Source organism: Physella acuta, unplaced genomic scaffold, assembly GCF_028476545.2.
Source record: "Physella acuta isolate Inbredline_101_S28 unplaced genomic scaffold, ASM2847654v3 ptg000133l, whole genome shotgun sequence".
Taxonomy (NCBI): Eukaryota; Metazoa; Mollusca; class Gastropoda; family Physidae; genus Physella; species Physella acuta.
In genome coordinates, this window is record NW_026731652.1 from 233,042 (window position 1) to 377,220 (window position 144,179).

A 144,179-nucleotide genomic window follows, 5' to 3' on the forward strand; every position below is an offset into this window, starting at 1 on the left:
CTTCAGTCAATGTAAGGATTATTTCCTTCAGTCAATGTAAGGATTATTTCCTTCAGTGAAGGTAATGATTATTTCCTTCAGTCAATGTAAGGATTATTTCCTTCACTAAATGTCAGGATTATTTCTTTAAGTCAATGTAAGGATTATTTCCTTCGGTCAATGTAAGGAATATTTCCTTCAGTCAATGTAAGGATTATTTCCTTCAGTCAATGTAATGATTATTTCCTTCAGTCAATGTAAGGATTATTTCCTTCAGTCAATGTAAGGATTATTTCCTTCACTAAATGTCAGGATTATTTCCTTCAGTCAATGTAAGGATTATTTCCTTCAGTGACGAGAGCACGATAAAAAGAGGACCGAGACTCGACATTCCTGTGTCAAGTTTCACAGATGAATTTTTGAGTAACACAAGTCTGATCGATCTCCTAATCGAACTCACAAAAAAAAACCAATCGGAAAATAAAAGATCGTTGTATGGTTTACAAATTGTAACATTGATTTTATCGACGCTTGTGATGAAGTATAAAAAATAAATAGTATAAATCATTATCGATAAGTTCAACCTTTAGAATTTCTAATCACGTGACCTATTGATCAGTTCTTTCTTTTCCATCTTTTAATAATTGATAAGACCGAGATGGAAAGGTTAGTGTTGAATTGTTTCGTTGTGACGTGGAGTTGTGTTGGTCTTAGTGATGCCAGTTTTTAGTTTGCTCGAGGATTCTTGCCAAATGTTGGACAGTGCCAAAAACTATGACAGGCTCGCATAATATTATGTCAAGCAAGCATGACAGTGGGAAAGGCAAGCATGTCAGGTAAGAAGTATACCATTAGATTAGAGTTTTTGTTTTCAGTGTTTATTTATTATTTTCTAACTCAACCAAATGTGTTAAATACAAACCGAGTAACATAAAAATAACTTCGATTTAATGTTTTCTGAAAACGTAAACATTTCAAAACAAAAATTGAAAACTTCGCACTATAGAAAATTTAAGACATAATGACTGTGTGTAAGCTAACTACCACAAGTCACCTGCATGTTGAGTAAACATCGAATCTACTTAAAAGTCGAATATACTTAAGGCAGATCTTAGTGGTAGCCTGGTATAATAGGTCCACAATTGTTTGGCTATCATAACTGGTGCTATAGCTGGTGAACTAAGTCTGTATTGCTGTACTAAGTCTGTAGTAATATAGTTGGTGTATAACGGCTTTTGTACTATGTCTGGTCTACTGTGTTGGGTAACCTATGGCTTATACACTATGGCTTGTGTACTATGTCTGGTCTACTGTGTTGGGTAACCTATGGCTTATACACTATGGCTTGTGTACTATGTCTGGTCTACTGTGTTGGGTAACCTATGGCTTATACACTATGGCTTGTGTACTATGTCTGGTCTACTGTGTTGGGTAACCTATGGCTTATACACTATGGCTTGTGTACTATGTCTGGTCTACTGTGTTGGGTAACCTATGGCTTATACACTATGGCTTGTGTACTATGTCTGGTCTACTGTGTTGGGTAACCTATGGCTTATACACTATGGCTTGTGTACTATGACTGCTGTACTCAGGCTTGTGTACTGTCTAGTGTACTATGCCTAATGTACTATGGTGTACAATAGCTAGTGTACTATGGCTGGTGTTCTATGGCTGGTGTATTATACCTGGTGTGCTATGGCTGTTTTACTATGGCTGTTGTACTATGGCTGGTGTATTATGGCTGGTGTGTTATGTCTGTAGTGTTTTAGCATGGCGTTAAGACAATAGTCAATTTATTTCCCTTGTTGAAATTACCTCCCTTACTTCCCCACCCACCCAGCCCCGCTGAAATATTTTGCTGTCAGACTACCTTTGTTTCACGACCATTAAAGTCAGGCTCAAAGAATTCCAGCATGTTTTAAACACAATCTCTCACCACTTTCCTACACTAATTTGACAGATTTAAACTGTGGGGTGCTATGGACTGACACACTGGTCAGGCATTTAATGTTTGATTTATCGGGGGCAGGGGGAAACGATTAAGGCAGAATAACAATCATTAAAGATACTAAAGCCTATTGTGTAGCCTGCAGGAAAAGTAATGAGCTAAAATTATGATGAAACGAGTTATAAATGTTGTATCGTGATATAAGAAAAGATTACATTGATCTGTGATCTATACATGATTACAGATGTAAGATGTAGTATAGACGTGTTGTTCAGACATGATAACATATGTAAGCTGTGGTATAGACATGTTGGACATGGTTACAGATGTAAGCTGTGATATAGACGTGTTGTTAGGACATGATTACACATGTAAGTTGTGGTAAAGACGTGTTGTTCAGACATGATTACACATGTAAGCTGTGGTATAGACGTGTTGTTAGGACATGGTTACAGATGTAAGCTGTGATATAGACGTGTTGTTCGGACATGATTACACATGTAAGCTGTGGTATAGACGTGTTGTTAGGACATGATTACACATGTAAGCTGTGGTATAGACGTGTTGTTAGGACATGGTTACAGATGTAAGCTGTGATATAGACGTGTTGTTCGGACATGATTACACATGTAAGCTGTGGTATAGACGTGTTGTTAGGACATGATTACACATGTAAGCTGTGGTATAGACGTGTTGTTAGGACATGATTACACATGTAAGCTGTGGTATAGACGTGTTGTTCGGGCATGATTACACATGTAAGCTGTGGTATAGACGTGTTGTTAGGACATGATTACACATGTAAGCTGTGGTATAGACGTGTTGTTAGGACATGATTACACATGTAAGCTGTGGTATAGACGTGTTGTTAGGACATGATTACACATGTAAGCTGTGGTATAGACGTGTTGTTAGGACATGATTACACATGTAAGCTGTGGTATAGACGTGTTGTTAGGACATGATTACACATGTAAGCTGTCATATATACGTGTTGTTGATACACGATTACAAATGTAAGCTGTGGTATAGACGTGTTGTTCAGACATGATTACACATGTAAGCTGTCATATATACGTGTTGTTGATACACGATTACAAATGTAAGCTGTGATATAGACGTGTTGTTCAGACATGATTACACATGTAAGCTGTGAAATAAGAACCTACCCAGCTGATCCTTCTATGATTGCCAACACGGTAGTACAGTGGGGTGTCTAGGCTTACGATTTGTGTTGATATCGTTGTTAGGGTTAGTGCTTGGTTTAGTTCAAAGGTCAGGGCTATCAAGGGTTAGGACTACAGTACAGTGGGGTGTCTAGGCTTGTGATTTGTGTTGATATCGTTGTTAGGGTTAGTGCTAGGTTTAGGTCAAAGGTCAGGGTAATCAAGGGTTAGGACTATGTTATCAGAGTTAAGTGTTAGGAGTAGAGTTAGGGTTACGGTCAAGGTTGGGGCCAGCTTATCGTAAGGAGGTAGATTAAGACTAAAGCTATGATTAACCCAAGGTCAACGTTAATGAAAGTTAGCGATACGAAAATAAGAATAACGTAAATGGGAACCTATCGATGAGACAACACCGCCCCCCCCTTTAAATTACTATTGTTCCTTTTAAACCTTGTAGTCACCCTGCTGTCAGGTTTAGATTAAAGTTCTTTTGGGACTGAGACAGCTCAGCTGTAAATTATACAACGCTTGTCACATTTCAGAAGAGACCGTCCAATGATACTTTATTATTGTTACTGTCAGTTTCACAAGTCGTGCCTTAGACACTGGTTTTTTTAGCGCAATTTCCATTCTGGAGAATTGCGTTTATTAACCCGTCATTTATGGATGGATGGATGGATGGATGGATGAATGTGTGTCCGCAGCTTTAAGTCGTATCTCCTCCTCAACGAAGCAATATCGATGACTAGTTCCAAAAGCAATTATGTTAAGCAAGTTACGAGGATGAACATAGGCCATAAAAATTCCGGGTTTCTTTCATGGATTTCCCAGAAAAGCCAAAAAATCTCGAAAAAAAGCAGTTTTTGGCCCATATCTCGGCAACCAGACCACTTAGCGACTTGAAACATGTACCAATCGATTCCTGTCATAATTTAGAACAATATTGCCGAAGAAAGTTTTCAAAAATATTCTCTCGTTCGGTCACAAATTTTAAAATTACATAAACACCTACAAACCGATTGTTCTTCTAGCTTGAACGCACCCCTACATTATACGTCAGAGCTATTTTTAGATAACATAAGGAAATTGCGCACAAATGTCACTAGACTTTTTTAATTAACTTGTTTCTTCTTTTTTTTTTCATTACCTCGGACATGTGATTTACAACGTCCGTTTACCTTGCCAAGTTCGCTTTAGTATTACAGTTTTCGTCATCGGCTTGTGAGGACTGATACAGAGTTACAGTAGTAATACTTCTTTCTTTCATTTATTTAAGATGGTTTATTTATACATAACACAAATCGCCTAATTTCAATGCAATTTAAACCTGATAATATAAATTTAAATGTGTAATTAAATGGTGATTCAATGTTCTGTGGAGAGAAGAAAAAAATGTTTTAAAAAGTTAAGTAAAAGGGAAATTTTCTTTCTCGGTGGGTTGGGTTGAGGGCATATTGGGTTATAGCTAGAACTGAGATAAATTTAGTATTAAAGATAATAATATTATAAATACCAAACCAAGAGTAGCCTACAATGAGACACAATCAAATCATACTTTCTTCCCTTTCAAACAGCGATATCGAATGCAGTCCTCCTACCCTTTATTGTTTTTTCTTTTAAAATAAAAATATTAAATATATTGTAAACAAAAAAATAATTTATTTTGTAATTGTGTACAGTTTCAAAGACATAATCATAATAATTACGTGGAGAAAGTAAAATGGAATAAATGATTTTCTTAGTTTGCTGATGCCCCATCATCCTCTGTGAAGCCAAAAGTTGAAATTCTGACAACCCATTGTCCCAATCAGGATCAAAATTATACAATCTAGATCTATATATAATAATCATAAAGTTTATATATAATAATTACGTGGAGAAAGTAAAATGGAATAAATGATTTTCTTAGTTTGCTGATGCCCCATCATCCTCTGTGAAGCCAAAAGTTGATATTCTGACAACCCATTGTCCCAATCAGGATCAAAATTATACAATCTAGATCTATATATAATAATCATAAAGTTTATATATAATAATTACGTGGAGAAAGTAAAATGGAATAAATGATTTTCTTAGTTTGCTGATGCCCCATCATCCTCTGTGAAGCCAAAAGTTGATATTCTGACAACCCATTGTCCCAATCATGAGCAAAATTATACAATCTAGATCTATATATATAAAGCAAAGTGCTCGGGTGCCCGATAAGGCACTTCTCGGCGCCCCAGGCGCTTCAAATTTAGCAGGCTCCTGCCTTGTGGCGATAGAACACCGGGGCCGGTGCCGTATGGCCAACAAGACCACGAAGAGGGGGTCAAAACTGACCTCGACTGACCGGCGCCTAATATCGAAAAAAAATTCCCCACGTAGGAACCTTTTCATAACTCCTGAGGTCGTAGACCGAACCTCGGGGGTGGCAAAAAAATAAACTACGATATATTCAGGAAAACTCCGGAAGACCATTAGAATTGACCGGTCCGAATTTTCCCTATATAAACATTGTTAATTTGGTGAAAAGCTATGACTATTTTCAAAACAATGTTTTGGAACTTTGGCTCTGCACATCTGGCTCATTTTTTGCATAGAGCTGAGTAAATGAATCGGCCTTATGGATAAACTATCGGTCAGCCTCTGCTCGCTCGGCGAGGGCTAAAAAGTGACCGCGAGTGAAATTCTCCTTACATGAGCTTTATAAAAGAAAATTACCGAATGATCCTCCTGAAATTTTGTGAGATCGTAGACCGACCTTGGAGGGTAACAACAAACTTTATTCCCGTCGGAAAAAAACATTATGGTTGTTAAATTTGTTCAGATGCCTTAGTTTTTTATGTAACCATAACAACTGTTTGTGAAAAAAGTAAACAAAGACTACGTCATTTGTTCAATTTTCAAGGGAGGTAGCTTTAAAAAAAATATATTTTTCAAACAATCGTATACTATTTTAAACATAAACAGAAAATGACGAAGTATAGCATTCGTTTTAGTAAAAAAAAAAGTAAATTAAGGTGTATATCATAATTAAATGTAGACATTAAATTTAAAAGTCAATGTAATTTAAATTATCAGTTATACTTTTCAGGGAAACTCTGTAGTTCTAATTATTTTTGAGTTATATATTTAGAACATACTATCAACATTTATTAGCATATTAGGGTAAACGTGTTCAAAAATGTTTAGCATTTAGTTGGCATTTAATTCGGGCTCTCGAAAACCTGCTGTTGATTATTGAGCACAAGGATAATTGTATCATTGGTATTAATTAAAGTTTGAGATCCCCTTGTAAAGGAAAAAACAGAAAAAAAAATTGTCACATTAGTATCACAATTTTAGATCCACTTGTCACATAATAACAAAGAAAAATGTTAGTTAGATAGTAACAGAGAAATGCCCCACTGACTTTGTAATTCGAGACACGCTTGTCAAATAATATAAAAGAAATATGTTCCATAAGTACTAAGGCTAGAGATTCGTTGTTTCCATCGAAGTTTACGTGTTGCTGTATCGATATATGCTACAATTATATGTAACCCCATACCATAATCCAGTGAACCTTCAACTCGTGGGCCTAACGGTAGCCCAAAAACCCAGCGTCGACTTCACCAACCGGTTAAAGGAAACGCGTGGTGTATTGTGGGTAGACAACAATGTGGTATCAGGTTCTACTACGGCTGTGACTGAAAGTTATTGTCCGTCAGTGGAGCAAGGGACGGGGCGGGGGGTGGAGGAGCCTTTGTCTGCCTGCAATAAACTAACACATGCTATGTCACGTGGTTGCCTACCTCAGTCAAGACCCGACGTGAAATTCTCACGAAGGTTTTATTTATGAGCACGGCAGTAAATTTAACACCCCCCTCCCCCAACCCATATTATTTTCCTGGCAGACTGAACTACTTGCTTAAGACAGGCAACTCAGGGTGGAGTTGTATAGAGTAGTGTCCCTTTGTTTTTTGATCTGTAGGAATATACTTCCAACTTACCGGCACTCTCAGCACATGACAACAGCAGAGGTTTGATAGAGCCCACACGCCCACTAGTGGATTATTCTAGAAGAACACTTGAAACTCTCTTGCGTTTTCTGTGGTGAAGATGTGTTCTTGTAGTTGTTGTTTTCTAATGGATTTTTTCGATTTACCACCTAATTTAGTATTTGGTCACAATAGATATTAGCAACGTTGCAGCAACTAGTTTGTTGCATTATTTCAGAATAAATTTCCAGCAAGCACTGATAACAAAAAACAAGAAGTTTAATTAAAATATGTTAAAGAAATAACGTGTGAAATTTAAAAAGGGCGGACTCGAAAATTCTTAAATTAAAAAAAAAAAGATTGAACACGTGATAGACAAATTTTAAGTTCATAACACAAATCATGTTGCTGAAGTAAATGTGACATCTAGTAATATGACCCATTTGCCTACCATTAAAGAGGGCGACACTGCGAGAAATGCCACACCAAACGACACTACACATTTGCCCACCATTAAAGAGGAGGGCAAAAATAGACACAGCCCGGGGGAACATCAGAAGGTTCGAGATCTTAAGGAAGTCGAAAATCAGACCAAGGTGAAGACACATCAGTACCCATATGATGTAGCAAAGGCAAGCCTGTCCAGTACAGAAGTAGCAAAAGCTAGCCAGTCCATCACAGATACAGCCGGAGCACGACCTAAGGCTGTCTGTCTAGCATCAGCCGGTACCAGCACCACAGTCACCGTGTCCTACCGGAAACGACCTCACCAAGAAACTCGCACTTCCGGTTATCTCTTCTCGGTACCGTCACACTCCTCGCCCTGCAGTGTCTGGTCACGTGGCAGCCGGAAGTCGTCAAATGCGAGTCACTCTAGCAGCAGGCGGTTCATGCACTTGGAGGAATCCGATTGGTTCCAGTAAGTAGCTTTGATTTGATTGGTTACACTCTCTCAGGATTTCATTGGTCGCAATAGCTAATGATTTTATTTGTAGCACTAAGTCCTAATTAAACCAGCTCCAGTATTTAAATTTGAACGCTTTGCTTAATGTAAACATCAAGATGTAGTAATTTAAGCAACACATAATTTGATTGGCTGGCAAAATGAAAAAAATATTTGATTGGTTTCAGCCAGCAGATGGAGGTTTGGATTAGTCGCTGTCTTTCAGAATCCTATGAATAAGGATTGTACAATCATGCATTGTTTTAAAAGACCTGTGGTCAACTGATACAATTGATTAGTAATAAATAATTAGATTCTGTGTTATGGAAATGACATGCTAGAACACTGAACACTTGTCAAAAGTACTGAAAGTCTGTTGGCTTTTCCTCATTGAATTATAATCAATACATCACCTCTAACCAGATGAATATTGAAGTTTATCAAAAATGATCTTTCGTGCTGATTACAGTTAACAAAATATTTATGTACTAATATTGATTCTCAAATCAAGTTTTAATCAGTTATCGATTTCTTGAGTTCTGAACATTTTACAAGCCAACGTTTTTTTTAAAAGCAAAAACGACAACAACTTCAAACATTTGCAGCAAGTTTTAATGTAACAACGATGTTAAATATTTATACAAGAGAATTTTTAAATAAATAAATGAATGGGTTACACATCATTACTCGATCCACATTGGAACATTTTTTTCAAGCAGTTGTTTTAAAAAAAGTTACAAGCCTTAGCTATAAGTCGTGATACAATTGATTGTAGGTCTTTAAATTAGGTCTTAGTACTAGCTATAAGCCATGATGCCATTGGTGTAAGTCTTTAAAAAAGGTCTCAGTTCTAGCTATAAGCCATGATGCCATTGGTATAGGTCTCTAAATTAGGTCTCAGTTCTAGCTATAAGCCATGATGCCATTGGTGTAGGTCTTTAAATAAGGTCTCAGTTCTAGCTATAAGCCATGATGCCATTGGTGTAGGTCTTTAAATAAGGTCTCAGTTCTAGCTATAAGCCATGATGCCATTGGTGTAGGTCTCTAAATTAGGTCTCAGTTCTTTCCATGATGCCATTGGTGTAGGTCTTTAAATTAAGTCTCAGTAAACTCAAAAACCCAAGGATGACATATTTGATTGTCAGCCCTACTTGACCTGACCCATAGATGTCAGTAAACCTGACTACGCCGCCAACATTGTCAGTTTTTCCTTGACCTGACCCATGTATGTCAGTAAACCTGACTACGCCACCAACATGGTCAGCCTTTCCTTGACCTGACCCATGTATGTCAGTAAACCTGACTACGCCACCAACATTGTCAGCCTTTCCTTGACCTGACCCATGTATGTCAGTAAACCTGACTACGCCACCAACATTGTCAGCCATACTTGACCTGCCCCATGTATGTCAGTAAACCTAATGACGCCACTAACTGGTCAGAATGATCTCAAATGTAACGAACATATAAAAAACCTCGCCCTAACCACAATGGCTGTTGAAGCAATATAAAACTAAACCAATAGACGCCTGAAGCAAGATCGATAAATTGACAATATTTACTGATCGCTAGGCGATACTCTCCGCCCTGTTCCCTATCGTTAAGTCCTTCAGTAACATAAAACTTTCAAACGTCGAACCAATCAGGCAGAGGACCCTTCATCAAGTGGTCAGAGTGCACTTGGTAAAAACCACAAAGTTTTCACAGATGGGCCCAGAGATACGCTGGGTACCGATACCCTTATCTCTGACTTCTTTGACTGCCGTTAAGTCATTTCGTGACTTGAACGAGCGTGACTGGAGTCAAAAGAAAACAAAATCCGCAGGTGGCGGATAATGGGATTCCGGAGTCTTTGCAACTGTAAAACAAAATGTAACCAAAATTGATTTCGGTATTTTTTTTTTCATGAAAACACTTTCTCAGTTGAGTTAATTTAATATTCGCTTGATTAAGTTCGGTGCTATTAAGTTTCACGGGTGGCTGAATATTTTTCAAATAATTATGTACTGCGTGGATTATTTATAAAGTTCATAGAAATAAATTTATGCAGCAAGACGACCCTATCCGAATGTGTAGGAGTAAAATGGTGTTCAATAAAAAATAAATAAATTAAAAATTAAAAAATCTTCAAAAAGCCTTTCTAAAATTTCAAATCAACCGGTTGTCTCACTCATAAAATCTGATTTTATTTAATCACAAAGAAACAACACGTTTAAAAATAAACCTTCTATTATTATTAGTAAGTATTTAATACAATCATGCTAGTAGGCTATATAAGAATCCATAAAAACGCGTTCAGCGTACTACTGAACTAAATTCATATTTCAAAATAAAATGGGAATTACGCTAACGCTAGCTAGAGCGAACGTAGGGTTAAAGAAATATCACTAATAAAATACATCTCATTCAATCACAAATCATCAAGGCACAATCCAGCCCACACAATCATACTAACTTTACAATCTCTGGCCCAATCTTCTTACCTCTGCTTCGACAGGTGAATACAATCAAAGACATTTTTAGAGCAGTTTATTTACTAACCCACCCCTCCTGCCTATGCAAATAATCAATTTTAATTTTGACGTGGCTGTTATCAAGTGCTTCCCCCACTCTCTCTTTATACTGTGTATACACTACCGTACAAAGGAGGGTAGGTTATTACTTGAAATACGGTATTGATAAACTCGCTGCCGTACCGAGGGGTTCAGGAGGTTCTTTAGGTCTGTTCAACAGTACCCTAACAACAGACTATCACGTGATAAGTAGCAGAGCGGATGTAGGCTGTACGCATGCGTGGACAACACAACTACTTTGTAGTTTTTGGAAATAAATTGACATTTTTAATTAAATTTAATCCGACAAGTTAACATATTTTGACCAATTAGTCTACTATTGTGACCGAAAGATGTAAATGGTTTTGCGTCTGGTTAATTAAGATAATTAACAATTTACCCCAATTGACTAAAATATTAAATTTTTTTATTAACATTAGGTGAAGTGTGATGAACGTTTTTTTTTTCTTTACGGCTGAATACCTTTTGAATATGTCCCGTTCTACGGCATCCACATTGGGTGTGTTTTACAGTTACCAGCAGTGCGAAACAATTTTCCGGACCCCCCGGAAACTTGTCGGCGTCTCACCTACTCGAAAGTAACGTCCGATATCCTACGACTTAACCAAACGATATCTGTTCATTTATAACTAGACACTATATACCGCCGTCTAACTTTATACCCGCCATCTAACTTTATACCCATCGTCTAACTTTATACCCACCGTCTAACTTTATACCCACCGTCTAACTTTATACACACTGTCTAACTTTATACCCACCGTCTAACTTTATACCCACCGTCTAACTTTATACCCACCGTCTAACTTTATATTATACCCACTGTCTAACTTTATATTATACCCACCGTCTAACTTTATATTATACCCACCGTCTAACTTTATATTATACCCACTGTCTAACTTTATATTATACCCACTGTCTAACTTTATACCCACCATCTAACTTTATATTATACCCACCGTCTAACTTTATATTATACCCACTGTCTAACTTTATATTATTCCCACTGTCTAACTTTATACCCACCGTCTAACTTTATATTATACCCACCGTCTAACTTTATATTATACCCACTGTCTAACTTTATATTATACCCACTGTCTAACTTTATACCCACCATCTAACTTTATATTATACCCACTGTCTAATTTTATATTATACCCACTGTCTAACTTTATATTATACCCACTGTCTAACTTTATATTATACCCACCGTCTAACTTTATATTATACCCACTGTCTAACTTTATATTATACCCACTGTCTAACTTTATATTATACCCACCGTCTAACTTTATATTATACCCACTGTCTAACTTTATATTATACCCACCGTCTAACTTTATATTATACCCACTGTCTAACTTTATACCCACCATCTAACTTTATATTATACCCACCGTCTAACTTTATATTATACCCACCGTCTAACTTTATATTATACCCACTGTCTAACTTTATACCCACCATCTAACTTTATATTATACCCACCGTCTAACTTTATATTATACCCACTGTCTAACTTTATATTATACCCACCGTCTAACTTTATATTATACCCACTGTCTAACTTTATATTATACCCACTGTCTAACTTTATACCCACCATCTAACTTTATATTATACCCACCGTCTAACTTTATATTATACCCACCGTCTAACTTTATATTATACCCACTGTCTAACTTTATATTATACCCACCGTCTAACTTTATATTATACCCACTGTCTAACTTTATACCCACCATCTAACTTTATATTATACCCACTGTCTAACTTTATATTATACCCACTGTCTAACTTTATATTATACCCACCGTCTAACTTTATATTATACCCACTGTCTAACTTTATACCCACCATCTAACTTTATATTATACCCACTGTCTAACTTTATACCCACCATCTAACTTTATATTATACCCACCGTCTAACTTTATATTATACCCACTGTCTAACTTTATATTATACCCACCGTCTAACTTTATATTATACCCACCGTCTAACTTTATATTATACCCACTGTCTAACTTTATATTATTCCCACTGTCTAACTTTATACCCACCGTCTAACTTTATATTATACCCACTGTCTAACTTTATATTATACCCACTGTCTAACTTTATATTATACCCACTGTCTAACTTTATATTATACACACTGTCTAACTTTATATTATACCCACTGTCTAACTTTATATTATACCCACTGTCTAACTTTATATTATACACACTGTCTAACTTTATATTATTCCCACTGTCTAACTTTATACCCACCGTCTAACTTTATATTATACCCACTGTCTAACTTTATATTATACCCACTGTCTAACTTTATACCCACCGTCTAACTTTATATTATACCCACCATCTAACTTTATATTATACCCACTGTCTAACTTTATATTATACCCACCGTCTAACTTTATATTATACCCACTGTCTAACTTTATATTATACCCACTGTCTAACTTTATACCCACCGTCTAACTTTATATTATACCCACTGTCTACTTCCACGATAACGATAGGCTCTGATCTGGCTAAGGTCAAAATTCGACTCAATAATGTTTAAATTTATTACCTCAAACATTATTTAACGCAGGTGAATCTAATCTGTGTTGCTTATAAACTGACACAACATACTAGTTATGCCCATACACACATATTGATTTAACAGTTCACTAGTTTTGTAAACAAACGTAAGAGTACAAACGCATTACATACTTAGTTGTCCCCCTTGCATTTTTTTAAAATATTTCATAGATCGGTTACAATCTCTAGAAGCGGATGGGTTGAATTTGTCGGTACCTTATTATCCAAAACTTATTATGAAACACTATTTAGTCTTTTCTATACCTGAATATCCTACCCCCCTCCTCTACCCCCCCCTACACCCCTCCCCCGAACCAACTTGCGTCGTGTTATAGAAATCTAGCCTTGGTTAGCGAACGAAAGTTGCAAGAACAAACACACGATATGAATAGAGTTGTAGAAAGTTGAATGAAACGGCGTGTATTTATGTGTTCAATGGTATCGATAGGTGATCAGAGTGATTGGGTGGGGTAGAACTGGTCCTCACACATCAACTCACTCAGATCTGCATTTCAGTGTGTGTGCGTGAAACTTGTGGATTGTTTATGTGCTTTTCTGTTACAGGATAATACGATTTTGTGGATATACAACGTTCGGTATTTCTAGATTCTAATCCGTATGTTACTTATGTAGGTATATGTGCGTGAGTGAGGTATTGAACTCTTATATATTCAATACGTTGACATTATCGAACAAGTTCTGATCTGATTAGTCGTCAACGATTTTGATACCGGATATGAAGTTTTATGTTGATGCTATTGGGAATTTTGAAAGATTTCTAAACAAGATAGAAATAAATTCAAGATAAATCTAAATTCTAGTAATACGTTACAATTCAAACAATTAATGCAGTTTAAAAGCACAAACCCAAATTAGCTAGATCATCCCTTGTGTATTATAACTGGAGGACATACTACACATTTAGGATTAAGTTGTGGTTAAGGACCTGATACGTTTGTATAGCAACAAGGGGGCAGAAAAATTGTATATGCGATGTTTCTTTGCAACAAGGGGGCCTAACTGACACAAAAAGTGTACGTACGATGTTTCCATAGTAACAAAGGGGCCTAACTGACACATAAAAAGTGTATGTCACAAAGTGCGTCCTAGAGTTGAGCGGACAATGTCCGTGATTTCTGTGTCCAGCCGACACACTGTGACGTCAGAGGATGATGACGACGCCAGTGTGGCGCTGGACGAACTCAACACAGCAGACGATGAAGTCGTTGAGGATCTGGTGGATCAGGTGGATCAGGTGGATCTGGTGGATCAGGTGGATCAAGTGGATCAGTTGAAGAAATTAGAGCAGGCTGTGGTTGAAGAAGCGAGGTAAATACATCACGATGTTACAACATCACGATGTTACAACATCACATCTCCAAACATTACCGCATAAAGATGTCCAGTATATAAAACATCACGATGTAATAATAATAATAGTATTAGAAATACTACTCTAAGTAGCACAGTTTCACATGTGTAATTGGTGATATATATATTTACGAGAGAGTCGAGAAAAAAATCAGTTTCTTCCAGGCGGAGCCGCCATTCCCCCCCCCCCCCCCCCCCCGAAGAAAGTCTACCCCCCTCCTAAGAAAATGGAATTTATATAAAAACATATACTTTTACCAGTGTCCGCCCCCCCCCCCCCCGGAAAATGTTGTCCGCTCCCCCGAAAATATCAAGTGCCCCCCCCCCTCCCCGGTGAAAAAAGTCTGGAAGAAACACTGGAAAGAATGTGGGCTAACTTAGTTCGAGCCTTTAATTATCATTATAAGCTATTCACGACTTTAACTGGTAGTTGATATAATTGTCTGACATTGACTTCATTTTTTCATCAGCCTAATGTTTGACCTGCATACGACCCAATCATTTAAATTACTAGATTATGACATAATATGTGTGGGACAACATTCTAAAGCTAAACTATAACATTGTTATTTTTTATTTTAACATAGATCAAATTTTCAGGAAGTAGTTATTCTCGGTTAGACTTCACATAAAATTAATTTTTTGCAGTCCCCCTTGATAGCCTTATATTCCCAAATTCTATGTGGAATATAAATGACCACAAGTCTTTTAGAAACATACAGAAGCTACTTAATCCGCTAAACTACCACATAAAATGTCCCTTATATCGGCACTTTAATCCTTTCACCCCCCTGAAGCGTGAGACAGGCTTATATTAACACTGACAGTATGATTCACTGTGTATTTAACCAATCAAGCGTGTCGCCAATCACATTCTACCGTTCCACCTGAAGCAGACGACTATTTCAGTTGACTGGTGTTCGAAGACTCCATTAATTTCTTTATGACCTGACCATTCACTCGGCTGGTGCTAGAGATCGATTGATTATCTATGTAGTGGAAATCACTTGAAACGATCACAAGTTCCTGTCCACGAGCGATTTGTGTGTTGATATAGTAAAATCAATAAATTTTGAGATTTTTAGTGGCGCTCTCAAAGGCTTGTTATCAGTAGAGATAAAAATAATGACGTCATTATGGGAATTTGGTATTATCGAGAAAATGACGTAGTTAAAATGTTTTATAGCTCTTGGTTAACTTAAAGGCTTGAGCGTTAGACCGAGCAAAATAGAATTATCAATTATTCTAAAAATGAAACTAGTTAACTTGTTTGATGGTTTAAAATGTTACATTGTAAATTATCGCTGTCTACCCTGGTGCTTAGTTAGACTGGTTGGCATTTGGATACAGACCACATCAATAAATAACAAAATTAACATTATTCCAATAGTAATACTAACCGACATCAACAAATAATAAAATTAACGTTCTTCAAATATGAATACAAACCACATAAACAAATAACGAAATTAACGTTCTGCCTATAGGAATACAAACCACAACGCCAAATATCGATTAACATTATTCCTATAGTAATACAAACTGACATTAACAAATAACGAAATTAACGTTGTCCCTGAAGGAATACGACATCAAAGCCTGTAATAATTCACATTCTGTGTTCACTGAGCTAGTATCAGTAGAGCTGTCGTCCTTACTGCTTGTATACGACATTTGTTAAATCACAGTATTAGAATTGTAGATAGCCGACTGCGTGTTTTCTTTGAGGGTTAATTTCATATTTGAGGTTAAATATATGCATTAGTACTTTTTTCTTGATGATTTTATTTATACATGAGATATTAAGTAGCTACATTTCTTGAGGTCAGATGCCTCCTTAAAATGAAGCTATACTTGTGGTAGAGTGCTAGGCTCGTAACCCGAGGGTCTCGAGTATGAATCCAGGCGAGTAGAACGTCCCTGAGCCCACCCAGCTCTGATGGATACCTACCACACGTTGGGGGAAACAAAGGCCTTATCCCCTTGTATGCCGAGATAATTGAAACAGATGAACTCTACTTCATCTGCCCCATTTTGTCTTGGGCACAAACGGGAAAATATGATGGAACTACATTTCGTGGCGTGTGATCACGAATCTCCACCATGTGCATAACCCAAAGTGGAACGATTGTGAATACTTTTTTTGAATTTTCTTTTGTCAATTATTATATTTTGGGGCCTCAGTCTTCTGTCACATTTAATGTCACACAAATAAATTCCAAATTTTCAATTGTTCTTTCCACATTATTTTCCCGTAGAATTTTTTTTGATAGGCAGTAAATTAAACAAGTAATCGTCTTTGGAAAGCTTGCAAAAATAGCAGCCCAGCAATAAAATGTACAGATAGACTTGCTGCTATAAAGAAAATCGTGTCATGAGCAATTTAAACCAATAAGTTTAAGGTTACCTACACAATAGGTGCGGCTAGAATCGCCATCAATATCCTGCCTTTCGTTAATCGATAACCAATCGGTCTTTGTTCCTTAGAGTTCGATCTGCTCCATTCAGTTCTGACAATAGGGGGGAGTGCTGGTGAGTTTGTTGTGAACATTAGTGGAAACATTAACAGCAAACAGTTCTCGTTTAATGACGGCGTTATACAGGCTGCGTTGATCAGAGGCTGGACCGTCTACTTTCATATATATATATATATATATATATATATATATATATATATATATATATATATATATATATATATATATATATATATATAATATATATATATGTTGTTATATATTTGAAACCAGCGAAATACTAAATAGGAATAGTTTTTATATAAATTTGTAATATAAGTAGTTGAAATAGTAGGTGTGTGGTATGTTAAGAAGGGGGTGGTCGGGAGTTCGTGAGTGAGGGATTGGTGGGATGGGGTTAAGGGTGGACATGTGAGTGTTTATCAGGCCTAGTAAAAGTAATAACATAGTTTTCTGAGCTCATCTGTCGTTATGTAACTCTTTATGAATAAGCTATTAAGATTGATCAAAGTGTTTTCATTTGTACCGTTGAATCAAGGGTTTTCAAAATACACCTCAAACGTTTAAAATAGCCTATGTTTTGTGAAAATAAATAACAAAAAACAATTATGTAGCATTTCTACATACAGCCTTCTACCATTTTAAGCATAATATAACAACGACAAATCACTCCGCTCCAAGGGAAATTTTATTATATGCGTTCACTAGAATCTAATTCAGTGTTTATAAAATCTGTTTGATCCCTCAGAATCTTGAATAGGTCATATATAGATGTTCTCAATCCCTTGATCTAACCAGCTGCATGTGTCCCCAGCTTTGAGCGTGCCAGCAAGAATGTCCGGCTGGAGGAACACATCAAGCTCCACCACCTGGAGAAGCTGATGGAGGCCTTCGCCAGACACAAGCCTGAGGACATTCTCGTGCAGGAGGGAACAGGCTATTTCCCGCCCAAAGTCCAGCGACGGACACCGGGCTGCATGAACTTGCCGGAGTTTAAAGACACGATTTTCAGGATCCTAAAGACAGATGAATATGACGAGTATTTGGATAAACTTTTTATGAAGGTAGGTCATTCATAGCACACAATTATTTTCTCTATCCGGTTAGAAAACATATTAACTGTCTGTGTTTCTTTAACACGGTTTTATTGATGGAATAAACTTTTTTTCAAAAATAAAAAAATTAAATTCTATATTTAAAAAAAAAATCTAAACATCACTTTCATACAGTTTATGATACACAACTTTTGTATTTTTTGTGAGTTGATGTTATTTTATCCTACACATACAGATAATACTGTCCAATAAATAACATAATGCAGATTCTGAAATACGTGACAGAAACCAATGTTCGATAATTGTTACATTTATCACCTTTAAATTTAGATGAAAGCTTAGACAAGTTTTTAATTAACGGTGTAGATCTATTCATTTATACTTTTTTTTAAAACTCTCCTTTATTAGCTATTAATTAATCTCAATCATAATTAATTAAAACCATTCTTATTCGCATACTCCTATTTTATCCAGAAAACTATATCACTTTAGATCAAGTAAGGTTTTCGACTACTGCGCTCAAGACATTAACTTTCGAAAGTTGTCCACCCTAAAGAACATTGCCAAAAGAGCGATTTAAATAGCGTTTCACCCAGTATCTTCTGTGCATCTCACAAAAAACTAAAAAAAAACCCCATTCAAAATGACTTTTAGATCTAAATAACCATCATCAAATAGAAACACATACAACTGCGCTTATATCTAAATAATAATCATCAAATAGAAATACAAACGACTGCGCTTAGATCTAAATAACCATCATGACGTGTAAATACACCTGCACGAATTTCTAGAACGTTCTGACCTCTCCCCCCAGCTGGACACCTCATGTGACGGGTACGTGGACTGGGACGAATTCTGCACCTACCTGTTGCTGTTGTACAGGGAGAACGATTACCTGAGGACCAAGAGTGAGATCCCCTTCATGGTGGAGCCTAGGATCAGACACATAGTACATAACAGGGTGAGGTTGAGTGTAGCATAGGATCAGACATAATAGTCCATATCAGGGTGAGGGGAAATATAGCATATGATATGACACATTGTCAATAACAGGGTGAGGAGAAATATAGCCTAGGATCAGACATATATTCCATAACAGGGTGAGGTGAAACGTCGTGAAGTCTTGCTAGGCAGGGGCGAAACTAGGCTTTTTTTGCCAATATGAATAACAATAGAACTGGGAGGAGTCACTTTTTAGACAATGTTGATAGTTGGCCCCGGGCGCCGGAATGGGTGGCTGCGCCTCTGTTGCTAAGGTGAATGGAGGTTTTAAATAAATGATCCGTCACTGACACTCCATTTTACGTTGTGTAACTGGTAGATAAGCCCCCACTATTGTCTGAAAACCAGATGTCAAAGAAGTGACAGAGACCTTTTCTTGTTGGATGTTCACTTAAGTGTATAAAGGTTTAAATCCAACATTTAAATATTGTTTAACACATGCAAAATTTGAGCATTGGTTAAAATCCATAATTAAAAAGTTGATTAGCATATAACTTTTGAAAGTTTGATACTATCGAAATTTTACTAAGTGGATGTACACTGGTTACAATTCGCCATATTGTAGACAAGCATTTCGAGATTTTCATTATCATGTGTTGTATCAAACTACTGTCGATATGTGGTATACGTGTTTTATTGATGATTTACATCCCCGCCCCACCGCCCCCATTCACATCAACAGCAAGAGCAGACGACGAAAATTGTTGCGGTCCAGGGTCCACTGAGGTACATCACAATCAGTCGGGTAAGTGAGGTCAAGGTCAGTCATGTGTATGGGTGACAATTCAGACATAACATTACAAACTTTTAGCATGAATGGGGCACAATAATAACATTAATGTTGTGAGGGTAACTCGCGAAATAATAATAATTTTACATTTATTAGGTAAAAGACATTACATTTATTACTTGTAAAATAACATTGCAAAACTTCAGTTTTTTCAATAAAAAAAAATGAAAAATGTTAAATTCGAGTTTTATAAAGATTAGTTTTGTCCATTGACTGACCACGTGATGCCCGTACAGGAAGGCGCCATGAGCGTGTGGCAGCCCAACATGTCCATGGAGAAACATTACGTCATAGCTGACCAGGAGGAAGACCAAAGCTCCCAGAAGCGGCGCTTCAAAATGTGGGTCACGGACGCCGTGTACATGCCCAACTGTCAGAAGATTGCCATCGGCTCCACCAGTCGCGACATCCGGTTCTATGACGTGTCGTCATCACAGTACTTTGAGGAGTACCACTTGTTTGGTCAGCGTCACGTATAGATAGTGTCACGTTACGTTTTTGTCACGTTATGTTTGTGTCACGTTAATTAATGCCATTTTTTGTCGTGTTAATTTTTTGTCACGTTAAGCTAGTGTCACGTTAAACTAGTTTCACGTTAAGTTTGTGTCACGTTACATTTGTGTCACGTTAATTAATATCACGTTCATTTTTGTCACGTTAAGTTTGTGACACGTTAATCTAGTGTCACGTTAAGTTTTGTAACGTTTAATTTTTGTCACATTTTAAAGTTTTTGTCATGTTTAGTATGTATCACCTTACATGTGTGTCACCTTAAACTTGCGTCACTATGTTAGATTTCACTTTGTTCTGTCTGTGTCACGTTTTTGGATTAGTACCACGTTTATAATTAATCCGTTTGTATGATCAGTGTCTTTTTTTGGTTACTATCACGTTGTTCTATTTGTGTCACGTTATTGAATTAGTATCACGATTTTTGATGAGTGCTACTTTGTTGGGTTAATCTTGTTGTCACGTTTATGGTTAGAGTCACACTTCACGATTAGTGTCACGTCGTTTGTATATTTGGCTTGCTAGTACCACATTATGGTAGTATTTGGCATGATCACGTTGTTAGGTCACTGTTTTGTCTAATCTAAGAGTCACGTTGTTGTAGCTAAATGTTAGTCTTACATTTAATAATTATAAGTGTAGTGTCATTTTTAAATCTATTACAAATGTTAAACGATGTTGGGAAACAGTGTCCTAATTAATCTAGTTAAATATTGCCGCCATCGTTTAACTGAAATACAATACAATGCCGATCTAAAACAATAGATTCCATGTCTCACGTAGTGACGTAATGTACCTCCACGTAAATATATTGTTTTGACTATTTAATGTAGTTTAAATATTACCGCCATCGTTTAACTGGAATAAAATACAATGCCGATCTAACACAACAATTCCCATGTCTCACGTTATATACCTCCACAGCAATGGCGGATGTACCTTATTGTTTCGACTACTACTTTAACCCAAAAGTAAGTTTACACAAATTCTGTTCTAAGCCTTAAAACAATTTGTTGACAATCAAACTTTTTCTTTAACGTCGAAAGTCAATGTAATTTTAAAGACTTAAATTTTAAATAAAACACTGTCGACAAAACCATATTTTCCACATAAGGATGATCGTACCTCTCAGTAAAGTCAAACAATTTGCCCCCCCCCCCCATCTCCCCGTCCCCCCCAGCAACCCAACACCAGTTCACTGCTCGTATTTGGGGTAGACACAGGCGCCATCCACCTCCTCAACTTTGTCAAGCCAGTCACCCAACTGTTTGAGAACCCCTTCAAGACCGACGCCAGTGGCCACAAAATATTTATGCAGGTCAGTCCTTGAGTGTCCGGACTGTCAACAAGTAGGTGAAGTAGAAACACCACACACATGCTTGTGATATGTTATACCTTAATTAATTAAGTTGATGGTGAAACTTGTGATTCAAATGTGACTAGAATTTACACGTGTTTTATTATTCGCTTATAAATTAGAATATAGTTTTGAACTATTTAAAAACGCACTTAAAAATTAACTTTATCCAAAGGATTTATATGCCTGTTGAATAATTAATTAATGCATGACCAATCATTAATTAATTAAAAAAAACATGTGTTCGTAAATTAAAATAATTTTTACAAGACTGTTTAATAAATAATTTTTAAAAAAGTTGTTTCCTAATTATCAAGATAATTAATTATTCCATGACTGGTCGTTAATTAATTAAGAAATTATTGTGCGCTAATTATTAATATAATTAGTTATTACATGACTGTTCACAAATTAATTAGGACATCGGCAACCACAGTCAATGGGTCAAGCACACAGTCCTACCGGACATCCACCCAGAACTCATCCGGCAAGTCCGGTATTTGCCGGAGAATGAAGCGGTCATCTCGGCCTCTGCCTCACCCCGGAACTCGATCGTTATCTGTGACATCATAGGGGTCAAGAAATCTTATGTGTTCAAACTAGAGAAGGTACTCATATCCACACATAACGTTATGGTTTTAAAATATACCTGTAGAATATACATATATATACACATATGTATATATATATATATATATATATATACACACACACACACACACACATATATATATATATATATATATATATATTTATATATATATATATATATATATATATATATATATATACACACACACATTTAAACATCTGATTTCCAGGGCGTGGAATGTTTTGACCACAATAAAAATTTGAATATTCTGGTCACCGGAAGTGGAGACCACATTGTCCGGCTCTGGAACCCTTACGTGACCTTCAAGCCAGTGGCGACACTACCAGGTCACGCGACCAGTGTCATAGGGGTCGCCATTCACGAGGGCTTCAGACAAGTCTTCAGTTACTCGAAAGATGCGGTAAATCTCTGAATACACACAGCACTGTAGTAGAACACAACACTGCATTCAATCGCTTCATTATACATACCAGAATAATTAGCATGTGACTAATTAATACGTGACTAATTAGCTGTCCGCATGTGTCCACAGGTCGTGAAGGTATGGGATACAAAAGAGCACGTCTGTCTACAAACTGTGGTTCTGAAATTCCCCTCCTCGCTGAACGGCCGGATGCCGGAACACGGTCAGTTTCCGGTCCACCTCCAGGGCCCGCCCCACAGTGCGTTCTTCGTCACGTGCAACGACTACATCGCCGGGCTGCGTCTGGGGAAGGTGGAGGTCAAGACGTCCCACATGGAGGTGACGCACGACACGCAGCTCTGCTGTGCCATTTACAACACCTTTCTCAAACAGGTAAAACCGGCAGGTGGAGCTACCTGGTGCTCGCTGTCACGTGTATGTGGTGTATTCAGTTTCTTCCAGGCATCTCTTCGGGGGGGGGGGGGGGGCTGGCGGGCACCGCCCCCCCCCCCCACCCCCTCAAGAAAGTCTACCGCCCCCGAACGAAATGGAATTTATTTAGGAAATATATACTTTTGACAGTGTCCGCCCTCCCCCCCGGAAATTGTTGTCCGCCCCCCCCGGAAATTTCAAGTGCACCCCCGGATAAAAATAGTCTTGAAGAAACACTGCTCTCATTACTTACATAATTTAAAAAAAAAATAAGCTTACCTTTATCTGAATGGAAAACTTTGTTTCCTACATTATTGAATCGTACTGCTTGTACGCCATATACATATGCAATCATCGTGTATATACATAATTGTGATATGTATATATATATATATATATATATATATATATATATATATATATATATATATATACAACATAATAACCCTGACACAACTTTTATTATGACAATCTCCCTTAATCTTTCTTTAAATTCAAATTTGTCTACTCTACTTTCTCCTTATTATTTAAAAAAAATGTATTCATAAATTATTTATTGATCCTTAATTATTTTTTAACCTTATTTCTTTATCCCCGAACATATTCTATGCCAATCTTAGCTAGCTCACTAGATTGTGAAATGTCCAATCTTAGCTAGCCCACTAGACTGTGAAATGTCCAATCTTAGCTAGCCCACTAGACTGTGAAATGTCCAATCTTAGCTAGCCCACTAGACTGTGAAATGTCCAATCTTAGCTAGCCCACTAGACTGTGAAATGTCCAATCTTAGCTAGCCCACTAGACTGTGAAATGTCCAATCTTAGCTAGCCCACTAGATTGTGAAATGTCCAATCTTAGCTAGCCCACTAGACTGTGAAATGTCCAATCTTAGCTAGCTCACTAGATTGTGAAATGTCCAATCTTAGCTAGCCCACTAGACTGTGAAATGTCCAATCTTAGCTAGCTCACTAGATTGTGAAATGTCCAATCTTAGCTAGCCCACTAGACTGTGAAATGTCCAATCTTACCTAGCCCACTAGACTGTGAAATGTCCAATCTTAGCTAGCTCACTAGATTGTGAAATGTCCAATCTTAGCTAGCCCACTAGACTGTGAAATGTCCAATCTTAGCTAGCTCACTAGATTGTGAAATGTCCAATCTTAGCTAGCCCACTAGACTGTGAAATGTCCAATCTTACCTAGCCCACTAGACTGTGAAATGTCCAATCTTACCTAGCTCACTAGATTGTGAAATGTCCAATCTTAGCTAGCCCACTAGACTGTGAAATGTCCAATCTTAGCCAGCCCACTAGACTGTGAAATGTCCAATCTTAGCCAGCCCACTAGACTGTGAAATGTCCAATCTTAGCTAGTCCATTCGACTGTGAAATGTCCAATCTTAGCTAGTCCACTCGACTGTGAAATGTCCAATCTTAGCTAGTCCACTAGACTGTGAAATGTCCAATCTTAGCTAGCCCACTAGACTGTGAAATGTCCCATCTTAGCTAGCCCACTAGACTGTGAAATGTCCAATCTTACCTAGCCCACTAGACTGTGAAATGTCCAATCTTACCTAGCCCACTAGACTGTGAAATGTCCAATCTTAGCCAGCCCACTAGACTGTGAAATGTCCAATCTTAGCTAGTCCACTCGACTGTGAAATGTCCAATCTTAGCTAGCCCACTAGACTGTGAAATGTCCAATTTTAGCTAGCCCACTAGACTGTGAAATTTCCAATCTTAGCTAGCCCACTAGACTGTGAAATGTCCAATCTTAGCTACCTCACTAGACAGTGAAATATCTGCGTAAATCTTAGCTAGCCCACTAGACTGTCAAACATCTGTCAACTAACTCGAGTTACGACATCTTTGATGACGTAGTAAATCGTTTGGAACTTTCAGGTTGTTACCGGATGTGATTCCTCAACGATTGCCGTCTGGGATATTGAAACCGGAAACAGGTCCATCGTGTTCTCTAACGCTCACGGTGACGAGGAGATCACGTGCCTGACATTTGATTCCACGTGCCGGAAGTTGATATCTGGTGCCAGGAATGGCAGTGTCAAGGTCAGTCAATGCTGGTGACGAGATGACAGTAACTGCCAACTGGTGACCTGACATTAGTTCTAAAAACTGACATGTTTTGTATCAATTAATACCGATATACATCGTAAATGGCTATGATAGCTAACTTGATTTAACTTGTTAATTTGATTTAGCAATGACAGCTAACTTTACCATCAACACAAACTTAGAGCTATGACATGTCATAACGAACAACTCTGTCATGTAGCTGTGACATCTGAAATGTATCGGTGACATATGGCACGTAGCTGCGACATATGCCATGAAGATGTGACATGTAGCTTTGACAACTGACATACTTGTGACATCAGACATGAAACTGTGACAAATGACATGTAATTGTGACATATAGCTGTGACATGTAGCTGTGACATCTAACATGTCTCACCTGACCGCCCCCCCCCCCCCCCCCCTGCAGGTGTGGAACTTCCAGAACGGCCACAACCTTCACAAGCTGGAGGCCGTGGGAGAGAACGAGATCACCGGCATCGTCCAGCTGCCGGAGAAGAAGGTCATCCTAACCGTCGGCTGGAACCAGAAGATTGTCACGTACGACGACTCTGACGCAGACGTAAGTTGTATGTGCACCTGTGACTCCACGTTGTATGTGCACTTGTGACTCCACAAGTTGTATGTGCACTTGTGACTCCACAAGTTGTATGTGCACTTGCGACTCCACAAGTTGTATGTGCACTTGTGACTCCACAAGTTGTACGTACACTTGTGACTCCGTGCTTAATATTAACATATACTGAGTTAACCTTAACATACATTAAGTTGACCTCAACATAAGCTGATGCCCTTGACCTCCACAGAGCATGAACCTGGCGGCCAACGTGACCTGGAAAGGTGGCCAGCTCCACAAGGACGACATCCTGACGGTGGACTTTGCCCCGCCCAACTTCCTGGCTACAGCCAGCTTTGACGGGGAGATCATCGTGTGGGAGGCCGACACGGAGAAGATCTACGTCCGGCTCAGGAAAGGTCAACCTCCAAACATGTAGGTCAAGGACGGTTCAGTCACATTTATTGCGTTTTGATATTGTTTTATATGACGTTGTCGAGTCGGTAAAGCTCAAGGTTGCTAAACCAAAAAGTCTCGAGTTCGAACCCTCGGGTAGATGAGTCTCGTTAGCTTGGGACAGCCACTATTGTAGGAGAGACAACTCCAAAATCAAACAACTGCTGCCTTGTAGTTTGTTCTTGGTTGGACAAAGGCTATGGAAAAAAATCCAAAAAGAAAATCAGGCTGAAATCGGAGTCAATGGCCTCAATGGCACATAACCAGTTGACACGTATCCTTAATTGTGATGAAGTCGTGGTCGAGTCGGCAAAATCTCAATATTTAATATTAATATTAATATTTAAAAAAAAAGTCTCGAGTTCAAACCCTCTGGTAGATAAGTCTCGATCCCTTTCATCACTAAAAATTAAGGACGAAGAAGAAGAAGATAGGACGATAAATTGAAAGACACTTTATAGTAAAAGCCACCAACAATGGAGTTTAAAATTAAAATCTTTTAGTTCCAAGAAGTTGGAAGCTTTGAAGACTAACGTCAATGGCGCCATCCCGGCTTCAGCTCCTGCTTCCAGACCCAACTCGCGACACCGGCTCTCACATAGAGTAGAGAAAGGGTTGGTACCACTTTATATTCTATAGCCGTATAAAGGGTTTGTACTTCATTTTGCTCTAGAGCTTAGAAAGGATTGGTAGATCTTTATTCTAATACTACAGATAAAGTAGGTACGTCTCAATAGTCTAGTAATGTAGAAATGTCTTGTATATCTTTGTTATAGTGCATTTCCCGTTATAAAAAAGTAAATTAAATTAAATTTGAAAATTCAAGAATTAACTTCTTATTGTATGACAACAAAGCTGTTTTGCGACTAACCTTGGCGACCCAAAAGTTCGGTTAAGGTTTAAGGTTAGAGGTAGGTTAATGCTTGAATTCGGAATTAAAGTTACTAACGACACGATTACTTGGATTAGGCAAATCTAGTACCGAATAAAAAATACTCAATTAGATCCTTAATAAAAGGGAAATAACTGAGTGAGTTTTAATGTTCGAATACTGGAACCTTACAGGCAAGCCGCACCTGTAGATAAACTCATGTTCCTGAAGACAAGGGCCGGCATCCGGTTCACAGAGAGTGCAGTTTTGATCTCAAGCGAAGCCGGCAATCTAAGATGGTGGAACATTTACACGTCAAACCGAGAAATGGGTAAGGGAAGTAATCCATGTAATGATTATAAAATAACAACTGTTGTTCCCCTTTGATAAAATCTAATTAAGATTGGTCTTCATTTATGCAATTCCTGAAATAAATCTAACGCCGAAGAAAAATTAAAATAAATTATTAGTTTTTTAAGCATAGAGTCTCAAAAATTCTTCTTTGAATTCGAAGAATCACAGTTAACAAACCTTGTAAAAATATTATCCATTTAAATATATTCGTAACTTTATAAAAAAGCTGTTAACACAACCCCTATCCCCAGGGTGCTTCTAACTAAACACTCCCTCTGTCCCGAGGGTGCTTCTAACAAACCACTCCCTCTGTCTCCATGGTGCTTCTAACAAACTGTAAACACTACCTCTATCCCCAGGGTGATTCTAACAAACTTTAAACACTCCATCTGTCCCCAGGGTGCTTCTATGTCCCTGGTGTGAGGGACGAGTCAGTCCTGGCCATGTGTACCAAACCTGGCGATGACGTCCTCATCACAGGTGACACGCTAGGCTACGTCAAATGTTGGGACGTCACAGAGTACTGCACGAGCTACCAGGGGGTGAGTCACTCACCGGAACGTTGCGCGTGGGAACGTTGAGGACTGCATGTCTCATTAGACAATAATTAAACGATAATTTTTTAAATAATTTATACATTAATGCCTTAGAGCTTCCAGAAAAAATAGAACAAAAAACTACGTTCCACTCTATTCTGACGAAGACCTGTGGCTGAAACATCATATGTTTTTTCCATTCAGTAAATCATCAAGACTGCTCCACCAAAAACATGTTTTATTTCCACCCAGTACATCATCAAGTCTGCCCACCATAAAACATGTATTATTTCCACCCCACCATAAAACATGTATTATTTCCACCCCACCATAAAACATGTATTATTTCCACACCACCATAAAACATGTATTATTTCCACCCCACCATAAAACATGTATTATTTCCCCCCAACCATAAAACATGTATTATTTCCACCCCACCATAAAACATGTTTTATTTCCACCCCACCATAAAACATGTTTTATTTCCACCCCTCCATAGAACATGTTTTATTTCCACACAGTACATCATCAAGTCCGCTCCACCATAAAACATGTTTTATTTCCACCCAGTACATCATCAAGTCCGCCCCACCCCTCACCACCACATGGAGGGCCCACGACACTGCTGTCGTCAGCGTGGAGTACATACAGCACGACGCTGGAACATTTGTTCTGACGGCATCCACAGACAAGACGGCCAGGCTCTGGTCACCCGAGGGTCACTACATTGGCACATTTGGTCAGGTGGGTTTAACTTGAGAGGCTTTGTGTAATTCCTGTGGTCACCAGATGGTCACTACATTGGTACATTTGGTCAGGTGGGTTTAACTTGAGGGTCACTAGAGGGTCACTACATTGGTACATTTGGTCAGGTGGGTTTAACTTGAGGGTCACTAGAGGGTCACTACATTGGCACATTTGGTCAGGTGGGTTTAACTTGAGGGTCACTAGAGGGTCACTACATTGGCACATTTGGTCAGGTGGGTTTAACTTGTGGGGTTTTGTGTGATTCTTGTGGTCACCACAGGGTCAATACAGGGTCACTACATTGGCACATTTGGTCAGGTGGGTTTAACTTGTGGGGTTTTGTGTGATTCATGTGGTCACTACAGGGTCACTACATTGGCACATTTGGTCAGGTGGGTTTAACTTGTGGGGCTTTGTGTGATTCATGTGGTCACTACAGGGTCACTGCAGGGTCACTACATTGGCGCATTTGGTCAGGTGGGTTTAACTTGTGGGGCTTTGTGTGATTCATGTGGTCACTACAGGGTCACTAGAGGGTAACTACAGGGTCACTACATTGGCACATTTGGTCAGGTGGGTTTAACTTGTGGGGCTTTGTGTGATTCATGTGGTCACTACAGTGTCACTACAGGGTCGCTATAGGGTCACTACATTGGCGCATTTGGTCAGGTGGGTTTAACTTGTGGGGCTTTGTGTGATTCAAGTGGTCACTACAGGGTCACTACAATGGCACATTTGGTCAGGTGGGTTTAACTTGAGAGGCTTTGTGTAATTCATGTGGTCACCAGATGGTCACTACATTGGTACATTTGGTCAGGTGGGTTTAACTTGTGGGGCTTTGTGTGATTCATGTGGTCATCATAGGGTCACTAGAGGGTCACTACATTGGCACATTTGGTCAGGTGGGTTTAACTTGAGAGGCTTTGTGTGATTCATGTGGTCACTACAGGGTCACTACATTGGTACATTTGGTCAGGTGGGTTAAACTTGAGGGGCTTTGTGTGATTCATGTGGTCACTACAGTGTCACTATAGGGTCACTACAGGGTCACTACATTGGCACATTTGGTCAGGTGGGTTTAACTTGAGAGGCTTTGTGTGATTCATGTGGTCCCTACAGGGTCACTACATTGGCACCTTTGGTCAGGTGGGTTTAACTTGAGGGGCTTTGTGTGATTCATGTGGTCAACATAGGGTCACTACAGGGCCACTACATTTGGTCAGGTGGGTTTAACTTGAGGGGATTTGTGTGATTCATTTGGTTACTACAGGCTCACTACAGGGTCACTACATTGGCACATTTGGTCATGTGGGTTTCACTTGAGGGGCTTTGTGTGATTCATGTGGTCAACATAGAGTCACTACAGGGCCACTACATTTGGTCAGGTGGGTTTAACTTGAGGGGCTTTGTGTGATTCATGTGGTCAACATAGGGTCACTACAGGGCCACTACATTTGGTCAGGTGGGTTTAACTTGAGGGGCTTTGTGTGATTTATGTGGTCACTACAGTGTCACCATAGGGTCACTACATTGGTACATTTGGTCAGGTGGGTTTAGCTTGAGAGGCTTTGTGTGATTCATGTGGTCACTACAGGGTCACCATAGGGTCACTACATTGGTACATTTGGTAAGGTGGGTCTAACTTGTGGGGCTTTGTGTGATTCATGTGGTCACTACAGGGTCACTACATTGGCACATTTGGTCAGGTGGGTTTAACTTGAGAGGCTTTGTGTGATTTATGTGGTCACCAGAGGTTATGTGTCATATATGTTATGTTAATTTAATATAAATCTAGTAAAAGTCTAATATACATATAATGAACTTTGTATAAATCTATTATGACTCTTATTAATCTAATGTAAATAAAAAATAAAATAAGGAAAGAAAAATAAGTATAAATGTAGTAAAATCTAATATAAGTCTAGTATAGCTCCACTGTAAATCTGACTTGTCAAAACCTTGCCAACAGAAAGACTCATGGAACTTAAAAATCCTGGAGACCTGGGCTCACCCTAAAAATCCATGGTCAGACGAGAAGCAGACGACACTTGGTAGGTAACTACAAATTGTTGAACTAATTACCCAATGAACTACACATTACACACCTGGCATGCCCTTAGGACAGTTGGTGTAGAGTTGAGCTATTTCTAAATAGATTGACTTTGGCCAATGGCTAAACAAATATAATTTGGTGCCTGGTTCGTGATGTATACATAGAGGCTCACAAAGACAAAGAAATTATTATAAAACAGGATGATATATATATATATATATATATATATATATATATATATATATATATATATATATATATATATATACATATATATATTTGTACATATATATATATATATGTACATATATATATATATATATATATATATATATATATATATATATATATATATATATATATATATATATATCCTATGAATAACAGTAGCAGCTTATAATAGTACAGATTTTTTTCTAAGAGATAAAAATTCTTATCTCTCAGATGCCGACCACTCACCGTCAGATACTCCGGAAGAGAACGGCCTTGAGGGTCCAGACGATGACCTTCTTCCTACCAGGGAGAACACCGAGTTCAGGAGCGTCACCGGCATGGGCGTAGAGAGCAGAGAACCCAGTTTTGTGGCCCCTAAAGTGGTAGGCTCTGTTTATTACATGTACAGATTTACTTTGGGAATTTACGAAACACATTCATTCCCAGTATTTTGTTGAACATTCACCATTGCAAAAATAAAAGAATACTTAAAAAAAATTCAAAATACGCAATAATGTCACTAAAATCTGCTGTTGTTCCTATTATCAGTGAGTATAGAGCGGGTTTATTGTATATTATTTCATCTTTTCCCCAGACTTTTCTAGGTAAAAAGGTGGAGCGAGATTTAGAAAGGCGCCAAAGGGACAGAAGAGGAAGAAGGGTTTTGTTCGGGGAGATAACTCCACAAAGTACGTCACGATTCGGCAAACAGTGTTCCCCCTATCACGCCCTTACTACGCCAGTAAGTCTCAAAATCTTCAAAAAAAAAATAAAAAATTACCAAAATGCTAAATATCATCTACATAAATAAAATATTCCCTTTCAGAAATAACCATCAGTAGGGCAGATGCAGCAGGGTTAACGTGTTTCTTGACATCAGTATATGAAGTGAGAGTGTTGTAAACACTATGCCCAGCCGTTTTTAGTTTCCTTTTAGTCGGGTACTAATCATAGCTGAGCGGGCTTAGGGATGTCCTGTAGTGTGGAGTCCTAGCCGAGATTTGAGCTCGAGGCCTTCGGGCTAGCAGTCGATCGCTCTAGCACCTGACCAAGTCGTCACAATAAATCTACATACTATTATAATACTATTAGACTAACATAAACAAATTTGATATTTATTAGTGAATTAAATGAGTTGAATGAACTAGTAAATCTGTGACTCTCCTCCCCAGGAGTGGCAGGAAGTCGAACTACCCAGCAGCCTGCCCTTGTCTCAGAGAATGCAGAACCGGGGGTACACGGGTTCGAATCTCACCATCGACTACATCAAGAGCATGGACTTTTCCTATGGCCTCCCTGACCCCGTGCCTGTTGTAATGCCTACGTCTGCTTCTGGTAGCGTCACTTCCGGGTACCAGCATTCACTGCGGTTGGAAAAATCCACCAAACTACCACCGATAAAATCTGGAAAGAAAAATCCACCATCGTCTAACCCCGCCATCACCAAAACAGTTTATTGATGTCCTGATATATAACTCATGTGTTATACACATGTATCACACACATGTATCACACACATGTATCACACACATCTATGATATAGATACATGTATAATACACTTGTATTATGGACATACATCATGAGAAGCAAACAAGGCTGAACCACAATACTTGAGGAACAAGATAACGATAAATCAAAGTGAGCATTTTAAAATTTCAATGAGAAAACTTGTCAGTAAAGTGGTTAAAAATTGCATTATATTTTTTTCACATGAAAGTTTTCTGTTCATTTGATAATGAAATAACGTTTAGATAAAAATGTTTTGCTTAACAGTAAAAGAAATTTGCTACTTAGGTAATAAATGTATTTCCATTGTATTTCATAAGTTAAATTAAAATCCTCCAACATAATAAGCGTGGAGGGTTTTGGTAATTAGGGGCATCCATTTTCCTAACTAATCTTTTTCTGTGATATTTTACATATGTACTGCATTATAATTTTATCGATAAAATGTACTGTATTATAATTTTATAGATCTTATGAACTGTATTTAATTGAATCGATCATATGTAGTGCATTATAATTTATCGATCATATGTACTGTATTATAATTTATCGATCATGTGTACTGTATTATGATTTATTGATGAGAACAAACATTTGTCTCCTTTGCCAAGTCTCATATTTATTTAAGTCTTTCAAAAAAAGATGTGATAAACTCAATGCATATTTTTTATTTTGCTTTAATTACTTATACATTTGCATGCTGCATGCCTTTATCAATAATTGAACTTATGTTTATTTTGTAACAACGCGTTAGTTCTTGATATGTGTGTTTACAAATATTGTGCAGCTGAGAACTACATTCATGTTTTTAACACCATAACTCTGACCCACTGATTTGTCAATGACGTTAGGTTGAGGACCAGGGAACGAACCCGTCCCAGCACAGTGGAAAGGGGGGGGGGGGGGGGTTACATTACATTGTGCTTTTTTTTGGATGAAGTGTTTTCTTATTTGTTGAGTATTAAATGCAACAGGTAGGGAGGTGACGATTGTCTTGTCATTAATTGACGTGGCTTATAACATTGTGACAGTTTATGTCGCTCTATCTAAAGACTGATTTTTATTTTCTACTCATTTTTAATTTTGATACATTTCTGCTATGTAGAATGATTGGACATAAGTTACATAACAGGTTAAATTAAAAAAAAATTCAACTAATTTTGAGATTGTAAAACTTTCAAATAAGATGCAACAAGATTTTGTCTCTATTATGATATGAATACCTTCATTCATTTAAAAGCATTTTGTGTTATTCTTGTTATGTGTGTATGTATGTGTGTATGTATGTATGGGGTTTCTTAGAATTATTACATAATATGAGAGGGTTGGTAAATGGAGATATTATATCAAGTGTTATACGATGTAGGCCTAAATGAGTTGTTATAAATGTTTAATTTTTGGGGTCAATTATCAGAGCACGAACCTTGGTTTAGGTATGGGGTGCGTGACGTGAGCTTAGAATTATAAATTCTAAATATACATCATGTTATGATTAGAGTTTTAAAAACAATGAACCTGGTCTCTAACTTCATTTATTCTAAACAGGGAACCTTTTAAATCTTCCACAAGCTGTCCATAACCAGAGTGTCTTCCAGGCATCTCTTCGTGGGGGCGAAGCCCCCTCCCCCCCCCCCCCCCCCGAAATTTTTTTACCGCCCCCCCCCTCGAACGAAATGAAATTAATATAATTTATATAGAAAATATATACTTTTAACAGTATCCGCCCCCCCCGAAGAAAGTCTACCGCCCCCCCCCCCGAAAATTTCAAGTGCCCCCCCCCCCCCCGGAGAAAAAAGTCTGGAAGAAACACTGTCCATAACAAATAGATACAACAACCAGTTTTCCCAATTATCTAACTAAAAGTTGTGATAACCATTAACCTCCCCATCAAAGTGACAAGGGGAAACTTTAGGAAATTTTCGAACTTCGATACAAACAAAATTTATTTAATATTCAAAATAACTTGGATTGGTATAAATCGCTTTTTAGGAATGACATTAACAAAATTATTTTAAAAACAGAAAACAAATGTATAATTGATGAAGAATGTTGGAAAAATATTTCCAAAATTTCTGGGGTTTTTTGCGTTTGTTTTTGCTCACACCAAGAAAAAAAAAATTACGAAAATCACAAATATAGTGTTTACCACGTTCGGTGAAAACAGATATTTAAAATCAAACATTAAAAAAAATACCTTGAACGACAATCACTGGAATTAAAATAAATAAAACAAAAAGAATTAGATCATGAATGGGTTTCTTAAAAAATCGAATTAAATTACTCGTGATTGGTTTATAAAAAGTATTAAATAGAGAAAGAAAGTTCGAGTAATCTGAAGATGGGTTTAAAAATTTAAAGTTAGTGAAATAGAAATTATTGAAATAGTTTAGATTCGAGGATCAACTAATCGAAGAATTGCTGGATTGCTTGATGGATAAATCGATGGGTGGATAGTTGGTTGGGCTAATGGACGGATGGACGGATGGATTGACAGATGGATGGGCGGTTGGAACGATGGATGAGTGGACGGATAGATGGATGGACGGTTGAAAGGATGGACGGAGGGATGGATGGAGGGACAGATGGATGGGCGGTTGGAACGATGGATGAGTGGACGGATAGATGAATGGACGGTTGAAAGGATGGACAGATGGATGGATGGATGGACAGATGGATGGGCGGTTGGAACGATGGATGAATGGACGGATAGATGGATGGACTGTTGGAAGGATGGACGGATAGATGGATGGACTGTTGGAAGGATGGACGGATGGATGGATGGATTGCCGGTGGGAAGGACGGATGAATGGACGGATAGATGGATAGAAGAGTGGATGGAAGGATGGAAGGTTTGATGGATGGTTGGATAGACGTTTGGATGGATGGACGATTGGATGGAAGGATGGAAGATTGGATGTATTAATGGATGGATGGACGGATGGATGGATTGAACAAAAACCAATACGTTTCAGAAAGTCACCGAACTGCAAAAATTTTTGGATTATGAAAAAAAAATTCCTTTCTTTCCACTCCCAGAAAAAAAGGCTAGCACGGGTGTTGATTCATACAATTTGATCCGGGGTCAGAGGTCACCTCTGCAATATCTCACATGACTGTTTTTTTATATCACCGAAACAAATTTTGACAAATAGAATTATGTGGATTGATGCGCCTCCTGCGGCCATGAACTCAATCTAAAAATAGATTAAATTCGGTAAAGAGCGCGTGACCGCGACTGTTTAGAGTGGTTCCCCTTGTATGCGGCAACTGTGTTTACATCCTTATTTATATTTGCTGACAAGTTCACGAGTGGGGAGCAAGTCCGTGTTTAGTATTCCAAGGGAAACAACCGAAATAGGTTGGTACAGCGTCAAAAGATTTAAAGGGAGGGAATTCAATTTTAGGATGAAAAAAAAATCTGATATTGCAATTTACCTAAAGCTAAAAAAGAAGCATTTCTAAAAATTTTTGGTATATATTTAAGTACCTTTAAATGAATAGATTTAAACTAAGTACATTTAGAATCCATACATTTTATCATAATTGATGAAGAATCGGTTATTTTTTTAACAAAGCTTAAGTACGTAGGTAAATAAAAAGTTGTACATAAAATCTTTTATGTTTATATATATATATATATATATATATATATATATATATATATATATATATATATATATATATATATATATATATATATATATATATAAATATATATATATATATATATATATATATATATATATATATATATATATATATATATATATATATATAATTTCCACATACATATAATTACACAAATACAGTGTCAAGATATCAATAACAGGACAAGTAATGACCATCTTTAGCCTCGAGTACTGCAAACTACATCCTACGTATCAAGTATCGATTAGGTTGCAACAATACCTCCTGATGACCAGGGTACCAAGCTCTTCCTCCCCACCCTCATGCCTCACCCCCACCTGATGATCAGGGTACCAAACTCTTCACCCCCACCCTCATGCCTCACCCCCACCCTCATGCCTCACCCCCACCAGATGTTCAGGGTACCAAGCTTTTCCTCCCCACCCTCATGCCTCACCCCCACCCTCATGCCTCACCCCCACCCTGATGACCAGGGTACCAAACTCTTCCTCCCCACTCCATGCCTCACCCCCACTTGACAAACATTTATGTCGGACCGGCCCAAAAGTTACAGAAAACAGACTTGTTAAGCGTTTCACTTAAGATAAATAGACAGTCTGTAGCGAGAAGTTAAAACCAATCGATTGTGGATCGGACAAATATGGTCTATTGGATATGGGACAAACATGGTCTAGTTGGATGGGACAAATATGGTCTAGTTGGATATGGGAGAAATATGGTCTAGTAGGATATGGGAGAAATATTGTCTTTTCGGATATGGGGCAAATATGGTCTATGTGGATATGGGACAAATATGGTTTAGTTGGATATGGGACAAATATGGTCTAGTTAGATATGGGAGAAATATGGTCTTTTTGGATATGGGACAAATATGGTCTATTGGATATGGGACAAATATGGTCTAGTTAGATATGGGAGAAATATGGTTTAGTTGGATATGGGACAAATATGGTCTAGTTAGATATGGGAGAAATATGGTCTTTTTGGATATGGGACAAATATGGTCTAGTTGGATATGGGAGAAATATGGTCTAGTTGGATATGGGACAAATATGGTCTAGTTGGATATTGGACAAATATGGTCTAGTTGGGTATGGGACAAATATGGTCTAGTTGGATATGGGACCAATATGGTCTAGTTGGATATGGGACAAATATGGTCTAGTTGGGTATGGGACAAATATGGTCTAGTTGGATATGGGACACATATGATCTAGTTAGGTATGGGACAAATATGGTCTAGTTGGATATTGGACACATATGATCTAGTTAGATATGGGACAAATATGGTCTAGTTGGATATGGGATAAATATGGTCTAGTTGTATTGGGGATAAATATGATCGTTAATACTATCTATTTAAATTATTAATTAATTATTTTAGCTAACGACCAAGATCTGTATAGAACATCACAATTGTATTTCAACACTCATGTAACATTTTACGCGATGTTTCACAAGTGTAATCAAATATTAGTGTAATCAAAACAATAACTCCACTTCAAAACCCGCACGCACACTTCAAAACCTATTTTTCATCGTGTAATATTCACTACAAAGCCTGTCCTTAGCTTTAGTTTCCATACATGTTCCCGTTTCTCATGTATTTCAATATCCTGATCTTCGTTACAACAGTTACAACGATTGTGTGAATAATCTTTCTGCATCATTTTTCAGGTCAATATTTATTTAACCGCTGCACTCTAAACTAAATCTCCTCGACCTAGATAGATTTTCAGAAGATTTTTTTCGATCACTCAACGGATTTGTTGTAATTTACATTGACTTCCGAAAAAAATACATCTCATTGACAAATTCTAATAGAAAAACAACCCCGAAGCAATTTCAAAAGCGCAGTTCTGGAATTGTCTTCCCTTACCCTGTGCTGTTTTAGATGATAAATATTCTAGCCGATTGTAATATAGTAATGTATTTCAGTTTTTGTTTGTTTCCAAAATCCCGTCCAATTTTTTAGGTTAACCGTATTGGCATAACTCATAAAGGGAACGAGAAGCCGGGATTGGAGGGGGGAGACGCCAAGCGAGTTAATAGAAAAATCAATCACAATCCTGGCGCAGTGATCAGGTTAGCCGTTCTTGACCATTTGTCCTGGCCGGCTTGGTCAACAATTTGGGCCGGCTTATCGTCACAATCGCTGGGTGATTACAGTCTACGCTTGCTTAGTCCAACTTGTGAAACTTGGTGTTTTTTTGTAGACACTGTCGATCATAACTTGTGAAACTTGGTGTTTTTTGTAGACTCTGTCGATCATAACTTGTGAAACTTGGTGTTTTTTTGTAGACTCTGTCGATCATAACTCATGAAACTTGGTGTTTTTTGTAAACGCCCTAGATCATAACTTGTGAAACTTGGTGTGTTTTGTAGACACTGTCGATCATAACTTGTGAAACTTGGCGTTTTTTGTAGACTCCCTCGATCATAACTTGTGAAACTTGGTGTTTTTTGTAGACACCCTCGATCATAACTCGTGAAACTTGGTGTTTTTTTGTAGACTCTGTCGATCATAACTTGTGAAACTTGGTGTTTTTTGTAGACAGTGTTTATCACAACTTGTGAAAATGAACATTCTTAGTAGGGGGTCGTCCATAAGACGTCACACTCGTAGGGGGGAGGGGTCCGTATTTTGTGACGGTGTGTGATGAGGGGGAGGAGGGAGTTCAGATGGTGCGACGTCACACTTTTGCATCATAAAAATGCAATTATCAGAAAACGAATTTTAGCCGTTATTTCGCGTTTTAGAAAACTGTTTTAATAAATTTCAATAGGAATTGATTAAAATAAAATATCGTCAAAAACACGTGAAGTCATTTATGGATGGCCCCAAGAAAGTATTTCTCACAACTTATGAAACTTTGCATTTGTTATATGGCCTACATCACTTATCACTATGAGTGAAACTTGAAATTTCTCGAAGACAATATTTATCACTTCATGAAAAAAACTTGTCATTTTTTTCTGTAGCGATAAAAATGTCAAAACTCGGCATTTATTGCAGACATCGTGTGAAACTTGGTAATTATTCTTTGACCCAACTAATAGAGTTTGTAAGTCTCGGTCTCTCTCACTTAAAATTTGAAATCTCGTCAGCCAGGAAGAGATTTAAATTTTCGAACTAAATTAATTGTTAACATGATCTAACAAAAACATGGCGGCTATTTCTTATTAATGTTCGCTTCAAACTTTTAAAATACCAAGAATATAAAAAAAGGAAAAAAATATAAAATAATTTTTACTAATAATAGATTCAAATTAAGTACCGCTATTTTTAATATTCTGTTACTAATGCAGCTACATTTAAGATAACTTGTTACGGATTGGAATAAATAATAACAAAATGTACGCTTCTTAAAAAGAAAATCACTCTTCAATGTAGGCTATATTAGTAGCTATGTTGTAGTCTATCATTATTATATTTACGATTTTAAATTACTTAACAACAGCGGAAGTAACTTTTCAATTTATTCAATTGTATGGTTAAAAAAATCACATTTGGTATAAAAAAAATACTAGCTGGCAAGTACGAAAACAAAAAGTTGATAATCTACTTACAAGCCCTATTCTGACCACAAAATACATATTTATGTCAAATAACACGTACATCCCAAAATATTATAAGCGTTTCAAGCTACCAATTAAGTTTTAAAGATGTTCAAAATTTCCCTAAAATATTTAGACCAACATCCGTCTTAACCACGAATTGAAATAACAAAGGCACACCTCGTCAGAAAAGTTTGAGAACCACTGTCCTGAAATGGCGAATGGGTCTGTCACTGGGCTGTCTGGTGGAGCGTGGCGCCTAATGGTCTAATCTCATTACCCGTCCCGGTCAGGCCAGGCTCCCGATAAACACAAACTCAATTTACACACTCAAATTGGAGCCGTCAAAAAAAGAGGGGCTGTATTGGCTCAGCTGGATGAGCCACGGATGGAGATTTGGCTCTGACACTAAGTACAGCGGCGGAGGGCCAAACTGGGTTCAATGTCGCCTTTTTCAATCTTTTCTTGCATGCCCATACACTGTTTCTTTTTTTTTTTTTTACAATTTAGTTTTTATTAACAAGATGTATCAAAATATATTATTTAACACAAATGTTATATATTTATATATACAACAGCAATAAGCTACCATTACATTATTTTAACAACACTATATTTTTATGTTCCCCCTACCCATTTTACCAGCTTGATACATGGTCCCTGAAGTTAGCGTAAAGAGAGACTTCAGCTAGGGACAGCCTGTAGGCTACCACAGACGGTTCCTAGAAAAATGCGCAATCTGAAAACTGCGCAATCAGAAAAATGCGCAAATAAAAGCTAGTTATACTAGTACACTTTAATTTAGTCATATTTCGTGGAATTATATTTTATTATACAATAATGTACACGTAGTCATTCTTTTTTAATTCTCGATTTTTGAAAAAAAAGTTGCCCGCAAAAGTGCGCAGCATCAGGTTACGCTGTTTCAGAGCCGGCGCTAGGGGTACGCGGGGCCTATGGCCAACCATCCGCGCGGGCCTTATATTATTTTCATTGGTGTATAATTAAATAAAACATGTACAGTGAGGCGTTTTTTTTCTTCTCAACGCGAATTAATATTTACAACGATATATGTGGTATTTTTAAGCTGTTTATCAATGTCGTATATTAGTTTTAACATTAAGACACTGATTAACAAATAATTTGTTTACTTAGAAGTGCTTTTGAAACGTTGCTTGTTTCTGTTAAGGCTTTTTGTTTGAAAAGTAAAAAATAAAACAGATATAAGTTTGAGACACGCATTAAAGAGACGATGAACGTCAGCTTCAAACCTGATTTTTTTACATTAATGTTTATGAAAATCTTACCAGTACGTTCACAAACGAAGATCTACTTTTCTTGCCTTTCGTGAGGAAAATTCCATGATTATATCATCATAGTCCAAACTGGAGGCTATGTCTTTTTCTATTGACAGAATTGACAGACCGCAGAGTCTGTCTTGGGACATCGTTGATCTCAAATAGTTCTTGATCAACTTCAGTTTGGAGAAATGTTTTTGTTGTTTAATAACTTTCTTTGGATAGTGTATGTACTTGTCCAACGCGCCTGCTTGTGTTTTATCAAATTCTTCTCTTAAATTGCGTTTCCTCGCTTTTGATGCACCTGATTCATACTTGCGAAATCTATCTCTGTCTCTTGTAGCCATGGTGTAAAGAAAAATTGTGAAATCACTTTGAAGCAACGTTAAATCGGTCCACAGTGGCGGGTGATAGTATCGATATTTTCTCAATTTATCGAGTGTTAACAGTGGCATTCAAAGTGTGTGGATGCCGGGGAAAATAGCAAAACTTTGATAGATTTCGGAATAAGCTCGAATCGTGAAAAATACTGTTTACGGCTATAGATATCCAAATGAAATGACTCTCAAATGTAATCACGGACGCTCAGTAAGGTGGAACACTGGGGGGGGGGGGGGATGACAGTTGGTGGGGTGAGGTGAAGGATATTAAACTGTACATTTAAATCTATGGGATGCCAAACCCTAAAAAAAATCAGTTCGGGTACTACGTTACTGGATCTCTGACCGTAGCAATTCAAGAGAAGGTGCGTGTTTATAGAGCGTCCGCGTATTACATTACAGATTAAGACCGCGTTCTCACAAGAGAAGGTCCATTTAGGGGGGGGGGGGGGGTGACACCAAGGCAAAAAATAGCAAAATATATAGAGAAAAACTTGAGGGGGTGCAAATCGAAAGTTTAAGGGGGGGGGGTGCAAATCGAAAACTTGAGCGGGGTGCAAATCGAAAGTTTGAGGAGGGGGGTGCAAATTTTGAAAGTTTGAGGGGGGTGCAAATCGAAAATTTGCAATTTTTTTTTCCCGGGAAGGGGCATGCCCCCATCCGCTCTCTCTCCCCCCCCCCACCTCTGCAAGCCATCATCAGGTCACTGACTGTTTACTACAGGCACCCCCGCCTGCTCACTAAAAAAAAAAAACGTCTTCAACGGTCCGCAAACAATAGGGGTATCTGTTTACGTTTCTCCCGATTTTACCTCCCATGTCAGGTCGGGGGCTAATTCGCGACCGCCATCTCCAGTCACCTCAGGACAATAGCGAGTCGACCGTGTCAGCGATGTGTGACACTAATGTCTTTCTTTAGAATAACGGTCTCTCCCAGTCCATGTAGAGGATAACTCACTAACATCAGCCGTGGCCTCAGTTTTAACATCCAACAATTTCGGCCATTTAGTTGGCTTTTTTTTTTAATTTTATTCAGCAAAGATTATTTAAGTTTACAAACTAATTCAGGCAACAATGGCGTTGCTGAAGCGCGGGGCCCCTTCAAGCGCGGGGCCTGGGGCGACCGCCCCGTTTGCCACCCCCTAACGCCGGCTCTGCGCTGTTTTGTGCTGTACAACTTTCCTGTCACCATCACAAACACCTGCTATCTCGTGTTTTACTCCCGCTGTTCTCTCACTTAAACAGCCAGGTAATGACAGGTTGAGAAATTATTGAGAACTTTGATCCCTTCTAACAGATTTAATTACTGTAATGTCTGCACCCACTGACATTCCAGTTAAAAAAATGTAAAAAGTAAAGTTCCCTTTCAAACCTGACGGTCTATAGGGCAAGTGAAGTAAAAAAAAATATAATCATGAAACAATTATGACAAGGAAGTGTACTTCAAGTTAAATCACGACTTGTATACAATAAAAGTATGATGGTTTTATTGACAAGAAACTTATTTTTATAAAAAACAAATCAATTTTTTTTACACTCACTACGTCACGTCACCTAGTCGTGGAAATGTATGCAACATTTCATCGTGTCGAAAGTTTTAAATAATTAAACGAAACCAGATTTGAGATACTAGAGTGTACACTGTAGGCCAAACCTACATCGTAAGGCAAGCATTGAACCCCATGTAAGTAAAGCCTAAACATATTTTTGTCGCTTTGAGATTTCTACACTACTGAACCCACACGTAAGACATAGACATATTTTTGACGCTTTAATTAAGATTTTTAAAGGAGTAAACACTAGTTTGTGTGTTAAGTTTTTTAACAACTTCGTCAGTTTGTCAGTTGAGTTATTTTTTAATTGAAAAAATTTTGGAACATTTTTACCGGGCTACAATTGTTGTAATTTCAACACGATGATAAATGATGTACTGAAAACCCCGTATCCCCCAGAACAAAAAAAAAAATTTAGAATACAATTTTCTAAAGATCCGGTGTAATGATGTTGATATATATAAAGTGACATTGTTGGTATAATGCTTACATTGAAATTGTTTAGACCGATTGAATTCGACTTTTAAGAAAATGACTAGAGTTTTAGTAAAAAGTAGACTAGTTTTCTAAATTATTTAGTCTAGATTAAATTAAATTTGTGAAATGTAATCCGTCCTTCTAAAATAGATTTGTGTTAAGTTATCCGTCCTTTGAAAGTGAATTTGAAAAGATTTTCCTCTTTTTTAAGTCGAGTTTGTCCCCCCCCCCCCACCCCCCTGGCCTGTAAACAGCAGCCAGGCAGAATTAATAGCCAATTTAAGCCCGTCCACATTGACGGTGTGGCGATAGCCCTTGGAGACTGTGTGCTAATAGTGAGTGGACCGTCCAGTCGACCGCACCGGCACACACGAGCTCCCCAGGGACCACTGGACGGTGGGCCACCAAACCAGGGCCACCAGACGTGGGCCACTGAGTTCACAGACTGTGTGAGGTCTGACCGTAGTTTGGGTAAAAACAAAACTCACGTTTGCCCCCATCTCTCTAGATCTGAATTTTTCCAGACGAGTAGTAATCTGAAACCATACGTAACAGCCGATGTTGTATTTATATACAGGCATATATATATATATATATATATATATATATATATATAAATAAATAAATAAATATATATATATATATATATATATGTATATATATATATATATATATATATATAAATATATATATATATATATATATATATATATATATATATATATATATATATATATATATATATATATATCTGGTATTATAAGTACCCCAGTCAAATAAAACTCACGTTTGCCCCCATCTCTCTAGATCTGAATTTTTCCAGACGAGTAGTAATCTGAAACCATACGTAACAGCCGATGTTGTATTTATATACAGGCATATATATATATATATATATATATATATATATATATATATATATATATATATATATATATAAATAAATAAATAAATATATATATATATATATATATATATATATATATATATATATATATATATATATATATATATATATATATATATATATATATATATATCTGGTATTATAAGTACCCCAGTCAAACTTGTCTATTGGAATAAAAAACATAACACCAGAACAAATTGCACCATGAATGAAATGTATTGAAAATGAAAACATAAGTACACTAAGATACAGAGTAACTTTCATAACCCTAGAATAATTGAACGAATGTGGAGCAATATACACATATTAGAACTTTCAGTACAGTAAGACCATTTCCGGCACATTACAAATACAGGACGAATTCCGGTACAGTGCAGATATAAGACGAATTCCGGTACAGAGCAGACAAAAGACAGTTAACGGCACATTACAAATAAAGGACAAATCCCGGCACAAATATCGTATAACTGCCGGTACACTATGAATACAAGACATTACAAAGTTACAAGGTTAATTCAATTTTTTTTTTACATTATATCACATTTGTTAGCTTTAATATCATCTGAACAGATAATTGTTTCATAGAATGATTGAATATCATCTGAACACATTTTTGTTTCATTGAATGATTGAGCTTCAACTCGTTCATGTAGGTTGATGGCAAAAACACTAAGAAGTTTAGGTGAAAATAAAATGAAAACATTTGTGTGGTTCCTATATTGCAATATCAAATCACTCAGTCATTACATAAAGAGACACATCAAATTAATAATAGATGAAAATATTTTTTTTTTGCGTTCTTAATTTTCGACAAGAAATATTTCTTAAATAAAATAAAATGTAAAAAAAAAATGGGAAGACTTATGAGTTTTAGCATTCTGCCAAAAATAATTATACATTTTAAAATTAATTCTGAAAAAAATGAAATCGCTGATTTTTTAAAAAATATTTTAATTTTAAATAATAATAAAAATAGCGATTCGTTTTTTTTTGCCAGCAGTTATAGCACAAAATATTATAATGATGTTGAAGATTCACTGGCTTGTTGAGTATTTCAAGGGCGTCTACTCTATGTATTTATGTACACATCTGCATAGACCCAGTGAAAATGGACGACCGAAAATTGTATTGGGTAAATAAATAAATCGCTATAGATCTAAATATAAACAACATACGGTATAGAAATTCAAAGATTGGAGTTCAACAGTTTTATTTTTAACGTTAAAGATTATTTATATTTCTCTCTCTCTCTCTCTCTCTCTCTCTCTCTCTCTCTCTCTCTCTCTCTCTCTCTCTCTCTCTCTCTCTCGATCTCTCTCTCTCTCCCTCTTTAGCTCAGTGTTTCGTCCAGACATTTTTTCTCCGGGGGGGGGGGATTTGAAATTTTCGGGAGGGGGGGGGCGGACTAAAATTTCCGAGGGGGGGGGGCGGACACTGTTAAATGTATATATTTTCTATATAAATTCCATTTCGTTCGGGGGGTGGGGGGGTGTCGATAGACTTCTTTCGGGGGAGGGGACCCCCCCCCCCACGAAGAGATGAAGAGATGCCTGGAAGAAAAACTGTTTTCGCTCTCTCTCTCTCTCTCTCTCTCTCTCTTTCTCTCTCTCTCTATTGTTTTTGAATCGAGTTTAGAAATTTTGTTTCGTTTTTTTTATTAAAATGAGAATATTTGTTTAACTGGTTGATAATTAAACCAAATTAGTTTTGAAATTAGACATCAAATGCCAGTTTGTTTTTAAAGTGGGATTGTATTAAATGGTATTTATACTTGACAAAAATGATATTAAACAAGATGAGCCAAGTTGTAGTTTACCTATACGTGGGCAAGATGCTGCAGTGATGGATGACAATATTCACAGTGGTATTGATTTCAAAGTGATCGATGGCATTAAAAAGTCATGGAAACTTCGGTCATCTTAGCTCAATGATGGAAACCTTAAGAAATAATATCTAACCTCAATGGCTGAATACTTAAGAAACGATATCTTAGTTCATTTATGGAATAGGTACTTAGGCAATGTTATCTTAGCTCAATGATGGAAGCCTTAGGAAATGATATCTTAGCTCAAAGATGGAAGCCGTAGGAAATGATATCTTAGCTCAAAGATGGAAGCCTTAGGAAATGATATCTTAGCTCAAAGATGGAAGCCTTAAGAAATTATATTTAAGCTCAATTACGGAAGTCTCAGGCAATGACAACTTAGCTCAATGCCAAAAATATAACGACATGATTATGCTGTCATAAGAACTGAATAAATTAACACATATAATTATAGGAAGATGTACAGAGAGTGAGTGATGAACAATTGTTACCAGATTTCACCAGCTACATTCACTCACTTAAATACATTGCGATACATCTAATTCATATTTTCTAATACTGTCGTTAGGAGTTTGAGATCAGTTCCACGATTTCTTCAATAATAACACAATGAAATATGGCTTCGGTTTAAAGTGGCGTTGATTTAACAAATACGGAAATATCGAAGGGTGAATATCAACGAGCATCACGTTCGTCAGAATATTCTAAGTGAATACACAACCACACTTATTATTTTTGAAAACAAAAACATTGCAAATAATTCACCTCGCGAAAGTGAAGATTTCATAAATAATTCACCTCGCTAAAGTAATGTTTTCATAAATAAGGGTTTCATAAATAATTATTCTCGCGAAAGTTTTTTTTTCATAAATAATTCCACCTTGCGAAAGTGGTGTTTTCATAAATAAAAAAAGATTTGCAAACTAAACTAAAGACAAGTAGACATACTTCATACAAATAATAAAATACGTACACATATACAATGTAAGCAAATATTATATACAAGTACATATTATTACAACACACAAGCATCAACGAATGAAAAACAAACATATACACGGTAATACCGCAACATATATTCTAACTTAAGCTTAACTCGAAGCGTCTAGTCTAGTAAAATAAATCAACTTGCCATTGATAAGAAATCGTTTTCTTTCGGCGATAGACAGGTGCTTACAAGATATACATCTGGGCGTTTACGACACTCTTACATACACGTTAACATATCTATGGCACATCTTTTTTCGGCACTCACATGTTCAAAGATATACATACATACACGACGTATACATACATACATGACATTGCATCGATAGATGGCTTTATTTATTATGACGTAACTACTATCTAAATCTTGTACACATACATCGATGACATAGCAACAGCATAATTTTTATATACAAAGAGACCTGTAAAGAACACACACACACACACACACACACACACACACACACACACACACACACACACACACACACACACACACACACAGATAGGTGACACAAGTACTCTATAAATACTGTAGGGTCAGCTTATAGTTTCTAAAAGTAAAGGAAATTGACAGGGCTTATTGTTCAGTTTATGGGATGTCACTAGTGTAAAATTAGCACTAATCAGAGGCGTAGCGAGGGGAGGACGGGAAGGGCTGCCGCACTTAAGGGGACGCCAAAAGGGGTGGAAACAAATTTAAAAAGCTCATTTTAAACTGATGTATTAAATTATACACAGTCGAATTTAAGAAAATAACCGAACGTCTACATGGCTTTACACGGCGATTTAACTGTTCTCTATACCAATTCTGAGACACTAAAATAAAAACTGTTATGGGAAAGTGACTGATAAAAAGCGCCACAAATCTTTCCAACTACAAGAAATCTGGGCGGGAGGGTGCTTTTTAGCCAACGCGAATAACTATAGCCTATATATGATTGGGAGCTGGGGCGCAACACTGATAGTTAGCCCCGGGCGCCGGAAAGGGTCCCTTCGCCTCTGGCACTAATTGGTACCTGAATCTTGTTAGGGGGAAGTAAAGGCGACCGAGCATAAAGCTAACTGCACATCTGATCTCTACTTCATCTATTATTGATCGTCAGGTTTGAAAGGTTATTTCATGTTCTTATAAACTATAATAAAGTCCACAAAATGTAGGCCTACAGTTTTTTCTTAATAAATGAATACAAATATATGCTTGTATACAGGTGCAAACACTCACATAAGTGATCATTCGTATGGAAGACAGTGGAACAGTTGAGGTGAGCTAGTCAAATAGAATAAAATGGGAAGAATTTTAAACAGCAGTTAATAATTAAAGTTAATAATTAAAGCATAATGCTATACTAGCAGACAATGATCAGACAGAGAAAGCTTAACAAAATTAGCAGACATTCAGTGAGGAACCTAACGTGCACGAGGGAATTAAAAAGCGATGATTTGCAGGCCTAAAGCTGACACGACAGGTAGATAAAAAATAAAATCAGAGGTAGATAGATTCGACAAGTGTAGTCGCCAGCTTACTTTTAAAACATCCACTTGAACTATCGAACAAGCAGCAATAAGTTTATCTAACTGTATCGTGATCAGAATGAGTTTCACGCATCCCTACGGTAGGGAGAGGGAAGGTCGACCCCGCCCCCTGAAGCACGTCTACCGACCCCCAACGAAATAGAATTTATGTACATAATGAATTTATGCACCCCTCCTGAAAGTTTCAATTTTACCCCCCCCCCTCCATTTTCCTAAAAAAATGTCTGAAGGAAACACTGATCCCGATAAGTGACGTATGCAGGGTTATATATATATATATATATATATATATATATATATATATATATATATATATATATATATATATATATATATACATATATATATATATATATATATACATATATATATACATATATATATATATACATATATATATATATATATATACATATATATATACATATATATATGTATATATACATATATATATATACATATATATATATATACATATATATATATATATATATGTATATATATATATATATATATATATATATATATATATATATATATATATATATATATATATATATATATATATGTATATCTATTAGCTCCCGCTGTGTATTATAACCTATTTAACTGCTCAATCACACACACACATACACACACTCACACTCACGAATTAACAGCCTTTGTCTCACAAACCCCAAACAATTCATATAAAATAAATCATGAAAAAATGAACACCATGCATTTAAAAACAGCTACACATGACATGCATTTAGTAGCAGCAAAAAATACCTCCAAGAAACGGAATACAAGATCATTATGGTAAAATTTGAAAATTAAAAAGACAAGCATTGACTACGAAATTCCTGTGAATAAAACTGCTATTGGGGTTGTCCACCAGCTTAGTCTAACTTAGAGAAAGTTTTTACTTGAGTTTGGTGTTGTTGGTGTGGTATAAACGTGGTGGCAATGTTGAAGAGTAGTCTATCGTTTAATAAGGAAACATACCTGAACTTTCAAAACTATCTCACGAACAGACTTATCCGGAGAAAGTGGCGTCCCTAAGCGGAGCCACACCAGCTACGGTAAATCTATGTGTAGCCCCTACCCCTCTCCCAACATTTATATTTATGTTATACTTAGATTGTGGGCAATTTGGTGTCATTTAGGTTTAGCCATCTTGTGCTATTCGCACCCTGCCCTCGCCTTGTGACACCACTAAAGGTGTTTAGGTGTAGTTTTGCCATCAAAGTAACACCACTTTAACACCACACTACGGGATGTTGTAAGAAGTAAGTCTGTCTTAGGTTACACAAATAGCGACGTTTGTACTTAAAGCAGCGTTTGTGTGTTTCAGCCATCGAGAAAGCTAAGTTACATTTAAAACGACCTACATCAAACAGAATATATTTTTAAAGCCAGAAACCAAATTTAGGAATTATCCTACCGAGTCACAAGTCTGTTATTCAGCGCTACACAGTCTGAAATCTGTCGCTCATGTATACAAATTCAGAAAACAGTCTTCTAGCTAAATAAACTGAAATATTTTTTTAAAACCAGAAAAAGATGTAAATCTGCTTATCAGTGAAAAAATTGTTATGTCTGTGTGTGAAAAAAAACTTTACAGAGCCATTGATCCCGCTGTGTTTGTAAAAAGGTTAGAAGTCTAACAGAGCCATTGATCCCCCTGTGTTTGTAAAAAAGTTAGAAGTCTAACAGAGCCATTGATCCCCCTGTGTTTGTAAAAAAGTTAGAAGTCTAACAGAGCCATTGATCCCCCTGTGTTTGTAAAAAAGTTAGAAGTCTAACAGAGCCATTGATCCCCCTGTGTTTGTAAAAAAGTTAGAAGTCTAACAGAGCCATTGATCCCCCTGTGTTTGTAAAAAAGTTAGAAGTCTAACAGAGCCATTGATCCCGCTGTGTTTGTTAAAAAGGTTAGAAGTCTAACAGAGCCATTGATCCCCCTGTGTTTGTAAAAAAGTTAGAAGTCTAACAGAGCCATTGATCCCCCTGTCTATCTACACACCATGTAGCGTTATCCAGCTCTGATAGGTTTTTGAGAGAAGGATTGTCCAGACTCCGCGGCCTGGCTCCTCTAGATCACTTTCAGCCCTGACAGGTCCACTCTGTTTCATTGGATTGTCTGGTCACGTGGACCAGTTGACCCCTCCCCATACCCTCATAACCGCCGGATTTCTTTAAATAACCACTTATAAGTACGTTATCTACTTCTCCTTTTGATAGAAATACACAGAAATCGTTTATATACAGTTGTTGACTGATGGAACGAAAACGTTAACATTAATTTTAACGCTAACTTAAAGCAGAAGTATTTAGTATGGAAGAAGTATTGATGGAAATATTTTGAAATCTGCTGAGGAATCGTTGACAAGCTCTCTACCACAGAGGGGTCGGGGTGTGGGTGGTTTATACATTTGTTATATTGATTATGTTAGGTGCGTGGTTGTTTGAAGCGTGGTTGTTTATTCTTGGATGGACAAAGCAAATCCAGAAAGAAAAGCAGGCTGAAATCGGAGACAATGGCCTATATGACGCATAACAAGCTGACACGCAATACTTCATTGTGTTAGAGGGAATCCCTTCTAACACTAGAGAAGAGCGAAGAAGAAAAAATGGCTCAAGGAAGACATTGACACAGTGGATGCACGCTTGTTTTATTTGTTAAAAACAATTAAAAGCTTGACACCACTCCTTAGAGAAGATACAGCTAGCAGTTATCTCTAAAATGACCCTACTCCAACAATTTATTTAAAAAATGGACTCAGTTTTATCTCATGGTTCGTGGAAAAGGATGTTCTTTTCAATATACATATATATATATATATATATATATATATATATATATATATATATATATATATATATATATATATATATATATATAATAACATTATATACGGTATGTGGTGGGTATATGTTCTTAAGTTGTGTCTTAATGACTGCTTTCTAACCTTATAACTAGAGACAACATAGAAATAAGAATAAAAAAGTGCTTGATCTGTACACTTTGTTTGAATAAATAAATGCTAAATGTGTACAATTTCGGAACGAAAAGTGCTAAATCTGTACAGGTTAGAAAAGTGCTAGATCTGTACACAGTTAGAAAAGTGCTAGATCTGTACACAGTTAGAAAAGTGCTAGATCTGTACACAGTTAGAAACGTGCTAGATCTGTACACAGAAAAGTGCTAGATCTGTACACAGTTAGAAAAGTGCTAGATCTGTACACAGTTAGAAAAGTGCTAGATCTGTACACAGTTAGAAACGTGCTAGATCTGTACACAGTTAGAAAAGTGTCCACTAGAGAAAAGAGAGCGAGTGTTCCAGAACGAGACACGTGACCTGTGTCCACTCTGGAGCCTCTAAGCGTTGTAGGAAGTTGCCTTTTACCCGTAAGTGCCCGATGTTTTACGAGTCGACATTCAACCGTTCACAAATCACACTCATGATACGTCCACCTAACTGTTTTACAAGTCTACATCATCAATTCACAAAACACACAAAAGATCCGTGCACCGAACACTTGAATTGTATTCAATCGTTCACAAAATACACGCATGATCCTTGTAGCCAACTGTTCTACAAGTGTATATCAACCATTCACAAAAGCGTACACATGATACTTTCACCCAACCTTCGCACCAACCAATCGTCATGGCAACGAGTCGTCATAGTAACAAGAGCCAAATAGCAACCAAGTGTCATAGCAACCGAAGAACACAAAAGCAAACAACCAACCACCATTGCAATAGCCGCAACAACCGTCACAGGTAGTATATATCAAATGGTAAGCAGATCTATAGACGACATAAGCAGTAACCATCAGTCACCCAGTAATCAAATAGCTCAGCAGACCTTTAGACGACATAAGCAGTAGTACCACAATTTTAATTATCCTTCAAAACAGCCTACGTCACGACCATGGGAGGCTAGGCCATACGTCAGACGATAGAGGTGACGACGTACTTTTGGTCAACAAATTAAGCTAGCCCAGTGCAGTAACTCGTCCAACCAGGACCCACACATGCCTAGCATAACATTTGGTAGCAAGCTTGTAGGCCTCACATTTATCAACATTATAGTCATCACATTTGGTAGCAAGCTTCAAACTCTAACCATTTATCAACATTATAGTCATCACATTTGGTAGCAAGCTTCAAACCCTAACCATTTATCAACATTATAGTCGGCAGCTTAACCAACCCCACAATAAGCAAGAGCCATCCATGCTGCCATTTAACTCAACATTCAAACACATCTTAAGGGAACACTAACACAAGATATTTTACTCAGCAATCACTCAAAACATAATGTGTGACTCGCCAATCACCCAACACAATATATAAATACTCATTACAAGATATATAACTCACAAATCACAACATAATTATGTTAAACTCACCTATCACCCACCCAACCCACTGCAACCAACTACATACTTACTACCACTACTCATCTTTCAACATGAAATATGCAAACACGTAATATGCACGAAACGTGTGAACAAAATCACAATCGACTTAAGTGTAATTTTTATACTGATTTACATACGTTAGTGGTTAGTGAAGTGACCATTCATACATCGCCATTGCCATGAGGTGGAAATTAAACAGGTTTTTTACAATGTTTAACACAATTATTTCAGTTTACGTTAAACATTCATCATTCAGTGATTTTTTTAAATCATAAAACATTCAGCCTTGCGTGTGATTTTGTCATTTCTTACAGCCAGACTAAATACATGTCATCAGACTAACAATTATATCACATCGAAATAACATTATATTGTCATTACATCCTTATACATATCGCATCATCAATCCGATATTTTACATCACAGTCAACAAGCTATCACAACATCAACATCACAATCCCACAACATTACGATGTCATTACATCTGTTTGAATGACGTCACAACGTCAAGATCACAATCATCATAACAACATCACAATTACAATCATGTTACAACATCATGTTTAATAATGGTATCAGAATATCACTGCAGTTATTTCAAAACCGAAACCTCACCATCACACTCAGAATAACACAATTACCCCCACGCACCAATAGGCCCACACTACACATCAACATTATACTTTTAATAAAACAAGAGAAGAAAAACTTGACTCGATAGCAAAAGGTTGACTCGGCAGCTAAAATGTTGACTAGGCATCTACATGTTGACGATAGCAGCTGAAATAATGTACGAATGATGGGAGAGACAAGACAAACATGACCTAATCAAGACAATATGGTGTAATACTCAATGCTAATAATGTTGTTGATTATATGAACAATATTGCCGGTACTGCTTTTACCAAATATCAGACACATTATATATATATATATATATATATATATATATATATATATATATATATATATATATATATATATATATAATATGTAAATACTTATACATACATGTATTAATAATAAATACAAATAGGCGTCATTCTTGATAGACAATACTTTTGACATTAATCGAATGGGTGAATTTGATGTTTGTTAAGCCATACGTAAGTCATATCCAGGACCAAAGTATGACACTGAAGTTTGGACACAATGCACTAGAAAAGTGCAAGTTATTTTCACACCTACACCATCATCTGACAATGTTTGGTTTGGGCAGTCAAGTACAGCAGGTGTGTGGGACAATGGTCTGAGATGCAGTACCCAACATCGACCACACACGCTCTGCAACTTAATGTTTTGATGTTCGTCGATGTGTGTTTGATATAAGGAACAGAATGATGACTCGACCTTATGTGCTGAAGTATTTGTTCTGTTTAACCAGAGACACCCCGTTTTTGTCAATACCTGGTCAGCAGTTTTAGAAATCACCATTGTGTCTAAAAACTTAATGTATTTTTATGCCACCTAACACTTGCAGGTTAAAGAAATCAATCATCAAATACTTGCGTTCCACTTTGTAGCTTCACTAAATATAACTTGCATTAGTTTTTCCTGGAAACTTTACCAAAATCTCATATCCTGAGTTGCTTCATGAAACTTCACTCAATTCGGAAACGAAAACTTCGGTGCTGAATTTTCACCTGAATTTTCATTTGTGATCTAATTCCCTCAATTTTAACCCTTATTTAATTTTTTTTATAAAAACAATGAATTAGAAAAAAAAAAGAAACAATTTTTTCACAATCCTTTCTGAAAATGCCCATCTCATTTATTGATGAATATTGATTATATAGATGCTTATCCCGTGGTTTGATGATCTGAAAACACAAACAACAGAAGCCGAAATAACTATTGCAGCCAGCGGGAATCGAACCCCGGCCGACTACGACTCGTCCCCGAATCCCTTGAGCTGAGGCGGCTCCCGCTTGATCTGCCAGATAAAGATGATCATCAGCCCGACGAAGTTGGTGACGACGTAGAAGCTGAAGATGACGCGGTCTGTCACCAGCCCCACTACACGCCACTCGTGGTAGATCTTGTCCTTCTCCGCCGCCTTAGCCTTCTTTTCTCGAACTTTCTCCAGCATGTCCCGGATAGCCTTTACCTCTTCCAGCACCTGCAGTTGGAGAAATGGTCTGACTCACGTTGTGGCATTTAACTAGAATACTGACACAACTAAAACCAGTGTTACTTCCAGACTTTTTTCTCTAGGGGGGGGGGGGCACTTGATATTTTCGGGGGGGGGGGGGGATGACACACTGGTAAAAGTATATGTTTTCTATATAAATTCCAAAGCCCCCCCCCCCAGGAAGAGATGCCTGGAAGAAATTCTGACTAAAACTGACACCGATGTTGAGAAATGTTAACCAATTATACCTTTACTTGGGTTATCAACAGTGCCCTGACTTAAGATTTATAACATCAATGCCTTTAATCTATGCCCTTAAAAAAAGGGCACACTATTTTTACCACAGATGAAGACCGTTGACCTTTGACCTACCTGTAGGTTGGACTGACTGTGAGACAGGTACTCATCTCCGATGGGAGGGAAGGCAAACCCCGGCCCACCCCTTCCATCCAGGCCGTTCCCTCCCCCTCCTCCACACATATCCTGCTCCTGCTGACGTTTCTCGGCGCCATTGTCTAGCAGACGTACCTGCAGATTGATAGGACATAGTAGGACATCTGGCTAACGTCATTGGTAGGACATTGTAGGACATCTGGTTAACGTCATTGGTAGGACATTGTAGGACATCTAGCTAACGTCATTGATAGGACATTGTGGGACATCTGGCTAACGTCATTGGTAGGACATTGTAGGACATCTGGCTAACGTCATTGGTAGGACATAGGACATCTGGCTAAGTCAATGATAGGACATAGGACAACTGGGTAACGTCATTGATAGGACATCTGGCTAATGTTAAGCTAAAATAATTGATAAACTTGGTAACGTCAAATTATAAGACATAATACCTCAATTTGGTAAAATAATGTCGTGTATATGATTTAACATAATTTAAAAATACTATCAACTTTTTCTACCTCAAAACAGATACATTGTAATATTAATTATTATTTATGATTAATTAAACGGATTCACTTAACGTGTTTATAGTTGTATATTTTGACTATAGCGAATCATCTAAATTGAAAAATTTTAAATACAATTTTTTTGTAGTATTTCAACATTTGATCAATAGATCTCGAATTTGAATTTCGCAAAAAAAAAAAAATAGGAATTTTTTTCCATTATAAATAAATTATACGTTTCCATTTCATTTCATCGATATGGGTCAAATCCGGGTATGCTTACAAAGGTCATTGACAATTTCAAGACAATGGTCACTGACAATTTCAAGACAAAGGCCACTGACAATTTCAAGACCTTTGAAAATCTTAACCCCTATCAAGTATTTTGCAGATCAAAAGATTATTTCTTCGCGTGGTTACAAAACCAATTATCTCTTAAATAAAACTGTGCTCGCTAATTAAAGACGGTTCCTTTAATATCCAATCCATATTTTTAAACTGGCCGCTTAAAAAAAAACAGCTATGTAAATTAACATGGACAGAACGTGCCAGCGTACGCACTCGACATTTCACCAAAAGGTTTTTGAAATCATTCAACTATTTTTACACGGCACACGAGGTTTCCGCGAAGCTAAGAGCGTCTTAATTTCTACACGATCGAGACGTGTTGACTCCGCGGAGCATGGGACGAGGGAAAAAACGCGAGCAGGAAATGGCCTGTTTTAAGATTCATGTCGTGAGATTAGGGATTCTGATGAATGCTCGATCCGGGCCCCAGCCATCGCTTATTATTCAGGAAAAGCGGCTTGTCCTGCATGGTGTAGCCAGCGTGTCCCCTTGCCAGATTGTAATCAGTGCTTTAAGTGGTTTTTCTGCCAGGAAATCGTTTTGAAACAAACCGAAATTTAATTCTAATTTCTGGCCAAAAATAAAATGTGTTTAAAAATGGCAAGGGCGTGTTGAAATGTGCAGAGGAAAACAGAAAGGAAACCTGCTCTGCAAGTGGGGGATTAAATATTAATTAAGATCTGATATTTAAATCTGTGATGTTTGATTTCAGTCGACTGATTTGCTAACGCACATTGCATGACATTTTTAACCAAGAAAGCGTGTAGGAAACTCGTAAAAAAATTATCGAGTTAAGATTAAGATTGATGCGACCTACAAAATGTATAAAAAAATCTAACGTTTTTCTTAAAACTATATTTTTCCTAACGCTATTCTCTGGTCAATCTGTTTGTCTGTGTGTATGATGGGGGAAGGGGAGGGGGGGGGGGGTGAGAGAAGATGAACAACCTCCCACCCAACAATTTAAATCCCCATTTGCATGAAGACAGGCATCCTGTCCTGAATTAGAATTTAAAATCCTGCCCGATTCCAAGCATAACACCCACACCTCACCCCCACCCCCAACCCGTGACTGAGGCATGGCTACACACCCCACCCCAGCCCGTGACTGAGACATGGCTACACACCCCACCCCACCCCAGCCCGTGACTGAGACATGGCTACACACCCCACCCCACCCCCAGCCCGTGACTGAGGCTACTCACCCCACTCCACCCCACCCCACCCCAGCCCGTGACTGAGGCATGGCTAACCTGAGCGAACGAAATGTCTGTATAGGGGTACTGCGGCCTGTTGGTGTCGCCACCTACCCGTCCGGCGTTCCACCGCTTCTTGGGGGGTCCGGCCACCACGGGGGCGTTCTCTTTCTCCAGGAACTGGTCGGTGATGCACAGGATACGCGCCATGAAGTTTATCATAAACTGGAATGTGAGCAGACGACATTCATTAGACAGCAGAAACCAAACGACACAAAACGTGTGGAATTCATCATAACCTGGTGAATTCATCATGTAGAAATAAAAATAAAATTTCTTCCAATTTACAAACCATGCTTTGCTGATTAAAAATAATTTGAATTTTTAATATCGAAATGTATAGATTAAAATAAAAACTTATTTCCAATTCATAATTTTTTAAATTGCTTATCCGTCCACATCATTTTGTATTTCAAGTGTCTAAGATTACGATACGCTGACCTATGTGTGTGTGTAGGGTTAGGGTTAAAGAACGTTAGGGATTAATTTTTTAACCTTATGTGTCGTTATCGACGGTACTAAATTTACCAAATCTAATACTCGACTTTTTCACAACTGTAACGTTGTCGATTCGATCACAACATTACAGATGTAATGATTTTAGCTCGATGTTATTATTGTTGCAGGGGTGTAATTTTATGTAATAAAAAAAATTTAAGAGCACTAAGAATACCCCATGACTATTATTACACACAGTGAAAACTTTTTGAGTGTTAAATAATGAAAGGACAAGAAAATTATAGAAATAAGTTGAAAAGAAATAGAAATTTAAAAAAGGACAAAAAAAAAGCATAAAAGGCTGTTGTATAATGTATAGTGCCTATGCACCGCTGTGAGTTGAAAAAGCAAAGAAGAAGAAGAGTTCAATAACCCTAACCCTAACTGTAACAATTAAACGTAACGGTAAATAGTAGTCCACTCGTCCATCTACCGGAAGATCTAGAAATGACGTATGGTCGAGTACCGAAACCCTAGCAGTGAAATTGGGAATTTCCGTTTATAAATTTAGTCAGTGACGTCAGAACCGTCTCGTTTAGAGCGCGGGGCTGATATTCGGGTCTGTGGGGGTTGTTTAGGGTGTGCCGTATTTGTCTGCCGGACCCCCGGGCTAATACTAAGGTCAACAGGGCCCAACAGTGCTGACGTCTGGGGCTGGCTCTGATTACAGCAGACGACTGGTTATGATAGCAGGATAAACTTGTCATTTTCACAATTGTCTCGCCTGGCTCCCCCATCCGCCATCTTGTCAAGTCTGGCATCTCTAACACATTTATCTGGCATACATTTCTATCTGGCATACATTTCTATCTGGCATACATTTCTATCTGGCATACATTTCTATCTGGCATACATTTCTATCTGGCATACATTTCTATCTGGCATACATTTCTATCTGGCATACATTTCTATCTGGCATACATTTCTATCTGGCATACATTTCTATTTTTTTTTCTATTGATTTCACAGAGAAAAAAAACGACGTTTCTTTGATGTATTTTACGTTTGTAATATATTGCATACGTTTATCTATTTAGCATATTTGCTTAAAAATCTGGTTTTGAAAAGTTTAAATTTAAATAAATTCTTATTTTATGCGACTCGTATTCCTAATCAGATCTGCATAAATCAGTTCTCGCCAGGACTTAAAAAAAAGCTACAAACAAACAAACAAAAACAACTAACAATCTGTACAAAACTAACCAAACCAATATTTGTAATGAGAAATATCCAGATAAACTATAGACAGGATTATCGAGTGTATAATGACTAGTGTTTAGTCTATCATAAATAAGGTGACCCGTCAAAAGAGCGCACGACAAAAGAGCGCCGACATAAGAGCGCAGACAAAAGAGCGCCGACATAAGAGCGCCGACAAAAGAGCGCAGACAAAAGAGCGCCGACATAAGAGCGCAGTCAATTAAAAAAACACATGTTGTACGCTAAACGAATATGACAAGGTTAACACTTGTTTTAATTAGACAATCGGCGAGAAAACGACGTCTTTATTTATATATTATGGTTACCACGTTATGAATGCAGTTTGAAAATAGTTCTAACCCAAGTAACATGGAGAAGATCGAATCACAGAAAGGGAAGGTTATTATATTGGTCGAAGGCTACAGATATAGACAGGACAGAGCAAATGCTGATGGAAGTACGACATGGAGATGCTGCAAGAAAGATGGCTGCCGAGGACGGATGAAAATGCTGAACGATGTTGTTCTGTCATCATCAGAACACAATAACGCAGCTGCCATACCCAAATCCGCAGAACGTTGCAGAGATAATTCCTGAACCTCTTCAAACGACAACCAGAAGCTTCAAAGAACAAATATGTTCAGCTGAACCGAAGATTGCAGGGGATTGCTTCAACCAATGCTAATGATTCAATGATGGACTACCTACGAGGTATAGCCCACAACTTAGCAATATAAATGCAACTATAAAGAAACGTTTTATTAATTTTAAATTATTTTCATTTTGTTACATTTCATTTCAGTTTATATTCTCACTTTAGGCCTAACATTTAAAATCTTTGTATGTGTTATTAGATTGCGTTTTGAATAATTATTGGACTCTACGTTGGTTGTACCAGTTTTTTAGTTAAAGAAACTGAACATTTAGTTTTTTAATGAAACAATAAAGAGTTAACATCAAACAATACCTTCTGATCTGAGTTAATTTTCTTGTTTTTATTTATTATATATGGTTTTTCGATATTTAGTTTGCGCTCTTATGTCGGCGCTCTTTTGTCGGGAAATTAGTGCGCTCTTATGTCGACGCTCTTATGTCGGCGCTCTTTTGTCTGCGCTCTTATGCCGGCGCTCTTTTGTCGTGCGCTCTTTTGACGGGGTGCCCATAAATAATACGGGGCACACAATGTTATTTCAACGTCAGAGATAGACGCAGGTACAGAATAGTGTTCTAGTAAAGACATAACAGGTTTGTCTAACGGTGGTGTGTGGAAGTGTTGGGTTCGGATCCCACGTACATTGATTCTTTTGCACCAAATATATTTAAAAACAACCTTCTACCCAGAATATTTAACTGGCTACTTTTAACACGCACTAGATCTCAATTATCACCCAGCTCGTGATGTATCACAAATACTTGTTAAGCACGACAAATGCTTCGTACCACACCACAAATCCCACTTACCACTCAATGACAGATCGTACTTACCACACCACAAATAATATTTACCATTTACCACTTATCAAATCCCATTTACCCCTTACCGAACGAGAAAGCCTACTTATTTCACCCCACGTACCATTCAATGACAGATCGAATTTACCACACCACTAATCCCACTTACCACTCGTCGAATCCCACTTACCACTTACTTGACAATGAAATCCCACTTACCACTTACCTGACAATAAAATCCCACTTACCAGTGATCAAATCCCACTTACCACTGATCAAATCCCACTTACCACTGATAAAATCCCACTTACCTGACAATATAATCCCACTTACCACTCACCAAATCCCACTTACCACTCACCAAATCCCACTTACCACTGATCAAATCCCACTTACCACTGATAAAATCCCACTTACCTGACAATATAATCCCACTTACCACTCACCAAATCCCACTTACCACTGATCAAACCCACTTACCACTGATCAAATCCCACTTACCACTTATCAAATCCCACTTACCACTGATCATATCCCACTTACCACTGATCAAATCCCACTTACCACTGATCAAATCCCACTTACCACTTACCACACATGTACTTACCACTGATCAACTCACACTTACCACTGATCAAATCCCACTTACCACTTACCACACAAGTACTTACCACTGATCAACTCACACTTACCACTGATCAAATCCCACTTACCACTGATCAAATCCCACTTACCACTCTGAGACACTTGGGTACACGGTTGATCCGGACCCCCCGGAAGTGCATGTTGGCCACCACACAGGCCAGGATCTCAGACAGCGTTATCATGATCATGTTCATGCAGAAGTAAGCACCTGAAAGGTCAAGGTCAAACATGGACCATGTTACAGTTGAGAGGTCAAAGGTCAAAGGTCAAACACGTCGGACAACGTTATCATGATCATGTCCATGCAGAAGTAAGCACCTGAAAGGTCAAGGTCAAACATAGGCCCATGTTAGTGTTGAGAGGTCAAAGGTCAAACATGTTACATCAACGTTATCATGATCATGAGAGTCTATAGAAAATAATAATTGCTACAGGAATTTAAAACCTTTAGTCGGAATGGTCTATTTACAACTCACCAATTAAGGGAAAGGCCCGAGTCATATTTACCTATTGAAGGAATGGCCAAAGCAGAACTCACCATTTAAATAAATGGCTATGTTCTACTCGCCAATAAAAGGAATGGGGATGTTCTGCTCACCAAATAATGGAAAGGCGAAAGCAGAACTTACCAATTAAGCAGAGCTTTCAAATTCAAGAGACGGTGATATTCCACTCATCAATTCAAAGAATGGTGATGTTCTACTCACCAATTAAAGGAATGGTCGAAGTAAAACTCACCAATTAAAGGAGTGACCGAATCAGAACTCACCAATTAAAGGAATGACCAAATCAGAACTCACAAATTAAAGGAATAGTCGAATCAGAACTCACCAATTAAAGGAACGACCTAATTAGAACTCACCAATTAAAGGAATGGTTGATGCGGCTTTGGGTGTCGACTCGGCCAAAAGCAGCAGCAAGACAAAGAAAGCCAAGAAGATGTTCATACCTGAAACAGGGGAGATAAAATATGCTTAAAATGTAGAACGGACCCCGTAAATGAGTTTTGTGCCCGTCTCGTGTTTGGGTGATTACATTTACGCCGGGGGTGGGGGTGGGGGTGTTGGCAGAATTTGAGCCCCAGCATCTCAGGCCTTTAATGGACAAAAATAAAATTGCTGAACGTTATATGGGACTTTTTTTTATTATTCCTGGGTGGCATGTTGATGTGTCAAATAGAGAGGGTGTTGTAGCGTAATGGAAGCAATTAGCGCTACCCTCACTGTGTGTGTGTGTGGGGGGGGGGGGGGGGTTAGGGACGGCGGGAAGCAGACATTTTTTTTCCAATCAAGAAAAATGTGTAGCTATCAGTGAATTAAGCAATTAACTAATTGCACTTTATAAAAAGTACTTTTTTGCACTTTTTGTAAACATTTTTATAATTACAAAGGCTAGTGACTCGCGGGTATCCAAATATAATGTCACCTTGGCTGTTAACTTTAGGGACCTACCTAATGTCAACTTGGCTGTTAACTTTAGGAACACTCAAACGTCACCTTCCTAATGTCAACTTGCGTAACGACTATAAGACACCAAATGTCACCTACCTAATGTCAACTTGGCTGGCGACTCTGGGGGCACCCAGAAGATGACCATGGTGAGCAGTGAGAGAAGGGCGCAGGGCATGATGAGGATGAAGGTGTAAAACGCCACCCGACGCCTCAAGACGAGCTTAAACTTGAGGTCAGGGTAGGGCTCAGGGCAGCACGTGTATTTCTTGATGTTACGGTGACCTGGGGAGGGGAAGGTAGGGGTCAGTACCGAAAGTTTAGTTTTAATACACAAGCTTTAGGATTATTAAGGGCATTGACCCAGGTAATGAGGTGGGCGTGGTCGGGTCGGTTGAGCTCATAGTTGTTGAACCGAATAGCCCCACGTTCGACCCCGTGCAGATGAGGAGATAGCGACTCATCTAGGAGAGACAACTCCAAAATAATAAAACTGCTGCCCTGTTAATAAATTTATACTTAGTTCTGTTGGAGGGAATCTCTTGGAAAAAGAACGAAAAAGAGAACGAAGAAGAAGAAGGCCCAGTTAGTCTTCGTTTGAAATATATTGATCCTTGGCTGATGCAGCTAATCTTTAATTTAAGTATACTAGCTGAAATAATCTTCAATTTATGAATTTTAACCATGTTAATAGTTTACTTTAAATATATTAATTCAATTCTTCTTTACCTCAAGACTTTACCTCGGACAACTTATGTTTACGTGTCAAAATAAGATATTTGTGTGCGTTTTGTGTAGGCCCACACGGATAACTTTAGTACATCGACATTGTCGAAACTATTAAAATAGACACAAGTGAAAAAAAATTGTGCCTATTCAAACTAGTTCAAATTTAAACCCCTTTAAGTTCAGACACAAAAAAGATTTGTGTTACAAACCAGTTCAAATTTAAACCACTTAAATAGACTTCGGACACAAAGAAGATTAGTATTACAAAAGTAAACCAGAAATCATTGTAACCAAGCGCAATCTCACTGACTGACATCGTATTTCTTGAACAGGAAACCAGATAACGAAACCGGAAGCAGATGTCTCTCGAACAAAAGAAATCTTGAAGTAATTACCTGAGTTTTCGATAATGGTCCACTCGTTGTTCTCGATGTAATCTGTTAGCTCAAATTGTTGTCTTCCTGTTCGTGATATATATATATATATATATATATATATATATATATATATATATATATATATATATATATATATATAAAACATAAAGGATGAGACTGAAATGAGTCTATAAGCTCGATAAAATGACTACAATCGTTATAAATTTTATATCGCTAAGTGACTGAGTCAAATGACCTTTGAAATGACCAACTCAAATGACCTGAAATAAAATGTATGTCTAGCTTGAAGCCGTTGTAGGTCCAGGAGCCAAACTTGAGCACACACGTCTGCTCGTCAAAGGGGAAATACAGCGTGTCAAACGCACACGAGCTGCGCAGGATGGCTTGGGGCATCCAGAGTAGCGCCCCGTTGTGGTTGACGACAACCAGGGCGTTCCTCTGTTCCTGTAGGCGGTCGTCGGCGCTGGGGAAACATCGGGGAGGTAACTTAAACATCTTAAGTAAGGGGGGATAATGGGAGGTAACTTAAACATCTTTAGTAAGGGGAGATAAAGGGAGGTAACTTAAACATCTTAAGTAAGGGGTGATAATGGGGGAAATAAAGGGAGGTAACATCAACATCTTTAGTAAGGGGAGATATTTGTTGAAATAAAGAGAGGTAACATAAACACCTTAATTAAGGGGAGATAATAATTGACAAGAAGGGAGGTAACTTAAACATCTTAAGTAAGGGGAGATATTGGATGAAAAGGGAGGTACTTAAATATCTTCAATAAGAGGAGATACTATGTAAAACAAATAGAAATTACTTAATCATATTAAATAAGGGGAGGTAATGTTGAAATAAAGGGAGTTGACTTAAGCATCCTAAATAAAGGGAGATAATGGGTGAAACAAAAGGAGGTAACCAAAACATTGTAAATAAAGGAAGCTACTTACTACATCTATTAAAGGAAGGAGGAATTTAATGTAACTTAAAGAATTTAAATAAAAAGACGTAGCTTAACGTTCTTAAACGGGGTGAGATAATGATATATTAAATAAAGTGATATTTTCTAAAGATTTAAAATAAATGCTGGTAACCTTGCGATTTTAATTCGTGGAGATAGAAAGGATTTTAATATAAAATATGTAGATTAAAGAATGTGGATTTTAAAAATTAAAATAAAGTAAGATGTAATTTAAATAATAGATGTCAACATAGAGATTTAAAAAGGTCAACAATTATTGAAAGGAAGAAAGATGTTAATAAACACAAAATTTCTGTTGTATATCGCGAATGCATTTTAAAACTGTAAACTACTTTAAAGGGCACATCAGCATATAAAGAGAGCTTAAATATTTCATTGTGCATAGTTGCATCTCAATGGAGCGAAGATCTATTTAAAGGTTCATATTAGCATAACAGATGTGGATTACTGTAAGAAAAAATACTGATTAATATTAATTGAGATTAATGAATACATTAGCGTTAAAAGTGCCTGGATATATAAATATGTAAAAACTAAAACGATATGTAATAACTACTTCAATTTATTTGGTGTTTTTTTAAAATATAAGGAAAGTCTTATAACCTGTCTTATTTTTTAAAAACATACACTAACATTATACTAGGAACTCTATTGACGAATACATGTCGAGAATAGATTACGGTCGGGTTTGGTCGAGTACCTTATGGCTTAAACTTGAACAAATAGTCCTGCTAATTAATCCACCCACACAAAAACAGTCTTAAAACCCCAGCGTAATGACGTGAAAATTTTAAAAGGAGCCCTTGTTAAAATTTCCCGTGGACGGGCCCCCTCCGGTCATTTAGTCTGAGAGTCGAGTGCACTGGCAGTCAGACTTCTGTTTCCGCTCCCCGACTCGGGTTCCAATTATTCCTGCCATGCTAGTCCGGGGACCGGAAGCGAGAATTCCGCCGTATGCCTGCACTTAAAACATACCCGGCCGGTCCGACAGATGTCGCCCGTTGGTACCTCGCAGATGACGACATTATTCGAAGAAGGCTTCCGGTTGAAAGGTCAAGTCAAATGACTGTGGTCTGAGTTTCGTGGCAGTCGAGTCACGCGCGGGGACACGTGACTGTCTTGAAGGATCCACACGGTAGTTAGAGCGTGGGGAGAAAACCACACGACCACACAAGTACGAACCACACAACCACACAAGCACAAACCACTCAACCACACAAGTACAAACCACACAACCACACACGTGCAAACCACACAACCACACACGTGCAAACCACACAACCACAGAAGTACAAACCACACAACCACACACGTGCAAACCACACAACCACACACGTGCAAACCACACAACCACACAAGTACAAACCACATTAAATGTTCTCTAATAAAAACTCGACGGCTGCATAGTCAGAACGGATCCACAACCAACCACACATCCACACGACAACCAACCACACATTCACACGACAACCAACCACACATCCACACGACAACCAACCACACATCCACACGACAACCAACCACACATCCATACGACAACCAACCACACATCCACACGACAACCAACCACATATCAGTACGACCCTAAAGTCACTACAACAGCAATGATCATAATAATATCCACATGAATAACTAGCATCAACGACGCTAATTAGTTAGTAATTAGAAAAAAAAACACATGTTTTTCTGCTTAAAATCTGCACAGATATTTCTCAAAAACAAAAATAAAAAAAATAAACACCCCAAAGCAACACATTAACACAAGGAGATCACAAAAAAATGTTTACAAAATTGTAAATTTGTCAGCGTCGGAAGAAAACTGAAAGACGTCGTACACACTGTTACTACAGCTCCATCTGTTGGCGGAGAGAATCAGCTGATGTACGTATGCGGAGAGAATAAGCTGATGTACGTATGCGGAGAGAATCAGCTGGTCTACGTATGCGGAGAGAATCAGCTGGTCTACGTATGCGGAGAGAATCAGCTGATGTACGTATGCGGAGAGAATCAGCGGGTCTACGTATGCGGATAGAATCAGGTGATGTACGTATGCGGAGAGAATCAGCTGATGTACGTATGCGGATAGAATCAGCTGGTCTACGTATGCGGAGAGAATCAGCTGATGTACGTATGCGGAGAGAATCAGCTGGTCTACGTATGCGGAGAGAATCAGGTGATGTACGTATGCGGATAGAATCAGGTGATGTACGTATGCGGAGAGAATCAGCTGGTCTACGTATGCGGAGAGAATCAGCTGATGTACGTATGCGGAGAGAATCAGCTGGTCTACGTATGCGGAGAGAATCAGCTGATGTACGTATGCGGATAGAATCAGGTGATGTACGTATGCGGATAGAATCAGGTGATGTACGTATGCGGATAGAATCAGGTGATGTACGTATGCGGAGAGAATCAGCTGGTCTACGTATGCGGAGAGAATCAGCTGATGTACGTATGCGGAGAGAATCAGCTGGTCTACGTATGCGAAGAGAATCAGCTGATGTACGTATGCGGATAGAATCAGCTGATGTACGTATGCGGAGAGAATCAGGTGATGTACGTATGCGGATAGAATCAGGTGATGTACGTGTGCGGATAAAATCAGCTGATGTACGTATGCGGATAGAATCAGCTGATGTACGTATGCGGATAGAATCAGCTGATGTACGTATGCGGATAGAATCAGCTGATGTACGTATGCGGAGAGAATCAGCTGATGTACGTATGCGGATAGAATCAGCTGATGTACGTATGCGAAGAGAATCAGCTGATGTACGTATGCGGATAGAATCAGCTGATGTACGTATGCGGATAGAATCAGCTGGTCTACGTATGCGGAGAGAATCAGCTGATGAACGTATGCGGATAGAATCAGGTGATGTACGTATGTGGAGAGAATCAGCTGATGTACGTATGCGGAGAGAATCAGCTGATGTACGTATGCGGAGAGAATCAGCTGATGTACGTGTGCGGATAAAATCAGCTGATGTACGTATGCGGAGAGAATCAGCTGGTCTACGTATGCGGATAGAATCAGCTGATGTACGTGTGCGGATAAAATCAGCTGATGTACGTATGCGGATAGAATCAGCTGATGTACGTATGCGGATAGAATCAGCTGATGTACGTATGCGGAGAGAATCAGCTGATGTACGTATGCGGATAGAATCAGCTGATGTACGTATGTGGAGAGAATCAGCTAATGTACGTATGTGGAGAGAATCAGCTAATGTACGTATGTGGAGAGAATCAGCTGATGCGGATAGAATCAGCTGATGTACGTATGCGGATAGAATCAGCTGATGTACGTATGCGGAGAGAATCAGCTGATGTACGTATGCGGATAGAATCAGCTGATGTACGTATGTGGAGAGAATCAGCTAATGTACGTATGTGGAGAGAATCAGCTAATGTACGTATGTGGAGAGAATCAGCTGATGTACGTATGCGGATAGAATCAGCTGATGTACGTATGCGGATAGAATCAGCTGATGTACGTATGCGGAGAGAATCAGCTGATGTACGTATGCGGAGAGAATCAGCTGATGTACGTATGCGGATAGAATCAGCTGATGTACGTATGCGGAGAGAATCAGCCGATCTACGTATGCTAGTCCATCCGGCTTATATGCGAATAAAAGCATCACGCCCATAACTTGAGATAAACATTGGAGAATTAATAGCTTATCCTTTCCTTCAAATAGAAACCAATAGATCGATATTAATTGAATTCAAAGATCTGGTTAAGATCAGACACCAGACCATAATTTGTCTTGTATCTGATATGGATATTTTGGTCTCTGTTGCTGATGGATATTTTGGTCTCTCTATTGCTGGCTGCTTGTTGTTGCTGGGTCAAACGTTTTTGTGTCAGTATTGTTGTCAAGATGTTTAGATCTTTTACAAGAATTTAATTCTAGTCCCATGCTCAAGTTTTATTAAGATTGTTTGGTACCATAGGCTAGCATTCATGTAGGCTAGTGTTTCTTTAGGCTAGTGTTTCTGTAGGCTAGCGTTTCTAAGAGCTAGCGTTTCTGTAGGCTAGTGTTTCTAAGAGGTAGCGTTTCTGTAGGCTAGTGTTTCTAAGGGCTAGCGTTTATGAATACCAGTAATTCTGCTGGCTAGCCTTTCAACAGGCTAGAATTCTCATAGGCTAGCATTTTTATGGAGATGTCGTTACCCAATCGTTTTGTCTCTTGAAGGATTATCATTAAAGTTAGATGTATTAGTACTTTTTCCCACTTCTTAATTTGATATTATTAAACTTGTTATTAGATATAACTTCTTACAACATTAATTTTATTAGTTATTAGTATTAGCGAGTCGACTTCTTTAAAAACAAATACATGGATTAATAGCTACACATAAATGCAATTAAAATATAAAGGCAATTTTTAAAATACAAAACATGATAGACATTACGACATTTGGACATTTTTACTGCATTTTATAACTAAAACAACCCTTTCAAAAGAGCGCAATCTTCGGTATTACACCAGATCCAGTTAACAATACACGTAGTCAGTGTGTATAGTGTTGGCCTTAATATCAACCGACCAACTCTTATTGAAATATTTCATTGGGTGCCACAACAGATCCATTTAAATATACAAGCAGGCACCGTGTATAGTGTTGGCCTTAATATCAACCGACCAACACTTATTGAAATATTTCATTGGGTGCCACAACAGATCCATTTAAATATACAAGCAGGTACCGTGTATAGTGTTGGCCTTAATACCAACCGACCAACACTTATTGAAATATTTCATTGGGTGCCACAACAGATCCATTTAAATATACAAGCAGGCATCGTGTATAGTGTTGGCCTTAATACCAACCGACCAACATTTATTGAAATATTTCATTGGGTGCCACAACAGATCCATTTTAATATATAAGCAGGCACCATGTGTAGTGTTGGCCTTAATACCAACCGACCAACATTTATTGAAATATTTCTCTCCTTCTCCCATCCCATCTACAGCGAGGGGCGAATTCAATTAAACTCGTGACTTCCGGAGAAACGAAACCTTCCATTCAATTTGTCCGGCTTCTTGGCTGAGTGACAGCTAGGGACACGGCACTCCCACTGGCGGCCCCCAACACTACGAAACTGGAATATTAAGATTTTTATCTCTCAAATGACCTAAGTCTGGCCCCAGCAGTTGGTAGAGATGGAAGAAGCAGACAAAGTAAGATAACTGGCAATAATCAATGGAGGAGGGAAAGTTGTTGGTACTATTTGATTTATACGTGTTTTTCTACTATTTATAGTGCGCAAATAAAAAAAAAACCATATATATATATATATATATATATATATATATATATATATATATATATATATATATATATATATATATATATATATATATATATATATATATATATATATATATATATATATATATATATATATATACATGTTGACATGTGACCAATATTTTGGATTTTAAAAAGAAATGATAAGTTTTGATTCTCTCCCTTGTCTTTATTCGAAATCAAATGTAAGCATAATCAAGGGGAAACAATCTACAATCTTTTCTCAAAAGCAATCAATGCATCAGCATTGCGCAACTGCAAAACACTTAAAAAACCTTTTCTCAATCATTTAATTAATCCAATATTTTAAATTTTAGACAATACACCAAGTGCTAATTTTTTCAAATACTAAACAATTAACTTAAAATTAAAACACATTACGAACACTTTACACATTCAAAGTATCGTTTAATCTATGATTAATTACTTTCTGTTAACGATAGTCATCTGAACATAGAGACGTTCGTACTATTTTTGATGTTATCTATAGAAGGACAACGGAACCAAGGGCTTTTCTGTAACACTGACACTGTACAGAATACTGAGTTTATTATTAAGTTGAAGTAACAGACAAGCATCACCATGGGTATGCACTGGGGAGAACTGAATAAAAATATCAGGGGCATAATAACATACAGCCTCTCACCGTATGAGCAGAAAGCATTTGCTGGAGCTATATCAAAGGGAGTTCCCAACATGTTTCGCAGAGTTAAAGGACAGATTTTTAGAGTTGTACCACCTTTTGTGGTAGCCTATTTAATTTATGATTGGGCTAAGAAAGAACATGCAAGACTGCAGCGCAAAGACCCAGCTGAATTTGCCAATGATGAATAAATATTGTTACTTGATAGACTTGCTATGAACATTTACATTACCTGTTTTGCGAATGGTGTGTGTATGCCATTTGCTTTATTAAGGTGGCTGAAATTGTTTAATAAAAAACTAATTTATGAAAAAACAAATCTATGTTTCAGAGAGGACAACTGTTGTTTAAGAATCAACCAATTATGACAGTTTTGAAGGAAAAAAAACGAAGTTTAGCAAAAGTCTTGTAATCGTGCAGTAAACAGACAGACAGACAGACAGACAGACAGACAGACAGACAGACAGACAGACAGACAGACAGACAGACAGACAGACAGACAGACAGACAGACAGACAGACAGACAGACAGACAGACAGACAGACAGACAGACAGACAGACAGACAGACAGACAGACAGACAGACAGACAGACAGACAGACAGACAGACAGACAGACAGACAGACAGACAGACAGACAGACAGACAGACAGACAGACAGACAGACAGACAGACAGACAGACAGACAGACAGACAGACAGACAGACAGACAGACAGACAGACAGACAGACAGACAGACAGACAGACAGACAGACAGACAGACAGACAGACAGACAGACAGACAGACAGACAGACAGACAGACAGGCAGGCAGGCAGGCAGGCAGGCAGGCAGGCAGGCAGGCAGGCAGGCAGGCAGGCAGGCAGGCAGGCAGGCAGGCAGGCAGGCAGGCAGGCAGGCAGGCAGGCAGGCAGGCAGGCAGGCAGGCAGGCAGGCAGGCAGGCAGGCAGGCAGGCAGGCAGGCAGACAGACAGACAGACAGACAGACAGACAGACAGACAGACAGACAGACAGACAGACAGACAGACAGACAGACAGACAGACAGACAGACAGACAGACAGACAGACAGACAGACAGACAGACAGACAGACAGACAGACAGACAGACAGACAGACAGACAGACAGACAGACAGACAGACAGACAGACAGACAGACAGACAGACAGACACAGCGAAAGTATTTTTTATAGATTCTAAAAAGTTTAAGTAATTAAAAAAGGATTTAAAATATTGTCTATGTCCCGAGTTGCCATCCCCCGTAGTGTTATATTAGAATTTTAAGAAAGTTTAAGGGAGATCACTCCCGGTTTATTTTAAACCTGCCAAGCGGAAAGATGTAACTAATCCATTACACTTATACAATTCAAATTTGTGATGGCAAATCGACCCTTTGTGTATTGTCAGTAGTGTGGCATCCGGATGAAATCCACGGAAGAGAAAATACTTGAATATGAAACTTTCCTAAATGATAGACTAAAAGAAGATTTGAGGAAGCTCCTAGAACTACGAGACAAGATATATGAAGAGATCTCTAAGTACTCTCAGCTCAAGTCAACTATAGAGAAAATACAGGAGGAGATAACTCATGTCGTATTAAAAACAAAAGTTGACCTGGGATGAAACCTGTATGTCCAAGCAAACCTCTCCAATCCATCGATGTTCTGTGTTGCCATTGGATACGGGTTCTTTCTGGAAATGACATTCCCTGAGGCAGTGACGTTCATCGATAAGAAAACTGAAAGTTTACAGTCTAGAGTGTCAGAGTTGACACAGGAAGTCTGCAGGGTCAAGGGTCACAAAAAGCTGGTCCTTGAGGATCTCAGAGGGCTGCAGCACATACCAGGTCACTGAGGGAAACCTTACAGTGATGTGTTCTCTTGACACAGGGATGTTCTCTTGACACAGAGATGTGTTCACTTGACACAGGGATGTTCTCTTGACACAGGGATGTTCTCTTGACACAGGGATGTTCTCTTGACACAGGGATGTTCTCTTGACACAGGGATGTTCTCTCTTGACACAGAGATGTTCTCTTGACACAGAGATGTTCTCTTGACACAGGGATGTTCTCTTGACACAGGGATGTTCTCTTGACACAGGGATGTTCTCTTGACACAGGGATGTGTTCTCTTGACACAGGGATGTGTTCTCTTGATACAGGGATGTGTTCTCTTGACACAGAGATGTTCTCTTGACACAGGGATGTGTTAACTTGACACAGGGATGTTCTCTTGACACAGGGATGTTCTCTTGACACAGGGATGTTCTCTTGACACAGGGATGTATTTTCTTGACACAGGGATGTTCTCTTGACACAGGGATGTGTTCTCTTGACACAGGGATGTTCTCTTGACACAGGGAAGTTCTCTTGACACAGAGATGTTCTCTTGACACATGGATGTGTTCTCTGGATACAGGAATGTGTTCTCTTGACGCAGGGATGTTCTCTTGACACAGGGATGTTCTCTTGATACATGGATGTGTTCACTTGACACAGGGATGTGTTAACTTGACACGGGGATGTTCTCGTGACACAGGGATGTTCTCTTGATACATGGATGTGTTCTCTTGACGCAGGGATGTTCTCTTGACACAGAGATGGTCTATTGATAATGTTATGTTATCTCGATGGCCTTCAAATTTTTTGTTTTGTAAATATAAAAGTTCATGCAAAAAAAGGAAAGATGTAACACTAGTAGTGTTTCTGACCTCTAGGTTCAAAGGGCAGACGAAGCAAAGTACATGAATCTGTTTCTGTGACTTCGGCATAATGTGAAAATATTTAAGTTCTGTGCCCAGCTGCCTTTACTTTCCCTCAGGTAAAATATGCACCCAACTGGGCTAGGTAGGCTCAATATGCTACTACAGTCTTGGGTCTGGGATCCAATCCAAGATGTTCGGGATGGCAGTATTAACGCTTTATTCCACCCCCCCCACCCCCCCCCCACCCCCTTCACTAGGTCCCGAACATTCCATGCCACCGACAGGTCGTTTAGATTAATGTAAGGGAAAAAGACACGTCTGTTTTTAATTATTATAAAACATCCGCTTTATAAGTAAAGCGGTGGTTTTAAATTAGCAATAGAGTTAAGTTTAGCATTCGTAAGTTTTACTATCAGGGATGTGAATAAAGGGAGGATTTTATTCATATATTTTCTTTTTTGGTAAACCTATGCGAAACTAGGCAGGGTTCTTGATTATTAACAAACATACTTTAATTTTCTTACTTTTAGTGCACACACAAAAGCTTGTAATAAAAAAAAAAACTAAAAATTTTTTTTTTAGAATACAGTGGTACCTCAATACACGAGTGCCTTAACTTACAAGATTTTCAAATTACGAGCCGCTGAGCGAGCAGTGTTCTGCTCTGAAGTACGAGAACAATTTTAGAACAGCAGAAACGACCAGCAGATAAAAATGATGAAAGCAGGGAGGGGGGGGGGGGACTAAGACCGGTGAGGACAACACGTAGAAAATGAAACAAGTGTCAATAAAAGTGTACAGTTACATCTATTTTCGTTCTTAAATGTAGTATCGAAGGCATTTCTTTCCAACACAATTAAGTATTACGTGTCGTATAGTCCGTTGACTCGGACTTCAGCCTGCTTTTCTTTTTGAATTTCCTTCCAAGGCCTTTGTCAATTAAAGAATCTTCATCAATGCAGCAGTTGTTTATTGTGGGAGTTTTCCCTCCAGGATGTGTTACTGCCCCCCCCCTCATCTGTCTGGCGGTTGGAACTTTTGAGCAATCGTGAGCAATCGTACGCTCTCTCCCGCCAACCACGCGGTCATTAAAGTTAAATTATGTTCATTAAGTTTAGGTGTAGCACTAAGTTCATTCAGTTTAGGTGTAGCAATAAGTTCATTAAGTTTAGAAGTAGGTGGAGTATTAAGTTCATTAAGTTTAGGTGTAGCACTAAATTCATTAAGTATAGGTGTAGCACTAAGTCCATTTAGTTTAGGTGTAGCACTAAGTTCATTAAGTTTAGGTGTAGCACTAAGTTCATTAAGTTTAGGTATAGGCGTGGCATTAAGAGTGCATCGAATATGTGGATTAAAGTGACTAAGGCAACTGGGTTGGCATTTGGTGCACCAAAACGGATTGTTGACATTGCAATCTATTTAAATGGTGACAATTTGCTTTGAGACACTAGTAATGTACAGGCTGTGTTGCGGGATGCGTAAAGGATTAAATATTGTACGTTTCTTCGTTAAGAACAATTTTAAGCAAGTGTGCCTATAGTTAAGAAATGCCTCAGCAAAATATAAAAAATAAATGCATAATTATAAAAAAGTAAAAAACATTTTTCACTACTGTTTAAAAGTTATAATACCCAATTTTAATTATATTTTATCACCTAAAATAATATACGGTGTACTTATTGAACCTTTAATTACAAACATTTGTATAAAAGCAATATGATTGTCGATGAAATGGCATTTGACGGAAGATTAACGCATGAACTTTATTTTAATTAAGAGTTATTATAAGTTCTTTCCCTTAATGTTTTGTTTTATGAAAGGGGAGATTATTATTTTAATTTAAATAAAACAAATACAGGAATTTTTATTTTATCGAAAAAAATAAAATAAAACTAGTTTTCTTAGTTAAAGCATTTGTCTCTCTTAAAATCTCTGACATTGTTTAGCGACACATTATTTTTCTAAGAAGTTATATTTACTTATTTCCCATGCATTCAAAACATGTTATTATTAAGGCTTTAAATAGGTTTATTTACACCATTTTTAATTATTATGAATTTAATCTAAAAATTATAAACGAAGCCATTCAGTAATTAATTGCACAAAAATCTTCGGTTCGCTCTTAACACAATGGGCATCTCACACAACTAAACACATTTGCCTTAATACACCATCAACAGCTTGCGATCGTAATACCAAACGACTATTATCTGCCCCTGATGAGGCTCTTTGATCGGTTACCTGTCAGGTATGAAGACAGGTGGGCGGCATCACACCTGTCACCTGGTTCATCGAGTGCTCACACGACTTATGTCCCCTAATTCTTTTTTTTCGTTATTGAATATTGTCATATTTAAACTAATTTTTCATGACCAATTTAATATCGTATTAGATTGATTATCAGATATTCTTGCGTTGTCGTTGAAAATGAAGCTATCTGGAAAAGTTTGAACAAAATCGCTGCATTAGAATTAGGTCAAAGTTGAGTTACAAAATGTGATCCAGATAAAGACAGACATTGTGACTTAAGTGCTTGTAACTGACATATTATGTCTTTTGATTTTATGATAGAAAACCTTTTAGATAACAAAGTCAAATTTACATACTTACTGGTTCGATTGCTTAGCCTTTGACAAATTTGATTGTTATCTTTGATATTCAATTGGTTATATGGCCTTGCTGTCCATGCTATTTTAAGGCCTTGATATTCAAGTGATTTTATGGCCTTAACCTTTAAGTGATTTTATGGCCTTGACATTTAAGTGATTTTATGGCCTTGACATTTAAGTGATTTTATAGCCTTAACCTTTAAGTGATTTTATGGCCTTGACATTTAAGTGATTTTATAGCCTTAACCTTTAAGTGATTTTATAGCCTTAACCTTTAAGTGATTTTATGGCCTTGACATTTAAGTGATTTTATGGCCTTGACATTTAAGTGATTGTATGGCCTTGACATTTAAGTGAATATTGGTCCTGACATTATGTCGAACTGTGGACTTGAATAATGTGACCTTGAACTCTACATTAGCCATATATCCTTGACCCCAAGTCTATTTGGTTACCTTTGAGCAGGACAATAGCAGTGAACCGTAAAAATATGTGGCCCCACTATGGCAAGGCTGAACGTAGGTCAGGCTGACCCAAGCACTAACATCACAACAGCGGAGAATAATTGTGTACAGATATCACCATGACAGCAAAAAACTATAAACGTATCCACGTTTTATACAACTACAAGTAAAAATAAACTTATCCAAGTTTTATACAAATACAAGTTAAAATAAACTAATCCATAAACTTATCCAAGTTTTATACAACCACAAGTAAAAATAAACTAAACCATAAACTTATCCACGTTTTATACAACTACAAGTAAAAATAAACTAAACCATAAACTTATCCACGTTTTATACAACCACAAGTAAAAATAAACTAAACCATAAACTTATCCACGTTTTATACAACTACAAGTAAAAATAAACTAAACCATAAACTTATCCACGTTTTATACAACTACAAGTAAAAATAAACTAAACCATAAACTTATCCACGTTTTATACAACTACAAGTAAAAATAAACTAAACCATACACTTATCCACGTTTTATACAACTACAAGTAAAAATAAACTAATCCATAAATTTATCCACGTATTATACAACTACAAGTAAAAATAAAGTAATCCATAAACTTATCCACGTTTTATACAACTACAAGTAAAAATAAACTAATCCATAAACTTATCCACGTTTTATACAACTACAAGTAAAAATAAACTAATCCATAAACTTATCCAAGTTTTATACAACTACAAGTAAAAATAAACTAAACCATAAACTTATCCAAGTTTTATACAACCACAAGTAAAAATAAACTAAACCATAAACTTATCCACGTTTTATACAACTACAAGTAAAAATAAACTAAACCATAAACTTATCCACGTTTTATACAACCACAAGTAAAAATAAACTAATCCATAAACTTATCCACGTTTTAAACAACTACAAGTAAAAATAAACTAATCCATAAACTTATCCAAGTTTTATACAACTACAAGTAAAAATAAACTAATCCATAAACTTATCCAAGTTTTATACAACTACAAGTAAAAATAAACTAATCCATAAACTTATCCACGTTTTATACAACTACAAGTACAAATATACTAATCCATAAACTTATCCACGTTTTATACAACTACAAGTACAAATATACTAATCCATAAACAACTACAACTACAAGTAAAAATAAACTAATCCATAAACTTAACCACGTTTTATACAACTACAAGTAAAAATAAACTAATCCATAAACTTATCCACGTTGTGTACAACTTTATGTTAAAATAAACTAAATCATAAACTGATCCAAGTTTTATACAACTACAAGTAAAAATAAACTGAACAAGCTCTACAAAAGTCCATGTAGTTTTTCGCCCATTGCCCTAAATCTAGATAAATGCTTTCGAAGTTTCCGGAGTAAGAGAGAGTGGTGTCTTCTGGGACTGGTATAGTACAATTGAGGGGTGTGTCCTAGTGACGGGTGTATTTGAACTGTCGCTGCCATCTGTTTGTTTTGTGAACTAATCCAACCAGTGTTTCTTTCAGACTTTTTTTCTGCGGGAGAGGGGGGGGGGGGGGGCACTTAAAACGGACTAAAATTTCCGGGGGTGGACACTATTAAAAGTATATATTTTCTATACAAATTCTATTTCGTTCGGGACTGTCTGGGGGGGGGGGGGTAGAGCCCCTTGAAGAGATGCCTGAAAGAAACACTGAGTGCAACGGTTGATGTAACAGAGAGCTGGAATATCACGTGATACGTTAAAACGTAGGTTTGTATAACGTTAAGTGTTGAAGTGAAAGTAACGGCAGCTCTCACAGTCTAATTTAATTTAATACATAAACGCTGCAGTTTAAAACATAATTATAAATAGTATGTAAACCAGTGGCGTAGACGGGGGGGGTGGTCACAACCCCCCCCCCATAGACCCCTCGGTATATATATAAAGTATAAGGGGGGGGGGGCGCAAATCAAAAGTCTAAGGGGGGTGCAAATCGAAAGCTTGTCCACGGGTAAAAATTGGACCCCCCCCCCCCTTGAGACGATCCTGGCTACGCCACTGATGTAAACTAAATGTTTTTATTAAAAATATTCAGTTAGCTTGCTATTTCACGGTATATATTAAGGCGAACGCGAATATCTAACACAATTTTCAAAATTGCATGTTCATTATAAGAATTTTGCTTTATAAAAACTATTAATTTTTTTGGTTTTATTTAAGATAAAAAAATGTTGATCGCAACTGTTAATAACACAGTCGTTGTTTACGTTGTTTTTGATTAAGGTTTAGAATCTGTTTGTTAATCATACGATTATTATTTCACAAAAGATACATAATTGTCATTATACGCAACTTAGAAATTGAATTAATAAAAAAATTCTTTAAGTTTTTTATTTTATAAACATATACACATTTTTATAACATTTTATCAAATGAGATTTTTATATAATCTCATAAGGGTTTTGTTAAGGAAAAAAAGTATGAATTGTTTTCGATTTGTTGCTTTTGATGCAATATTAACGCATGCACTTTTTTTAGGCACTATTTCAAAAGTATTCTCCCCTGGCTTCTTGTTTTATTTTAGCAGCCACTCAGAGAAGGGAGATAAATATTTGTACTTTAAGTAAACAAATTTATGGACTTTTAAATAATTAGCTATTTAATGTGCCAATAAATAAGATAATAAAACCCATTTTTGGTTACAAGCATTAGGCGGTTTGACACTTTTAGCGACCATACTTTTTTCTAATAAAATAAGTTGTTTTTTATCTATATAATTGAAAGTGTGTCTGTTTGTCCATGGGTGTCTGGGTTTGTCTGAATTTTTTTTTATTGAAGGTTGCCGAGTAAACTCCAAAAAATTAACTGTGATAAAAAAAAATCTCATAAAAATGGAAGAGTCGGTGCTCCGATGGTAGAGTGCAGTTAACACCCCGATTGCCAAGGCGGCTATTTTTGCACATTGGGTCCGTTGGTTGGCGTTCTGTACAGGGGGTCGGGAGAGCTACTTGATTCAAAGGTCAAACTGCACCCTGGCGCCCTGGAGTCGGGTAACCTGGGGCGCCCCGGGCTCCTATAAGAGCGCTATGGTGCTTACATTTATTTTAAAGAGCGCCTCTCTATAGAAATACGATAAACTACTTTATTGTATAAATAAATCGAGCAAAGGCGTACCCGGCACGCCTGCGGTTGTGTAGCCAGTGTCTCCAAACAGCGCCCCGCGACGCCCCTGACAAGGGATGTAACTCAGTAACGGGCGTTGCTTATTTCTCGATGAAGCGGTGGGTCGGCGTGGTCTAGCGGCAGAGCCCTAGATTGCTAACCCGATTACGAATCTGAGTTCAAGTCAGTGGAATGTCCCTGATGGGTACCAAACACGTTAGGGAAATTAAAAGCGGATGGGCATAGTGCTGACCACGCTATCTCTTCATATGCTGAAGTCACAGAAACAAGTGAACTCTACTTCTCTTGCCCCATGAAACGTCTGGTCAGAGAAGGGAACTTTACTTTTATGTGTATAAGATTGGTTCTAGGTTGATGTAACACAAAGATATGATCTCATATGGTACGAATAAAAACTAGATTAGATTTAAAAGATGTAACAGAAACATAGGATCTCATATGGTACGAATAAAAACTAGATTAGATTTAGAGTTTAATACTAGATGCTCAACTGGCCACATAAAGTAGTACTTGACCGTAGTTTTCTAGGCGTTGGCTGTGCTGCTATGAGTTGTTGAGTAGAGGATCGATCGACGACAACACCAATATGAGTATCGGATTGTAGAGGAGGATCGTTGCCAAAGACAACAAAGTAGAAGTATTTATGACCGATTCTAAGTCCGTCACGTACGTGGGGTGGGTATAAGGGGAGTGTGTGAGGGGTTTGTGTTGGGGGGGGGGGAGGGGGGACTGTGTTCTCACCCTCACATTGTCGTGAGCTTTTTGTCCTCCCCACAACACGACATGACCGTGCCTTTAAAAAGTAGAGCCGTTTCTGTTTTTTTCTTTCTTTTTCTTTTTTTTTATCCCAACTCTCAGAGAAGATGGGAGATTTTTTTTTGGAAATGATGGGACGTGAAGCTTGCTAAGAGCTCTTATGCTAATACCTAAGAATTTTGCGAGAATGCTTGAAAAAAGTGGTCTGATATGGAGAAGGGTTTTTTGATTTCTTACAGACGTTCCAAGTTCTCAGAACTGACCTAAAAACGAAAAAAGCCGAATTTCGTGAAATGTTCAAATCCTGACAATGGCACTTAACAACAGCGTCAAGTGAATAATGTTTTTTTTTTGTCTTTTTGTTCATTTAAAATTAAATGTACTTTTGAAGATTTTAGTTTTTGTTTTGGAATTTTAATATTTACAACATCACAGATGACAACTCAAAATCGTAAACACAACTTGAATGACTAATTTACAAATTAATTAACCGAAGGTTTGAACTGAATTAGCTAAAAGACAGTTATTTTACGATCACAGCAGCAATAATTATAATTAGATTTTTTTTTATTAGTAACGTTTTTTTTTGTTTCTTACTTAAAGTGTAAACACAAGAAAATTGCAAACTGTTCTTGTCACAAACTACTAAAAAAAAGTCTTAGTATCTAGCTCTCTATTGCAGCTGACTGCCATTTTAAATTAAGTAACTCGAACTGGAAACTGTACAATGCTTTTAGTCCGCCATTGTCATGTTTTTATACAGTCTTCCCAGCCAACAGCAACCTCCGTCAACAACCCGTCAACAACCCGTCAACAACCCGTCAACAACTTCCCTTTACTAACGTTAACACGTATTTTGCACCCACATTAGAGCTTGGTGGTAAACATACATGAACACACTGGGTGAAACTCAACTCACACCCGTTCTGTCCCCTGTTCTAGAGTATTCTACCCTAACCTTCAAATGATCAGTGACAAGCCAGTACAACAGATGAAGTAGAGTTAACCTGTAATCGATGTCACTCTAATCACTAGCGCGTGATATTAACAAGATGACATTAAATTGAGTACACGGTTTATAAATTTTAATACAATTTAATTTTTTAAATTTAATTTTTAAAGACGCATTACTATATCCAACATAGTAATTAATATAGTGACTCTCATTAACATAATCTTAAGGTTTATTAATTAGTACACGATTTTAGGCACACATTTAGCCTCACGCGTATTATGTACAGTCTTAGCTGTATCTTTTTGCCTGAAAACTGTACTAAAAACCCGAACGTTATATTGTCTCTTATACCATAATCCTCTTGGAACCGCGAATTAAAATTTATTCAAACTGGGAGAGTACTGCAACAGGATTACCTCCCATCCACTTACTCAGTACCCTCCTCACGATCTGAAAGCTGGATCCCCCTCCCCGGGCGGACTATGGACTGGTCTCTCGGGTCTCACATCACAATAAAACGTGGCCGGGGCTCTGTGGGGCCCACACGAAAGCGGCTCAACCTAGAAGCTCCTTAAGCTTAGGTGACTGATCAAATAGCAGCATGGCTCCGGGCCTTCCCGCGTGATTCCCTTTGATTCCTTTTGATTCCCCAGTCCCTTTTCTCCGGCGCCATCACATTCCCTTACGCTAATCGTCTTGCTGTAGGCTTAGAAATGTAATAAGCTTAGAGAAACAAAATATTTAAATGTCTTAAAGTTTTAAAATGTACAGGATTCTCCTTGGTATAATAGATTCTTTGTCTACAGAGGGATTTCATTTTTTGTAATGATCAAATGCAACTTTGTAGTAAAATAAATACATAGCAAATTGCGCACAGCTTAAATGGGATTACATACAATAACATGATTCTATTCAATAAAGGTTCTCGGGCAACTAATACTTAGGAAGTTGAAAAAAAAACACTTAATAGTTTCACTATTAAAAAGCAACACGGAAAGATGTTTGTGTTAAATATAACTACTTGTTTGTAGGGCCAAATAAATCTAACAGTTTACTATTCAAACACCATAATAGATGCATTTGTTCAGCAAAAAGTGTACGTTAGCCATATGTCCAAGTACATATGCCGTCTTCTGTTATACATATGTCCTACATACGACGCTAGATCAACTAGGACATAAAGTACATTCCTAAAAGCTTTCCATTTTCCCCCCATTTACATACATTTACTCAACTTACACCAAGTAAATCTGATAAAATATACCCAAATATAGAGTAATTATTCGAGTTTTCCAAGGCTAAAATAAATACTTATTGTTATCAAATAGGTATAATCACGCACGTTTAAAGCTATATGGTTTTAGTTGATTTTTTCTATAACAACGCGAATATATTTTAGGTTTGGACAAGACACGATTATACTGTATAGTTCTAAATTTAGAAAAATGCTACAAAAAGTGAATATTTGGCTATGATGATTGAACGGTCTTTAAGACATTCTACATTTTGAAACCATGTCTCTGAGACTGTGAAATCAACTGTGTTAATGTTTCAGCAGGTAATATAAAGTCAGCTTACACAGTGTGTACAACAGGTATGTACACAGTGTGTACAGTGTACAGTGTAGAGACGTGTGCCTTAGCCACTCACACAAGATGTACTGTTGATATACAGCACACGACGTCTTCCACATTTGGCCATCCTTATTTATGACAAAAGAAATGGAGAAAAAAAAGTCGAATGCCCAGAAGAAAGTCCACATCTATGTATGACGACATACGAGCAGTTGCCTCGGAAACAAGGGAAGCAATTTTCAAAGATCGATAACCAATGATGTATTACTGAGTTATCTGTTCTACAATAAATCATCATCCCTTAATTCTGTGATGAGCATTTTTCGCCCGGACAAAAAAAGGCCGAAACGTCCCAAAAATGGCTGTCGTGGCTTTTATTCAAGAGGGCTAGCTTACGAGCCCGAGAAATGGACAGATTAAATTATGCCATAAAGTTGAGCGAGCTGGAATATTTGAATATTTCACTCCTCGCGCCCAGCTAAGAGGAGAGTTACAATGGACAAATTCAATTACCCCAATTCGCCCATGTGAAATGACGTCATTGTTTTTATGAATCATTGGCTAGAGGAATCGGAGTTTTATACGTGTTATATGTTATGTAATATACATATACCGCATACACTTGCCCACACACCGAGTTTTTTGGGAAATATATTCTGTGGGACGAAGAGATCACCCTATGGAGGGGACCTGAAGGATTTCTCTTTACGACTTTCTACACTTTAACTGAATGACGACATTGATGTGACTGCGCAATATGCCGATAATAAATAACGATGTCAAATCTTTAACTCACCCCCCCCCTCTGAACTAGGAGTCGTCACCTATTTGGACTTATGGTCAGATTTGGAACCCGTGTGTTAGACATATTTTATAATTTTATTCAGAAAATTACCTGTAAGACGTACATTTAAACAACTGTTTTTGATTTGTGCATATACGTCATATAGACCTAATCTATGGCGAAATCGATGTTTTTAAATTAACACAGAATAATAATTAAAATATAAATTCAAATCTAGAATTCATTGGCCTCTAAACCTCATTAATTTTAGGTTCAAGTCAGTAAAAAGTCCATGAGTCCGCCCAGCTCTGATGGAAAACAAATGCGGCTGGGCATAGTAGGCCTACTGACCACATTATTCTTTCATACGCTGAGGTATCTTAAACAGATGAACTCTACTTCATCGTCTCGTAAACAGATAAACTCTACTTCATCTGCCCAATGTATCTTGATCACGAACTGGAAAATATGACGATGAATCTCGCTTTGAGATTTTAGTCCCACTAGCATCGAAGGTCCAGTTTTTTTGTGTTATGACCGTGACGTGTACGGTATCGAGTCAGGATTAAACTATCGCCTGGTTTCAGGCCAAGGCTAGAGACAGCATAAAGTTAGGGTAGCGATATCAAAAAGCAGTATCGAATACGTCAAGCTGACGTATTAATAAGTACCCATAATTCTGCATTTATTCTCCTGATATGAAGATTACAGAATCTTGTTTTATTTGGTACGAGATCATCTTGATGGTCGTCTGGTTCAAAGATTGCAGTCGTCTGCTGGTAGAGGGAAAAGGGGGTGTGGGAATCTGTCGATGACATATTGGTGATTATCTAGTTCAAAGATTCCTGTCGTCTGCTAGGAGACTGACTACCAGATTACACCAGAAGCGGGTAGGTCAAGGATTAAATACCGAGTGTCTGGGTACACTGGACATTAGTCGCAGAGGTCATTTGTTAATGTGGTCACTTTGTGAACTGTCCCCATTAGTGGCTGCACTAAGACACTCAGGACCAATTAACGTAAGGGACGTTACCCTGCGTGACTAGCTTCTACAAGGAGAAGATAATCCCGACGTTCTTAATCGAATTTATGGAAACATGAGTCGCAAACGTACATCAAGTCTTTTCTCCGACTGACGGACGTGCATCGAGTCTTTCTTCCGATTGACTGATAAACATCAAGTCTTATCTCCGACTGATTGAAGTTCATCTGGTTTTTTATTCAACTGACGGACACATTTTTACATGTTTGAGTATCATTAATGGCAAACCCTTACTTCAATCAAGACAATGTTACATTTCCAACGAAGGGTCGAAGATAAACTTTAAATGTTCAAGGTTAGGTCCCTTATACCAAGTCTTGTTAAATACATCGGAGGGGGTGGGTTTCTTTAATGGGACATTGGAACATAAAACGAGAACAACCTTGAAATAATGTCATGAATATTTTATCAGGGGCGGAGCCAGCTGGTGGGACTGTAATGTCTTTGTCTTCACTTTCCCAACACCACAACAAACATTAAGGCAACTGTTGACTTGATTGTCACACAAACAGCACTGACACACCACTGACCCAACACTGACCCACCACTGACCCACCACTGACACAACACTGACACACCTCTGACCCACCACTGACACACCACTGACCAGCACTGACCCACCACTGACACACGACTGACACACCACTGACACACCACTGACACACCACTGACACACCACTGACACACCACTGACACACCACTGACACACCACTGACACACCATTGACACACCAATGACACACGACTGACACACGACTGACACACCACTGACACACGACTGACACACCACTGACACACCACTGACACACCACTGACACACCACTGACACAACACTGACACAACATTGACACACCACTGACACACCACTGACACACCACTGGCTTACTGTTCTGATAAGAATGTATAGTTTAATACGTATATTTTTAGCCTGCACTAGGTCTCGCCTGCTCAGCGTTTCACCATTGTAACAATTTTAACATCCCCTACAGCAGCTGTTAAGTCTACCAACAAGATTACATTTCTTGTTAAACACCGTAGATCAGGTATAGAACTTGTTCTAGAAACATATTTTAACGAATAAGATTTTGTAAATTATATTTTAATTGTAGTTTCGATTAGATACATTTAAAATTAGATACATTCTTTACCATTTATCGGTTACGCAACCATTTTAGCGATATGAAAATAACGAGGCCGATGTCAGTTCTTGTACAAAGATAAGGACATTTTGGAGCGCAAAGTAGCGAGTTTGAAATTAGCTTTATTTTTATGGCAAATTTTTTGGCATCACCTTCTATTAGAGCACGATAATACGGCCAATCGTTGGCCTAAGCTCTTTGGTAATTCAAGCATCAATCCCCACGGTACCGGGTTCCCGTCGCCCCCCCTCCCCCCGTCTTACCAACCATTATCCCAGACACACTTGGCCATTTTGAAAAGAGCGAGTCCCGGGGAGGACATAATCTTTCTACCCGTCCCCGGGGATTGCCGAGTCCTTCATAAAACACGATCGTTTTGTGTGAACTCTTGGTCCAATCATAAGGACGGGAGACGGTGGGGAGGGGGAGTAGGGAGGGGATTAGGGAAGCAGGAAGTGATGAAACGAAACAGGAAGTGAACAGAAATATATGATGTGTTGCTGGGATAGATGCAGTGGGGGTAAACTAGGGGACTAATAGTTGATTGATATGAGAAGGGGAGGGGAGGGGGAGCTAGCCGGGCTTAAACCGGAGGAATAACCGGTTCAAGACGGAAATAAACTTTCTCACAAAAATGGGGATAGACTGTTGAAAATTAAAATAGATATTTTAAGAAAGTTAGAAAAAATCCCGGCTGAAATGAATAACCGATTGATAGAAAAAAAAATGTTCTTAGATGGAGAAAATAATGGGGAAAAAATATAGGAGCGGCCGGTAAAACCAGGAACTTCTTGCACTGAAAGTGAGTTAATTTTTTTTCCAGCCCCGATGGTCGATGGGGAAATGGTTTTCTATCTCAATCAAATCAAACTCTATAACTGGAATTATACGGAAAAGAAAAACAAAACGGGTTGAAGATTTAACTAACGGTTACAATAGAAGAAAGGTGGTTATATTTTACAACCTAAAATGTATTCATAAGTCTGGGAACCTCGTCATTAAAAATACGTTTACTAAAATCAACCGCGGCATACAATTAGCAGACAGTTTGACTCGTTGAAGTCTTTTGTTTTCTGCCAGTAACAGTCGGACTCTGTCCAGTCCTGGTTTTATTGGGGTAACTAGGTCTTCCAGAACTATCCAATCATTTTCTGGCATCACTGCCAGACACACGATTCCAGCCCCGGTAGGTCACGTGGCCGAGGAACATAAATCTCGCATTGCTGTTAAACGTACCCAACACGAGAAACCTCGGGATTATAACGAGAAACCTCGGAATTATATGCCTCTCTCTTGTAGCCCAAGGTCTAGCACGGCTCATTAGCATACCCGAACTGCCCTTACGACTATTTCGTCACAAATCATGGTACTTATTCTCGGCGAATCTCGCCCCCCAAACGATACACATCGAGAGCGCTACCCGCCTAGGAAGCTAAACGTGAACACATTTGTTTTCACATTGAAGCGCACGGGATAATACCCTTGGTGCTGGTGACGTCATGTTTTTGTTGTAATTATATCCGGAAGTGACGTGTGACGTAAACCAGATGACGAGGGAGCTGAGAAAGGGGTCAATGATTAGGGCCTGTGTTTGTTTATGCCGGGGGTCTGGTTGATGTTGTAACACAGCAACATTGGACGCTTGATGCCACTGAGTTGTTCAAATATTCCTTCCAGTGGTAGTGTCATTTAATGTGCTGAATTTCATTATGGGCTTATCAAATTGTCAACAAACACCTCTCTAAAACTTAAGGAACGTATTTAAAAAAAGTATTTTCTAATTTTCTATATATAGATGTAGTAGAAAATTCCCTACAATCATCGTATATATCACAAGATAAAGCTCTAATTTGTATGCCACATTTTCATGTTAATCTAATATCAAACATTTATCTCACTTAATAATTAAAAATAAGTTAACATTTTGATGTTGATCATAACTTAAGCAATATTCTAATAAAACTGAAAAAATATTCTACAAAAACCAAATCATAGTCTACTTGCCGAGAAAACTACTACTTTACCATCAAGTCATTGAACCCCCCATAGAGGTAATATGAAGTCAACACCCCCCCCCACCCACCCACACACTGCCCTAACATCAAGTCAACATCAACCACTATCCTAACATCAAACCAACATCAACCACTATCCTAACATCAAGGCAACATCAACAACTACCCAAATATCAAACCACCACCAACTAACCACTACCCTAACACCAAACCACGCACCACCACACCAACAACCACAAAACGTAACTTCATAAAATCCCCATTTGCGTCAAGACTGATTTAGACGAATAGTTTGCCTTCGAATGCCACCCGGTTATTACTTGCTACTTTGAGAATTCAACCCGAAAATAAATCGTTTATCATGCTGGAAGCGAGTCGTAGATTCCACTAAGAATGGCACCAGTTGGGATGTTCATGGACACAAACATTACATCAGGGACCACTGCTATAGAACTAACTTAAGAATATTGTTCCGTTTTTTCAACGAAATCCAAAAATTTTATTAAAATTTTAAATATATTTACAACGGTTACAATTTATATTATGACATAAATAAAATTTTATTTTAAAATATTAGGTTTAACTTTTAAGTTTTGCAAATGGGAGGCTAAAAAAGCACTTTGTTCAACTTCACCTTTTGAGTTTGGACAACGGCAGCCAAAAAAAAGTCATTTTGACCAAGTGGAATTGAGCGCGACATTAAATTCGCACGCGGTTCTTATGGAGGTGGGGGACACAATAGGGACCGAGAGGTCTCCCCTTAACACCCGCAAAAGAAAGTGGTCGATTCTAAGGGCGATAATAAAATTTGTTGTTGCGTGAGTCTCGCATAGTGGACCCGTGTCGAGTGATGTCCCATTTCGCAAAGATCGATAACTCTGGCTCGTCTTCTCTCCAGACTGTCAAAGCATTATTAATACAAGGGCGACGACTCTAGCTGGCCGTTGGGATATTTGATCTTCGATTATTTCATTAACCAACGGCAATAGCTTATTTCATCAGTAATTATTTACTAAGAAGTCTCTATACCAAGACACCAAATTCCTTCTAAAAATAATCATTTGCTAGAGAAAATAATCAGAAACGAAGTTAAAAAAAAACTTGTTAAGGCGGAAATTGGAAATCTAGTACGAGAAAAAAAAATGGGGAAAAAATTGAATTTATATAAGAAAAAGCCGAAAAATGTTGCAATTGAAATAAATAATTATTCCTGCCGAGGTAATTATTTATCTTAAAATTAGGCATGTTTGCACTGATCGCACCGCTAGAGCCGCCGAGATGAATGTCAATATCCCTGCGCAAAGGCTCCTGACTGGCCACTGTATAGAGCAGCATTGGCCGGAGATTGGCTTTCTGTAGCGATTACAACTGAGATTAAAAAGAAAAGGGGACGATGTTTTTGGAGATCTAAGCCTGATTGAAGCCTTGAGGAACCCTAACACTGGGGACTCTCTTCTAAAAATAGATCCTCAGATCGGGAGGTGGTTTATACATCGGAGGTAACGAGGAGGGAGGGGACGACAAAAATACATCGGAGGTAATGGAATAGTTTTGATGAGGAGGGAGGGGACCACGATAATACATCGGAGGTAATAGAATAGTTTTGATGAGGAGGGAGGGGACTACGATAATACATCGGAGGTAATGGAATAGTTTTGATGAGGAGGGAGGGGACTACGATAATACATCGGAGGTAATGGAATAGTTTTGATGAGGAGGGAGGGGACCACGATAATACATCGGAGGTAATGGAATAGTTTTGATGAGGAGGGAGGGGACCACGATAATACATCGGAGGTAATGGAATAGTTCTGATGAGGAGGGAGGGGACGACAAAAATACATCGAAGGTAATGGAATAGTGAGGAAGCAACAATGTGACGTTTGTGTTTGTTGCAGGTTTGTTATTCGCGAGTTTTTACACGGTGGCGAACTATTTCATCTATCTTGATCAGATACACATAAGGTCGCTCCTTGACTGCCGAGTTTTATACGTATTATACAAGTACTTTATTTTCTTGGTTGTTGAAATTTAATCTTATAACTATTACATACGAAGTTACGTAAAAAGTATATACTTCTATATTTCTAATTTTTATTAAATACGAAGTTACGTAGAAAATATATACTTGGGGGTTCAGTCCAGGGGTTCATGTCCAGGGGTTTGCGTTCAAAGGGTTTATGCCCAGATCTTTTATGTCCAGAGTGTTAACGTACAAGGGGGTTTATGTCAAGGTGGTTTTGTCCAGAGGGTTTAAGTCCAAGGGTTCATGTCCAGGGGTTTATGTCCAGGGGTTACTGTCCGAGTGCTAGTGTATCGCTCAGTCAACACTCAGGACGTTTATTGTTTATTTTAAAAATGTTATCCATGTTGAGAAAAACAGATTTTTAATGCCATGTTTTTGTTCCTTGAGAGTTGTTAACAATGTGTCAACAACCTGAAAATGTTAAAAGTAGCTTGCTACAAACATGGAACTTATGACATACTTATGACTTATGACATTACTAATGACATATTAATAACATACTTATGACATATTTATGACATAGTTATGACATGCGTATGAGATACGTATGGCATATTTACGACATACTAATGACATACTTATGACATATTTATGACATACTTATGACATATTTATGACGTGATTATGACATATTTATGACGTGATTATGACATACTTATAATATACTTATGACATATTTATGACATACTAATGACATACTTATGACATATTTATGACATACTAATGACATACTTAATGACATATTTATGACATACTAATGACATACTTATGACATATTTATAACATACTTATAACATACTAATGACATATTTATAACATACGTGTGACATACTTATGACGTACTTGTGACGTACTTATAACGTACTTATGACATACTTATGACATAATTATGACATATGTGGCCGTACTCTAAAAGTAGATCTAAATCTAAAACTTTATGAACCAATACACTTAACAAAGGTGGATCTAAAACGACATAAAACCACACATTCAATAAAATAATTCACACACATTTGAAAGTAGTGGATCTAAAATCACATTAAACCACATATTGAACAGAAGTGGATCTAAAATCACATCAAATCACACATTGAATAGAAGTATATAACTTACAAGTTGTATAGCAGGATGTCAGGTAGCCAGATATTTGATGATGGTATCCGAACATCCGTGATGTTGTCGTACTCCTCCACATCCCAGCGGAGTAGAACATCCTGCCACGTCTAGCAAAGGGAGAGAATCGTCAAAAGATTAACCTTAAGAAGGTAATTCTAATTATATTCAAAGATATGAAAATTGTATGTAAAACCAAGAATACAAAAAGTTTAAAATGTAACCAGTAAAGTTTGGTAAAAAATTGAGTAAACAAAGTGAGTTTAAAATATAGCTTAGAGGAATTGAGCATTATGTATAAACAAGAAAAGAGAAAATATGACTAAGGTCTAAAGAGCCTCAAATACGCATCCAGTTAATATGATTAGGGTCTATGGTTATTAAATATAATTAAAAAAAAAAATTTAAAATAAAAGTTATGTGGACTAAAATAATAGTTCAAGTTCATAATCTTGTGAACATTTAAAAAATAAATTAAAACTTTTAGTTTGAAATTTGTATAATTTTAAGTTTCTGTAATCCCATACTTATTTCAGCTCTACTTAAAAGCCCCCCCCCCCCCCCTCAGCCCACCAGGCTTTAAAAAAAAACCCTTGCATCATAATTTTATTACAAATTTACATTTTCAGGTTTTTAAAAAAAAAGTAAAATTGTAATTAGACGTTTTGTATTAGAACTATGTATAAGTAAACCATCTTAAATGAACGAAAGTAGGCTACAAGTAAGAAAGAAATATTACTATTGCAAATCTGTATCAGTCCTCACAAGCCGATGATGAAAACTGTAATACTAAAGCGAACATGCAAGGCAAACTAACACTGTAAACTACATGTCTGAGGCGGAAAAAAAATACAATTTTTTAAAGAAAAATTCATAATTGTGTTAAACATTTAATACATGGTTGTACGTGGTTGTATACGTTGGGTAATAGCTGTTGTGGCATTGTGTTTATTCCTCTAGCTGTTCTTGTATTACGTTTATTCCTCTAGCTGTGTTATTGCGTTTATATCTGGAAATGTTGGATTATTGAGCTGGGACCCATGAATGTCAAGGTGACAAATCGCCATTTGATATCTGCTGTATCTAAAATTGGCAGATAGCCAGACGGACAGATAGAAAATATCTGATTGTGTTCGATAAACAATAGCAAAAACCCGAGGGTGGGGGGAGGTTATGGGGGGGGGGGGGGCAATTTTTTAGCTGATTGTTTCTGTTGGCGTAAATAGCTAGGACCTCCCACTAGTTACAGTAATGTTAGATAAAGTACTTTCGTTTAGATGAGCTCGCACGCATTGCGTGTTGGTGGTGTAGTGGTAAGCAAGTTCGTGATCTGGCTGTTGTAAACTAGGTTCGACTATGGGCTGATCTTGTTAATGCTTCTAAATCTTATTTTGTCGTCAGTGTGAGGGATAGAACGTTCGAGATTTTTGTTCGAATCCGATGGGATCAGTGACGTAAAAAAAAAACTCCACCATATTTAGATCAACACACGAACCTGAAAATGTATGTAATGGAGTAAGACCTTGCAAAAAATAAACGGTGTACGAAGACGTTATAACATTAAGAAAGTTTTTTTTATAAAATGCAAATAAACCCAAATGCTTTGAATAAGATTTAATACTTGAACAAATTACAGTAAATGTGCTGTGTAGCGTACACTATCTCTGACACGAAAATCATAATGTGGGCAGTGGATGGAATTGGTGTACCGCTATTTGTATCAAGTGTGTGACGCCTAACTTAATGAAGCCTCATCTAGTGACGCCACAATGAATGACACCACAGCTTATGACGCCACAGTGAATGACTCTACATTGGCAGATCAGAGTTCCAAGTGGCGTCACACTCATACGTCACACCACAACTGACGCCACACGGGCAACTCACTGCTCCCACCGACGCCACATTAGCACATCCCAGTATGGAGCGTGACCACCACGACTGCGCGTGAGAGTAATTATGACTACAATAATTACTCACCCCACGCGACAGCCATTGGCTGCCCGTGCTGGACAAAACCTGAGAGAAAACACGACGGCGAGATGGTGGGGGTGATAGGACAAATATTTAGGCGAGAACACGCTGAGAGGAAGTTTAGCAGAGATGGTTTGGTGAGGTGTGAGGGTTTGGATACAGTGAAGGGTGTTGGTCGGTGGTGGGTGTTGGTCGGTGGTGGGTGTTGGTCGGTGGTGGGTGTTGGTCGGTGGTGGGTGTTGGACGGTGGATGGTGTTGGCCGGTGGAGGGGGAACATTCCTCAACCGCAACCCATCACAACTCAATCACCACCCATCACGGCGGGTTATTGTGACGTCATATTGTGACGTCATATTGTGACGTCAGTGAAGGGGTGGGTGGGGTTGTGTGTAATAAGTATTGAAAGATCAGGGGAGATCGAGAGGGAGAGAACTGCGATGTTCTGGAATGTTCCATCACCCAACGTCACGAGTGATTTAGCTGAGTATTTTCAATGATTATTTTGGTTACTGGGACCTTTTCACATCGATCCCTTGAAAGATGGTTTAGTACTCCAAGAATCGGCTGATTTAATGGCTGATAGCTGAACTTTTCCCCATCTTATATTATCCACGTATTGTCCCAGGATGGGGATACATATTTTTGTCGTAACGACAGTGATTGACTGTTTACGACGGAGTTTTTTTTTATTTTTATGATGGCTTTTACATTTTCTCTCTTTTAAATAAGCTTCTTGCCGTAATATTCTGTCCATTAATAAGTTTTTAAATTACTCTATAAAAATAAATTTTTAAAAGAAGTCCTAATTTATTTTTATATTGACAGTCCATTATACTAGCCCCATAAAATTAAGATTCATTCCATTATTTTACGTAGGTTTTAAGTTAAAAAACAACTGAGATTTTAAAAACATGAATCGTTAATCCTACGGATTAGCTTAATCTTGACTCAAGCTCCAAAAACACAAGGATTGATGTGACAAGACTATTGTTTTTATCAAAGCTAATCTCCTGGAGTTAACGTAGTTGTTGTTCTTCTTCTTCTTCGTTCTTAATTTTAGTGTTGAAAGGGATCTCCCTCCAACACAATTCTTTTCTTTTTAGATTTACTGAAAATGTCAAACCAAGAACAAACTACAAGGCAGCAGTTTTTGGAGTTGCTGTCCCCAGCTAATGAGCCTCATCTGCCCGAGGGTTCGAACTCGGGACTTTTTGGTGTAGCATGGACTTTACCGACTCGACCACGCCGACCCCTACGTAGCTGTTCATTTTCGTCATTTTGAGACAAGGATTTATATCTATGTTAATTTAGTCTTATCTTACCGTTTCCAATTCAAAATCTCATGACCGTCCCACATAAAAAATCCTACAATACACTTGGAATGTAAACCTAAAAATGTACATATTACTTGTGAATATAGAGATAAACACATACTAATTAAGAATGCGGATAGAAATACTTAATACCATTTGAGAATGTATAGAGAAATACCTATATACTACTTGTGAATGGGGACAGCAATACTTACATACTACTTGAGAATGTGGACAGAAATGCTTACATACAACTTGAGAATATAGACAAAGTAGGCCTTAAACTTCAACTTCATACATAGGCCTACTACTTGATAATGTGGACAGAAATACAAATACACACTACTTTAGATTGTAGACATCAATACATACATACTACTTTAGATTGTAGACATCGATACATACATACTACTTTAGGATGCAGACAGCGATACTTACATACGACTTTAGATGGTAGACAGCGATACATACATACTACTTTATATTATAGACAGCGATACTTACATACTACTATAGATTGTAGACATCGATACATACATACTACTTTAGGATGCAGACAGCGATACTTACATACGACTTTAGATGGTAGACAGCGATACATACATACTACTTTAGGATGCAGACAGCGATACTTACATACTACTTTAGAATGCCGACAGCGATACTTACATACTACTTTAGAATGCCGACAGCGATACATACATACTACTTTAGGATGCAGACAGCGATACATACATACTACATTATATTATAGACAGCCATACTTACATACTACTTTAGTATGCAGACAGCGATACTTACATACTACTTTATATTATAGACAGCGATACTTACATACTACTTTAGTATGCAGACAGCGATACTTACATACTACTTTATATTATAGACAGCGATACTTACATACTACTTTAGAATGCCGACAGCGATACTTACATACTACTTTAGAATGCCGACAGCGATACATACATACTACTTTAGGATGCAGACAGCGATACATACATACTACTTTATATAATAGACAGCGATACTTACATACTACTTTAGAAGGCAGACAGCGATACTTACATACTACTTTAGAATGTAGACAGCGATACATACATACTACTTTATATTATAGACCACGATACTTACATATTCGTACCAGACGTTGGTTTTCAGGACCTGGTCCTTGACGTCGACGTCCAAAATTTGGATGAGAGACAGACCAAAGTCCACTCTCACGGCATCAGAGGTGTTGACCACTGGTCGACCCTCCTTGCCCATACGCTGGTACCTGCTGATCAGACGCTTGACCAGAAGTTTCTCTTTGGACGTGATGTTCAGCTCGTCATCGAATTCTGGAAGAAGAATTGGTGTGCGATGGTCAGCTTTCTATAGTCAGCTTTCTGTGGTCAGTTTTCTGTGGTCAGCTTTTTGTGGTCAGCTTTTTGTGTTCATTTTTTGTTATTGTCTGCCTTATGTGGTCAGCTTTATGTGGTCAGTTTTTCATGGTTTGCTGTTTGGTAGTCTTTTTGCGGTCAGTTGTTTGGCGGTCAGCTTTTTTACTGCCAGATTTTTTATGTCAGTTCATTGATGGTCAGTTTCTTGATGATCAATTTATTTGGTTGTAAGGTTTATTGTTCCGTTATTTTTTTAGTATTTTGTGGTCAATTTTTGTTGGTCAACTTTTGTTGGTCAGTTTATTGATGTTCAGATTTTTGGCTGAGTCGGAATATAATTGTTGAAACGTTAGTATTAAAAACACAATTTCGTGTAAATTTCACTAGATTGGAATTTAAAAAAAAACAACAGAATATCTAAATACATATGAAAAGTAACTTTGAAAACCAAAAAAAAAAAATGAAACCGAATTACATTCATTTTGAGACACAATATAATGAAGGTTAAACGAAATTGAACTGAATTTATTTGTATTTCAAATTTGGTAAAATAAATTGTAAATCTCAGTGAAGAAATGTTTGAGTTTATGAAAGAGTTGACACAGTCATCTTTAAAAACTACACACACTACTTTGCTTGTAGAAGACATCGCAATCAAGGCTTATTGTGGAGAAACTGACAGCAATATTGGTCAAGGCATTACCCACAACAGCTGATTCGTATTTCATGGTCAATCGCTTAATTCTAGAAAAGTCAGATCTCACGTTTTCATTTAAATTTCAATCCTATATTTTTAAAAATAATTTTATCTTCATATGCATGATCTGAAAAATTCATTATTTCCACGCGTTAAGATTATTGTAATTTAAATATGAAAACTCATATAAGAATTCTATGTCTATGGTGCGTAATTTGTTTTTCCTAATCTACTGTTTGACTTTGGTGTTAATTATTTCCCTTTAACGAGAGGCATGAGAGGTAACTCTAGGGTCTCAGTAAAAGTTGTGTGAATATCTAAACTCATTTTCTTAACTTCGTTTCGGTACCCGTCGCTTTTGTTACATTTCCGCGTCACGACGCCGATAGAAGAGTCAGAAAAAATGACTCGTGATTTGATGGTATCAACGCCGATTTATTCTTCCCGCTACCAAGTAATAATTCAATACAAAAGGTATATCAGTCCCGGGGGGTGAGGCTGATTTCCCCTCGGTTAGTTTGTGGAGTGGGATGACATCGGCGTACATTCCATTTCCTGATCTCCGGCCGTCTCTTCGAGTTAAGGGGAGACTTAACATCTCTAACAGGAGGGGGGGGGGGGGGGGGAGACGTCTCTAACAGGGGGTGGGAGAGGGAGAGTTAACATCTCTAACAGTGGCGGGGGGGGGGGTAGAGACTTAACATCTAACATGGGCGAGGGTGGGGGTTGAGATACACCCGGCTTAGAATTCTTCCATCAAATTTTGATTGAATTATTCAAAGGTTGTTTGTGTGAGAAGTCGCACTACTCGGAACTTGGTCGAACAACTCGTGAACTTTGGAATCTTTTACCGAGGAGGAATACAGGGCCAGACTTGCTCAGATTTAACTTCATACAGACCCAAGCGTTAGGCCTTAAAAAAATTAATTCAACATTGACGTAAAAGTGAGCTGTCTTTTCGAGGATCAAAAAGGCAGGTGAAGTAGAGTTAATCGGTTGAATATAAAAAGTGTAATATAAAACAAATTCGAAGCACAGTCAACATAATGTATTGACATCTTTAAATATGTACCCTTAGAAGCTGTTGAGTAGTATTCAGAGTCAATAACCTGGGGTCATAATATCATGAAAGCTGGACTGCTAAAATCACGGACAATAAATTGTAGTTATAATAGCCTTAAAGTTGGTCGCGTTCAAAGTAAACAATATTTATTTTTATTTCCGCTAAAACGGCCATACTGAAGAACTCTACTTCATCTAGCGTTTAGCACATGAGATTAAAAAAGTGTAAAATCAACTACATTTTAAAATTATAAACTGGTTAAACTCTTCAACTTTTTTTTTTTTTTCTAAGACATGTTAAGATGGCTTACTTTAAAAATATATAGGCCCATTTTTTTTTAATTATATAAAAAATAATTAACAAACATTCCCATTTCCACGTAAAAATAAACCCAACCCAATCATCGAATCAATATTCGTATCCCCACTACGCGATTAATTATTTTTTTGCGAAATCATCTTGCGTTTTACGCTAGATTAACACAGCAAATTTGGCTCGACATCATGACCCTTTTATCGCCGAATCAAACGCCGAGGCTATCAGGAGCAAACTTATTCTTCGTCTGCTAGCTTCGCCCCACCCCTCCATCCCAACCCTGGCTTTTTGCAATTATATTCGTATCATGTAAGTTGAGGGCAATAAATATTTTTTTTCCTGAACGAGCGATTTTTTCCTGGCCGTGTTAAATGATAGCGATAGAATAGGATGGAAGAAAGTGTTTCATGTTTGGGGATGTTACAAACTAATATTGTTGCAGTTGCCTGCGATTTTCTGTCACCGTGCTGACGGAGTTAGATCCCCTGTATTCGTCAAATCAAACAGAAGATAACAAGCTAGAAAAAAAATTGAATTTATTTTTGTAGGTGGATGAGAGTATGGGGATCAGAATTTTGATTTTGTAAGTTTATGTCTAGTGTTAGGGCGATCATGCAATCATTGATTTTTGTGGAGATGTTGAAGTTACAGAAGATGTTTAGAGATGTGTTGTTTTTTTTTGTGAGGGGAAATGTTCCCAGGGTGTATTTGAGTGAATATTTAGATAGAGCTAAGAGAAATATATATAGAGTTAGAGTGAAGATAATTATGATAAGAGTTGTATTTTTGAAAAATACTTCGTGCTAGGAGACATTTAATAAATGATAGGTGGACGTTATGAGATGTCTGAAAGATTGTTGAAAGAAAAGGGGCTGTCAATATTATTTTTATTGTCATGACTTTAGAATCAGATTAAATATAAACCAACATCGCTTTCGATTTGTAATTGTTACCATTGCGAGCTTAAACATGTAACTAAAAAAAACTAGTCACAAGTCAATTTCAAATTCTATCAAAATAATTTGATATATTTATATATTTTACCTTACGCAGATATAAAGTATAACATTTGTTTTAGTCAACATGACGTAATGGGAAACTATTGTTGCCATTGCTAGATATAAATAGATTTGCTTTTTATGTCTAGCAGGGCAACAAGGCCAGTGTTCTTTTGAGTGGGTAGAGCAATCGACCTAGGACAGAACATCCATATGTATGTATGTTTAACATACATACCGGTGGGTAGCCAACAAAACTGAAGTCCAATACTCTTCAGGTAAGAAGATAAGTTTAAAAAGTTGAGAGCACTTTTCTTAGTACGTACACATTAATTCTTATTCACCCCCAAATAGACAAGCAAGTGATGCCCCCAATCAACAAACCAAATTAGCCATATTTGATTATGCATATGTGAAACTAGGGCTAGAGTAATGAGTATTAGATGACAGAATAAGTGGCACTGAGTCCCTGAAACACAGTTTATCACCGGCGTTCCCCGGCCCGGGGCGAATAATCAAGGATATTGTGGGGTGCTGGCCGGCCATCTCGCAGGGGCGGGGCGGGAGGGTCACCACCAGAAAATTTGTAATCAGTTTTAGTTTCTTCCAATCATTCTCAATCCTCAATCAGCCGCTGGTTAGCTGGCGGATTGTTTACTGCTTGTGGGATAAGTCAGGATAATTTACTGCTAGTGGGATAAGTCAGGATAATTTACTGCTTGTGGGGATAAGTCAGGATAATTTTCTGCTTGTGGGATAAGTCAGGATAATTTACTGATAGTAAGAGGTCAGGATAATTTACTTCTGGTGGGGATAAGTCAGGATAATTTACTGCTTGCTATCGGGATAAGTCAGGATAATTTACTGCTGGTGGGATAAGTCAGGATAATTTACTGCTTGTGGGGATAAGTCAGGATAATTTACTGCTGGTGGGGATAAGTCAGGATAATTTACTGCTTATCATCTGGATAAGTCAGGATAGTTTACTGTTTATTATATGGACAAGTCATGAGTTTTCTGTTTGCCGTAGCTACAGATCAGCGAACTGTCTTTATTCCCACCAGAACAAACGATACCAGACATTATGAAGACTTGATAGACTGCAGACTTTAAAGGTCAGTCTAGTATCAGAAATCGTCGTGAATCTACACACAAACGTACTCAACTACTTAATGAAAAAAAAACGACATCAAATAAATATTCAATCTTAAGTCGAATACTGTTTGCTACCTTACATACTGCAGATTAGAAACATAATTTATCAAATAGAAGATCCTACACTTAATCTAGGGGTTAGCGTCTTGTTCTTGTACATTATATCGAAACTATCATATATTTAATTTATACTATAAGAGTACTCAAAATTTTAGTTGATTGAGAGAATCGAGCACTTTATGTTATTATTTTTTTTTTTTTTTTTTTTTTTTTTTTTTTTTTTTTTTTTTTTTTTTTTTTTTTTTTTTTTTTTTTTTTAGAATTGTCTATATTTATTAAGCAGTAAACAATTAATCACAAGTTCTCACAAATGTACATATTTTTTTCTTGTATTAAGTTTATTTAACAGAGTAATGTTTATGTCAGGCATAAGGATGGGAGGATTGAAGGCACGTCTACCTTTATGTTATTATAAAGTTGCTTAAAGACTTAGTATTTATGTGTTACTTAATCTCACTTGGATAAGAATTATTTTAATAACATTAAACATTTTTAAATATTTTTTTTTCACCCTCAATTCCTGTTTTGTGTTTTGTTTCAACTTTTTCCCCCTTTATTTTTAAAAAATAAATTCTTTGAAACCAAACAACACCCATTTCTTAAAGTAAAAAGAAATTATCGAAACCATAATTAGCTGTTTTTTTTTTTCTTCTTTGCTTTTTTTGGGGAGCAAATATAAAAGAGATTTTAATTATCGCCCCTGATATTTCCGCCTTTCGAGAAAATTCGATGAAAACATTCGGGTGTGTGCACCCCCCTGTGTAATTGTTTAATAATACATCACCACCAGGAGTCGCTGCCAGCCCGTCAGCCTCCTGGTTTAATTTTAGCTTTGGTTCTCTGGTTCATTAAAAATTCGAAATTAAACAATTAATAATAAAAAATGTTCCGTGGTTAAGGGATCGATTACTATCTAATTATATAAAGAGGGAATAATCCGCCTGGAGTAATGTGCCCCCACCCCTCTTTCTCTCATAAACTTAGCTACGCCAAACACTAGCGCAGTAACTAAGTCGAACAAATAGTGCGCTGCGTGTATCTTATACTAGTCAAAATGGCGACTAGTTCCAGTATAAAAGTCGTACATGGTATTGTAGACCATTTTATGATTACTTCACACAGGACCAATTTAAGGGTCAATTCCCACTTGGCCAGAGAAAGGACCATATTATATTGGACCAATTTAGGGGCTATGTTACAATGGGCCAGAGTCAGGGCCATATTATATTGGACATAATTAAAGGCCATGTTACCCTGGGCCAATGTACACGGTCACCTTAAATTTGGCAAGTATCGCTTTCAATGAAATGGCAGCCACCAGCGTTCATAACCTCTTTCTACTTTAACTCATATTTCACGTAGGCTGAAATAGACTCTCATAGAGACCATACATTGAAAACGTCTTCGTTCATCTATTTACTTCGTGTACTAAAATTACCCTTGTTTTACATTTATCACGTACGGATGAACTATTTATTTACATATCAAAGCCATAGCTCTATTGACAACCTTTGTGGTGTTAGTCAGTTTTCTACGATTTAGCTCTTAAAGAAATAAATTTCTGATAAATGTTTTTAAAGACAAATGATTCAAGATACTCCTTTACAACACGTAGTTATAACATGAAAACAATATACATTTAACTGAATAGGCTTATTTATTTATAAAAGAATCATTTAATTATTATTTATTTATTTAACAGCTTAATTGGCAAGTCTGAAGTAGGTTCAGGCCAGTCGTCAGTGACGTCATAATTTGGCCTGGGAATCAGAGTCAACCAGACGAAGAATAAATGGACAATCGAGAATCTTCTGGAAAATAAAGCTTTATCCAATAATAAAATTAGAAAAGTGCAAAGCCCGTTTTCATGAGGTTTGAAGATCGATCACTGATCGAACGCTATTTGATGTGAACTCCCAGAATGACGCTAGACCAAGCGAATGATCTGATTGGAACGTTCGAGAAGACAGGGACTGATGACTAAACTATTACTCCTTACAGGCCTTTATTTGCCGGTGTTAGGCTATTTATAGAATCGATGCGAAGGCGTCTAGGACTTCCTGACTCCCTGAGATTAGAATTTTACTGATTCACTGAGTTAAGAATTTCACAGACTCCTCGTGTTTAGAATTTCACTGACTCCATGAGTTTAGAATTTCACTGACTCAATGAGGTTAGAATTTGACTGACTCACTGAGTTTAGAAAACGAAGAAATCTGACTCCGGTTAAATGACGCTGACTCTCCATGTTAAGAGTGCCCAATTTAGAGCCAACTAATTAATTATATTTTAGTGTTTTAATTTCTACAAAATTAATTATGTAACATATACAACAAAAAAATTTAATAGTACACCAAAACATTTACACAGAGCATAACAGATCTACCTGTTCTTTGTTTTCTGTATAAGTTTTATCTTAATATCACGAGCTTTAATGGAAGCTGTTATAATCGTGTATACCTTCTCAAAAAGTATAAAATTCACGTGTAACCTACCCTTAGCATAATAACAGAAAGAGCGCTAATATGGTCTGACAGAGTTGGAGATAATCCGCCTGGTCACCATGAAATATCTTGTCAGCTCTCCAGGTTTCAGAGAGAGCGCTAGTATGGTCTGACAGAGTTGGAGAGATTCTCCCTGGGTCACCATGAAATCTCTTGCCAGCTCTCTAGGTCTCAATGAGATGACTGGATATCTAGACAACAGTTCATTATTCCCCTTGATACCACACGTACAGCAACTAGGAATTCAGAGTTACTTGTCTTGTATTACCATTAATTACACCACCCATAACACTAGGGGAGGGGACTCCGTTTTTCTCCGGTAAGGGGAAAAACTCATGTATCTTAATTTTACCGAAAGTCTGGTCAAATGACGACGATCGTTCTTACATACAGTCACAGAGCCATTGATTTTCATTGTAGCTTAGAGGTTTCTTTTCTCTGTCTTTAATGATGAATCATTCGAAGACCCAAGTTATTTTTCTAGGCAATCACAAACACGTAACCATGGTAAAGAGACCAATATTAGAAGTGATCTAACATTCAGTTTTCACTTATTAAAGTTATATTATTTTAAAAAAAAGAGGTTGAGTCTGATAGACCGATCTTAGACACTAGCCGTCGGTACCCGTTACACGTGAATTATAGGCCTATTTTATAAAGTATTTTTCTCAAACAAGTATAACAGTAAAATAGTGATTGGTCAAAACGCAATGTGCTTTCTACACGTTAAACGATATTAGTGACAAAGCAAAGAAATAACTAAATAGCTAAAAATCCGACAATTTTAAAATAACATTAGCTACCAATACCTATTAGAAAAACAAAAGCATACACATTATTAGTCAACACAACACCATATTAAATTCACGGGCTGATTAATAGACTTAAATGATTCCGTTAGAAACCCGGCTTTTCAATGGTATTTATGTTTGTTTTTTTTAAAATAATTTGTATTACTTTTGGCCGAGAAAATTGTATATATCTTGATAAGTAGATCTATCGATCTAAATTAAATTTGAATGAGTTCATTTCTTTATATTCTAAAATTGGAAGATGACGACATTAGTTTTGTGTACTTTCCGTGGTATAAATAAACATGTGACATGTGACGTCATTATTTTTGCGTTCTTTTCATAACAAAAAACTTATTTTTCCGGTTGCGTAATTAAAAATGTGTTTTTACATTCGAACATGCCTTTATTTTTATTTTCCTTCTTTAACTAAAATTTAGATTATACATTTAAAACATCCAACATATTTCAACAAAAGTCTCTATCTCTAACTCTTTGACTTCTCCGTATATTGCTGGACATACTGATCATATAGCCTCAAAAATGTTGCGTACAGAGAGTGTGTGTGTGTGAGAGAGAGAGAGGGGGGGGGGGGAAATGCGCACATGGGCTTTAAATATTAGGATGAACTTAAATCAGCATTTCTCTATACCATTCGTCTGTCTACAAGTAATGTGTAACAAAACTTTGAAAATTTTTTGTTGTCTCAGAATGACGACTCTAAGACATATCACATTACCCATCAACTTCAGGTCACAAGGACATAGTTCTTTTTATATCCATTATCATGATTCTTGTCGTCAGTCTTCAAAGTGTACCCAAATGTCCGTCAAACGCATAATATACTTCATTATGGCACAATGTACCTTTCTAAAGGAAAAGATACTCCAATTGGATATGTGAATGATTTTGCACTAAAAACACCCTCCACCCACACCCAGTAACCCCTCCAGTCTTCCAGGTACCCCGCCAACCACCACCAGCAACCCCCTCGAAACAACCCCAGTAACCCCTCCATAAACCCCAGCAACCCTCTCCACACATCCATAGCAATCCTCTCCACATAGTAACTCATTCAAACACCCCCAGTAACCCCCTCCACACACCCCACAGCAACCCCCTCCACATAGTGACCCATTCAGACAACCCCAGCAACCCCTCCACATCCCCCTGCAACCTCCCCCCCCCCCCCCATAGATGACTGATGCCCCAGACGCACGTGCATCATTACCGAATTGCCCCACATGGCGGGTCGACCTAATTCAACCAAATGGTCCTTTGTCTGCTTTTCTTTTCTTCCCGGTAATATTTTTACATTAACACGACACAGGGACATAACTCCAAAGTTGACACAGGTACCTTACTTCAAGCACATATACCCCAATCCTAAAGAATATCGGTGTGCCCTTTGTAGTCATAGCTGAATGTAAAATTCAATCATTCATATACTATTTGTAAGTGTTTAAGTGGTCTATCAAACTATTGAAAAGTCAGAGGCTACAACTGTACAAGATGGCGGTTGGGGTGTTGGAAGGGGTGATTAAGTGTGCGTTAAGGTTCGCGGACATAGGTACATATATACGCCACTGTCGACGTGAAAATTTAAAACAAAATTGATTTAAAACTTCAAACTGATGTAAAATTACTACATTTAACTTTAAAACTGATGTTTATAATGTGCTGGAAAATTGATATTTACAATTTTTATTGGCAGAGAGCAGTGCTTTAAACGATAAGATTTGATAGACAGATAGTGTTAGGGCGAAATATGATTCATCTTGTTACACATAGCTCATATCTAAGTAACAAACACCCTAATTCTCATCTGTCTACCCAACGTGCTCACATAACGACGCTCATTGTTCGTTTCACTTTACAACTAGTTAACAGAACGACCCACAATTTTCATCTGACATTCAGTAAACACGACCCGTTTTTATACTTCAACTAATTTGTTCTATTAATGAACTTCCAAACGAAACGAAAATAGAAATCCGCGTCACGCATACAAAAAAAAAGGACAATCCGATCCTTACTCAGTGCCGCTAATCTTCAAGATGCGGAGATGTCCCTGCAATCAGGGGCGGTAATTGCTGTTACCTACGTCATCACGCTGCTCTCAACTTCCGGTCTCGTCTGAGGAATTCATTCCCATTCCAATAACGAGCAGACGACAGATACGGGGTGCATGATAACGGTTTCATTTGTGTCGGGGGTGGGGGGGAAGGGAGGCTGATGAGAGCTGGCGTTTCGTCGTCCAACCCCTACACAGGCGTCCAACCCACACCCATCGTCCAACCCCTACACAGGCGTCCAACCCCTACCCGGACGTCCAACCCACACCCATCGTCCAACCCCTACCCAGGTGTCCAACCCCTGCCCGGCCGTCCAAACCCTACCCCGGCGTCCAACCTCATCCTGGGCGTCCAACCGCTACCGGGGCATCAAACCCCTAACCAGGCGTCCAACCCCACTCACAGTGTACAACCCTTACCTAGAAGTTCAAATTGAACCAGGCGTCCAACCCCCATCCGGGCGTCCTACCCCCACCCATCGTCCAACTCCATCGTCCATCCTCTACCCGGGCTTTCTCTACCCCCGCTCATCGTCCTATCCCCACCCATCGTCCAACCCCTACCCGTCCAATCCCCCACCCGGGCGTCCAACCCGGGACCGGCGTCTACCCAAAGAACAAATTGATTCATCAAGTTGTTGCCACGTACCGATGTAAATGTTGTTTTTTTTTCAAATCGCCGTGACGTAGCTCACTAGCAGCCCACCCTACTCACTAGCAGCCCACCCACTCACTAGCAGCCCACCCCACTCACTAGCAGCCCACCCCACCCCACTCACTAGCAGCCCACCCCACTCACTAGCAGCCCATCCCACCCCACTCACTAGCAGCCCACCCCACTCACTAGCAGCCCATCCCACCCCACTCACTAGCAGCCCATCCCACCCCACTCACTAGCAGCCCATCCCACCCCACTCACTAGCAGCCCCCCACCCCACTCACTAGCAGCCCACCCCACTCACTAGCAGCCCCCCACCCCACTCACTAGCAGCCCCCCACCCCACTCACTATCAGCCCAACCCACCACACTCACTAGCAGCCCACCCCACTCACTATCAGCCCAACCCACCACACTCACTAGCAGCCCACCCCACTCACTAGCAGCCCACCCCACCCCACTCACTAGCAGCCCACCCCACTCACTAGCAGCCCACCCCACCCTACTCACTAGAACCCCACCCCACTCACTAGCAGCCCACCCCACTCACTAGCAGCCCACCCCACTCACTAGCAGCCCACCCCACTCACTAGCAGCCCCCCACCCCACTCACTAGCGGCCTACCGCACTCACTAGCAGCCCACCCCACTCACTAGCAGCCCACCCCACTCACTAGCAGCCCACCTAACTCACTAGCAGCCCACCCCACTCACTAGCAGCCCACCCCACTCACTAGCAGCCCCCACCCCACTCACTAGCAGCCCACCTCACTCACTAGCAGCCCACCCCACTCACTAGCAGCCCACCCCACTCACTAGCAGCCCACCCCACTCACTAGCAGCCCCCCCCACTCACTAGCAGCCCCCCACCCCACTCACTAGCAGCCCCCCACCCCACTCACTAGCAGCCCCCCACCCCACTCACTAGCAGCCCACCCCACTCACTAGCAGCCCACCCCACTCACTAGCAGCCCATCCCACCCCACTCACTAGCAGCCCATCCCACCCCACTCACTAGCAGCCCACCCCACCCACTAGCAGCCCACCCCACTCACTAGCAGCCCATCCCACCCCACTCACTAGCAGCCCACCCCACTCACTAGCAACCCACCCCACTCACTAGCAGCCCACCACACCCCACTCACTAGCAGCCCACCCCACTCACTAGCAGCCCACCACACCCCACTCACTAGCAGCCCACCCCACCCACTAGCAGCCCACCCCACTCACTAGCAGCCCACCCCATCCACTCACTAGCAGCCCACCCCAATCACTAGCAGCCCACCCCACCCCACTTACTAGCAGCCCCCCCACCCCACTCACTAGCAGCCCACCCCACTCACTAGCAGCCCACCCCACTCACTAGCAGCCCACCCCACTCACTAGCAGCCCACCCCACCCCACTCACTAGCAGCCCACCCCACCCCACTCACTAGCAGCCCACCCCACCCCACTCACTAGCAACCCACCCCACCCCACTCACTAGTAACCCACCCACCCCACTCACTAGCAACCCACCCCACCCCACTCACTAGCAGCCCACCCCACCCCACCCCATTCACTAACAGCCCACCCCACTCACTAGAAACCCACCCCACTCACTAGCAGCCCACCCCACCCCACCCCGTTTAATAAAACTTCACTAACATGAATTATCACATTATTTGTTTTCTTTTCAGAAAATCTCACTGTTTGTTTTAAAGTCTCTTCTTGTGTCTGATAGAATAATCGACAATCGAATTTTTTTTTCGGTTACTCGAATAATTTGATGGTTCTAGCAAACAATTATTATCAAATCAATATGATTTGATAATCTTAAACAATACACACTAACAATCACACTAACAATCATACTAAAATCACACGAACAATCATATTAACAATCACACTAACAATCAATCCCACTAACAATCAATTACACTAACAATCACACTGACAAACACTCTAATGATCACACAAACAATCACACTAACAATCACACTAACAATCACACTAACAATCACACTGACAATCACACTGACAATCACACTGACAATCACACTAACAATCACACTTACAATCATGCAAACAATCACACAAAGAATCACACTTAACTCTTGCTCAGTCTCAAGTGAGTATACATACAAGACACAAAAGTTTAAATGAAAATCTTCAGGATATAATTTTTTTTTTTAAATTAGGAATCTCATATACACACATGAAGTTTAATGAAAGTAAACTGAAAATATATCCAACTTTATCGGCCTATACGAAATGCGTCAAACTTGAAACTTGATTATCATGTTCATTCAAAAAATTTTTATACTGAAAATGTGATCCCCATATTCATACAATAGCTTAAACATTGAAACATTAAGACAATATGTGTACCTAAAGTTTAATGACTTGAAACATAAAGACATAATGTGTACCAGAAGTTTTATGACTGAAACACAAAGACAAAATGTGTACCTAAAGTTGAATGACTTGAAACATAAAGATAAAATGTGTACCTAAAGTTGAATGACTTGAAACATAAAGACAAAATGTGTACCTAAAGTTGAATGACTTGAAACATAAAGACAAAATGTATACCTAAAGTTGAATGACTTGAAACATAAAGACATAATGTGTACCAGAAGTTTTATGACTGAAACACAAAGACAAAATGTGTACCTAAAGTTGAATGACTTGAAACATAAAGACAAAATGTGTACCTAAAGTTGAATGACTTGAAACATAAAGACAAAATGTGTACCTAAAGTTGAATGACTTGAAACATAAAGACAAAATGTATACCTAAAGTTGAATGACTTGAAACATAAAGACAAAATGTATACCTAAAGTTGAATGACTTGAAACCAGACGTGACCACCAAAAACGAATATCTCATGGCCTGAAGTATCAGTCATTAAAGTAACAAGCTCATAGGTTGATAGGTTTCCACGAGCCTTAAGAAAATTAAATATTTATAAAACACTTTGCTTAAGCACGCCAAGATTTGTGGCTGCTTATTTCATCTATAGTAGTTCATGTTGAGGATATACGTGTCCAGCTTATTTCGTCTACAGTAGTTCATGTTGAGGATATAGGTCTACAGCTTATTTTGTCTACAGTAGTTCATGTTGAGGATATACATCTACAGCTTATTTCGTCTACAGTAGTTCATGTTGAGGATATACATCTACAGCTTATTTCATCTATAGTAGTTCATGTTGAGGATATACGTATCCAGCTTATTTCGTCTACAGTAGTTCATGTTGAGGATATACGTATCCAGCTTATTTCGTCTACAGTAGTTCATGTTGAGGATATACATCTACAGCTTATTTCATCTATAGTAGTTCATGTTGAGGATATACGTATCCAGCTTATTTCGTCTACAGTAGTTCATGTTGAGGATATACAGCCACCACGCCTATCAGTTTCTTTACGCAACGATTTTATAAAAAGTTACAGATTTTGAGTAGATCTATATACCTTTTTCTGCTTGACGCACAACTGAAAGCTATATTTATCTTAATTTAGTTTACTTGTATTTTGTGTTCAAACATTGATAAAACATCCAATCATAATACTAAAATTAGACAATCCTCCATTCCCCCTTCCATCACAATAAAAAGATTCTACCCCTTTTGTGTTGGAGCGGTTCGTCTCTCTAGTAATGAAAAGACCCCCTACCCTACTTTAACACCCTTTTAAGCCCTCCTACCTCGCCCCCAGCCCCCCCCCCCCCCTTCAATGACCTACTGCCGAGAGACTACAGACCGTTACATGTTCGTTCTGCGTCATTTCCGGTACCAAGCTAGGCCCGCCCCCCCCCCCTCACTAGATGGCGCTGAACGTCGTTAATTTCAGTTTGAAATATATGGATGAGATATTTGTGCCGCTTTAGACTTCATCTATCAAGTTATGAAAGTATTTCAAACGCAACGTCATTTAAAGTTGGGTGGATCGTTACACGTCATTGTCATTAAAATAAGTTGCGAGTTTGATAGCACTGAGTAAACTGGAGCTTTTGTTTGGCGAAAAATGCATGTGTACATATGGTGTTTCTTGTGGTCATGTTTGTACTGAAGTGGTTTGAGGCTATCTAAATACTTTGTGATTAGTGGGTTTGTGGCTATCTAAATACTTTGTGATTAGTGGGTTTGTGGCTATCTAAATACTTTGTGATTAGTTGTTTGTGGCTGTCTAAATACTTTGTGATTAGTGGGTTTGTGGCTATCTAAATACTTTGTGATTAGTTGTTTGTGGCTGTCTAAATACTTTGTGATTAGTGGGTTTGTGGCTATCTAAATACTTTGTGATTAGTGGGTTTGTGGCTATCTAAATACTTTGTGATTAGTGGGTTTGTGGCTATCTAAATACTTTGTGATTAGTTGTTTGTGGCTGTCTAAATACTTTGTGATTAGTGGGTTTGTGGCTATCTAAATACTTTGTGATTAGTGGGTTTGTGGCTATCTAAATACTTTGTGATTAGTGGGTTTGTGGCTATCTAAATACTTTGTGATTAGTGGGTTTGTGGCTATCTAAATACTTTGTGATTAGTGGGTTTGTGGCTATCTAAATACTTTGTGATTAGTGGGTTTGTGGCTATCTAAATACTTTGTGATTAGTTGGTTTGTGGCTGTTGATGAATGGTAGTTAAAGTTGGGGGGGGGGGGGGCTTGCTGTAAAGATTTGAATGACTTAGTGGGTTTGTGGCTGTCTAAATACTTTTTAATTAATGAGTTTGTGGCTATATAAATATTTTATAATTAGTGGGTTTGAGGCTATCTAAATATTTTGTGATTAGTTGTTTGTGGCTGTCTAAATACTTTGTGATTAGTGGGTTTGAGGCTATCTAAATACTTAGTGATTAGTGTCGGGTGTGTCGCCCCACCCATGGGCGTGTCGGGTGTGTCGCCCCACCCATGGGCGTGTCGGGTGTGTCGCCCCACCCACATGTGTGTAAGGTGTGGAGCTCCACCCACGTATATTTCCATATAAATTCAATTTCGTTGCGAGGGGGGGGGGGGGGAGGGCGATAGACTCTCTTTGGGAGAGATTCCTGGAAGAAACACTGCCTACACTTTAAACCAATTTATACACACACACACATGCACAGAGATACACAAAAACACACACACACACATAAACATACACATACACCCACACCAACTCGAATTTCCGTCAATATTATCACACAACCGATCTAGATGTTTTCATTCCATTTTTATGAATTTAAATGATGCTTATTAACGAAACCAGCATTGGGAATTAATCCGATATTTAAAATAAAACCTGATTAAAAAATCTAAACTTAGATAATATTGTGTTTGATGTAAATTAGATCAGGTTTTTTTACTTGTTTATAACTGTTTTAAGTTGGAGTTAATTAATTTATTTAAAAATTAAAAATTAAAATGCCTGACCACAGCCTTCTGTCTAGGTGGTTCGCCTTGGTCAAAAACATTTGGCTGATGACGTTCATCGAGGAACTCTTGCACCATGGCCGGTGACTTTTGAAAAGTTTGGAATGTTTCAAATCTATGTGTCATCAAACCCTCATCAGAATAAACCTCTGTTAAAAAAAAACTTCTTTGTTAACAAACTTCTTTGTTAACAAACTTCTTTGTTAACAAACCTCTTTGTTAACAAACTTCTTTGTTATCAAACTTCTTTGTTCTCAAACTTCTTTGTTCTCAAACTTCTTTGTTCTCAAACTTCTTTGTTATCAAAATTCTGTGTTAACGCATAATATTTGCTAACACAACCTTGTATTAACTAGCCTCTGTGTTAACAAACTTCTGTTAAAACCTTTATGCTATGAAACTCTGCATTAAGACATTGATTAAGCCGGATTAATTTAACAGTGGTTGGAGAATGTTGACGAAAAAAAAAATTGTGGTTCAGACACGTCACGACCTCGACAAGGGAATAAAACTCTTTTATCATTTGAATGGATTTCCTAAAACTTGGCTCGCGAGAAAATGTGCGTCACCCGGCGTCTTTGATTTGACTCAAACATGTGGTAAAAATGTGATATGAAGCCATGTAACAGCACGAAGCATGACGAAATGGAATTTTCGATAATTTTTTACAGATGAAATCCCGAAAATTCTCGAAAATTAAATTACGGATATTTTGTATTTTCATCGTATTGCCCGCACTGTTATTAAGATAAAAAGGTGGGCGTTAGACCGTTTCCAATGAAGCAATTTTATTTTATTGGGAGATATTATTTTTTTGGACAATGTTTACATTGTGGAATTTTTTTTTTAGTTTGACGCTGTCCATTCCATCTCAAAATTAGATTAGTTTCGTTGTCTTATATTTAAAAGGTTTTTGTTTTTTTAGTTCTCCGATAAAAATGCGGCGTGTTTATGCTCGCTTGATGCGTGGCGTGGGATATGTTGACGTTTTATGTCGTGAGCGACACTGCATACAATCGTTCAAACAATTTAAAGACATTTTCCCTCAGAAACAATCTATAGCTAGCTTCCCAATCCTGTGGGTGTGTATAGCAACATAGATTGTTGATCAAGAGTCGCAGCAAATATTTAATGGTTTTCCCATAATTTTATTACAAGAAATAAAGTTTACATGTTCATACTAAATCAACAGTCGCTAAGGCAAATTACATCTCATTAACGGCGTACGACTGTTTAGCTTGTTGAAATCCGTTTAAATTCCTTTCTTTCAAACATTTGAACAGTACAATTTGTGAATTTTTACTAGATGCTCACTTGAGCGTGCTCCCTAAAACAACCAACTACTACGCAAGCTTGGACAATCAAGTCAAAGCTGCAACCATCTTTATGGATAATCAATAATTATACTTTAGAAGAATCAACAACTACACTCTAGGATAGTACACATTTGCACTTTAGGATAATCAACAACTACTCTCTAGGATAGTACACATTTGCACTATAGGATAATCAACAACCAAATTCTAGGTACTAGGATTATAATCAACTATACTCCGGGATAAGGGACAATTTACTTTAAGCACAATTACTACACCAAAGAATAATATCAACAACGATACTCGGATAATCTACAACTACATCATAAAATAGAAAAAACTAATCATGATAAGAAACATTAACAAGAAAGAAAACTGAACGATTATACTTAAAGTTATTCTAATAATTTTTGTTGAAATAAAATTTAAAATCTCTCACCCATACCCCAATATAATCAAAGAACACGTTTACATCAGGCTACGCTCTATGACGGTATTGACTTTCTGTTAACATTGTGAAAGTGGGAACAAAGTCATCTAAACCCAAATAATCCTCACCATTACAATGTTAATAAAAATGTACATAAGAATAAGTACATGCATACGAATAAATACACACACACACACACGAATAAATACGTAAATACATATAATTTACACTCACGAATGAATATGCACAAGAATAAATTAATGCTCAAGAATATAACACAAACGAATAGATATGTAGAAAAAATAAATACATATACACGAATAAATATACACAGGAATAAATAAGTGAAGACAAATAACTCAGAGTTAATTAATTAGCTTGAGTATTGATTACATCGTCAGTGACGGGCACAAAAGAGGCCTGGTGGGGAATCGTTTTAATATTAATGACAGGTCTCACCGCCTCAATGTATTTAGATTCTGTTGCCAACTTTTAAATAAGATGTAGGCTTTTTTTTTTTTTTTTTTACTTTTTCCTGTGTTGTCTGCTTTTTCCTTTGTCTGCTTTTTGTTGTCTGCGTCTGGTTTCTGTCACCTTTAACTGTCGGTCGATTTGATATATATCTTATATCAAGTCGGATTATTTTTATTTGCATGATTAGTAACTGGTGATACTTGATGGTGGTAAATATCTGGATAGCCTTTTGTATTAGAGAGTTGTCCATTAATAAATGACATGTGTCACTATGCACGAGTCACCACACACGTGTCACTATACACGTGTCACCATACAGTAAAGCGTGACTATGCAGTGTTGTGTCACCACCTAATTTATGTGATTAGGCCCTCACTGATTCTTACATCCCTTAAAAGATCAATGCCGAATACAAGGCAGTACACTTATACTCTAGAATCCATGTCACCACATGTTTGAGTCACCACGCTGTCATGTGTTACCCCCAAATTCATGTGTTACAACACTTTAATGTGTCACCACACCGACATTGACAATTGGCGCTGTTTTTAGAGTTGACCAGATGCAAACTGCAACATGTGACAAAGCTAGAATCTAAACGTGATAGAAATACAATTTAACGTGGAGATTAACGTGACAAAGGTACCGTCTGTCGTGACAGCTCTACGTGACAGCATCACCCCTTGACGTGACGGTTAACGTGACAAGCGAGACGTGAGCTGAGGTGACGTCTGGTCACGCCCCATCGATGTACGTCTTTCAACGTCTGCCACGCCACTCACGCCAAAACTAAACGGCTCAAAAACCGATCTGATTTCAAGCCCCGCCCACAAACACGCATGACCTACTTGGTTCACGCCTCAACAGGAAACACACCTCTGTTTCGCCCCACCCACAATCACACCATCTTAAGGGCGCCCTTGTTGGGAACTATCCCTAGAACCGAAAACAACTATAGGGTCTATGGTAGAGAGTTTACAATGTTATCATGTAGGTACAGTTTTTCAATTTAAGATTGACCTTGACTTTTCAAAAATCCTAAACCTAAATCCAAACATATCCATCAAGAATTACAACAAAAACATGTCATATCTGTTTAGGGGTTTTTGAGCAGCTTTCAAGGTCATGTAAAAAAATATTTTAAGATCTAGCCGGTAATCTAAGGATAGGAAACTATCGGAAAAGGGGAAGAAACTCTCCAAAAGGGGAGGTAAGAGGGCATCTACTTTACCAAAATTCTCGTACCTTTCAGTTGTTGTTTCAATACACAGCAGCACATCTTTTTGCTCAAACAAGATACTTCGCAGGGACCACAAAATTTCACATGGACAACAAAATTTTACAAGGACCAAAAAATTTCACAGGGACAACAAAATTTTACAGGGACAATAACATTTTACAGGGACCACACAATTTTACAGGAACAACAAAATTTTACTGGGACCACACAATTTCACATGGACAACATAATTTGGTGCGAACAACAAAATTTCAAAGGGACAAAAAAAATGTGCTTGACTTTCATACCAAACGTGACAATTTGAATGACTTTTAAGGCTAGCTTGTGACATTCTACCCCCTATCACTATGAGCACTCTAGCACGGTAGTACCCTGCCCACAGTAGTCCACTTGACCAGGGCGGGACGAGCAGACCAAGTAGCCTAAAAGGGGCCGCAATCAATGACTAACCGAGCCAACATTCAATCAAGCGCTTTTTAACTTGCAAATTGTTACGTCCCCTGGGGATGCTAAACTCCGGCTTTTGAAACACAATTACCTTGACGTATGGTACCCAGCGGTGTGTCCTGTTTTATGTAGAGGTGTTGTGTCCTGTTTTATGTAGAGGTGTTGTGTCCTGTTTTATGTATATATATATATATATATATATATATATATATATATATATATATATGTGTGTGTGTGTGTGTGTGTGTGTGTGTGTGTAAGGGTTGTTTGCTGTCACTAAGCGTGTCATGTTTAATGTGATGATGTGTGCTAAGTTCCTAGACAAAAAATCGTAATAAGTCCCTTGGTTTAATAGATAAGTTTTGCGAAATTAAAGAAACCTATAAATCGTCAAAATAAAATGACCAATGTATAATTAGCTTGACAAAAAGATTGATAGCGTTACAATTTTATTTTTAACCAAATGGCTGCCGCTCTTTGACACGTTTCTTTTGAGCACCAATTAACCCGTTAAAAAGTACAGCAAGTAAGTTCAAATGTGTCATGGTCTACCATTAGACCAGCCTACAATCGTTAACTACAGCAGAAACAATAGCCACAAGGACAAAGACACTTAACTAAAATATGTGATATCCCACGCCTCTATTTTTGGCAGCAGTATAGTATGGAAAAAAAGCTTCCATCCAGATTTTTTCCACAGCGAGCTTAACTTATACAGGAAGACTGTGGACAATTCGGTCGCTTTATATTCTAGTATGTTGGTGGTTTGTTGTGTTGTTGAAGGTGGGCAAGTGCTCGCGCTTTAATGTTTGTATATCAATGTGGTGTATGTTAAGTGCTCATTTCAATAATATCACGTGCGGTTAACTAGTGCTTGAGTTGTTGTTGATTAGTCTAGTAGTTTGACACGGGCGATGTTAGTGATGATGTTCGTGAAGAGGTTAGTGAAGAGGTTAGTGATGATGTCCATGGTTATTTGTGTGACTTTAGTAGTAAAGTTAATGACAATGTTAATGATGTAAGAAGAGGCGACTTAACTGGCGATGATAGAGGTACCAAGCCGAAGACATAAGTTTGGTTGTACGCTCTATAAAGGCTTAGGTCTAGATCGAATTGTTTTTAAACTTAGGTTTCAATTCTTTGCAATGTTTAAAGAAAAAATTGAAATACTGTGAATTATTTTAGAAAATTGCCGCGGTCAATTAACCCCCCCCCCCCCCATCCCCCCGCCCTTCCGATAGTAAAAAAATGTGCAGCTTTTTTTCTTAGCAGGGCAATATGCAGTTACATTCACAGTTACAGTATAGAGTTAGAATTGCATTTATTAACCCGTCGAGCGAGTGATTTTTACACGAAAACTGCCGATTTAATACATACATTTCATATGCAGTATTTGTTATAAAAATGTAAATATATTGATGTTAAATTTACCATGTGGACGCCCACATCGACCCCCCCACCCCCGTCCACACACGTCCACAAAAGTCGATAGTTCTGTATCTACTAAATTAGTCAGGAGTTCTGTATACATCTACAATGGTGTAATTATGGTGCCGAAAAGACATGATGGCTTAATTATGGCGTCATAAAATACAAAGCTGTAATTACGTCAAGAATAATCAACTGTGTCCTAGTAAAAAAACCACCAAAAACACACCAAAAACACACCAAAAACACACCACTGACCTTTGTCCTCCTTGGCCAGCTGCTCCTTGGTCTTCTGTGACGTCACGGTGACGGACATGAGCAACCAGACGAGAAACGTCACGGCGGCCATGTTTAAACACGAGTAAAATTTTTGGTTGAACTTCCGGTCAGTCCTCAGCATCCTGAAGGTTAGAAGTAGCCAAATTCAGCAAGAAAGTTCCAGAACGCGCCAAAAGGCACCAGAATCTGCCCCGTTTACCACAAGCACTTGGGGTTTTAAAACACTAGTAAAAGCAGCCTAAAAACAATGCTTAAAAAATCAAGCAAAAATATGCATGCTAAATCCGGGAATATCATTCATGACTTGTCTATGACGCCAGATAATGGTGTAATCCGTGCAATGAAGGTCTGACCAAATCCCATGCTACTCAGCAGACTTGCAGGCGTGAGGCAAAGACCATTCACAACAGAAAGGGAAACAAGAAAATAAAATCTCGGGCTTGTCTTTCAGGTATAGTAGCCAAACAACTGCTTGCAGAAAAAAGTCTGACCACTAGACTGTGACATAATACGATGCTGTCTTTAAGAATATTTAATCTACAAAAACCAGTAAAATAACATTACAAGGAAATGACAAAATAAAGAAAATTTATTCTATAGGTCCAGCCGAAAAAACTATGACTTTATGAAAGTTTACTCAAAATGAGTTCTTTTAAAGCTTAAAACTATTGTATTTTATATTTTAAAATAATGATTTGTGTTAAATTGATTTGATGATTACATTAAAAATTTATTTTGATATTTTTCTTTTTAAAGTTAAAAATTTCTTAATTTTATAAAACAAAACAAATAATTATGTTCATCAAACTCAGTGAAACGCTAAAATTTAATTATTTTTTTAATGTCGATTTCAACCATTACGCTGGTAGGGTGATAAAATAATCTGAATTAGTTTAAAATGTGTTTTTTTTTTAATATGCTAAGATCGGTTGGGCAAAAGGAATTAGATTAGTCCCTGCATATATTGTGGTGTGTTTTCTTGAAACTAATATTTTGCTGGACATGTTTCTGTGGTAAAAAAACAATAGAACTTTTGTGTCAAACTTGCTTGCTGTCAGCAAGTTAGGATAATTGTTGTACTGAAGGTTTCAGGAATAAAATTGATTAGGATGTCAGCATGCATGAAAGTCAGGAGAAAAATATGACTACTAAAGCAAAAAATTGGAATGAAAAAAATGGATTTCAAAAGTTACAGCATTCCATTTGTAATGTAATATTTTGCCTTACATTTTGTTTACTATACTTATAAGCCAAAAAATAAATTAATAAAGCGCTACTAAGCGTTTAAAAAGTTAAAACAAATATATTTTAGGCCTGCATATTTAAAAGAGAAACACACTTAGAAAAATTTATCTTCAAAGAAAATTTCAAAGTGAAAGTTTTAGAAAAAAATTTAAATGATTTGTTTTGTTTTAAACTAATTTGCCAAAACATTTAATAGAAATAAAATGATTTTCTTGTTACAACTCACAAGTTAAATTATATCTTTATCTCAAATTAATTTGTATCAAAATAACATTTCCCCATTTGCCTTTCCTTCCTGACCATATAATCCATGATTTCATTAGATGGTAATTAATTAAGAGAAATCTATGACAACAATTTCACACAACAAAAGTAAAAAAAAAAAAGTTTGAGTTGAATAATCTCTGATAGAATCACTGACCGCTCGGGAACTCCCACTCATAAACTCTGGCACTGCTTGTCCGCAGCCAGGCGACAACCTCGTGGCATCGCGCCGGTCATTGCGCCTGCCTCCCTCTTCCACCCCTCGTGGCTTGGTCTCTGTACCGTGGGGCTGCTAGGGTCTGTTCCACCCCTCCCCCCGCTACTTAACTATCCTAACACTGAACCAAGCGTCAATAGGAAAATAATCAGTTCAGTTTTTTTTTCTCAGATCATTAAATTTACGATTTCAACTTTTCAGTTAGTCTGGTGGTAAATCTTGTAAATAAATCTATATCAGTGAACTGCGAAACGAAAGAAATTTTAAAGAATTAGTTGAATTCACGTTATGAAAAACACATTTATAGTTATTTTTAATTCTCATATATTTCATTTGTCTTAAAATAAGTTAGACTTTTCAATCACAATAAGTGAAATTTTCTGAATATTTTATACTTCTTTTAGATTTCCTCTACCCCAAAGCGTTTATTTTTTTTTATTTTTTATTTTTTTTTAGATGGGATATACTTTATATTTAGAATTGGAAATCTCCAAAAGAAAAAAAAATGGGGTTGAAAAGGGGGATAACTGGAGTAGAGCAAGATCAGCCGGTAAAGACAGAGGGCCGTGATGATATGCTGTTCTCGTGTTTTTAACCCCACTCTAAAAATGGCTTTAGAGGCAGCAAACGAAGCGAGTACACTCTAAATGGGTTTGAAAATTACAGTCGTGGGTGGGGGGGGGGGGGGAGGAGAGGGTTCCCCTGAAGACTAGGCAGCGCTCACAATCAATTGTCGTCTGCTTGGGTCTCTGGTCGCCGCTTGGGTCTGGAATCAGGACTGGAATAGACAAGAATAACGTGGACTGGATCAGTTGATTTCTTTAACATAACTTGGACTGGATTGGTTGATTTCTTTAACATTTAAAAACTGTAAAAACTGCCATTTAACTCTTTTAAATGATAGATGAGAAGAGATCATGCAAATATTTTATAACACAAAAAATTGACATTCTTGGTCAATTCCTCATCCTACGTTATGTAAAGCTCTGTAATATGTTAGAGCCCTACCCACAATAATATCTTACTTCTTACAGATCTCTTCGACTCGTCACAAAAATACACACTTTATTGGGATCAAAGCGACTCAGAGTAAAGAACTTGCCCTATTTTCACTAAAATTACTGTAAATATTCTGATTGCCAGACCAACATTATGGTTTGACATATCGGAACAACTCCACCATTCGACCCACATATAACATACTACAACAGAATGGTAACCCACCTCACGTGTTAGTAAGTATAGGCATGACCCCCCAAAAATAGAACATAAAAAATACATTTAATAGGAAAAAAGTTTTAAACATATAAACATAAAGTTGTGAATAAAGGTTTATGAACTATTGAAAACCAAGAACATGACAAAAGCAAAAGTGTAAATTTCTTAAGTTACTAAAAGTATATTTAATTCTTGATTTTAGAAGTGAAAATAATTGTACCAACTGAGTCAAGTAACTACCCCCGACATCTAATACAGTTCACGGAGTATCTCGAGGTTCTATATCTCGACAACTCTGCTACCAGGTTTAACCAGTTTAATTAGGGAACTATTTCCACATTAACCTAATGTTACTATCTACAAGCAGTACATTACTTATGGACAATGGACAACTATCTGGTATCAAGGATGTCTCTAACATAGTTGTTGAGGTAGTTCGAACGCATAGTGCTTTAACACGTCAACTAAATCGTGCTGGTGTCACCTTAGACATGGTTTACTGTGGCGTTTTATACTTCAATGTCACCGCTTTTCTGAGACACCTTTTCTTCTACGTCAGTTTTCCATGACTTTGTTTACTTCTACGTTAGTTTTCTGTGACGTTGTATACTTCTACGTCAGTTTTTCCGTGACGTTGTTTACTTCTACGTCAGTTTTTCCGTGACGTTGTATACTTCTACGTCAGTTTTTCCGTGACGTTGTATACTTCTACGTCAGTTTTTCCGTGGCGTTGTATACTTCTACGTCAGTTTTTCCGTGACGTTGTATACTTCTACGTCAGTTTTTCCGTGACGTTGTATAATTCTACGTCACAATTGTTCTTTAACACTCTATACTTATAAATCTCATTTGTCTGTGGTACTGTATACTCCTACTGTGATACTATATACTTCTACCTCACAGTTTTTCTGTAAAACTCATAGGTATAGCTATACGCCACAGATTTTTTATACTCTATACTTATAAGTCCCATTATTTTGTGATACTAATACGCCTACGTCAGTTTTTCGATCGAGATTGTTCGAATGATATACACTTGTACACTTAAGAATACACTCATCACAATTCTAACCACAATGGACGGCAGTTAGCAAAAAAGTTGATCATATTTTCTAAAAAAGTTCCCACAATATTTCTGAGCGATCTGAAGACAATTCCCCAGGGTGCCTGCTGCCCAGAGATGGGGGACTCTTGGTGTAATTTCATGCAACACAATCTGAGAAATCTGAAATTGAAATCATTTTCTCGCGCGTGGGGAATAGCGATGACGTGAATGTCATTAGACTCAGAATTTTTGGTGAACGTCAATGGACGTCAGTTTTTGGTGAACGTCAATGCACGTCAGTTTTTGGTGAATGTCAGTTTTTAGAGATGTCAATGAACGTCCAATGTTGCAGTGAACATCTTTGGACGTCAGAGGTATTGTTTGGTGGACGTCTTTGGACGTCAGAGGTATTGTTTGGTGGACGTCTTTGCATGTCAGAGTAATGTTACACTTCTTTGGACGGCATCTATTTTATTGAACGTCATTGTATGTTAGAGTTTTTGATCAATTTTATTGAACGTCTGAGTTTTTGATTAACGTCATTGGGCGCCAACACGTTTTTCATATAGCCTACCTGATGGCCTCTGTGTGTTTTGTGTTTTGATTCAACGACATTTAACCTGAACATGTACTCGTACGTAACACGTTCAGACTGCCCGTAGAACACTTTCAGACTGCCCGTAGAACACTTTCAGACTGCCTGTAGAACACTTTCAGACTGCCTGTAGAACACTGTCAGACTGCCTGTAGAACACTTTCAGACTGCCCGTAGAATACTTTCAGACTGCCTGTAGAACACTTTCAGACTGCCTGTAGAACACTTTCAGACTGCCTGTAGAACACTTTCAGACTGCCTGTAGAACACTTTCAGACTGCCCGTAGAACACTTTCAGACTGCCCGTAGAACACTTTCAGACTGCCCGTCGAACACTTTCAGAATGCCCGTAGAACACTTTCAGACTGCCTGTAGAACACTTTCAGACTGCCTGTAGAACACTTTCAGACTGCCTGTAGAACACTTTCAGACTGCCTGTAGAAGACTTTCAGACTGCCTGTAGAACACTTTCAGACTGCCTGTAGAACACTTTCAGACTGCCTGTAGAAGACTTTCAGACTGCCTGTTGAACACTTTCAGACTGCCTGTAGAACACTTTCAGACTGCCTGTAGAACACTTTCAGACTGCCTGTAGAACACTTTCAGACTGCCTGTAGAACACTTTCAGACTGCCTGTAGAATACTTTCAGACTGCCTGTAGAAGACTTTCAGACTGCCTGTAGAAGACTTTCAGACTGCCTGTAGAACACTTTCAGACTGCCTGTAGAATACTTTCAGACTACCTGTAGAACACTTTCAGACTGCATATAGAACACTTTCAGACTGCCTGTAGAACACTTTCAGACTGCCTGTAGAACACTTTCAGACTGCATATAGAACACTTTCAGACGACATATAGAACTTATTCATGCTACTAACACATTACATTCAAACTGGCCACAGATCACTTTAAAACTGTCTACAAACGGCCATTCAGACAACCACTTCTCAAAGTTTAGCCTGTTCTGTAATCGCCACCAGATCTGATTAGACAACTAAGAACGAACTGAGCGCCAAATGATTTGAATCTTCCATATGTATTAAACATTTGCCAATATATTCAAGCAGCGATTACTATACTGAGCATTTAAATCAACACAGAAATCGAAAATTTGTGTAGCGTTACCTTGTCTGCAGTCTGGTACGCTTATAAATATTAATGTTTGAAATGTTGCAATTTTACGATCACATATTATCACTAACATATAATATTTTTACAGTTAAAGCATATCTATATTCTCAACCCGTTTAAACGTAGGATTATCAAGCAATGACGTAAATCACATTTAGGGGATGTGCGAGTGTCAGTATTTACCTTTCACAGTTTATATTTCTCAAAACTAACACAACACGTCTAAAGGGTATTTTAACTCAATTGTTGTGTTCTCATCATATCAGCACAGCATCACAACACATTTAGAATACGTCAGCTGTAGTTGCCGTGTTACAATTGTATAACACAATAACTCAGTCGTTTCCTTAAAGGACTTTTTTAGATGTACATCCTGCAGTATTATTTCAAAAGTGACAGTTCTACACATACCTCCACAAATGAACTTTTTAGTAGACTAACGACTATTCTACATATTTCTCTCATTAATAAACTACTTAGACCAACGGCTATTCTACACATACAGAGTTTCTTCCAGGCATATCTTCGGCCCGGAAAAAATTCTACCGCCCCCCGAACGAAATGAAATGTATCTAATTTATATAGAAAATATATACTTTTAACAGTGTCCGACCCCTCCCCCCCCCCCCCCGAAGAAAGTCTACCGCCTCGCCCCCTCGAAAATTTCAAGTGCCTCCCCGGAGAAAAATGTCTGGAAGAAACACTGTACACATATCTCCACAAATAAACCAACGACTATTGTACAAATATCTCCACAAATAAACTACTTAGACCAACAACTATTCTACACATATCTCTACAAATAAACTACTTAGACCAACAACTATTCTACACATATCTCTACAAATAAACTACTTAGACCAACAACTATTCTACACATATCTCCACAAACAAACTACTTAGACCAACAGCAATTCTACACATATCTCTACAAATAAACTACTTAGACCAACAACTATTCTACACATATCTCCACAAACAAACTACTTAGACCAACAGCAATTCTACACATATCTCCACAAACAAACTACTTAGACCAACAGCAATTCTACACATATCTCCACAAATAAACGACTTTGACCAACGACTATTCTACACATATCTCTACAAATAAACGACTTAGACCAAGGGCTGATCCAAAGACAAAGCTTTAAGATGGTCACTGACTTGACCAACTCTAGAACTAATGGCAGGGTACGGTCAACTCGCTGAGGGACGCACATCTTCATTGATTAGCCATTTTCTCTCAGTCTCTCGACCGTTGCGTCATGACTTCTAAATGTTAAAAGATGTTTGTGGAAAGTGTGTCGAAAGGGGTGTGTCAAGTTGCTCGTGGCTAGAGAGGTGTGTCCTGGGAGGTGTCTATAGGTGTGTCTATAGAAGTGTCTATAGGTGTGTCAATAGAAGTGTCTATATGTGTGTCTAGGTGTCTCTAGTGGTGTTTAGAGGTGTGTATAGAGGTGTGTCTACGGGTGTGTCTTGAGCATTTCGTCTAGAGAGGTGTGTCTAGAGGTGTGTCTAGGTGTCTCTAGTTTGTCAAGAGGTGTGTCTAGAGGTGTGTCTAGAAAGGTGTATATAGAGGGTTGTGTCCTGAGAGGTGTCGATATGTGTGTCTAGAGGTGTGTCTAGAGGTGTGTCTAGAGGTGTGTCTAGAGGTGTGTCTAGAGAAGTGTGTCTAGATGTGTGTCTAGAGAAGTGTGTCTAGTGGTATTTGTATTGTGAGGTGTATCTAGAGGGTTGTGTCCTGAGAGGTGTCGATATGTGTGTCTAGAAGTGTGTCTAAAGAGGTGTGTCTAGACGTGTGTAGAAATGTGTCTAGAAAAGTGTGTCCAGAGAGGTGTGTCCCCAAAGATGTGTCATTGAAATCGCCTCTAATATAAAGCTAAGTCTACGAGAATATTTGACATACTTCTGGCTGAAATATGCCAATCCTAAAATGACACATAATTACACAAGAAACACTTTTGCTTGAGAAAATCCATGGCAAATTTGTTGTTGTAAAATATCCGTCAAAGAGTTAAAAGACTCTTGCTTTGCTATCCCTTATGCCAAGAACAAACGCAAAATTAAATTACCACGATCATCACAAATTTCATTTGAACGCATCCCTCTCTGCTGCTGATAACTTTAAGAAGAATATCTGGTGCTAGACTAGCAAATATTTCTCGCCGAGTTCCCTGCAAGACTCAGTCCTAATCCCTGCCTAAACCCGCCTGTCTGCTGGTCCACCATACGACCCCCCCCCCCAGGACGGGGAGCTGTGTGGGTGACACGGTACCCACAGCCCATCAGACCAGCGGCTGTACGCTAATCTGGGGCTCATACCCTGCCACTTATTGAAGATGACACACCAAATCCTGCTGGATTTTACCCGGCGATTGGCCTAAAGTCGGAGCCTAAAATAATTACCTCCCTGCTCGGCTAAAAGGACATGTTTTGCACCGCTGGTAACGATATTTTAGTCATCGGGTATTTCCATTATCTATTCTCGTCATAGCTTTATTCATTAACTTGTGTTGTTTACTTCCTAGATGTCTCAAAATAATTATTTTATTGAATAATTTACAATGCTTTTAAAGAATTATTTTGATTAATTATTTATGATATTTTTAGAAAAAAAATTGCTTTGGAAATAATGTTTTAATTAGGTGTCACTCCAGCCGCCTCTGATGGTAACCATGTATCTGTAGTCTATATAGAGTTTGGCAAAGTGTCGCTATATAAAGTCTGGCAAGGTGTCGCTATATAAAGGTTGGGAAAGTGTCGCTATATAAAGTCTGGCAAGGTGTCGCTATATAAAGTCTGGCAAAGTGTCGCTATATAAAGGTTGGGAAAGTGCCGGTATATAAAGGTTGGGAAAGTGCCGGTATATAAAGGTTGGGAAAGTGTCGCTATATAAAGGTTGGGAAAGTGCCGGTATATAAAGGTTGGGAAAGTGCCGGTATATAAAGGTTGGGAAAGTGCCGGTATATAAAGGTTGGGAAAGTGCCGGTATATAAAGGTTGGGAAAGTGCCGGTATATAAAGGCAGGCAAAATGATGATCCCATTGTTCAAAATCTAACGTTATGGTAAGTTATTAACTCTACTTCAGCTTCGGTATACTGCATTTTGTCTAGACGTTTTACTTTTACAACTTTCTTGGTAATACACAGACAATTAGTTTACTAAAACACTTGTATTGTTATACCGACAAAAATGTTACTTTGTAAAAATGATGTGCCGTTTAGCTTTTCCATCAAACGTCCTCAACGGTTACACTTCAATAAAAATATGTATAAGAAAATAACCAATACAGTTATATGACTGAACAGTTTCTTGTATATTGGTCTAAACTCAAGAATTTTTATCTTGTTATCTGGGTGACTTCGAATTTTTTTTATCATCCTTAAGGAAAATCTCTATTTTTTTTTAAATGCCTTCATTAGTTGTAATTAAATTACATTTTTAAAAATTTTTAAAAGCGCATCTATACGCCAAAATTTGTGTAAAAGCGATCTTAATAGAGTTAAGTGTGAAAGAAGCGACATTTCTTCCTTTATCAAAAAATATCACAATGTAAATCAATTGTGACACAACAGAAGACGTACAACTTCACTCACGCAGGTAGTTTGGTGCTTGTCTAATTCAGCTAAAACAAAGGACAGACTGTTGTTCTATGTTTCCTCTCAAATGATTAAAAATCAATTTAGTAACACATTACTGTTGTATACCACCTATGTATAGAGAGGTTAATAAAAAATCAACAAAAATATCACCTGTATCATACAACAGTATAATACACTATATAATTATCCTGTAAAGTACTCATGTGTTTTACAACTGTATTGTACACACTTACAACAGCACCGTTTAACACACACGTTTAGAGTTAAGGAAATACACTGTAACGGAGTCGAATTTTTATTTTATTGATTAAAACATGAATTTGATAACCCGTTTTCATGTTTATAGTTAAACCAGTCTACACGTTGTTAACATTGACGGTCTTTAAATTCAAGAATTTCTTACCTTAGAATTGATGTTGGTGTGTATGATGTTGTGTAGCCATAGAAATTATTTTAGTTGCAATGTAATATAAAATTGGGTGGCGAGGTTAACATAGAACAAGACTGAATTAAGCCTGATTACATCTCACCTGACGCTGAGGTACAACTGGCTACATGGGACTGGTAAAGGGTTTTAAATAGTGGCTCTGTGAGCTAACACATAACATATCACGAGTCACAATGCTACCTCATTACGAGTCGCACATCTACTACATCACGAGTCACACATCACGAGTCACACATCACGAGTCACATTTTACGAGTCACATATCACGAGTCATACATCTACATCATCACGAGTCACACATTACTACGAGTTATCTATCCACAGTATCACGACTCACACATTTCTATAATCACACGATTGACCTCTACTCACAAACACGAGAATCACATTTCGAGCTACTCCTCACAAGCTTAAGATCACATAATTACCATATGGTCAACCGGCCAAGCTCAGATAATTGACCTTAGCTCACAGAACATCTGCCAACAATTCTAGCCCGACTCTGAGAGTCTGCTCGCCAGTAGAACCGCGTGTTAAACCCAGCACCATCACGAAAACGTCTTGACTTTCCTGACCCACGCAGTCAGACACACCGATTAAATAAAACCACACAATGGAAACACTTTTATTAAAGCCCCTACCCCCCGTCCCCCGGGACAATTCCCGACCATCGATCTAGTCAAACTGGCCATCTTTACCTTCCCCTTATCCCCCCTGCACCCAACTCCATTATCTAGCAAGGGGCCTTAAGTCAGGAACTCATTCGATGCCGATCGTTTTTGTATTTAGGCCAATATTAACCAACCATTAACACCTTTCTACTCTAATTCTATTCTCTCCCTTTTTCTACTCAACTTCTACTCCGTACCCTCACCCATTTCCTACTCATTTTCTACCGTCTCCCATTTTGTACTCAACGTCTACGCCGTACCCTTTCCCATTCTCTACCCAAATTCTACCCTTTCCCATTTAGAAAAGACTTTATCCAAACTGTTAAATACGAGCTCACACAATATCCCCTACTTAGTGAAGACATTCAGCCTAATGTTGAAGGCGTCCAGACCTCCACACCACATCAAACCACCATTCCCTTGGGATCCACACCGCATCAAACCACCATTCCCTTGGGATCCACACCACATCAAACCACCATTCCCTTGGGATCCACACCGCATCAAACCACCATTCCCTTGGGATCCACACCACATCAAACCACCATTCCCTTGGGATCCACACCGCATCAAACCACCATTCCCTTGGGATCCACACCGCATCAAACCACCATTCCCTTGGGATCCACACCACATCAAACCACCATTCCCTTGGGATCCACACCGCATCAAACCACCATTCCCCTGGGATCTTTAAAACGACGTCCCATTTTAACTTTTATTTACGGCCACGTATACACAATTTAAATTTTTAAAAACTATTTTTAGAATACCCGAGTATTTTTTTTTCCCATTTGTCTAAACTTGTGTAGTACATGACGATTCTGTGTTCGAGTATTGAGGGTGGCTGGGATATGATGGCAAGAATAGTCACGGAGGGAACTTGTTGTGTGCAAGAACTAGGGACGGGGAGACTAGGGACGGGAAGACTAGCTTGGCCGAACAGAACTTTCACATTTGGTATTGTGTCAGCACGTACGGTCGGTTAAGTAGAGAAAACTGTGCTCACAACACGGAGAGCTGACTCAGGACAAAAAAAAACATTTCTCTCTCTCTCACTCTCTCTCTCTCTCTCTCTCTCTCTCTTCCGTTCACCACTCACACATACATAAACAGTTACATTTACTTAGTATTAAAAGTATCCTGACAGGTTTGGAAAGGAGTAATACGAAATTGGGTTTATATCGAATATATATATATATATATATATATATATATATATATATATATATATATATATATATATATATATATATATAAACTGGCAGTCCAGTATGCAAAGTGGCTAATACTAACTAAAGTTAATGCCAACTGGCCCACTCTAAAAAAAAGTTAATTATTTTTTACTTTGGCTTGCGAGAGGGCAACCGGCCAAACTTTGAAAAAGAATATTATGAGCAGATTTTGAGTTTCTGTAAAGTTATAGCGTTAAGAAAATGAAATTTTGTTCTATTGTGATCAAGAATTTTGGTACATTACAAAATCATTCAAATTATTTCCTTGGAGTAAACTATCGGTCTATATGATAACTTGTTGCAAACAAGATAAAATGGCTTTTTGAATCACATAGCAGTTTGTTATTTGTACATTTGCAGTTCCTTCTACACAGTGCTGGTGATCCCATAGAATGATCTAAACACTGCTAGTAACTCTGTACTTTGTTGGCCCATTTCAATAATTTTAAATAATGCCTGCTTTTATAAAAGGCCGAAATTCTTATAAATACAACGGTTAAAAAAAATTATCCAAGAAAGATAGTAATCTGAAGAAAACAGACACATCATTTTTTATAAGGGTTTGTGGGGAGAGGGCTGTATATTATGATGAAGTATTTATTATCAAAGGTAATTTTAGTAATCAAGATCTAAAACTTTACCAATTTTGACAGACTTGACTTTGCAATCAAACAAGAGAGTATAAAATATTGATGAGAAATTTGTGAGAAATACATGATAATGTAGCTTAGAGATATACCTGGATTTATTTGTGAGAGAAATACCTGTAAATATAGGTGAGAGAAATACCTGGATTTATTTGTGAGAGAAATACCTGTCAATATAGGTGTGAGAAATACCTGTTAATCAATGTTCCCTCTAAGGACCAAGAGTGTGTGTGCAAAAAATATGTTGTGTGCGCGGTGCTAAAAATGACTTGGGCAAGTTAATATGTATGTTTAAGCTTGCAATTAAGCAGAGTAATGAAAAGGCATGCATTTTGATAAATTAATAGTATAATGTGTAGGACTAATGAAACGTATGCTATTAAAAGAAGATACAAATCCCATCTAAATAAAATAAAATACACAACAGAAACTTTTAGAGTTATACTTAGACAACAGGTTATATGGTCGACGTACTATGTTAGTGTAATGCAATCGTATGTTAAAAATGTTAATACCATAACGGTAATACAAATACAACAGTTTAACATGTAAACCATTTTAAAGAGCTGACTTGAAAAGTACAGCATATGTCAATTAACTTTGCCAATGAGCTAATTTGTTCATCATTTAAAGCAACTCCTGCGTTTTCAGTTAGTGCATTTACTGAACCTGATTTGAGTTTTTCACTGATCTGAAATTTGAAGTCATTTATTGTGTGATAATTGACTCTTCATTTGTTGTTTGTAACACGTCTTTGTACTTTACGCACAGTTCTTTGATATCTTTGACGCCAAACTCAAATGCGCAATTTCTAAAACCAGTAGGATCAAAAGCTGAAGAAAACTGCAGTTCATCTCCTGGAAACCTTACATTTAAATGATCGCAGACCGATCGTATAAACTGTGTGATTTGTCTTGTGTCGATTCCTACGTTTTCATTCAAAATTTTCTTGGCTTTATCATTCCAATAAACATCTTCACTCAGGTATTGTGCTTCTAAATTGCGTATTTTAGAAATGCAAAATTGATGTGCTTCAATCGATGATAAATTATTTCGCTGTAACAACATTGATAGATTAGCTAATTCATTAACGGTATAAAGCGCAATTTGATACAGTGGATCTTTTAATGATTTCAAAACATAACAACAAACAGGATCATTGTAGTATTGGACTTGTTCTTCACAGTAAGCAGCTAAAGCATCAATATTTCTAACAAAAGCACTGACAGCAAAGTGACGTGACAACCATCGAACTTCATAAATTGGTCGAAAAGAAATTACATCCATATCATGCACCTTTGCCAATTCTTCAAATGCGCCCTTTTTAACTGAAGATCGAACTCAGTGCTGTTCAACAAGATGGGGGACCTTAGCCTTCAGTAAAGCAGCTAATCCCTTCCTACGGCCTAACATAACCGATGCCCCGTCTGATGTTATCATTACCATGCAGTTTCATTTCAAGTTGATGTTCAGTGTAGTACTGTGTTATGGCTGCCTCCAGAGCTGATGCATCACATGCGGTAAGCTGAATTATTCCACCAAAAACGGTTTTGTAGAATAAAGAATTGACTGAACGAAATTTAAGATAAAGGATTAGCATTTTATGTACAATTATGTCAGTACTTTCATCAACTATAAGCGTGTGGAACGATGCTACTCGAAGTTCTGTCCGTGTGTTCTTTACAACCACCTCGTTGATTGGTTCAACAAACTCAAAGGCGTAATTCTTACTTCGCCAACTGTCTGATATAGAAACATACTTCCCCATGTTGTTATGAATCAGTTGTACCGACAGCATCGAGGCGTGTATTCTAATGGCGAGAAGAACATTATCCATTAGAATTCGAACTTGATCCTTGTTTGACCGATGGCACTCATTTTGTTCAACTCGTTCTTCTCGCTCAGTGTTAGTTTCAAGTACTAGCAGCACAAAACTTACACTTCAGATGCTTCCTAATTCAACTGAAACATTCTTAGAATCTGGCGTATCGGTTGTCACTTTAACTTTGAGCCATTCCAGTTTAAACGAATCTCTCGCTTTTTTTTTTTTGCTGCATTGTTTTACCGCTTGTTACACACATTTTTCTTTTCAACATTTTCAAATAGCACAGAGTAGTAAACTTTTATTCCTATTTACCAAACCAGTCTGTGAACACTGAAACAGTTCGATCCAGGTGCACGTAATAATCCCAAGAATTGGATATATAGTATATGAATCCTTAAACCAAACAGCAAAAACACATGCACCTTTAGTAAAGTAGATTTTGCATCTGACTTGGGTAAACCGTCATAGTATCAAGGTGATGGGTGGGGGTTGGGAGATGGGGAGGGGCAGTGGCTATAGAAAATAAAACCTTGCATGGTCAGTTAGTAGCCACAATCCCTTTCAGGTATTAGGTCAGTTTTGGGGTAAACCATTAAATCAAGCAGAGGGAGTGTCACGCAGACATCCCATCTGTACCCGCCCCGCTCAGTTGAGAGTTTCCATTAACTAGATCTGTGGTATGACAACCGAGGTCACCCCCTCCCCCAAGTCAATGATACCCCTTGGTTTCTGCACCAAAACACAAAGACTGTTCGTTTAACAAAACAGGTACTAAAAATGTCGCTTCATTCAAGCCACTGGCCACAATTGTTTAGTGAATTAGGCTTGCCCGACGTTCTGATAATCTGTGCGCGGCATCAGAAAATGTCTGCGCGGCATATTTATAAGTGCTGCGCGGCCGCGCAGCCGCGCAGCTTAGAGGGAACACTGCTGTTAATATAGGTGATATAAATCCTTGGCATTATAAGTGTGAGAAATACCGGATCCTTTATTAAGCTTTAACTAAATATGTTAAAATGAAGGAGAGAAATAGAGAGAGAAAGAGAGTGGGGGAGAGAGGGAGTGAGACCAAAGAAGAGAGGGAGAGATCGACAAGTTTTGTTAGCAGTTTTTGGATATATTACTACACGTTATAGAGTTTCAGCTGACATTCTCATCGTTAACTACCGTTAACAATTGATGTGTTAACCGACTTGTTACAAACCAAACTGACCGATCTAGCCAAGACCTTCTATATTTGGAGTTGCCCAGAACATGCGCAATTAGGCGGGACTCACGAGACGGCACGTAGCACAACAAGAGATTTGATTGGACGCTTCGTCTCAGTTTCTCGTCGTTTCTTCGCCTCAATGTTGACCAGAGGTCAGGGGTCAGGCGGGTTATGTGTGCTATACTCGTCACCTTGTTTATATCTTATGTATCACTTGGCTGATATGGTATTTGTTATCTGATATTTCTGTTACATTCTCCAAAGAGTATATTATGTTTTATATATATATATATATATATATATATATATATATATATATATATATATATATATACATATATCACTTAATTTAAAGGGCTATATTTTCGCATTCTTTAAAGCGTAGAAGTGTATATTATAAATAACATCGTAACTGTTATAAGAAAAAAAGTAGCTGTATAGCAAAAGAAGCAACCGAATGCACAAATACATATATGTGCTATAAACTTTATTGATTCATAGGTCAGATATCTATCTATATATATAATTCTCTTCTGGGAGACGCTAGAAAACAAGCTGTAAACGCGCTCCCTACCATCCCCACCCCTACATTGTCTTAGTGAGCTGTGGTTCACGCTATATTTACCTTCGTGGAGTCGGGTTTAGTGACGGCTATTAGGGGCAGATAATTTAGTTTGAAACGATTTTAAACGGGGGGGGGGGGGGGGGGAGGGGGGGAAGGAAGGTGGGGGGGGGGGGGGGGTTATGGTCCTTAACGAGCTACTTATAGTGTTTTAAAGAAATATTTTCAGTGTCAGCATTGGTACAGTCGAATTCACAAATTATAAATCACTGAAAAGTAGAAAAAACAACAACTAAATAGCGGCGTATGTTATGCCGCGGGCCGGGTCGTATATATAATTCTCTTCAGGAAGACGTTAGAAAACAAGCTGCAAGCGCCTCCTTGCAGTCCCCTCTCTTTCTCTATATCACTATCACTACCACCCCCACCCCCACATGGTCTGGTGAGCTGTGGTCACGATAAATGTTTACAAATCGTAGAGCCGGGTTTAGTGACGGCTATTTGGGGCAGATAATTTAGTTTGAAACTATTTTAAACTTACAGGAGGTAACTAAGAGGAGGCTGCTTTCACGGGGGGGGGGGGGGGGGGGTTAGTGTTTTAAAGCAAATATTTTCAGTGGCAGCTTTGGTACTGTCGAATTCACAAATTATGAATTACCGAAAAGTAGAAAATAAAACAACTAAATAGCGGCGTATAATACGCCGCGGGTCGGCTCGTTGTAATTAACTAACCAGAGAACAAAAGAATTATAACGGTGCTAGTGTTTTGTTTGAAAAGAAATATGTTGAATAAGATTACATGATCAACTGTTACCTAATGAAAAAATATATTTAATTAAGGGTCATCAGATCTAATAGACAAATAGTAACCCTCTTAAGACACTAGAGCAGACCCCCCCCCCCCTAACTTATTTAGTTACGCCCCCGGAAAAAAACACACCTTTTTTACAAAATAACCTCAACACTTAACGCAACTTCACGTTTTAGTACCAAAAATAAATCTTGTGCTACGATATAAAAATCTAAGCTCTAAACTTAATTTTGACTTGAAATTTGACACGGGTAGACGAGTGTTTCCTAAGTGGTTGGAGCCAGACGGGGCTTGGGTAAGAAAAACTAGCAGAAAATAGTATTTGATTGGGCGCAATAAATTAAGTTTGTGCTTTGGGCGGCGGCTGATGGGGTTAGGTCTAGACTGGGAGACTGTGGGGTCCGGGGGGATCCCTGCAGGGGTCTTGCTGTTCAGCGAACCTTGATTGCTGACGTGTTGGCCTCCCGTGAGACATGCCCTAACATTACTGGGATGAAAAATCACGTGACGTCGGTCGTGGTGACAGGGAGGGGTGGGGGTGTGGGGGTTGGGTGTGCGGGGTGGTGGGGTGGGGTCGATTAGAATGAGGCTGAAGTTTAATGGAACGGTTTTATTTCTTGTTTCTGTTTTACTAGGAAAATCATTGGGAGGTCACGAGGGATAAACACAGGGAATGGGTGTGTGTGTGGGAGTGTGTGGGGGGGTGGGGGAGGGTGTGGGAGGGTGTTAGACAAAGTCAACAGCACAATAAAACGTGTAAGGGGAGGTAAAATGTGGTTGTGGTTGAATGTTTAATAGGGAATTAAAGCTGGAGCTAAAAGAAAGGTTGTGGGGAATGTATCAGTTGGGGAGCTTAAATGTGGAGGATCTATCAGTGGGGGAGCTTAAGTGTGGGGTATCTATCAGTGGGGGAGCTTAAATGTGGGGGGATCTATCAGTGGGGGAGCTTAAATGTGGGGGGGGAATCTATCAGTGGGGGAGCTTACATGTATTAGTGGGGGAGCTTAAATGTGCGGAATGTATCAGTGGAGGAGCTTAAATGTGGAGAATCTATCATCGGCGGAGCTTAAATGTGGGGAATGTATCAGTAGTGGAGCTTAAATGTGGGGAATGTATCAGTGGTGGAGCTTAAATGTGGGGAATGTATCAGTGGTGGAACTTTCATATGGGAAGTGTATCAGTGACTGAGCTTAAAAGTGAGGAAAATACCAGTTGCTGAGCTTAAATTAGGAGAAAATATCAGTGGCGGAGCTTACACGTGAGTTATAAAAGTAAAACAAATTTTTGTATTTTAAATAACCAATACTTCGGCACATATTTGGTTGTAATTAAAAACAACAACCCATTTACATTATTATCTATGAAATTAGATATTTGACAAATCCTCTTATGAAAATACAAAATAGCGGAAATAATAGCCAAACAATGTTATACATAACATGCAAACAATTTTCTATGCAACATAAGAATAAAGTATTTAAATATATATATATATATATATATATATATATATATATATATATATATATATATATATATATATATATATATATATATATATATATATATATATATATATATATATATATATATATATATATATGATATTTCATAAATTTAATAATAAAGTTTTTTAAAAGCGTTAACGATTAGTTTTTATCTCAAGTGCACTTTAGTATAAAGTGCATATTTTAAACACTACTTTTTAACTTGAATGTTAAAGAAATGTTCTTATAAGTTAATAATTCTGTGTCAAGGGAATTAATAAATAGAATTTTTGAAGTGCTCTAGTTACACAAGAGTTGCTTCCCTATTGATTAGATTGCTAGAAAAAAATAAAACCCTTGAAATATTTTTGAAAAACAAGAAAAAAACAACAACTTTGTACAGAAAATTCTTTAAGAAAATTCTTTTGAAAATTTAAAAAAATGTTTAAACGGTTTACTAATCTTAAATTTAAGTAAATCAGAGTGTGAAAAAAATGCCAACTATTATTTTTTGACAGGACTAAGGTTTGGATTATATACATTTCTCTAATTTAGCTCTCAGATAAGTACTATTAAGTTATTAAGTACTATATTATTTAATGTTATACTCAGACCTGTGTCAGTCAGTCCTAGGATTCAAATATGAGTCATGACTTAAAGCCTGATTTTAACGAAATTGTTCAAGTTGTGGAGGATAAGCGATACACGCTATAGCAACAGTCTGATAAATTAAAACCTTATATATGTATATATATATATATATATATATATATATATATATATATATATATATATATATATATATATATATATATATATATATATATATATATATATATATATATACCGAGAAAGAGAGAGAGAGAAGAGAAGAGAGAGAGAGATAGTAAAGAATACGAATCTAATGGCTGGCTGAATGAACACTTAAAACTTTCCCCATTCCCCTGCTTGCCACCAGTTAACATGAGTTATCTCCCATCACCAATGCCCAGTGCAGTATTTGCCCTTTAAATTTGTACTTGCACGAAACGAATCACCAATATCGAGAGTTTTATTTTTCTGTTTGAATCAACAGACAAGATGAGCAGTGTAGAGCACGAGACTCGAAATTGTTTAGCCGTGATGGAGGCGTGAGAAAGAGACACATTTTTGCACAGAGTGACAGACAGACAGAGAGATGGACAGACAGACAGACATACTGATCTCAAATAGACGAATACGAAAAATCACGCATAAATACATACAAACACACACAAACAAATACATTCACACGAATGTACACAAACACATGTACACTTGTACGCAGGCACACATACGCACTCAGCCACAAACACAGACACACACACAAACACAGACACACACACATACACAGACTGATAAAACGATTGTTGTAACTCATTAAAAAATATGCAAAACCACTTTTAAAGTTCAATTTTTTAACTTTAAATTTTCTAAACACGTTATGTAACAGAATTTTATTTTGTTCCGCTCGAATGTTGGTCAAATAATTAGATGACGTTTAATTAATTAGAGAATAAAACAAGTCCACGTCGGTGTTTACAAATTATCTCGGTCCTTCCCTTCCCAGGACCTTCACACAGGAACTGATTATATGACGTCACGCCGGCTAATGAGGTTAGAGATGAATATAAATCTGATAGAAAATAGACAAGTTGATCACAAAGTCGGCTGACACAGAAATGTTGACTGAGGTCAAAGGTTACTCTGTGTACTCACACAGCAGACAAGAACTCACGTATGGGGCTGGGCTGAGATCAGCGTGTTGGTGTGTAGGTTACGTCAATTTAACACAGTCATTCATTAATAGAAAATATTTAAGGGAACTGGAGAAAAACTACCGCTATTCTATTACTTAAATATAAATTGTAATTTTATTCTTCCAAATGTAAATACATTCAAACTATGTTAGCAATTCTTTTAAGACATACAACAATGAATGGCTGACAAACGTAGCAGATGATAAGTCTCTGTATTTAATTTGGTATGTGTGTATTGTGTACTTTCACAGTACAGTTGTTGTGAGACATAACCAACAAGTCCCAAATGACTAGCAACCGGCAACACAACATTACAACATTGCCGGGGAAGATGCAACAATGCTAATACAGTAACCACACACCGGCCAGATAAATATTTAACAAATACGTGAGAATTAGCCACACGACCGGGAGCTTAAATGGCTTCCAGGATGTAATGTATGTAAACTTAAGTCTCTGTCTGCGTGGGTTGCTCGATACTTCTTGTTTCTCATTAAAAGGTTGCCCTTGCTCGATCAGTATCTCCTGTTCGATCAGTATCTCCAGTTCGATCAGTATCTCCTGTTCGATCAGTATCTGTTGTTCGATCAGTATATCTTGCTAGATCAGTATCTCCTGTTCGATCAGTATCTGTTGTTCGATCAGTATCTGTTGTTCGATCAGTATATCTTGCTAGATCAATATCTCCAGTTAGTCTAAGTGCTTAGAACAAATGTCCAGTTTGACGGATTAGCCGTCTCATCTAGCCTGACCACAAACAGTCGATGATAGACTGTTTGACCATTGTCATGTCATATCGTGTACAATATAATTGTTAATTAATTGCTATCAATTAACCGAAATGACATGCACCCTATAACCTCACCAAAATGACATCCTGAATGTAGCCTCACTAGAATGACATCCTGAATATAATCTCATCTAAATGACATCCCGCCTCTAACCTCCCCCAAATGAACGCATCAATTATTCATGCAGCTTCCTCGCCTTGCGGCCGACATAAAATAACTGGCAAGCTCCACTAAAAAAAGTTTTAATTATTTAATGGAAGCTTAAAAAACAACCCTACATTTCTTCTGATAATGCTCCACTTTTTTTGCTGGATATTTAATTGTTAGACTCGCTGGCAGTGATTGAGAACTTGTTTGAAAAAAGTTACAAAAGTTAAAAACAATAAACCGGGAGTGATCTCCCCTAAACTTTCTCGAATATTCTTATATAAAATAACAGGGGATGGGAACTCGGGCTATAGACATGATTTTTAATCCATTTTAAATACTTAAAGTTTTAAAAATAGAATAAAATCTCTTAGACAAATTAATTGCACACCAAGTGAACGCCAAATAAAAAAGCGCATAATAGTGCGCAATATTATTAGTACTTTTAAAATTTACATTAGTTTTTTGAGAAATCGGAAGTAGCGTAAATTACTACTTCCGGTCAACGGAAATTACTCAAAATTTAACAGAAGGTAGAGAATTAGATCTTTTACTTACATGTGAAATTTCATTTATCTGTCTGAAATAGTACTCAAGTTATAGGCTTTTGAAAAATTCAAAGTAGGAAAAGTACCACTTCCGGTTTTCGGAAATCGCTCAAAAGTTGATACGGATCTACGATTTTGATAAAATACTTATATATGAAATTTCATCAACCTAGCTGTAACGGTACTCAAGTTATCGTGTTTACACACAGACAGACACACAGACAGACACACAGACATACGGACAAGATTGCAAAATTATGTTTTACCGTATCAGTGAGGTGTAAAACGTCGAGATTTGTAAAAATCTCGATTTTTTTTTTTTTTTTTTGCACGATTACAAGACTTTCTCTATACTTCGTATATACGAGAAAGTAAAAATGGAACTTGAACGTGAATCGACTGTCTCACGATTTCCATGTGATGTTTAGTCTTGACGGAAAACGTCATAAATCTACTTTTTGGATTTTGAGAACCGCTTTCACAGTATGGATAGACAGAAAGTGAGGAATATTCTGAGCCTATTGTGTTCTTTAAATGACCGTGAATGACATTCAGCAATTATACAATGTTTTTTTTTTGTGTCAGCTTAGCCATGTCAGCTTAGCCATGTCAGGTTAGCCATATCATGTCACCATGTCAGGTCACCATATGTGTTAAACAAGACTTTCTATTGTCGCCCCCTTCACTTCCTCGTGGTCATGGGTTTGGTCAGACCTGGTCAGTTCTGGAAAAGGCATTCAGAGGACACTCACAGGAAACCTAGAGGATCTAGAGATTATGTGTGACCTTACCAACGTTCACACCGGCTGCAAGACATTGAACAACGGCAAACGGAAGACAAAAGAATGAAAACCAAACCAGGGGCGTAGCGAGGGGGGGGGGGGCGGGGGGTGCGGACCGCACCGGGTGACACCATTTAGGGGGGTGACACCAAGGCAAAAAATAGCAAAATATATAGAGAAAAACTTGACGGGGGGGGGTGCAAATCGAAAGTTTGAGGGGGGGGGGTGCAAATCGAAAACTTGAAAGTTTAGTCCCCGGGAAGGGTCGCAACGCCTCTGGGGGGGGGGTGACACCATTAAGTGCCGCACCGGGTGACACCCGACCTCGCTACGCCACTGAACCAAACAATTATCAAAGAGGCGCCAGTACAAACTGAAGTAAAACAAGTGAATGATGTTGCCGAGGTTATTCAACTTGGCAGCTAAAACAGCAAATCAGTAGACAGAGATGAAATCATTTCTACTTCCCTCCAGTCATCTCTGCTAACCCAAAACCAACCTTGCTAGACGGCAGTAAACTCTACTACCCTGCTGTCTGCTAACCGGCGGTAAACTCTACTACCCTTCACTCAGTTAGCTTGCTCTGTATAACTCTACTGTCCCTACACTTAGTTGTGATTTCTTATTGATGCCCCATCAAAAGCCCCCATCAATAATAAATGCCCCTCCCTCCCCCCAGTGTATACCACAGAGAGGCTCTCAGCTTCCGGTGTATTCCCACTTCGTAGGAAATAGATTCGTTTCATTGTTCCTACTTTTTAAAACGGCGTGAAGGGGAGGAGGGGTGTGTTTTAAAAACTGTCATTGACGGATTGTATGCCCAAATGTGAGATACATCTTCACGAGAGAGCTGTGGGGGTGGGGGGTGGCAGATGAAGGTTGGGGGGTGGGGGCAAGTCTGGGTGTGACTTGTTCTCCACGGGGCTAACAAGCAATTTACGATCGCCAACCAAAAAAAAAATTGGGATAACTCTACTGAAACTAACGGCAGTTTTTTCCCTTTAACTTACGGTACAAGCGGCGACGACTAGTGAAATATTTTTCTCGCGTGGACATTAAGAACGAGTTATCTACCTTATTTCTTCCCAGCGGTAAGAAAGCGGGGAGAATCTGTATGCTTCATATCGCCAAGAGATTAGTCCAATTTTTATTCTCATAGGGACCAATTTTTCAGCCTGACTAAACTATCCCCAGTAATTCGCGAGAGATGGGTGGGGGTGGGGGGTGGAAGCACAATCGTCTGGGAATAATAATCAACGCAGCTCCCGCCAGAAAAAGGATTAGTCGCGCGAGCGACAGCATTTCCGGGTGAATACAATAACGTCATTCCGTCAAGGGAAACCACTGATGCAGGATTCAGGTGCTAGGGGCGGTAAGCGGGTTGTGGAGAAAGCGAGAAATATTAAAGTAAAAAAAAATACGTTTTGAAATTTTACTCTTGGTCAAGTTGTCAGATGGTTGTGTTTCGTGTTTCACGTGACCAGTGTTTCTTCCAGACTTTTTTCTCCGGGGGGGGGGGGGGGGGCACTTGAAATTTTCGGGGGGGGGGGGGGCGATAGACTTTCTTCGGGGGGACGGACACTGTTAAAAGTATATATTTTCTATATAAATTATATCAATTTCGTTCGGGGGGGGGCGGTAAAAATTGTTCGGGGGGGGGGGGGGGGAGAGCCCCCCCCCCCCCCCCCCCCGAAGAGATGCCTGGAAGAAACACTGCACGTGACCGGGTAATTGAAATCGAGGTTAATTACTGACAGAAGCCAGGTGTGGACGTAGGAAGGGCGAAAACTCAAACTAAAATATACAAATTAGCTTATACATATAAATAAAATTGTGTATGACATGAATTTTTAAGAAAATACATAAGGAAATGTGGAAAACATGAATAGTTTTACCTAGAATATTTATTTCTATTTATAATCACATATATAATCACTTATTCAATTGAAATATTGGGTGGGGGTGGGGTGGGGGTGGGGTGGGGGGGGGGGGGGGGAGGAGGGAGGGTGAGGATAATCGTCCTTCACGAACTACTAATAGCGTTTTAAAGCAAAATATTTTCAGTCGCATCATTGGTACTGTCGAATTCACAAATTATTATGAATTACTGAAATGTAGAAAGTAAAACAACCAAATAGCGGCGTATGTTACGCCGCGGGTCGGCTCTTAATATTTATTTACTATATTATTGACCGCTTTCTTTTGGGTAATATTTTTTTCATCTCAAAAGTTATTTTAATCTTCTACAAAGTAGATGTGTAATTTGAGCACTAACGTTGTTAACGATATGGCTAATTGTTGTGTATTATGAAATATATTTTACTGTCATTAAAAATTTCATTATCTTGGCGTAATACTTGCCAGTTGGGGTAATTATTGCGCCTAATTAGCATAATGGCATTAATTTAATCCACCCAGAGGCCTGATTATATTTCATACAATTACAGAATTGCATGCTGAGAAAATATTTTTTACAATCAATGCCATGATTATTTTTTTTGTCGTGATTATGTAAACAAGGGTATGTGTGCGTGTGTGTACCAGTGTATATTCAATGTGTATAAAAGAGTGTGTGTATGTAATTGCATGCGTGTATGTGTGTATGTGTATATGTGTGCATGTGTGTATTATATATATATATAAATGTGTGTGTGTGCATGTATGTACGAGTGTTTGTTGTTTAATGGATACTAACATATCCATTCACCACTCATACGCTACTGACCAAACTACTAGCTACTTATCGTCACCAAGTTATAAACAAAACCTAAAAGTCGAGTTTTATATCAAGCCTAGACGTTCAGACCAAACGTATATGATAGGGCTTTGCTCGCCACCTATCATGTTACTGATTAGCTGCAAGTACTAAAATTTGAGTTTTTGTGCGCCACTAGTTAACTGCAAGTACTAGACATGAGATGAGACTATATCCACCATTTCAACATTTCTTAACCTACAGTTAAAGACCATAGCGCTTTATAAGGAAATCTATATAAATATATATATATATACATTATTATTACACCTTTTATCCGATCGCCACGAATCTTTGAGAAGTTGTAAATACTTCTAGAAATGTTTAAGTCATTAATTTTTTTTAAGTTCAGAGCTGCGGCGCCCCCTCCTCCCCCCCCCCCCCCCCTCAGCAGTCGGTTGCGGTTTGGCACCCCAAGTGCCGTAGTTTGACCGGTGGCTCCCACGAGAGCCCTGTGACATTGGCGGTCAACGAGGGATGTTCTACCTCACTCTGGTGGGGTGTGATTAACGTACACTGACGGTCTGGGGTTTACTTCTGATGCGATACACATCTGTTATTACAACATTGTCAACATCGACAGCGTTAAGTGTTGACAGAAAAATAGGTCACGCGTCTAAAAATACATCAATAGTACCAAACTGAATGTTATCATATCGAATGTCCTTGAATTTCTTTACTTCTGAATGTGCGGGACTAGTACGCTAGAATTTTTAACATATGGAATATAAACAGAACTCACTCCGTTTTAATCTGTTAGAAGCTAGAACCGAGGGTTTAGCTGTATTTATTCCACGCTTCATAATTTTTTTTTCTTCAAAAGGCTGTAACTTATTGTTGACAATATACTGTTCATTTTAGGACAACTGCTTAAAATCTACCTAACATGTGTGGATTGTGTCCCTTAGAGTCCTGGATATGATGAAATTACTCCCCAATTCAGATCTTACAAACTATCGATTAAAAGAGAGCTACGCACTCTAAAAACAAGGGTAGGTAACCTTTTTTTCAACGAATAGCCATGCCATCAATTATTTCCCCATGTATGATAGGCACTAAACTTTTTATTTTAGTGTCAACAAATATATACGTGTAACGGTTGTTTCGATAAATATTTTACTCTATTTTACATATAGAAGGAACTATATCGAAACAACAGTAACGCGCACATATTTTTACTTCTTTCTAACATGTTTTTATAATTAAAGAAAAAAGGAAGTTTTTCATTTTTAGTCTTCACCCGACCATCACTATATTAATCATCTCAAACATACAATTGCAAACCGGAATAGAAAACATAACCAATTACATATTGATATTTCTGAATATAGAGAGAAAACGTACGGGCGCAAGACTAACAAGAGAAGGCAGCAGATAAATATGAAGATAATTGAAATAGATAACAGACATAAAGAATAAACAAAGGTCATGTTACAGATATGTTTTGTTTGCGGGTGTGGTATAGGGTGGTAGAGCTAAGAACAGGGGAAATGTATGTTTTGTAGATTTGGCAGCCGGGGAGCTGGTCCTTACAGCTGTGAACAGTGTTACAGCTGTGGAGGGGTAGAGCTTAAAGCTGTAGATTCTTGCAGCTGTGGCGTAGATCTTAAAGCTGTTGGGTAGATCTTGAAGCTGTAGGGTAGATCTTGAAACCGCGTTGCAATTCCTTACAGATATTCCAGATATGAGCTAAACTAGATTGTAGACATGTT

General features: G+C 38.0%; 2 protein-coding genes across 2 annotated transcripts; one reads left to right on the plus strand and one right to left on the minus strand.

The window, feature by feature from the left end:
* The first annotated feature begins 7,818 nt into the window (after positions 1 to 7,818).
* Positions 7,819 to 32,768, plus strand: LOC131935168 (WD repeat-containing protein on Y chromosome-like). Its single transcript, XM_059291537.1, has 21 exons — positions 7,819 to 7,977; positions 17,835 to 18,084; positions 18,893 to 19,039; positions 19,763 to 19,825; positions 20,107 to 20,332; positions 21,305 to 21,351; positions 21,561 to 21,698; positions 22,157 to 22,345; positions 22,559 to 22,750; positions 22,883 to 23,146; positions 25,086 to 25,250; positions 25,687 to 25,839; positions 26,084 to 26,268; positions 26,793 to 26,903; positions 27,355 to 27,491; positions 27,914 to 28,056; positions 28,624 to 28,797; positions 30,770 to 30,851; positions 31,298 to 31,449; positions 31,662 to 31,808; positions 32,239 to 32,768. Exons 1-21 carry the CDS (start codon positions 7,949 to 7,951, stop codon positions 32,524 to 32,526), a joined length of 3,282 nt encoding a protein of 1,093 aa, XP_059147520.1. The 5' UTR covers positions 7,819 to 7,948; the 3' UTR covers positions 32,527 to 32,768.
* A 22,271-nt stretch (positions 32,769 to 55,039) lies between these two features.
* Positions 55,040 to 117,536, minus strand: LOC131935155 (neuronal acetylcholine receptor subunit alpha-2). Its single transcript, XM_059291512.1, has 11 exons — positions 117,428 to 117,536; positions 95,877 to 96,082; positions 91,458 to 91,567; positions 64,425 to 64,627; positions 64,162 to 64,227; positions 63,137 to 63,322; positions 62,452 to 62,538; positions 61,679 to 61,797; positions 57,792 to 57,959; positions 55,658 to 55,813; positions 55,040 to 55,273 (listed from the first exon to the last, which is right to left on the minus strand). Exons 1-11 carry the CDS (start codon positions 117,516 to 117,518, stop codon positions 55,040 to 55,042), a joined length of 1,626 nt encoding a protein of 541 aa, XP_059147495.1. The 5' UTR covers positions 117,519 to 117,536.
* Positions 117,537 to 144,179: the final 26,643 nt, after the last annotated feature.

What these genes read in the sequence shown, in the direction of transcription:
- LOC131935168 (XM_059291537.1), top strand. Translation starts at nt 7,949, where the DNA reads ATGCACTTGGAGGAATCCGATTGGTTCCA. An exon ending in GACACATAGTACATAACAGG is followed by an intron (nt 19,040 to 19,762) that starts GTGAGGTTGAGT and finishes TCACATCAACAG; the next exon opens with CAAGAGCAGACGACGAAAAT. An exon ending in TCACATAGAGTAGAGAAAGG is followed by an intron (nt 26,904 to 27,354) that starts GTTGGTACCACT and finishes GGAACCTTACAG; the next exon opens with GCAAGCCGCACCTGTAGATA.
- LOC131935155 (XM_059291512.1), bottom strand. Translation starts at nt 117,518, where the DNA reads ATGGCCGCCGTGACGTTTCTCGTCTGGTTGCTCATGTCCGTCACCGTG. An exon ending in GACCATTATCGAAAACTCAG is followed by an intron (nt 63,323 to 64,161) that starts GTAATTACTTCA and finishes TCCCCTCCCCAG; the next exon opens with GTCACCGTAACATCAAGAAA. An exon ending in CAGACATTTCGTTCGCTCAG is followed by an intron (nt 55,814 to 57,791) that starts GTTAGCCATGCC and finishes ATCAATCTGCAG; the next exon opens with GTACGTCTGCTAGACAATGG.